Source organism: Onychostoma macrolepis, chromosome 02, assembly GCF_012432095.1.
Source record: "Onychostoma macrolepis isolate SWU-2019 chromosome 02, ASM1243209v1, whole genome shotgun sequence".
NCBI classification, from domain to species: Eukaryota; Metazoa; Chordata; class Actinopteri; order Cypriniformes; family Cyprinidae; genus Onychostoma; species Onychostoma macrolepis.
In genome coordinates, this window is record NC_081156.1 from 31,573,926 (window position 1) to 31,718,104 (window position 144,179).

Here is a 144,179-nt window from a genome sequence, read left to right on the forward strand (position 1 = left end):
TAAATAAATAAATAATAAAAACTTGATTAAAAGTCAAATAATAACATCAAAATTTGTTGTGACAGCATTTTATTCGTACAATTCATTCAGTTCATATGAGTCATTTAGCCTACTACACTGTAAAAAAAAAAAAAAGTTGAGCAAACTTAAAAAAATTTTTTTTTACCAGCTTCAGCAGATTTTTGAGTTTGCGCAACTTATTTTTGTGGGAGATTCTCAAATTTTTGTTGTATAAACTTCAAACGGCAAGTTGAGAAAACTCAAAAATCTTTTTTTTTATAGTGTACACATACTGTGTGGTACAGTATGTTTTTGATTCACTGAGCCGAGTTATAAGAGTCATTTGCTCATTAATCAGAACATGCTGGATGCACTGCAAGTTATTGATTCTCTACAAAGACTCGGCTCATAAGAGTCATTTGATTATTAAATTGGAATACGCTGTGATTCACTACAAAGAATCAGCTCGTGGGAGTCATTTGTTCGTGAAATGGACTGTCTTACTCACTGAAGTTGTTTGTGTTTGTTATTGTGTCCATATCGTGGGATCAATGTAGATCAATGTCGTGCTGGAAACACTGAGCGAGTAACATTTTTACCTTTTGACACGTGTCCTGAAGTAACTAACATAAGCAGCCGAGATGGTCCTCACTGCAGAACACAAGATCCAAGGGGTGAGGTTGGATCCAGATCCAGCTCCTCCCACATTACATAAACCTAACCTACCCGTCTCCACCCCCTGATCCCTAAACCCACCCATCTCCACCCTAAGCCTACCACTCACTGCAGAACAAAGATTCAGAGGGTGGGGTTTGACCAAAGTCTCTTTAAGGTATTCTATAGTCTGGTTGGATCCACATCTAGGGGGTGGAGATGGGTGGGTTTAGGTATATGTAAGGTGGGAGGCGTTGGATCTATGTTTTGGATGTTGAATGTTCCGTGTATACGGTTGCAATCAAACCTGTATGTTGTTAGGGACAATTGACTATATTGACTACTTTAAAAAATGTTTTGAAATAGAAGACAATAATATGCCTACTATAAACTAATACATTGTATGTATTCTAGCAGTAACAAGGAAAACTGATCTTTTTCCTTGCTAGTTAAGGACATGTTTGCCTGAGTTTCCACAGAAAAAGGACATAATGATCAGTGGCTCAAAATCACTTGAGGTAAAACAAAAGAGCTTTTCAGCCAAGTAGGCTGGAGGATATAAGAACCAAGGCCTCATCAAAAATAACAGCACTTGCCGGAAAGCATCTGTATTTTAGTCTGGCTACAGACTGAATATCTAACTACAGTAATCAGCTGTAGTAACTACTGTTATCTAGTGTTCAAAAATATGTAATTTAATGTAGAAGTTTAATTGCAAGGCCTGAGAAAAGACCATGTTAACAGACAAACATGTCGCCTGACCAGAAGGTGTTTCTGCTTCCAAAAACAGCTCAACTTCTAATGACGTTTGTGTGGCTCAAGGGTCTGTTTTTTTCTTAACTGGATGATTCGTTTAGGATGAAGTGGCTGTAAACAACTGCTGTGATCTCTCTTGTTTTCTACTGCAGACTCACTTTACAGGTTAAAATAGTTCTTGAAATAGCTGGAACAAAAATGTCAAGACTCACCGAAACACGAAAGGCCTGTGGATGTGATTATGTGTGAAGTAACCTGTGAAACTTAGCCGGTTGTGTAGTTTGTGAGACAGATTTCTGGTGCCATTCGATCAAGATCAGCTCAGCGTAATTATTAGAAACATTTAGCTGAATATTCAGTGAGTGATAATCACAGAATATACTGACACAACATATTTACAATTTGTGTGTTTTATTTGTGAAAGCAGCTTTCTATATCACAAGTAGTGCATAGAAACAAATAAATAATGTGTAACGCAAAGACCTTCATCTAGAGCTTGGATAGTTCAGACATGATAAAACATATTTTCCAAGATAATGAGTTGTGAATAAAGAAATGCAACAGTCATCCTGATAATATTCAAGGTAACAAGAAAAAAGATTAAACTAATCTTTTTAATAGGATTCTTTGAATCAAAGCCCTCCAGTAAATCCAGTAATGTCCTATTTATTTTAATTTTATTTTATGACACAAAATAAACTATAAAAAATCTAAAAACTAAATAAAACAATGAATCAATATTTATTCTATGAATAATTATTACATATTTAATTAAGGAACAAACATATAAATGTAGCCTATGTTTGGATTTGGTGAAATAAGTGGTAGTTTCAAATCTATTAAATTTCTAAATGCCATAGGCTATATTAAAAAGGACATTTCTGTCATTTATTTCCTCAGTAGGCGGAGAGCATTAAAATAACTCTAGAAACTCGTCTCAGTCTCATAGGGTTCTGCTAGTGTCACTCAAATCCTCCAGCACCGTTATGTGATTTGCATAATGAGTTGACTATAAATGATGCTTCCTCTCCTCTCGGACTATCGCTCCCCGTTTGGGACAGTTCCTGAAGAGATAAACGGTGCTCTGAGTTACAGCTTCTGAAGTTCACGATGTCTGCCTCCTCCTACAGAAAGCGCTTTGGAGATGTGGGCCGGAGCAGCTCGTTCTCCAGCCGTCAGACCTCCAGCTCCGTGCGCTCTCGGGTGTCTTTCGGCGTCTCCTCGGCTCCGGCCATTTACGCGTCGAAGAGCTCCAAAGTCCGAAGCAGCGCGGCGATGCCACGACTGACCTCCGAGATCCTGGACTTTAACCTCTCGGACGCCCTAAATGTGGAATTCAAGGCGAACCGGCTGAATGAAAAGGCGCAGATGCAGTCGCTGAACGACCGCTTCGCCAGTTTCATCGAGAAGGTGCGTTTCCTGGAGCAACAGAACAAGATCCTGTGCGCGGAGCTGGAGCAGCTTCGGGGCCAGAGATCGTCGCGCATCACGGATCTGTATGAGGAGGAGATGCGCGACCTGAGACGCCAGGTGGACCAGCTCACCATGGAGAAGGCACGCGTGGAAGTGACGCGAGACAACTTCGCAGAAGATTTAGAGCTGCTCAGAGAGAAGTAATAAAAATGTGTTCTAAGAATTTTCTGTGAATTTAAACACGTTTTTCTTTTTTGAAAGTTCCCTGAGCATTCTGAAACAAGTAGTTACATTCAAAAAATGTTTGAAGAACGTTTCTGAAAAAAGTAACGTTTTGAGTGAACGTTTTATTAACGTTACTGGAAGGGCGTTTGTTTAACTTTGAGAGAAACTTGCCATACAGTTCCAGGCAACTAACAAAAATATAAGAGTTATGAAAACAACATTTCTCTGTATTTTCTGTCAACTTAAAAAAAAAACTGTTTTTCCTGGTTATGTAAAGGAAACATTAAATTAGGAACTCATTCCATTTTTTTAAACATTCATAGGAAAGTTACTTTTTGAATGTTCTCTGGATGTTCTGAAACAGGTAGCCTAGTTACAAAAAAAAAGTTACATGAGCAACAACTAAAAGTTTATGAAACTGAAGAATTACAAAACTATGTAGCTTATGTAAAGTTGTTCTGCTAACATATTGAGAACATCATTAAAGATGGCATTAAATGAATGTTTTATTACCATGACTGGAAGAACATTTGTTCATAACTTTGAGAGAACCTTACCAGGATGTTTTAAGAATGTTCTCTGTTCGCTGGGGTGGCCCCCAAAAAGTATTTATTCATACACTTTTGGGTATGTTAAATTATGAATGCATTGCATTAGATCATATTGAATATCAAACCAAATATCATCTGCAGTGTCTTAAATATAAACACTTTCAGCAAAACATTTCACAAAAAAAAAAAAAAAACATTTAAACAAAAGGTACTTGTTTTGGGAGCAAAGTATATGAGAAAAACATCCCTTTTATTGAATAAGCTGTTTTAATTAAAAATCTTTTTTTCTTTTCTTTTATCCCATTCTAGGTGCAACAGTAATCTTGCAAAATTTCTCGTTATATGCAAATACTTTTGCGATAGCAATTTATTTTTAGGTAACAAATTAAGGACATTCTCATTCAAAATAATAAAAGCATTATGCATATAAAAAAAAAGTGTTCAAAATAAACTCCTAATTTTTCTTCTTTTAGTAACCATTCAATTCTTTGCAACAAATGATCATTTAAAAGTTATTAAATATTTCAATTCGTTCACCTCAGTTGATTTTTGTAACTGCACACAGTGACCTCATGCGTCAGGATAACTGTGCAGTGTAGTGACAGACCAGTGTTTAGGAAAGTGTTGTGGCAGTGTTTGCTTTTTAGTGTTTTGGAAAATATAAAATCAATAGTCCCTTTTACCTCAGGGACCTTTAGCCTTGATGCAGCCTGTGCAGAATGAAGACAAAACATATTTGGAAACTTTGTGGATGTCCAACATCATTTGTTTGCACATACCATTTTTTATGATTTGTGATCTAATGCAATGAAATCATTTCAAGTGTCTAAATACATCTTGGGACTAGAGTAGTGTAATAATTAATAATTAATTTTAAAGAATTATATCAGGCAGAATGTTTTTTGCATTAGAAAATATTTGAAAATGAACTGTTTTTTTATTGACGTCTGTCATTTCCAGACTGCAGGAGGAGATTCTTCAGCGAGAAGATGCAGAGAGCAACATGAGGAGTTACAGACAAGTAAAACATCTTTATAACTAATGGTTTTGAGAAACATACTCAACTTTTTTTTTTTTTCAAATGACAATGGTTAAAGAATCTGCAGTAAGAGTCTACTGCAAGGGTAAATAATTCAGTTACAGTAGATGGTCCAGGCATAAAAAAAACTTTGAAGGAAATTATTTCATGAGGCCTTTGCTGATGCAAATACTTAAAGATGGTATTGCAACTGCTGTTAACAGTTTCTGAGGTATGGTAATACATGTTGCAACACTTAACCCTTGGGTGGAGTTTTCAGGATGTAGATGTAAAAATTTGAGCAACGTAGGATGAATTGATAACATTGTGTAATTTCTGCATCTGGGTGGATGATTGAGCACACAAAGAGATGCAAGAGAAGTGAACATTTTTAAAATAGTACAATAATTGTATAAAACCATTCAAAGGTTTTTTTTGTTTTTTTTTTAAAGAAATTAATTCTTTTATTCAGCAAGGATGCACTGAATTGATCAAAAGTGACAGTAACTGAAGTGACTTCAGTTTCAAATTTATTAATAAATGCTGTTCTTTTGACATTTCTGTTCATCAAAGAATCCTGAAAAAAAGTGTCAACAAAAATATTCAAAATTGATAATAATAATAAGAAATGTTTCTTTTTTGCATCACAACAATAAATTACATTTTAAAATATATTCAAATAGAAAACATTTTTTTATTTATTTTAATAATATTTCACAATATTACTGGTCTTACTGCATTTTTGATCAAATGCAGCCTTGGTGAGCATAAGAGGCTTCTTTCAAAAATACTAAAAATCTTACCGACCCCAAACTTTCTAATGGTAAACAGAAATTTATCAAGTTAAATATAATGATGAATCTATTAATAATCATTGGACTAAATTTCCTAAAATCTCCACAGGGTGTGCTATGACCAAACTAACTTCTATTTGCAGCTATATTTCTCTGCTAGCGGCTCTGGTTTGTGTCAGTGTTTGAGGAACGGCTCAGTGTGGCATGTCAGGCTCAGAGCGGAATGTCTTTGTTTCTGGCATTAGCGCTGGGAAATCTCCATTGCTGCTGATTGCTCTTCCAGCAGACCAGCAGACCCTGACAAAGCAAACTGTTGTGACTGAACTGGTTGCCAAGGGCAGGAATGTCTGGATACGTGTGTGTGTGTGTGTGTGTGTGTGTGAGAGAGAGCGTGTGTCAAGCATAAAAATAGTGCGAGTGTTAAAGCCTCTGTTTATTCATGGTTTAAATGCGGGCTGTGGTAGTCCTGTCAGCAGACATCCGAATGGTGCCACACAGACTGCAGGGCATCGTGCCCGGCCCAGATACTCATTAAAAACACAAAGACCTCTTCACGGTGTACTTTCTGTGCATGTGTGCTCAATACAACAGTGCTGTCATATTAATGTTTTGCAGGATGTGGATAACGCTGCTCTTGCTCGAGTGGATCTGGAGAGGAAGGTGGAGTCTCTTCGGGATGAACTTGCCTTCCTCAAAAATCTCCATGATGAGGTAAGATACACAGCTTCCTTTTCGTTTTAAAAGGCATTTCATGACAGATAAATGCATCTAATTACCACCGCCACACCCTCAACATTATTGTTGCTCCTCTATGCCCCGCCTTTCTGAAACTCGTCGATTTTTACAAAGCTTATCGGTTTTCGGACCAGTCTTGATTTTTATAAAGAATATCTCTTTGGGTTTGAGACTTTAGTCTTTGCAACTTTAGGGATCTTATCTATGCACGAACAGCTTGTAACACTCCAAAGAGAAAGGAAAACTCGCATCATATGACCCCTTTAAAATGTCAATATTTAGCTCTATTTGTATGATCACACAACACAAGAAAAGGAGGATGACAGAAGCTATTCAGAAAGCACTACATGGGAATCTCTCGGTCTGTCTGCAGGAGCTGGTTGAGCTGCAGGCACAGATCCAGGGCCAGCAGGTGCAGGTGGATATGGACCTGGCCAAACCTGATCTGACAGCCGCTCTTAGAGACGTCCGACTGCAGTATGAGAACCTGGCAACCAAAAACATCCAGGAGTCGGAGGATTGGTACAAATCCAAGGTATTTAACATGAGCCTTTTCACCATTTATTCATGAGCCATTTATTTACTCCTTTGGGTTCCTTTTTATTTCTGTTTTGCTACTAATTTTTTTCTGCAAGTCATAATTTTCAGATGAGCAAGTTCTGCTTTTAACATTCATGTAATGGATGAAATAATGGACCCTTGTTCATTAAAATCACTTTTATGTTTAATCACTTTTAGATTACAGTAGTTCTTCTTCCTGTTTACAACCTCTGCCCTCTTTTGTTAACTTGTGTCTTCCTTCACTGCCAGTTTGCTGACCTGACAGAAGCGGCTAACAAGAGTAATGAAGCTCTGCGATTGGTCAAGCAGGAGGCCAATGAGTACCGGCGTCAGGTGCAGGCGCTCACCTGCGAGGTGGACGCGCTCAAGGGAACCGTAAGCATCTTATAATTACCAGTTAGACTTATTCTTTGGCCAGAAATGCGATGACTGTGACTGTAACAACAAACCTCAGCACTCAAGGGGGCCACAGAGTTTTCCTGTGCCATTAAACCAGATGGGTTATTATTCAGGCAGCTAGTTATAAACATGACAAACTGACAGTTTAACTAACCTTTCTATTCAAACAGATGCTCTACAATGATAGTAGTTGACTTGAAAGAGACAACTGACAGTAGAAGAAGATAATTTACAATAATACCTGCTATAGTGCCTCTTGTGGCAATGCTTAGAATGAAAAATTGTGCTCAGACAAATTTTATAATGACATGCAAAGCAACAAATATACATTTTCCGAATAATAATATTAATCATATTTCAAATATTCAGAAATATTCAAGTGAATAGAAACATCTGTTTTCTGAATAAATTAAATTATTAAAAATGTTAAATTTCAAATATTATTCTGAATAGAAATATTTTATTTTATTTTAATTTGTTTTGTGGTTGTGACGCAGACATGTTTATAGACATATTATATTATTTACTTTAAAAAAAAACTTTTATTTATTTTAATTTTTTTATTTATTTAACTTTTTGCTTGGAACTAATATTTAATATTTATACGAACAGTAGGGCTGGGACAATAAATCGATGCAGAATCGATTCCTGGATCGATCAGTAACAATTTGGATAATGTATTCTAAATCTATTCTTTATGTAAATAATGCAGAATGAGTCTCTGGAGCGTCAGATGAGGGAGACAGAGGAGAACTTTGCAATGGAGTCATCGAGTGCCCAGGACAATATCACTCGGCTGGAGGAGGACATACGGAACATGAAGGACGAGATGGCAAAACATCTGCATGAGTATCAGGATCTGCTCAATGTCAAGATGGCCCTGGACATCGAGATCGCCACCTACAGGAAACTTCTGGAGGGGGAGGAGAGCAGGTGAACACTTTCAGTACATTAGGGCTTAATTCATTTATTGAGATGCTGCCGTTTCATGGACATGGTTTAATTTGGGTTGAAGCAAAATGTTATTATGTTTTATAAAATAATGCTACTCTTTATTCTCTTGGATGTAGAATTTCAACCCCTGTTCCAAACTTCTCCTCCTTCAGTCTGAGAGGTAAGACATCAAGTCACCAATACACATCATAATGAAACATATAAAAATGTGTTTGTAATTGAAGATAATCTTGCATTTTGACAGAAACGATGCTTGAGTCCAAGCCTGTTATTGAAAATACATTTACTAAGAAAGTTCTCATTAAGACCATTGAGACCAGAGATGGACAGGTATGTGTATGCTTACCACAATATTTCACACAGTCTTACGATTATTAAGAAGTAAAAAGGTTTGAAACAACACTGTTTCTGGAGTGTATCACTTACTGGGTGTATTTTACAAAAACATGCAGGTCACAACATACATACATATATATATATATTTAAATACATGAATGAATGAATGCTGATTTTCCTATTTACTATTTTTTTATTTTAATTGTTCAGAAAATTAAGCATGTGAGAGCAGGTTTTTGCAGTGTGACATTATTTTATTAACAATTAAGCTAATTTCCCCCAAAATATAATTATGTTATGCTTATTAAGAAGTAAAAAGGTTTGAAAAGCCAAAATAGTTGTCAGGTCACAACTAAGGGTTAGAGAAATAAAATAAAATAAAACTTAGAAAATGAAGCATATGATAGGATTTTGCAAATTTGCACTACAATTATGCACTTTCCCCATAATTTTATTGTTTTATTTATCTTTTGTAACTGACATCTCTATGATCTCTAATATGAATCCCTACAATTTACAATATTAAGTAAGTTTCTACAGTGAACCTGAAATAAATCTAATCTAATTTTAAGTCTGTGATTTCATCTGGGTCTCTCATGAACACTTTCACTCTTCTCTTCCATTAAGGTGATCAATGAGTCCACTCAGAACCACGATGACCTGGAGTGATGAAGGAAATCTCCTACTGTTATCATCCACTGCAAGCAACCAACTGCAGCAACTTTCTGTATCCCAACTATCAACTAAATCTAATGTGAACAACCCACAATAACCTGCTTCAAAGTGCCTTTACATCTGCCAAAAGATACAAGTATTTGAGCCTGTAGAGGAAATAACACACAAGCACAGAAACAGCATGACCTTTAGCGTACTGTGAATCTTTTTATTGTCTAAACCTGCATTTATCTTCCAAATAGCATTTTTGAGCCAATATGATTTTGTTTAAGCAAAATGCTACAATAAACACAATCAAAGAAGGGTACAAAGAACCTCATTCTTTGTCTGAATGTTCTTCCATGGGCTATTATTATTATTATTGTGGTAAATTTGCAAAAAACAAACTACATTTTTTACAAAGTAAAACAGTTAAAGCCTCAATATCAAAAATCAAAAAAGAATGTTTAAATGATTCCATTTTACTCAAAGGTATTTATTACTCGGTTCCTGGTCTTGGTTTTGAAGCCCATCAATGCCATCTTGTGGACCAGAAAATAGGAGCATCCTCAAGTTTTAATGGACCTTTTCTAAACAAGGTGCTTCTCTCAGTGAGGAGCATCCGTGTCCTCTATTAACAGAGTGTCCTCTGTTCACGTGGGACAGGATGTGTGTTCTTGTCTGTTTGTTCCAGTGATGGAGACTTGTACTCCCTGGACACGAGTGTTCAAGTTCCTGTTCGCTCCCAGGGAAGCACACCTAGAACTCATGTGTTTAGTGTCATAACCCAATGGAATTTTTAAAGAAACAGCTCACCTGAAAATAATTTACCTCATGCCATTCCAAATGCATATGACCGTCTTCTGTGTAATACAAAAGGAGAATTTTTGAAGAATGTCCATGCTACTTATTAATTCAGAGAGGGAAGACAGTGATTAAAGGGATGTCAAGCTACAAAAAAGTATCATAAAAGTAGTCCAATCATCCACTACATTTTGTGTCATCCAAAGCCATACAATTGCTTTGTGTGATGGACAAGCTGAATTTTTAGTTGCTATGTTCTACAATCTACCCATTTGTTAGTTGTCACATCTCATTTACACTCGTTTTCACATATTCATATTCAGCATCAGTTACAACGGGTACTCATGCATCCTCTGGCAAATTGAAGCAATCTTGAATTGTTTTACTTTTAAAAAATACTTAAAAATATATGTTAGTGCAACGTTGGCCAGCAGCAAACTTGCTACCAGCTGATCACACCAGTTTAAGGTGGTCAGCTTGGTTAGTAACATATTGGTCAACTACTCATTAGTAAATGTATCTCTTATGACCAGCAATAGCTAGACACCAGCTGTCAAACTGGATTTTGCATCAGGGATGAGAACGAAAATAGAGAAATACTGTATACGGTTGCTACCAGTTTTAAAATAATGCATTACAAAATTGCGTTACTCCCTAAAAAAGTAACTGTTGTTACTTTTTATAGAAAATAATGTGTTATGTTTCTTTTGCATTACTTTTTCTCATCTTGGCACCTCAAACAAACCTTTCTGCAGTGCTACCATTTTGAATTGCAGAAGAATAGCACAGTAGAAGAAAGAAACTTCAACACTCTTACTTCAGCAATGAAACACAAATGTGATTCGTATGGTTGGATGATATTTGTATGGTTGGATTATCATCGAAGGTCAGCTGTAGACACTGGTTAATAAATTAGAATGAAATACCTAAAGAATATTTGTATTATTGAACATTATTATTGCATGTTTGCGCCATATTCTGAGTTTGCATTTATTAATTTTAGGAATAGGCCTACTGAATCTGTTTTTGTGCAAGTGATATCACATTTAAGCTGTCCTTCAATAAATGGGAAAACAAAGTATAGCCTAATTAATGTTACTTTTTTTGAAAATCTAGAATTGATATATTTTCAAAAAAGTAATTTAGAAATGTGGAAGATATTTTTTTCTTGTAAATTAAAAAGTAATTCGTTACTTTACTAGTTATTGAAAAAGTAGGCTAATCTGATTACGTAACTCGCATTACTTGTAATGATGACAGAATTTTATTTAGCCTATTTCTGATAGGCTACATTTTTTGAAGTATATTTTTTGTTAAAGCAAAACTGTGAACAAACAGTGAGTAGGCTATACACGTGCCATTGAACTAATGGAGAATGTTGATTTCCAATGTTAAACCTTCTTTATAAATCATTTTAATTGTGAAAGTAATTGTATATTCGCAGCTCGCCAGTGTCGGATTTCATTACTGTGATACACTTGACAGACTAATTAAAGATGCTTGTTTTCAACGCTCTCGACCCCAGAGACTCGTGTTTGCCAAACTAACTTTATTCATGTGACGACCGCGCTCTTCTCTCGGGAAAGCGCACAGGAGATTTCCGCTGGTTTTCATCGTTTCTAGCCGACAAAATGACTTACAGATAGACCGAACCGAATGCGAGGAAGGTGGATCAGCACATGAGGACACGGTTTGCTTAGTATCGTATCACTTAATGAGGACGCCACAGCAATGACAGAGTCTGAATCCGAGTCATGAAGTGTGTAACCGTGTTTCCAGAGCAGACGGTCAGTCAGCTGAAGGCTGTTTGGCAGAGATGGGCTCAGTGACCTCAGCCTTCACCAGGTCTCGCAACACGTTGGTCAAAGTGGGTTCGGAGCCGCAGAAAGAGCCGGACGGGAAAACGCGGAGCGGGTCCGGTTTGATCGCAAAACAAACTAGCAAACAACCGCTGGCGCGGAAAACAACCGGCGCCTCGAGAGCAAACACACCACAAGCTCCTGCGTCTGCTACAGGTGAGTTTCTGCCAGCTTCTGTCTTCATTCATATCCTTATGAAGGTGGATTAAACTAAGAAAATGTAGTGGTTTTAATGGTTATAATAGGAATTGTATTGGTTTTAATGGAAACTATAATGGTGTCTGTGATGGATTCTATTGGTGGGATGATAAAAACCTATTGGAAAAATGCCCAAAACACACTACAAAAAGGAATTTTGTAATGGTTTTACTGGATAAAAGCTAATGGTTTATAATGGTATTATAATTAAAACATTTGGAATTTCTGTGATGGTTTCTATTGGGCTTCTACTGTTTTTGTTTTTTTTAGCAGGGTAATGTTTTTGTTATAGCCTAGTTGATTTGCTTATTTACAGCAGCTCCAAAATTAGAACTATGGAGTCTTAGGACGTTTATAACAATAAAGGTCATTGCATTACATATCAAAACATCAAACGAAACCAAAATGGGAAGAGTTTTTCACCCATGTTTTGCAGTTACTTTAGGGTCATGTGACAGTTAGGCTTATTGTTTTGTTATTGACAGAACAGTTAATATCATGTCTGACATCTAACTGTAAAAATTCTTATAGGCTGAAATAGTTTGTTTTCTTTTTAATTAGTAGTGAATTTAAAAAACAAAAGAAAACATTTAGAATAATCAGAAAACAATTCGTACCAAAGTGACTTTTTACGCTGAAAATATTTTCAATTTATGATAGATTTAATTTATAATTTAAAATATATACTGTACATATTTAATATTTTTCTGGGTTTAAAGTGTGAAGGCGTTTGAAGTCTTAAAGTTATATATAAAAAAAAAAAGTAATTTATATATTAAATAAGTAGCGAATTTTTTAAAATATTATCAATGATACTTTCAAAAAATGGTCAAGAAGTGAGTTCTTCACCAACTGCGATACGTACTCTGACAAGATTTAGGATGCTTGTGTGACAAGGTCAATAAGTTGTTGACCTTTTACCTTTTCTGAAAAAGCATGATGAAAATGTGTCGATAATCATGACTCAAAAATTCCTGATTCATATTTGTGATTTAAAAAAATCACATTCATTTATTTTTGTGAAAATAAGATTATGTTATATAAGTTTGGCTATCTTATTTTATTTTTTATCAACATTAATATATTTTTAAGTGAGCTGAAGTGTCCAGATACTCTTTTGGGGTTCACTGTATTCATCTGCTTGTATTAGGTAATTGTGGAATTTCAGCGCATGCCTTCATGAGACGGGTGGGAAACAGGTGTCTGCTCATTTTGGGTCAAAAACGGGGGGTGATAGCGGCTATTTATCTGCACATTAGAGAGTTCAGGCACTTCTGCGCAACAGATGAGAAAAACGCTTCATAATGGGATGATCAATGATGTGCCGCTGCGATTCTTTTGAAGGGTCCAGATCCGTGTTTTTTATGTTTGAACTCTTTGATGTTAGAATAACAGCCCTCATGAGGCTTTATATAGCACAATGTTTTTCAGAGATGGATTTTTACACAAATCTAAAATGGACATAACCATGCAAGCTTATTTTTATGATTTCAGTCTGCTATTGAAAATACATATACATAAATGTTTATTTAGTACTTTTATAAGATACACTACCTTTCAAAAACTTGGAGTCTGTAAGATTTCTTTATGTTTTTGAATTAAGTCTCTTATACTGACCAAAGCTGCATTTATTTAAAAAAACACAGTAACTATAGTAATATTGTGAAATATTATTACAATAACTGTTTTCATTTTACAACATCATTTTTCATGTGATGCAAATGATTACTCCAGTCTTCAATGTCACATGATCCTTCAGAAACCATTCTAATATGCTGATTTGCTGCTCAAGAAACACATTATTATTATTATTATTAATAATGTTGAAATTGGTTGTGTTGCTTACTATTTTGTAGATTTTTTTCAGGAATCTTCAGCTAATAGAAAGTTCATAAGAACAACATTTATTTGTCTTCCTGATTTAAATTAATTTCTTTAAAAAATTATTTTTCTTCCCCAAACTTTTGAATGGTAGTGTAAATGCAAAGATGAAGACCTCATCATAACAAAACATGAAAATGAATATTATACATAAAGAAAATAATGTCTTTTAAGTGAAGTTTTTAAGAAGTCCTTTTGTTATATCCCACTTCCCCTTTTCACCTGACCGCTAAAGGAAGAAGAGACCCTCGAGGGTGACTAAAATATCACCTGTAGCTCTATGTTTCATGGTTACCATGAAGCAGCGACAGTAAAGTCTCCCGCTATGGTCTCTGAGGCCCCGGCGCTGAGTTGTTCAGGTTTTTCTCCCTCTACAGCGTTGCATCTCTAGAGAGTCACAGGTGGGGAGACACCAACCAACACAGTGACTGAATGTTACGTTTAGATCCAAACAAAACACCAGTAGCTCTGTGCTATGTTGTAAGAGTTGGAGGTGTGGTAAGGTGTCCCGAGTCCAAATTTTACTGTACACCCTTAAATATAAAGGTTCTTCATTGCCAACTTTGGTTCCATGAAGACCTTTAACATCCATGGAAACTTTCTTTTATTTTTTCACTTTATAGTAAAAAACAAAACAAAACAAAACAAAAAAACAACAACTTTAGATTATAAAAATATTCTTTACACTAAGAAAAAAAGTGGTTCTTTTAAGATCTGTTCACTGAAAAGTTTTTTGGGAAACCAAAAAAAAAAAAAACCCTTTTGAAAGCTTTATTTTTAGGAGTGCATTATGTAGCTTGTCAAATTTCAGTTCAAGCAGTCTGTGCCGTTCCTGCATGTCTGAGGATGAGACAGACACCTGCTATGAATAATTAGGGCTTTGTTATTTAAATAATGAGTGATGTGTGTGAACAGATGGGGCAGAACCACAGATTGTGACTTGCATTTTCAAACTTTTTTTAATGACTAAAACTGGCAGTGGCATTATACAAAAATGATATAAAACAATAAATACAGTAACTTAATTTCATAATTCTGTGGAATTTTCAAGGGGTCATGAACTGAGAAATCAAAATTCTTTTGATCTTTTGACAGGTTATTGTACTATAAAAACATCCTGTAAGCTTGAGAACTTGAAACTTTCTTGTTAGTCTAAAAACAGCTTTTACTGAAGGCAGTCTGCCAAATCGACAGCTATTTGAATGCTCTATGATGTACTAGTGTGAACACCGCCTCCGCAGAAGATGATCAACACCTGTTTCTACATCGCTACCTGTTTAGCCCCGCCCACCGATTTGCGCATGTAGTGTTTACAAGAGAGACGAACGCGCAGGTCTACGCAGAAACAAAACGATAAAGATAGCTCTGAAGACAACAAGATGCTGTGCAGTGCCAAGCTGTGGTCTTTGCATTGCCTTCCTTCTGATCCCAACGCTGGGAAAGAGTGGACGAACTTAATTTTTAATGAAGATCCAGACCGAATCAATAAGAACTTGGTCCTTTGTTCATTTAATTTTATCGTGCATTTGTTTACAAACATGGCAATTCGACACAGGATTTATAGAAAGATTGAAACTAAAAGAAAAGAAAAATAATAAATAATATCAAAATGATAGTGTCTCATTCAGTTCCCTAGATAATGTGCTGCAAATGGAGTTGGTCATTTCTGGGGTTGTCCCACATTAAAATCATAATGTTGATAAATTCAAATAAAATATACAAAAACTTCAACTTTTTTCAACTTGGCCTATACTGTAAAAAATCTACTCACTACAGCTTAATAACTTAAGGCAGTTGCTGCCATCCCATTAGCCTATATAATTGGTTCAAGAAGTCATTTCAACTTAAATTATGTTAAACTGACTTTATTCAGGTGAACCTTGTGTAATTTAAAAAACGAAGTTGAAATTGGTTAGATTATTTAGATTTATTTTGAAATTATTTTTAGTTAAAGCAATGGAAAACTTGTTACTATAGCATGTTGCACTACATTTTACAATGTAGTTGCTAAGGGAACATTTCTCATTCTAATTTAGTTTCACTTTATATAGTAAAATAACTAAAACTGAAATGAAATTTAATTTATAATAACTATATAGACATTTAAAAAAAATAGCCTACTAAATATAAAATAAGACAAATGCAGAATGAGACAAAACAAAAGTACGAGTTTGACAGTAATTTTGTGTTACTAACAGTCCGTTTTAGCAAAGACTATAGAATACCCTAATACCTTAATAAGATAATTAATATCTTAAAGAGACTTTGGTTTTAGTTATAATGCGAATAATAATATTAGCAAATAGGCCTAACCCTTATTCGTCTTACAGTAGGCTGCTATAGGCTCATTTTCTCTCTCTCTCTTTTTTTCAGAATCAGAACCGAATCCCGCTGGCGATTTCATGTTAGTATCCATCAGTAAAAGATCATTTGATCTTTTAAATTAACATTCATGTGATTTCAGCGCATTTCCGCTCTGTCGGTGACGTCACCGCAGCAGCATCCGAGAGCACGCGCTGTGCGTTGCCATGGTAACGGGCGCGGGAACAGCGCGCGTGGCCTCTGATGATGATGATCGCTCTGTTCAAACTTATGTTCACACACCAATGAACTAATTTTCGCTCTAATGTACATATGCTGATTATGTATCATAAGCAGAGAGGTGCTGGTGTGTCAATATGTGTACACGCTGACGAGTCTATAATTAAGAGCGTTGTCGCCCTTTTGTGGTTATAAAAGGGAAATGCACAAGTAACTCAATTACACTGGAATAGAATAGAATAGAATAGAATAGAATGAGCTTTTATTCGCCAAGTGTGCGCAAACACATGAGGAATTTGATGTGGTTTTTCAGGAGCTCTTGGTACATAGCTACATATATGACATGGGAACAGGAATAACATTTAAAATAAGTAGAACTAAGGAAAAAGTAGAAAATAAAAATAAATAATAATAATAATATATATATATATATATATATATATATACATATATATGACAATACTAAGAATAGGTGTATATATATATATATATATATATATATATATATATATATATATATATATATACATTATTTATTTTTTTTCTACTTTTTCCTTAGTTTTACTTATTTTGACAATACTAAAATAGGTATATATATATATATATATATATATATATATATATATATATATATTTCATATATAGTTATAGTTATGATTATTGTTGTTTATTATTAATTATTAATCAATATTTAATGTAATGATGGCAGGCGCTCTATCTTAATTGTTCCAGTTAGAACCAAACATATACACTTAACACTTTTTTTTTTCTAATTTAAACAGTATCCTTTTTTCTATAGCAGATTTCAGAAATAACTATTTTTACTAATACATTTGTATTCATTAAAAAAAAAAATGGTGTTGAAACAATTTCAACTCAAAACTGATAGTAATTAGCCCAATTAATTACAAAGAAATGGCAAGTAAGACACTGAATTTAACATGAAATTTTTCAATGAAACAGGCAGAATTCTTTGTTTTATTTACAACATCGAAAAAGCTTTTTATTTTTTTACAGTGCATCTTTCATACTGCGCATCACACAGAAACTGGTAACATATATATTTTCACACACAACAAAGACCATAAACACTAGAAATAAACAGTTATTGTGGATTGCTTATGTTCACAGTGAACATGAGCTCCAGCTTTTGTCCAGTATGTTGCATTACATTAACCTCAGGATCTCTTCAATGCTGTGGGAAAAAGCCTTGGCTGGTTGCCTAGTGACCAGCATTCACAATAGAGACATCATATACATCATATACATGAGCTGACCTCACACACACACACAAATAAGCTCACAACTTCAGCGATGACTAAGCTCATTAAAGCTCTTTCTGGAAAAGACCAGATAAGATTTTCTTGCCACTATAAGAATCTCAGCTACTAAACATCACACCGAATCAACAACCATCTTCATAAGCATTCATTAAAGCTATGAATAATATCTCATTTTATCTGGAGAAGAAGGACCGTTTCCCAGATGCGTGACTCTCTGATGCAAGCAAAAATGGGACCTGAATTCACTCTCTACTGTTTTTTTTGTCGGTGGTATAGTGGTTAATGCTTAATTCTATTCTATTCTATTCTATTACATATTATTTGTATATTAATATTACAGTCTTGGCTTCTGTTTTTTATAGGAATGAATGTTAATGCTAAAATATATTAAAATAGAATAATAAATATTACAGTTTTTACTGTATTTAAAAAAAAAAACCCAGCCCTGGAGATTTAAAGAAACCTCTTTTAATAACGTTCCAAAAATATTAATAAATATTTTCATAAAAATAAATAATGTATTTTATGATACACACACAATAATATATTTTATAAAACTAGTGAATAAATAGTAATAAATATTATAATAGTAAATAAGATGTTTAAATTTTGTTGTAAATGAATACTTTTTACTTCTAAAAAACATTATTAATTAGAAGAGACCATATTAGAATACATAAATATAAATTTTACAGTGACGTACATAATCTTCTACTGAATATTTATGTATTCAGATATATTGTCTTCTAACTAAGAATTGTTTTAAATAATGCAATTTTATATAATTTGTCATTTTTTGTATATTTTATTATACTGTATATTTAAAGACAGTGTACAATTGTCTTTAAATATATAAATAAATTTAAATATATAATAAAGGCAATTGACTTTTAATGAATAATTATGTTTTTAGTTATTATTATTTATTTTATATAATTTTAATTATACAGTATGCTTGCAGTTTCGTACTGTATGATTGTTTAGTTCTTCTTCTTTCTTTCTTTTTTTTTTTTGGAGCTGAAGAAACTGGCTGATTGTCTTCTTCTCTCTAATCATTCCCTCAGACGTGAGACAGTTACGCATTAAACCGTCACTGAATCCTCTCCACTGTATTTAGACACAGACAAAAAGATCAAAGCTCCAAAACTCCAGCTATTATTTCAGCACAATAGCCGAATAACATCTCGCCCTCCACCTGTCTCTTCGTCTCAATAGTTTTCTATCTTTAAAAAAAACAACAGTCAGTGAATAGAAAATGATTCACGCTTTACCGAAATACACATAAACCTCACGGCCTTGGCCCAGCTAGATGCATTTCTGGGAATGCGTTCAACAAATCCGCAACGGTTCGAAATAGGTTTGATTGCATTTCGATGATAAAATCACGCGCGCACATCCTCACACACGGGCTACTTTTTCTTTTTTCTTTAAATGTGCTTTGCAGAACATGAGAGGGGCAGAGTGTGTTATGTTATGCATTGCTACACTAAGTGCTCTGTTGAGAGGGGACTCACATTCAGCCGGGGAGAAAATAATGAGACAGTGAGAGCGACAGAGAACGAGAATGATAGAAAAAGAGAAAAGAGTGGCTCTCTTCTGAGAGTACAGCTTGAGAGCAGGTCAGGATAGAGAGATCTGACGAACCAGAGACAAAAGACTCACACACAACTTTAGGATTTACTCGCGAAATACAACACGAGAGAAAGAAAACATGTCAGAAACGGACTCTAGAAAAAAGGGCTTCGCCAAAGGCAGAAGTGCCACTTTCAGCATCGACGGCTTCAGCTTCACCATTGGTAAGAAACTAACAGATGACGGAATCAGGGTTTGATGGAAATGCATCACAGCTGCAGATGTACAGTAGAGTCAGTTGTTTTGTGCATCAGTGCTTATACAAACAGATGTGTTGATTTCAGGATGTGATGTGTGAGTGTTTGATTTCTGAAAAGACTCTTTCAGGTGAGCACAACTCCACGCTGCCATAGCAACCAGAGTAAAATGCACCTGACCACACACGCACACACACACACACACACACACACACACACACACACACAATCAAACACAAACCTACTCAGAGCAAACTGTATTGTTTTTGCATGGCGTATAAGATTTTATGAATTCTGATTCGAGTATCAGCTTTGTCTCTCTTGACGTTTCTTTTGTGGTTCTTCTACAGACAACAGTGCATACAGAAGTCTAAAATAAATGTGAATTGTAGCCTGTAAATCTAATTTTGAATATAGGGAATAATTTGAAGAGAAATATTTGAGTTCGTATCGAGACTTTAGAGCACAGTTTGAGAGAGTGCAGCTGTGAAAACACTGAAGTGTGCATTATCTTGTTGATGTAAAAAAAAAAGATGCAAATGTATGCATTACTGTTACTATTGCTTATACTTATTTAGTATTTATTCGTATTTTAAATTAGCTTTTTATATATTTATATTTTCAGTATTCATTTTATTTTTTTTACATTTTTGCAATCTTATACACATTTTTATTACCTTTTGTTTCTATTTATTTTGTATTTCAATTTGTTTATTTAAATAAATATTTTTTTCAGTTTTGGTGCTTCGACTTCAACTTATTTCAGCTAGTTACCAAGGCAAGTTTTTTTTGTAATCTTAAGTTATTCATTTATTATTTATATTTTATTTGATGCCAGGTTCACTTACATAAAAAAGTTTTTAACTGTTTTAGTTAATGATAACTGACTTTTCATTTCAGACTTCTGAGCACAGTTTGAGACATTGCTGAGATGGCTTTAGACACTTTCTCAAAGTCTCAGTTTGTTCTCCATTTAATGTCATTTCTGTCGAGGAGAAACCACTGAGATATTAAAAAATTATTGCAAGGAAGTAGGGATCTATCATCTATTATCTATTTAAAATTACATTTCTTTTTAGCTTTATTTTTTTATTTATTTTAGCTTTAATTTGTTTTTATTTCAGTTTTATTTTTAGAACTTTTAGAGCTTTATCTTAAATGTAATTCTGTTAACTGCAAAAAAAAAAAAAATTCGGTTGTGATTGGTCATGATCAGATATGTAACTTATTTTTTTTTTAAATATTTAAATATTTGTAAAACATATTTCTGTTTAGCTTTTTGTTATTATTTCAGTTTTATTGTTAGAAGTTTTAGCGCTTAAACTTAATTCCATTAGTTGCCAACTCTTTTTTTTTTGTCAGTTTTTGTTAATTAATCTAATATTTGTATTTTAACCATTTAATTGTCGCTGACCCAGGCAACTAGTTCCATCACAGTTGCACTAGTTTCATGTCTTCCTTCTCACATAATTTCATCTCAAATCAATATTTCATGTCCGTGAGCTGCTCATCATCTCATTATCTCAAAATAAACGCTTCATGTCTGGATCCTGATCACCTTGTCGGGGTTTATTTTGAGATAATGAACATCTGATAATTTCCCATACTTAGACACATCGTCCTGTTGATTGCCCGTTTTTTTCTGAGAAACACACACCCACGTGGGAGGACAGCGGTCAGGAAAGGTGTTATGATGGAAACATCAGAGGTGTGAGATGCTTTTTTTTACTGTCTGTCTTGATGCATTTATAGAAGGAAGCTCCTTACGTGCAGAACTGTTTATTTAGCCAGCGCACTTTTAATACTGTAGATAAACTAGCTGCTCATCATACAAGATCACAGCAGGGAATCTCACATCATAATGCTTTATGGCTTTTTCAAACATCTGCCGGTCGTCATGGTTACACAGCCCAGCAATCAATTGCTCAGTGTGCTTTGAGCTCATTACGTGTGACGTGTTGTCAATCAGGTCCAGTAGAGCATGACAACGAGCCGCTGTTAACTTAATGATGATTGGCTAAAGCAGCGTGACCACTTCCTCTCCGCCCTCGGTGTCACTCTGGGGGCTTTTAATGGGTTGCGTGCTGGAGAAACATAGTGTGCGTGTGTGTTTTTTGGTCTTGATACAGAATGTCATGACTCTTAATGGGGGTCGTGTGGTGTTTTACTTCACTAATGCATGTTATGATTTTTCCCAGCTCAAACAACGTATGCGCTCGAAAGGAGATCTCATCGACTGGTTTTGTTTTCCTGACTCTGACTGCTAATGCGATTTACATTTAACGCACAGAAGCAGCTCTCACAAACCAGCTAAAGAATCTCTTCAACTTTGAACCTGCCTGTGCACTGATTAGATTTACACACACACAGTAATGCACTGACTGAACTCTTGTTGGTGTAATAAGATGCAAATGCATGCATTATTGGTACTATTGCTCATACTTAGAGTTAGATGTTTAATCACTAACCCCAAGTCAGTGTTATTATTTTAGTATTATATAGTTTTTTTCATTATTGTATTTATTAATATAATATCTTGAACAAGCTTTTTATGTTTTACGTTTTTTTTTGTGTTTTTTTATTGTTTTTTAAATAAAGTTTCTATTTTAAAATATATTTTATATTATTTGTTTTAATTTTTTTTTTCAGTTTTATTTTTAGTAATCTTATCCATAAAATATAAATATATAAAATATCACTTATTAAAATATATATATTAGATGAATAACTTCAAAAAGCAATGAACTAAAACCATAAAAATGTCATTATTTTAAATAAACATAAACATTTTTAAAAACTAAAATGTAAACATAAAATATTAAAAAAACAAAAACATATTTTATTAGTTCTAAAATAAGTAAAACTAAAAACTGAAACTTAAAAATACAAAACAACACAACGAAATTACTAAAAATTTAAAATAAATAAAGAATATATATTAAAAACTATTAGGTTAGATATTAGGTGAATAACTTAAAAAAAACAAAAAAAAAAACAAAAAAAAAACGTTGCTTTGGAAACTAGTATATTTCAGTTAGTGGACAAGTCACCTTTTTGTTGCTAGGTTTAAAAAAAAAAAAAAAAAACTATTCATCTGATATTTTACATATCTTTTTTTAATTACAGAAAATGTTTTTAACAGTTTTAGGTTTATATAACAATAACAACACTGCCCCAGATATTACACTTTGCTTTGCAACTCATCCCACACAGTCCGGCCTATGATTGATAAAAAATCTAATTGCACGGCATGATTGGATTTATGTTTTTTGTGGATAATCAAATAACTGAAAAAATAAATAAATAAAAATCCCTTAAACATACATAGAGGCTTTTTTGACTTGTAACCCCTACTAGCCTCCTAAAACACCCTAGCAACCTACATAATATGCAAAAAACACCTCCATCTGGAAAAGAAGTTTGTTATTCTAAATTAAAAATAAGTAAATAGAAATGAAATCTATTTGCCCTATCTCAGTATAGCATCTCCAAAGACTTTCTTGTGGATCATGCTGATTTTCTCTGCCTTTTTTGTACTTGTTCTTCTGTTATTTTTTACTAGAAGTGACTCACAGTACACTAACAACACCCTTCCAGTCCCCTACTGACCAAGACCCATTTCAAATCCTAATGAAGGCTCATATAACAGCGGCTGAAGTCATTTTAAAGCAGCCTTCCACACTTTTCCAGCAGCTCGCTTCATTATATTCACATTATGCAAAAAGACACATTAAAAAAGGAGCCAAAAAAAGATTTTTAATGATGCATCTTACTAAGCCTCTGAAAAAAGCTTTTGAAAAAAGGTTTTTTATGTTTTTTAGAGACACACACACAGAGAAATGCCAGCATATAACTCAGTCTCTCTCTGTTTTTCTCTGTAGTAGCTAATGAGGATGGGGAGACCAACAGCAGGCCCCTGGCGAGATTTGCACGTAAGTATGGGTTTATTTAATTTTTTTTAGAAAGCAACAAATTCACAATGCCCTACCTACATTTAATTTTTGTATAAATCTACATCTTGTTTCATATTCAGAAGGGAAGGGCTGAAATGAAGTAGAAAGAGCACATTTGCAATTACATTTATTCATACAACAGATGCTTTTATTCTGCAAAGTGCTGCAGAAACGCTTACAACATGTCTTTACCACAGGGTTTACACGGTCATGGAAACCTGGAAATATCAGAGAATGTTAAACATGATTTCCAAGCCTATAAAAAAATGGGCATTGAAACTTGAAGCTAAAAAACACTGTCCATTAATCACAAATGACTGGAAAAGTCATGGTAAACTTACGGAGGTTCATTGGTTAGAAAGCATGGAAACATCGTTACCAGAGCTGGAGTCTTCATCTTGTGGTTGTAAGATCTTTCTAGGCCCCATAAACGTGGTCTGGATCTCAGCTAAGAGATCCAGAGACAAATCCACAATTTATTACTTTTACAAAAGTTCAATATCTCAACCAGTCTTTAGACCCCACAGATTCTCTGAAGCTTTTATATGACTTTTGTAATCTTAGTTTCTGTTTATTAAATCATCAACATATTCTTATTTTTTACTTCTAATATTAATGCTTTTTGGAAAACTTAAAGTAGTAAAAAGTAATTACCTAAGTAAAAGAAACAAAGAAACAAAGAAACAAAAACAAATACAGTATAAGTAAATTATATATAAACTGCTCAGTTTTGTTTAGTTTGTAAGTACTAAAATAACTAAGTAAAACTTAATAAAGACATTTTTTTTAAAAAGCAAAAACTAATAAAAATGATAAAACACACAACAAAATACTAAAACTTTAAAACTGACAAGAAAAGAGAAAAAAATCCAATAAATAATATTAAGAAAAATTATAATGGTATATTGATACTAAAATAACACTAGTGAAAACTTGATCATCTTAAATTATTGCCGCAATGAATCTGTCATGCAGGCCTTGGTCTGGGACTAGCTTTTTTTTTCTTTTCACTCCAATATTGGTCATTGCTGTTACCCCGTCAGATGGCTGATGTTTTTTTTAACAGGCATTACACTTTACATGGGAATGCCACTAGATGGCAGCATCTATCAAGATACTCAAGAGTTAATTTGGGCATAATACTGGATCAAAAGAAACAAGTTTTTCAGAGGTGGCATACAGATTACATCTGAATAACAACATTCTGAGTGCATGAGCTCATGATGATAATTATAATGATATGCACAGGCTTGGTGGGAGCAAATCAATATAATTTACTGTGAATCAACAACTGAGCCATAAGGTTATCAAGAGGAGGCTTTAAGTACATTTTTAGTCTTAGAATTTTGACAAAAATAAAAAACCAAATTAAATAAGTAATGGAATGGCTTAAAGTGTTAAAATTTCATTATAAATTTTCAAGTGTTTTAATTAAAAAATGCTTTCAAATTAGAAAACCATTTTGTGTGTGTGTGTGTAGGTGCAAAAAAGAACCATAAAATGTTATAGTGTAACAAAAAATTGTTAATGAATTAATGTATTATAGATTGTCAAATTTTGGTATGAATGGGATTTGTTTAATGTATGTGTTCACAATGGGTGCAAAAATTAAATTAGAGTGGTTTAATTTTTCTTTTAAATTTGCCAAAATATTTGCAGCATATCTCTGTGTGCATATTAAGTGAGTACAAATAAAGCAAATAATAATAAAATGTTGTAATGCAATACAATATGAAAGAAAATAAATAAATTGAGATTAAATGTACTAATAGTAATATTATTGAAGGGGAAATGGGGGGCAAGGGGGATCATAGATTGTCATATTGTGGCAGACAAAGATATACGGTGTTGTTGTTTTTTAGATATATACTGAAAAAATAGTATGCAAAGGACGCTTGTCATTGGTACTATTATGAACACTATAGGGGTACAAAGGTACACTGCTGCTCCAGTGACAAGCTGTTGTACCCCTAAAGAAACAATTTTTGAATTAGTTTTTTTTTTTTTTTTGAGTGTGAATGGGATTTGTTCATTGTTTATCAAAGTGTGTAAGTCTTTCTTTGACTCTGATTCATCTTGTTTCCAGGCTCAAAGTCTCAGAGCGCACTATGGAACACACTCACTGCTGGGACGTGCAAGAATGAGAAGGTCAAAGTTCAGAGGGACGTTCCAGACGATCCACGCAGAATAGAAGAGATCCTGGCGGATGAGCTTCCCTCTACAGACGTCCCAGAAGCAACAGAGAAAACTGCTGTCAGGTTCATCTCTCTCCTTTTATTATAGTTAACGGGTCCTTTAGAGGTCATGTGATCACTGACAGGAAGGGCTGATCTGGGAACAGCATCCTGAGGAATGCTTTCTCAGTTATATTTCAGTTATCAACTTTGTTTCAGAAGTTTCTCCCATATAGGGATCTGACTTTTGATCACATACTTTGGATTTGAGATCTCTTCTCAGATCTAGAGGAGACACATGTGAGATTACTGGGGTCTTTTTCACAGGAGAAACATATTAGAACCTCCTGTTCAAACAGAAGTACTCACTTTAATCTCATTTCTGTCTAGGAGGATCTCATTAGTAATTTTTCTTCCTTGTGGGCCTAAAAGCTGACGTCAGACATCAGGTTATGGGATTTGACTACAGGGCAGATCGGTCTAATTAATGATAATGGCACTTATAGAAGTCTGCTTTGTAAACCCGCTCTATAAAAAGTGTGCTTTCTGGGAAGGATAGTTTGTCATGAGCATTTTATAAGATGTAAAAACGGATCATGTTGTTTATGCATAGTTTTTTTATGGTGTAGAAAATTGGGGGTCAAACAGTAGATTTTTGAGTTTTCTCAACTTGTCGTTTTAAGTTTATACAACAAGAATTTGAGAATCTCCCACAAAAGTAAGTTGAGCAAACTCAAAAATCTGCTGAAGCTGGTTGCCTTAAAATTTTAAGTTATCTCAACTGTTTTTTTTTTTTCTGTTTTTTTTTTTTTTTACAGTGCAGGGTCACTAGATAAGCAGTTTTACAGTTGTAAATTAAGTATTAACAACATAAGAAAGAACATTTTTCAGTAATGTTCGTTTGTCGCTTTTGTTTTGGTTTGAATGACACGTGAACTACAATTAAAAGGCCTTTTACTTGCTTAATAAGAGTATAAACTGAAGACATGTAGTCGATTGTGTACATTATTTTCTTTCAGTAAAGTTTTGACCATGTTAATCATTTGGAGGCCTTAGAAATTTGTGTATCAAATATGATACAGTAGGCTTTACAAGGTTAAATTCCATCTGGCCTAATTTGTGGAAGTAAAAAGCTTTTGAGAAGCAAATTCCTACATTCCTGCAGAAATTTATTTCGAGTAGCATCCCACATTCATTTCTGCAAAACCAGTGTGTTTTTTTACTTTCATTCCTTTTGCTTTGGTTTTGCTACCAACATGCACAGAATGCTTTTTAGTTTTAGTAGTAAAACCAAAAGGCCAAAAACAGGAATGAAAAAGTCAAGCAAACATGTCTTCATTTGGAGTTTCCTCTTGAGTTCGATACAGAGTTTCCTCTTAGCTGCAGTGGAAAACAGCTGCCTCTAATACTCAAGGTGCTCGCATTGATTACACAAATGCACTTCAGTGCAGAACTAAATACAAAGAGAAGGGAAGAACATAGAATCAGACTGTTAGCACTTCAGTTTGTTTACGCAGTGTCTATTGAAAGTGCATTGAACCATTTTATAGTTCTAAATTACTTTGAACAGAGCAGAAAACTTTTTTTTTTTCATTTTTGCAGCAGTTAGAGACAGATAATAGAAAATCTTATGCAGTTGATAGATCACTAAAGAGTTTACATTTCGACTCTTGCAGTCTAACTCTGCTGAGGCAAAGAAAAAAGCTGTATTTTTGGGATTTAAGATGAGTTAGTTGATATACAGTAGGTTGGACTAATCAATGGAGGAAGGGGTTGCACATCCCTGAAAGTTTTTAAATGATCTCTGTTTGTAGTACGCCACTAGTGGAGAAAGATGTGTGGAGCGTGGAGAGAAATGTGTGGGTTTGAGACATATATGTTGAGTGAATAGAAAACAAATGGGTGCCAATATTGAGAAAGGGATGAGGGAGATTGTTTGTCTTTTTTTTTTTTTTTTGTCTTGAAAAGTCATAAAATGTGGTTCATTTCCCAACCAATCACATTTATCGCTTCAGATTTCAATGGCAGTTTCATGCGAAGGTGAAATATTTCCCCTTGCAGATTTCATTAATGTTCAAGGTGTCACATGTATTCATCAAACTGACAACAGAAAGCTGCTATGATCTGAAAGAGAACTGTGCTTTAGATATCGCTACATTATTGACAAGAGACAATTAACCTTTTTTTCCTTTGAAATTTCGCTGTGACTAACTTTAGTTTAGAAAAGACTGAATGACATGTGAAGTAACCAGTCACTAGACATAGGAAAAAACAGAGCTTTACAATACTTTGAATCAGTTGAAATATACTGTTTCAAAGCACTTGAAACGACACACTAGTGACGCCTGCTGGTCAAAACAAGGTAAATGCAGATAAAACTGATCTGGGGTCAGGTATAATCTATATAGACACTGGTTCATGGGCTCACAGAGTGGAGGACTGTTGAAATTTTGAAATATTTTGAAACATTTATGACATAAAGCCTCGTTTACTGAAATCATGTACCTTTTGCAGTTTGATATGTTCTCTGAATCACTGCTTTGAAACAAATGATTTGCAAACATTTCAAAGCTTGACAAAGCAGTGGTTTTAAATGCCCATCACTGCTTATCACAATCAAATTTGCTTTGTGACATTTGTGCTGTGTGAATCTGAAAACATTGAAGGAATTGGCATGAGATGAGAGAACATGGGTCTGAAAGTGATTGCAGATTCAGTCCTCCAAAGTGGCTTCATAAACTCTACGGTATAATATTTCCTGACAAAACACTTTAAATTAAATATTGTATCAGAAGAAATAACCTTCAATAACCATTATAATGATGCTTCTTTTAAGTATGTACTCGTTAGAGTGTGTGGCATTTGATTATTTTTATGAAATATTCGTTATGATGCACTCTGACAGAGTTGCCACCCTTAAAATGATTGTTATTGATGGCGTGTTTGTTCCTAAGCCTGTTGTCATAATGCAGTTATGTTCATTAGCAGCATTGTTAGTATGAAATGTTGGGTGGTATCGGAGGGTTAATTAATAAGAGGAATATTGCTCAGACTCATTAGCAGACACCTGTCTGATTGCTGTCGATATTACAATACCCTGTAAAAGCAGACGCTGAGAAAACAGACTGGGTGTGATATAAATGTGATTTATTGTATAATTAGTAGGGCTGTCAATTTAACATTCTAATTTGGTACAATTAATTACATTGTGCTTAATTTTAAAGTATTTAATCACGACGTGCATACTTTGTTGTCGAAAAATACTGCTGCAAATGTTTCAAGAGTTCCTCAACTTTAGAAAAGCAAGGAACTGTCGTTTTTTTCCATTGACTTCTCTTCTGTTCATTTAGCCTCATTCTGATGAGGTCTGATTCGGTTCTGTGCATTTTGTCTTACCCTGATTGGATTCCATTGTTTGACGTTGGCATAAGAAAAAAGCCTATAAATAATTTGTTCAGAGAACAGTCATTTCACATGCAACAGACTGTATTGTAAAGTAAAGCCTATTGGCAATAATAGTAATAATAATAAGAAGAATAATGATGATGGATAATAATAATAATATATATTTTTTTGATTAATTAAACTAGGTGAGAGTAATACACAGCTGGTAGTCTGATGGGGCTGCTGACCTGGTCATTTCATCAAAGCTCTTATATCCCAGTGCATCGATATAGCAAACCATAGATGGATGAAGTTTACTATTTTATACCGAAGGTCATCAAGAGGTCAAGAGGAAAGACCTCATTTACCATCATCTTTGATCACTGACGGCTCACATCAGGGAACCTGACTGTACGTAATGTTCTGAGGTTGTTACATTGAGTATCTTAAAGATAGTGTTCTAATGTCAAAGTAATAACTGAACTTGACTCGTGTTTTTTTTTTTTTTTTTCGAGAATTATAATTTAAAATACAATAGTTTAGCCAAAGTCAGTGTGTCATGAGATAATTGTTCAACTACAGTCAATGTGAAACTGTCGTTGATCACATGTAATGTTAGAGTTTATGCATCTGTGCAATCATTAACACACAAACAAGCTGCATGTAATCAGAAATCTTGAATGATATAATGAGTTGAGGGTCAAGGGTGACATCTGTGCTATGGCAGGATATTTCCAAATTTCATATTGTTTTCCTCAATCTTGATATAATTCAATTCATTTCATTCAATAATTCAATTCAATTCAATTTCATTTCATAGCCATTTATTTATTTTAATTTATTGCCATTTATTCAGCCATTTATTTATTGAGATTTATTTATTTGTGTTTATTTAGCCATTTAGCATTTATTTATTGCTATATATTTAGCCATTAATTTATTTCCATTAATTTCTATTTAGTAAGCCATTAAAACACTTTTATTTAAATTTATTTATCCATTTAGATATTTATTTATTGACACTTTTAGCCTAGCCATTTATTTGTTGCCATTTATTTAGACATTTATTTATTTATTGCCATTTATTTCTATTTATTTAGACATTTTAGTGTCATTTATTTAGGCTTTTATTTATTTATTTTTGGTCGGTCTGGTTAGAGCTGGTAAACTATTTTGAGCAAGTAAAAAATACAGCTACGGTGTTGGAAAAACTAACTTGATCACCTGACCACGTCATTTTTCCCCAGGAAGAGGTCCATCTTTTCAGCCAGGCCTACTGTTGTTAAATTTTTAATTTGATTTTGGTCATTAAATGGGCAAATCAAATTTAAATCTTTTTAGCACTTCAGAATGGCTTTTTCATACCGCTTGCATGAGTACGCTAAAATCACTCCTTCAGACTGCACTCATTAGCAAGTGCTCTCTTAATAGCGATCTGCTGACAACATGCCTTTACAGACCCATTTACTGTGACGCGAGTGATTTGTAACATTCACAGGCGAGATGTCTCAATTTGTTCAGCATGTTCTTAATATTGCTTAGCAGAGATGTGTGCCACTGTTATATTCTCATTAAAGCATCTGGATCAGACGATTAAAAGAATAATAGCGCCATTCTTCAGTAGGACAGAAAAACACCTTAAATCAAAACCCAAATACAGCCATTCATCCGCATGCAAGCTCCCTGAAGAAAAAAATACAGGAAACTATTGGAAAAATGTCAAAATTGAAATCATTGTCTGGAACTAAATGAGATTTTTTAGGTCTCTGACTCATCCTAAACTCATCTGGGACTCGTTTGGTATCTCAGACCTTCACGTTATGCCACAGTCAGCTCTTTTTGCCGAATCTTATATATTTTTGGAGAAAGTTCTTGTCATTTTTGTGTGCAGTATGCATCAGACAAATGGTTTGTGCTTTCTCTCTTGGTTCGGTGTTTTCACATTCATTGGAGAGAGACCTTCTAACGTCCTCCTGTGAGACCTTTCCTCTGTCAACACGGCCGCTGGGATTGACCTGTGACATTTGAGAGACTTTCACCTTTGTAGGCTGTGATGTCTGCTGGATTCGGTTTAACTAGACTTTTAAAGCTGTTTAAAGAAGTGTTTCCCAACCACTGTGCCGTGACGGGTTGTCGGGTGTACCGTGGAAAATTATCTAAAACTTCCATATCTCTATTATATTTTGTTATTATTATTTTTAATCAGTGCTATTGGTCATCGTTATGTCTGTTTGTGGGGTTTACAAATATTTAACCAATGAAAAGCATTCAAAAGAGCTTGTGACTAAACCTCGTAACGCCATTGAATCCTCAAATTGTCAGTCAAACCTCATAACTCCACCCCGTCTCCATTCAGAATGAAGCGCCACACCGCTTGTAGACAGACGTCTACTTCTTCACAATGCAAGGGTAAATAACTGATGTTTGAATAAGAGCAACGTTTCCTTTACTCAAGAAACGCTGTCTATAAAGGCTAATGTTTTTGTATGTTTAAAGAGCAGTCTGTCTTAGCATTTTCTGTCTAGTTGTAGCTACACTTTTGTACGTTTTAAATATCCTGTGCATAGCGGTTCGTCTTTTATATCGTGAGATTTTGTTCAAATGTATTGAACAACAAGAGAAACTGAGTGCCCATATAGCTACAATAAACTGTAAAACTGCAAACTAATGAAAACGAGATGCTCAGATGCGGCCGTTCTAATGATGGACAAAACACAGATCTCTGTCATTCGGTCGTCGAAAACCTTGTTAATTCCAATTGAGTTTGATTTTAAGAAATTAAGTGCAAGTGTCTGATCATATATAAAGCCAAAATACCAACTCTGAACCCTTCCCCCTTTATATATATATATATTACAGTGCTTAGTGGTGTGCCGTGGGATTTTTTGCATATCAAAACTGTGCCGCGTCAGAAAAAAGGTTGGGAAACACTGGTTTAAAGAACCACTTGTTGGTGGCAAGCATCTAGAGAGCCTTTCTTTAGGGCCAAAGTGTAGAAATGGTCTAGTGTTGCTCATTAGTAACTGAATTTCTGGTTTCAATGTTTTTGTGGGTTATCTGGGTTGACAGTCTGGTCCAAATCATGTATAATTCAAATGGAAGCTTCTGTTCCAAAACCTAGAGAGTTGCAAAGATTGCATTAAGTAGCGGTAGTGCAATGAATAATGCATTTTTAGTGTCCTAGTGAATTGCAGTGTAACCCCATAAAATGAATGGCTGATTGATTGTGGTTTATTTTAAGGCTTAAGTAGTTGCCTTAAAGTATAATTATGCCTTTTAAGACTCATTTTATCACATTCTGGCCAAATTGTAAGCAGCACGTGCACCTTTAAAGAGGCTGCATTTGTTGAAAGTCATCCAAGACGGTAGAATTTCTTTTACAAAAAATAGTTTCATTCACTGAAAAATATTGATTAAAACTAATTAAAAGTATTTCACCAAATATTTTATGTTTTTTATGCTTAGTAGGGTCCCATTGGAGTGTTTGACACCCTCTCAGATAATATTATAGAGAAACAATGAGAGCAGCAATAAATAGGAGCACTATAAATGCTTACTGAAGTCCTGTCAGACAAAAGGACTAAATGTTTGGAAATTGGAGAAATACTATATTCTCATTTGAGGTTAATTTGCCATAAAATTGTGTTGTTGTCTGTAAGCTCAGCTTTCTTGAGTGAAGTTTAAGACTCTGGCTGCAGATGTATCTGTTGGAGATTAATAATGTGTTTATATTTGACCTTTTTTGTATTTTTATTTACATTTAAAAAAAAAAAAATTATAATTTTTTTTTTTTTACAGATAGCCGGTGAAATTATGTAATGTTTTTGAAAGTATTCTCACCAAAGGCTGCATATTTTTTTTTAAATGCAAGAAAAACAGTCATATTATGAAATATTATTACAATTTAAAATAACTGTTTTTTGTTTTTAGTATATTTTAAAACATAATTTATTCCTGAATTTTCAACATCATTACTCCAGTCTTCAGTGTCACATGATTCTTCAGAAATCATTCTAATATGCTGATTTGCTGCTCAAGAAACATTTCTGATTATGATCAGTCCTGAAAACAGTTGTGCTGCTTAATATTTAAGAGAGATACATTTTATTTTTTTTTAAGGATTAATGGATAAATAAATAGTTCAAAAGAACAGCATTTATATGAAATAAACATAATTTGTAACATTATAAATATATTTACTGATACTTTTAATCAATCTAATGCATTGGTAACACTTTAAAATAAGGTTCATTAGTTAACATTAGTTAACAACATTAGTAAACTTGAACTAAGAATGAACAAAACTTCTACAGCATTTATTAATCTTAGTTAATGTTCATTTCAGCATTTACTAATGCATTATTAAAATCACAAGTTGTGTTTGTTAACATTAGTTAATGCACTAACATGAATAAACAATGAACAACTGTATTTTCATTAACTAACATTAACAAAGATTAATAAATAGAGTAATAAATGCATTGTTCATTGTTGTTAATGTTAACAAATGACACCTTATTGTAAAGTGTTACCAATGCATTCATGCTGAGTAAAAGTGTTAATTTAAGAAAAAAAAATCTTGCCACTGCACAAGGAGAAAATAAAAGTTTTCAGTCACAAAACAATGCTGACTGAAAATAGTCAGTAAACTGAATAAACCTTCACACTGTGAGGAGTGCCTTTTAGCAAGGACTACTGAGTGAGCATTACATCAGCTAATTAATATTCATGAGCCAAGCTGGTCAGATTTCTAGTGTTTTGAGATGCCGCTGGTCAAGTTTGATGTGTCTAGTGATGATGTGATGGGTCACAGGAGGTGACGTCATTCACGTTTAGAAGCTCTCAGCCTCCTGACACACACTCGATATAAACCTCACTTAAAAGAAAAGAAGAGTAGAGTATAGACAGCAGAAAGAGCACCTTCAAACAAGACCTTTGAAGAGCTCAGAGTAGACGGAGGGAAGCGCTCGCGAGAGATCGCCATAGATGAAAGCGGCCCGCCGCTGGTGTGTCTTTGAGACTTTGGCCTGGCATTATCTCCTGCCTCCTGCATCAGGTAATTGAAAGGCCTGAGTCATCCTCCTCCTCCTCATCACCATCATCATCATCATCATCAGGAATGGACTGCAGGGAGGGAGGCATAAGTAGAGCTGGATAAACAGACAGGAATATTTAAATGATACTTGTTTTTAATAAAGGATGAGAGGTACATTTTTTATATAAAGGTAGTAGATAGTGATTTTTACTGCACCCTGACTGAAATATTAGTGTTTCTCTCCCTGCACCCAAGACAAGTTTCCAGACTAAATCTGTTATATGGTGTTTGTGTGTGTCTGAAACGCCAGTGTAGTGTGATAGTAATCACTTTGAGGAACTGCCCACTTATTTGTTTTATAGTTTTTTTAGGTATGTATGTAGTGATGTGTGTACGTATGATTTAAAAAAACAAAAAAAAATGTATTTAAGTAAATATTTAGTTATTTAGTCAGTTAGGTACTGTATGCATAGTTGTTCATGTATACATATGTACATATTTAAATAAATATTTTATTTATATTTTTTCTATATTTTATTGACATTTATTTAGTTAGGTATGCACGTATGTAGTTGTTTATACACGTATGTATTTATTTAGTTTACTTATTTATGCAAGAAAATATTTACTTGTTTAGTTAGGCATGCATGTGCACTTATTTATGTGTTTATTTAGTGTGTATGTATGTATGTATTTACTATGTGTACTTGGTTTTTTATTTATGTAAGTAAATATTTATTTATTTATTTATGTGTGCATATGTATTTATGTACACGTATTTTATTTCATGTATTTTTCACTTATTTAAGTAAATTTACTTCATTTGCTAATTTAGGTACATATTTACTTATTTACTAATTTTATCAATTTATTTTATTTTTATTTGCATATTTATTTATATTTTGCTTGTTATTTACTTATTTAATTTATTTTTTCTTTTCATTTTACTTGTTTATTTATGTGGTTATACATTTTAGTGCTATTATTTTTTTTTATTAGTACTACTAATAATTTTATATTTTTTCTCTCACTGCTAATGGTCATATATGTCTACTATAATAATGGAATTTAATTATTCAAGTGTTAAACTCCGCCATTGTGGTGGCAAATAGCGATTTTTTTTCTTTTGACGTCCATTCAAAAAACTCTGTATTCTGGCAAAATTATTTTGCAAACAATATATAAAGTGAGTATTTCATTATATTGTAAAGTTTTACCATTGACAGGTTTTTGAGGGCTTTTAAAAGTGTGAAATAGACTTTTCCCTGCCTGCACACATCAGGATAGCCAGGCATTTCCATCAACCAATCAATGTTGTCATGCATTTTTTCCTGCGATGATTAGTCACTTGGCATTTAGTACTCAAAGTGAGCTTAAAGTGTGCCTTTGAGATGAATGGAAATGCTAACGTATAGTTCTAGATCTTTTTGCACATAACATTTATATACAACAATTACTTTTAATAAACCGATACACTTTTGGTATTGAGATTTATATCCTGAATATTACAGTTAAATTGAATGTACACTTCTTCAGTGTTGCATGGCTGATTTATCTCGAATAAATCAAAACATGCAAAACAAACCAGCATGTTTTGCGAAATCTGCGGCACTAACCTGCTGCTGTGTCTCGGCTTTCAATAACAGCTGTCCCTGAATGTCTCCCTAGAGAAAAAAACATTTCCAGCGTGAGGAATTAGATCTCTGCATTAGTCTCAGGCTGGTCAGCCCAGCTTTCAGCCTTATTGGATTTTCGGGGTGTTCAGGAAACTCCATTATATAATGGCCCCATTGTGTGAAGCAGATGGAAAAATACAAAAGCACAAGAAACAAAAGGAAGGATAAACTTAATCAATTGATTTTCGACGAGAGAAGTGTAAGGTAACATAAGCAAACCACAGCGTGGCGTCAGTGTTTTTATTCAGACGAATATGCTAATAAAAACAGTATTTATAGTGCATTGTATGCTTTTGAAATAAACATTGAACTAAACTGTTGGGAAGCAATGAACTCCATGTATATTCTTATCATTTTTCATGTTCTTAGCAGGTAACATAGTCGACAATTTTGCCACTTTGACTCATAATTTCAATGGCAGGCCTTGTAGCCAACCAAATGTTATTTGATTAACCTCAAATGTTAATATTAATTTGAATTAAAATCATAAAAATATTGAAAACCATAAAAATACCCAACATAGTTGACTGGCAACTTGTTGACAATAGGTCACTGGAGATCAAATATAGAATTTATTTATTTATTTATTTATTTTTTGTGATAGATGTTGGTTTGTAAGTAGTTGACAGAATTTGTGTGGACATATGTAAAATTAAATATTTTCTTATTTGAAAGTAAGGCAAATGTAAGGCATTTAGATTGTAGAAGCAAATTTAATATAGATAATCTTAGCTTTTGCATTTTTTTGTTTATTACTTTGAATTCAAGTTAAAAAATGGACACTGCAATTTAAGGGAAACTGGCAATTTCAAGCCAACTGAAAAATATGCACAAAATGTATGTGTGAGATTAGTATGTATTCTCTCAATAGATAAAATATGATATTTCTTTAGAAAATTGTTACAAAAAAATTCATCATAAAATCATCATCATCATCATCATCATCATTCTAATATGCTGATTTGCTGTTCAAGAAATATATATTTTTATTATTATTATCAATGTTGACAGCAGTTGTGCTGCTTATTATTTTTGTGGAAAGCATGATATTTTTTTTTTGCAGGATTCTATGATAGAAAGTTCAAAAGAAAAGCATTTATATAGAAATCTTTTCTAACATTATAAATTTTGTTACTGCCACTTCTGATCAATTTAATGCGTCATTGCTGAATAAAAATATAAATTTCTTTCAAAAATAAATAAATAAATACTGCCACCAAACTTTTGAACAGTGATGTAGACAACCATGAGTTTAGATATAAGAAGCGAGAAACTTGTCTCTGTTTGTTCTCCATTTAATCTCATTTCTCTTTTGGAGAGCCAATTGAGATGTTAAACTTTGATAATGCTCAGCTCCATAATAAATAAATAAATTGATAATGCCCACTCATGGACCCAGCTCTTTTATTCTCTAGAATTCATGAATTTGTTCTCTCTCCTGATCGTCAAGACGAATCTGTTTATCATCTGCGAGTCCTGAAAGAAAGAGTGCGCAATCACTGGGTCATTTAGTAAATGGAAGCAGAGAACAGAGCAGCGCGTTCAGAGTGTGTGAATGTTTGTGTTAATGTGGATCTGACAGCAGGGATCCTCATTCATCTCACAGGCATGTAATCTCACTCCGCTCTTCAGCTGCAGGCTGATTGGCCTCTTCATCTCTCTAGTCACAGTTTGTGTCTTTAACTCTGTTCTATTTCTCCTTTTCCTCCTCCTCACCTCCTCTGTCATTGCATCTATTCCCTTAAGACAACTCAATTTTATTGCAAAGCGATTATTTCATAGCCTAGGGTGTGTTTTCACATCAGTTTGCATGATTGTTAATTGCTTACTAATTGTTTTTTTTTTTATAATTTTCAAGTCAGCAAGCTAGATGAACATATTTGACCATTGCAATGTCTTGTATGGTGTGAGTTGTACAGTTGTAATTTGTAGGATGCTTTAAAGGTATAGTTCACCTTCATCATTTACTCACCCTCATGTCATTTCAAACCCGAATGAGTTTCTTTCTTATGTTGAACATAAAATGAGATATTTTGAAGAATGATGGTAATCAAACAGTTGATGGTCCCCATTGACTTTCACAGTATTTCTTTCACAGTATTTCTTAAGTCAATGGGGGCCAACAAATGTTTGGTTCTTCAAAATATCTTCTTTTGTGTTAAACATAAGAAAGACACTTGTACTGGTTTGGAACAACATGAGGGTGATTAAATGACTAAAAAAAAAAAAAAATCATTTTTGGGTGAACTATTCATTTCAGTTTTTTAAAAATGCATCTTTGCATGTCAATTCTTTTGTATTTGCTTATTTTTTTAAATCAAAAACTATAATTCTCACACCAATTAAATGAACCAAACTTTGATAGCAAATAAACTGAAGGCTGTAGTGTGAAGTTCTCAATTATGTTGCAATTAAGTAAGTTTGTCTCTGAATTTTTTTTTTTCAAAATGTTAAGCAGATGTTCTTCTTAAAATCTAAAACTAGAAACAAATGAGGTAATTTCTTAGAGTGTAAATTAATGTGAATAGTGGATGGTGTCTCATATCATTCAGTCTTGGTAGAATTTGGGAAATACTGAGTAATATCCTGAAAGGAACAGCATTTATTTGGAATTAATATTTTGTAACATTATAAAAGTTTTTACTGTCAACAATTGAATGCAGCCTTTGGTATCTGAGAAAATTTGAGCACATTTTAATACATCATTTGGCACTTTAGAGGAGATGCATGTGAGATTACTGGGGGTTTTGAAGGAAACATGCTGAACATGTCTTACTGTTATTGTTTTTTTAGCATCTCACACCACAAGCGCCACATTTCTAAGATGTGTTTTCTGTTTTTGTTTTTTTTTAATGCAAGAACAATGACTTTTAACACCAATCAACACTGTAAAACCTGATAAGTTAAGAATACTCAAAACATTTGAGGAAACTGATTGCCTCAAAACATTTGAGTAAATAAACTAAATTTTTTTAAGTTAGTAGAGCTTAATTTTTATGACAAGTGGGGCTGGGCTAAGAGCAATGGGAGCCAAGCCAAGCCTCATTTCCATGATCCCACCCCACTCATCACAATGATAATCAGAGGTGGGTAGAGTACCCAAAAACTGTACTCAAGTAAAAGTAAAAGTACTTGAAGAAATATTTACTCAAGTAAAAGTAAAAGTAATAGTCTGAATAGTTACTTGAGTAAGAGTAAAAAGTATCGGATAAAAAACTACTCAAGTAGTTAGTTACTAGTTACTTTGGATCATATACTGCATATAGTATACTTTTATTTAGATATATAGATATTTAGATAAAATGTTATATACATACATGCATACATACATATACACACACACACATATACATACATATATATATATATACACACACATACACTGCCGTTCAAAATACTTTTAATGTTTTTTTTAATGTAATTTATTTCAGTGATGCAAATCAGAATATTTATCAGCCTGATTTATTATCAATGCTGTTCTTTTTTAGCTTTCTATTCATAAAAGAACCCTGAACAAAATGTCACAGGTTCCAAAAAATATTAAGCAGCAAAACTGTTCCCTGTTGAATAAAACCAGCATATGCTGGTATGGTATGTTTTGAAGCATGGGATGCTGGTTTGAGCTGATTTAAGCTGGTTTAAGCTGGTCATGTGCTGGTCCTAAGATGGTCCGACCAGCTCAAGACCAGCACATGATCAGCATAAACCAGCATCCCAGCTTCAAAACATACCTAACCAGCATATGCTGTTTTTTTGTTTTTGTTTTTTTCAACAACACTGGTAATAAATCAATATATTTGAATGATTTCTGAAGGATCATATGACTCTGAAAACTGGAGTAACAGCTGATAAAAATTCAGATTTGCATCACTGAATTAAATACAATTATTTTAAAGTATATTAATTATGTATAATAAATGTATATATGTATATAACCTCTGACACGGAGAAGAGTGAAAACTCCTCACATGACCGCTACAGAACATCTGAACATAACGGAAAAAATGCACATTGACGGATCTTCTTCCGTCTGTTCTGCGAAATGTAAACAAATGTAGCCTTTATTTCTGCAATCGTAAATATTGTGAAAATATCAATATTAATTGTCTTCAGGCAAGGCATTCCTCCTGGAACTTACGCGGGTTATCCGGTGTTTATTTCATACTCTGTGACAGCTTATTTAATGAATAAATTATACATTGTATTTAATGTGTAAGGTACATGTACAAACTGGTAATGTCATAGTGGTATCGTGTACTGTAATCGAATCTATACCTGTGGAACCGACAGCACACGCGGTGTTCATCTAATAAAGATCTTCATAGCTAGCAAACCATAGCCTTTGCTTTCAACTGACTGTAGATCCAAAGCCACGTCTTCAACGCTCTTCTACAACTCTGAGTGAGAACCGCTTCAGACGACTCAGTGCGTGCGGCAGGGAACTGAACGAATCATTCAAACTGATTCGCGAACCGATTCACTGGTCTGCCAACTGGTTTGATCAAGCCTTCGAACAGAATTGACTCAAAAGAATGAATCATTCGCGAACGGGCATCGCTCATTGTCCAGAAAAAAAAGTAGACGGTGCGCTTGGAATAAATTGAAGGATTTTTAACTTGTACTGCATAAGATAAGGTAACGAGAGGAGCGTAGCCCACAGTAATGAAGTAAAAGTACTGTTTTTTCACTAAAAATGTACTTGAGTAAGAGTAAAAGTACCCATTTTTAAATATACTCTAAAAGTATTAGTTACCCAAAAAATTTACTCAAGTAAATGTAACGAAGTAAATGTAACTCGTTACTACCCACCTCTGATGATAATTATATACAATTTGCTTCCATTAACAACACATTCATTCAGATCTTTATAGTTAAGTGCCAATTAGCTACAGGACACTGGCACATGCTAATGTAGTTATCTAAAAGACTCACAACACTTGCATTTTAAAAGACAAACAACATGCAGTATATACAGGTGCATCTCAATAAATTAGAATGTTCATTTATTTCATTTATTTCCGTAATTCAACTCAAATTGTGAAACTCGTGTATTAAATAAATTCAATGCACACAGACTGAAGTAGTTTAAGTCTTTGGTTCTTTTAATTGTGATGATTTTGGCTCACATTTAACAAAAACCCACCAATTCACTATCTCAACAAATTAGAATATGGTGACATGCCAATCAGTTAATCAACTCAAAACACCTGCAAAGGTTTCCTGAGCCTTCAAAATGGTCTCTCAGTTTGGTTCACTAGGCTACACAATCATGGGGAAGACTGCTGATCTGACAGTTGTCCAGAAGACAATCATTGACACCCTTCACAAGGAGGGTAAGCCACAAACATTCATTGCCAAAGAAGCTGGCAGTTCACAGAGTGCTGTATCCAAGCATGTTAACAGAAAGTTGAGTGGAAGGAAAAAGTGTGGAAGAAAAAGATGCACAACCAACCGAGAGAACCGCAGCCTTATGAGGATTGGCAAGCAAAATTGATTCAAGAATTTGGGTGAACTTCACAAGGAATGGACTGAGGCTGAGGTCAAGGAATCAAGAGCCACCACACACAGACGTGTCGAGGAATTTGGCTACAGTTGTCGTATTCCTCTTGTTAAGCTACTCCTGAACCACAGACAATGTCAGAGGCGTCTCACCTGGGCTAAGGAGAAGAAGAACTGGACTGAAATGAACATACTTTCCAGAAGGCCAACAATTCACTAAAAATGTTTTTTTTTTTTTTTATTGGTCTTATGAAGTATTCTAATTTGTTGAGATAGTGAATTGGTGGGTTTTTGTTAAATGTGAGCCAAAATCATCACAATTAAAAGAACCAAAGACTTAAACTACTTCAGTTTGTGTGCATTGAATTTATTTAATACACGAGTTTCACAATTTGAGTTGAATTACAGAAATAAATGAAATAAATGAACATTCTAATTTATTGAGATGCACCTGTATAGTCCTAAAGTGTTGCTGTCCATCCTCAACCTAACCACAGGCTCTACTCATCACCACTACGGTAACACTACAAAACCAACATAACAGAAACATATGTAAATCCTAACATAACACAACAATTAAGTACTAACTTATGTCTCTCTATGTTGATCTTGTGCAAAAACTCACAAAATAACACTTAATTCCTACATTTATTTTCCTCGTTGTCTGATGCAAAGCATGCTGGGAATTAGAAAACGCAATCATTTTAAGTTCACCTTACTACAACGACTTTTTGAGTCTACAGAACTTATTTCAATTAAGTCCAATTGACTTTCATTATTATTTGAGTGATATTAACTCATTTCATTTAATTCATTTCACTGTTCAGTTTTACAGTGAATGAAACAAACTCTGATGGCAAACAAACCAAAATCTTTAGTGTGAAGGTGTAAGTTATGTTGCATTTATGAGAAAATTGTTAATTTAAAGAGTATATAAATTTGAATTCATATTGACATTTCTGACCTTGATTGCCATCTTGGCAAATCTGAGCATATTTTAAAACTTTGTTGTTAGACATTCTAGACAAATATGTATTATTTTAGTATCATTAAGATGCGATTATTTTAATATTTGTAGTTCTCATTTTAATTTGAAAGTTTTAGTAGTTTTTATCTTTTTTTTTCTTTTGTAAATGTCTGCATAGTTTTTATTCATTTATGTTTTAGTTTTACTACATCAAGTTAAAGTGAATGAAATATAGAAATGTGGTACCTAGCAGAAATAAAATGTTTTTTATATATATTTTATTTTATTTCCGAAAATGTTTATTTCATTTTAAATAACAAAAAACGTATTTTTATGGTTTTAGTTTTAGTTAACTACAATAACCCTGGAGATTATAGTTTTTTTTCTTATGGGACTCAAACAAAAGCCTCTGTTTTCTCCGTTAATCCCATTGCTGTCTAGGAGAAACAATTGAGATATTAAAGAGATGTCATTTGTGATTTGTCCTATTGTCATTATTGATCATGGCATCACTGCTGGAAGCTTCAGTCACACGCAACCCCTCCCACCAACACTCATGAAACCAGGAGTCTGCCTTAATCAGAGCCGTGCTGTATTTCTCTGAGAGTGAGAGAGAGAGAGAGAGTGAGTGAGAGATCGTACCGCAGTACCGTCACACGCTCCTGTGCTCAGACTGGAGTGGAGCACAAGGGACAGGAGGAGAGAACAGGGCTATGACGACTGCAGCGTCCCAACCGCAGCTCAACTGAAGAGGGGAATCTGTCGCTCCTCTGCTCCGGCTCTGGGATTAAGTTATTGTTCCTGTCTTGGCATCATGGAGTCTCCCACCAGAGAGATCGAGGAGTTTGAAAGCACCTCGCTCAAGTACTTACAGCCCGACCAGATCGAGAAAATCTGGCTCCGACTGCGGGGACTGTGAGTATCCGCTTTTCAACAGGTTTTCTTGTGTTTTCTGTGTGCGTGTTCATCTAAGAGGTTGACAAACATCCTGAATCTCACTTTTCACCACAAAATAAGTAGGAAAAAATAAGAAATTATAATCAGAATAAAGCATAAAGCCTGTTTTAGCACTATTTTTAATGACAATTAAGCTTTTATTGTTGATTCTTGTTACTGAAAGTTACTTGCTGCAATACAATTTTTTTGTTTAAATCAACATAAATTAAAGGCAGTACAACAAATATCATGATGGACAAATAATAATATCCATGATATTCTATATTCTATTCTATTCTATTCTATTCTATTCTATTCTATTCTATTCTATTCTATTCTATTCTATTCTATTATTTTATATCATATTATATTATGCTATACTATATTATATTATATCTTTTAGTTATATTATATTATATTATATATTTAAGTTGTAGTGTTGTATAGTGTCATTCCACTTTTCAGGTTATTAATAAAATAATTACAATTCAAATAATTAAAGTATTTTTGGATACCTTCTGGATTTGAATGAACAAATTGAGAAATTACCAAAAATAAATAAATTAATTAAAATAATAATTAAATAAAAAATAATTTTAAAATTGATTACTTTTTGATTATATATATATTTTTTCTCAATTGTCATGTCCCCATGCTAAAAGTCTTGATGGTCTTTTTCTTTTTCTTTTTTTTGTGTGAAATATGACTTTTAACTATTCTGGATGGATGCACCAAAGAATGCAATTGCAAATGCAAAATATTTGCAGAAAACAAATATTCACAAATATTATTCTTTAATATTCAAAATATTATTATTATATTCAAATATTATTATTACAGTAATTGTTCCAAATAAAGGTTTTTTATTGTGATTTTATTCACACTACAATGAGGTCATTTCACTGAGAGCTGGTGACTTTTTATTAATATGTTTCAAATGCTTCTCAAATCTATATTAAACAGCTCCATCATCTGCAGACAAACTCATTTCTTCAATGTCAATCAGTTTTTCTCTCTGGCTGTTATTGGGCAGCTGGAGAGAAAGTCTCTATATTGTCCCAGAACTCAGTGAATGAAATGCAATTTCCTCACTATGGGTGAAGAAGAAAAGATGAGTGAGAGAAGGAGAAAGAAAAAAGCGAATGGAAGCTGGAAAGAGATGAATGATGGGAGGGCTGTTTGTCTCCTCTCATATTCTCTCCATTCAGGCAGTAGACTAGTAACTTCCCTCTGTTAATGCTGAGTTTTTGTGTGTGTCGTGAGTCTGTTAAAGTCAACATGAAATCAGATTGAACCTTACTTTTTAAATTTATTTATATATATATATATTTATATCGTTCTTATTGTAAATGATTCAGTAGTGCATGTTATTCTAAAGTAGAGAATGTCTGTCTTTATCTTTCATCCAAACATAATAGCTTGCTCCACCTCTGAAATGACTTTCTTTTTCTGTTGACGTCAACAAGAGCCCTTCATTTTCAACTCCTCCCCTCAGACTTTTCATAATCCAATCAGTTCTCGAGTCTCTCCTATCTTATTTTCCTCGTTAAATATTTTATTTCACTTAAACATACATTAGAGTCATATTACAGAAGTAAAATTGGTTTTATGTTGACTTTAAGTTACACTAAGTATTTAGATTTCCAAATTTGAGCTTTACCTCCAATATTTAGCAATGGAAAAATAAATTTTTATGTATTATATTTACTATCGTGGACATTGTTATTATTATTTATTATTTACTATCATGATGGATAGTATGAAAATAATAATTCACATGAATAATAAAATAATTACAATTAAAAAATCTTTTTTTATTCGTACTAGGTTTAGATGGGCAAATACTATAAAAATATTATAAAATATAAAAACAATTAATTAAAAATAAATAAATAAATAAAAAATAACAAATAAAAAATGTAATTATTATTAAAGTATTTATTTTTTTATTTTTTTTAATTAATTATTTTTATTTCTTAGTTGCACGAAAATCTCAATGCATAAATTATTGATGGTCCTAATTCTAAAATATGTCCTTTTTAAAAAAAATTTCAGTCAGTTCCTTATGAATAAAATCAAGTCACTCTCCCTTATTTTTATTGTTAAATGTCATATTTCACTTGAATATACATCAGAAGTCAGAGTCAGAATAGTTCACTAAAAATTAAAAGATATACACTCACTTTCAAATCCATGTAGTTTTATGTCTTCTGTGGAACGTAAAAAGAGAATATTGAGAATTTTACAGAATATCCAAGCTGTTTGTGTCTTTATAAAGACAGTAGAATGTAACCAGGGACTGTCAAGGTCCAAAAACACCAAAAAGCTCCATAAAAGTGGTGCCTATGACGTCACTGACATCATAAAGTGAAGTTTGAATATGCACATGCACACATTTGATGTGTTCCACACAAGCAATTAGACATCTTAATATTTGTGGATGAACTATTCCTTTAAGAACTTTGTTGTTCTCTCTAAGGGAGAGCCAAAAACAAGAGCTCTTTTTGCCAAAATTGTGTTAGTCCCTTCACTGGGTTTGGATTATTGCCGGTCACAGGACGCCAGGCCAGTTCACAGGATGTTAAGCTGTTTTGCTGTGTTTGGGCATGTAGAAGCAGCTGTATATGTGGATGTTAAAGGTTACTGCAGTGGGTAAATCTGACCGCATCAGCATTTAATCTCAAAGAAAGCCTCAAACACGCACAGCTGTCGTGAGTGTGCATGTGCGCATTCGTGGACATGGTTCTGCATGTGCGTTTGTGTGTATGCAACACTTCAGTGGTGTGAAGCCGCACTCCTAATTGTGTTTGGGGACTTTTTTTTAGAAAGAAAAGGGGGACAGTAAGAAGGAGTTTCCTTTTCTAAGGAGTAATTTCAGGCACCAGTGATAGTGGCTCATGGCAGGAATGAGTAATGATTGGGCAGCTCTGAATTTTCCTGTGCGTTGACTAATTGCTTCACCGTCCTTGTGTTGTTAATGGGCTTTAGAGGCATATATGAGCTGTCAGCGACACACCATAAAAAAAGCAGTGCTTTAAACAGCCTGCATGAAAAGTTGGCTTAATGCCTTTTGAAACAAAATTTGTATAGATCCATGTCTCAAAAACTGAAAAAAAAGATTTTGATTTGATATCAATCAGGTATACAGTAAGAGTTTTTTTTTTTTTTTTTTAATTTAATTTAAATTTGTATTATTTTCCCAAAAGGGCATGTGTTTACATGTACTATATGTGAAGAACTTTAAGTAACATTTTATTTTATTTGATTTTACTTTATTTTCAGAGAGTGCATATGTCTGCATGTGTTATATGTGAAGAACTTTAAGCAAATCTATATTTTATTTTATTTTACTTTGTTTTATTTTATTCAGAAAGGGCAAGAGTTTGTATGTGCTATATGTGGAAAACTTTTTTTAAAAAAATTCCAAAATGGAAGCAAAAATGTTTTGCAACTTGCGGGGCCATAAAAACAACCTGAAAAATGTATGACAAAATAATATAACTTATAATAATAATAATAATAAATATTAATCTTTATGCTACAGTTGAAATAAATGCATTACACCACTGATAAACATTTGATCTCAGTGGAGTGTTCAGCATGAAATAGCAGGGTTTAAATACACTGTGTGTGTGTGTGTGTGTGTGTTTAGTGTTATTTATGAAAAAAATCCAATATAATTGTGCACAATAGCTGAATGCAGGTTTTAACATGTGTTTGTTTTGTTACAGGAGGAAGTACAAGAAAACATCTCAGAGGTAAGGCAGTGAAGATCTGAGGAGTGCTGAACTCATCACCATCCACTGTGAAAACCACTTTTAGCAATAAATGTGATTTCTCTAACACTTGTATGTCTTGTATACATTAGCTAGATTCAGTAACATTCACTCAAGCATGGAAGAATCTAGCTTAAACCACCTGAAGGTAGCTGGTCCAAACTGGTGTAGGTGGGTGACCTCCCTTCTAATGGTCAGGCTGTTGTTGTTGTTTTTGTTTTTTGGAATGGCTCCATTAAGAACTATTAACATCCATGGAACATTTCCATTCCACAAAAGGTTCCAGAAACATGCATTAAGAAAATAAATGGGGTCTGTTATCACTTCCTGTTGACTTAAACTGGATTTTCCAGCAGGGGCTGGTATAAAAATGATGTAGCGTGACCAGAAACATGTATTGTAAATGGGCTCAATTTTTTTTTTTTTTTTTTTTTAGCTGGGTTTTTCCAGGAGGAGCTAATATCAGAAATTTTTCATAGTTTCTGATAAATTCCCATAAGAAGGGATGTGACATGATTCTGGAGTAAGCTTGTGATGGAGTAAAGTTATTTATTGGTTTTTGAAACATAGTAAGTGGTTTGTTGCTGGTCCAAAGTGGTCTACCAGTAGTAACCAGCACTGTAAAAAAGAAATCTGTAGTTTTTACAAAATAATTCTGGCAGCTGTGGTTGCCAGAATAATTTTGTAAAAAATACAGAAAAACTGTAAACACATTTACAGTATAAAACTGTAATTTACAAACAGGGAAATTTGAATGTAAACCACTAAATTAAACAACACACACTGCTATTAAAACCTGTTTTGTACCTTTAACATACATACATGAAGAATCAGGTAGCTTCGCCACAAGCAGAAGTATATACTAATATATAGAAGGTGCACAGAGTCATTCATGCAAACACAAAACACCATCATGGTAACACACATGATGCTTAAATAATGCAATAAACTTTCATTAAACAACAGAAGATGTAACATAAAGCCCAAATGTACATAACTGATAACAAAAACTATTAAAAAACATGATTATTTAAACAAAATACTTTAAAATGTGGAGTGTCACGCAGGAAATTCTGGGAATATCAGTTTACAGTTTTTGACTAAATTATAAATTGATTTGTTATTTTTACTTCTAAAAACTGTACAATTAACAGCATTTTACTGTAAAATTACATGAATTGTCTGGTTAGATCTTTTACAGTTTTCCCCTGTATATAGTACAGGAACTCACTGTTAACATATTAACAGTTTTTTTCAGTAGAGCTTTTACAAAATTTTACAGTTAAAATTACACTTATTTTTTACAGTGAGCTTGATCAATATCATTTAAGCCAGGTTAGTATACCAGCAGCTCACATAAACTAGCTTGGACCAGCTAGAAACCAGTTCCAAAAACCAGCAAAATTATGATTTTTTTACTTTGCAATAACATGCAACTAGTTGTGTACAGTATGACTAGATCAAGGAAATGGGGTCAGTTTTACATTTACATTTATGCATTTAGCAGACGCTTTTATCCAAAGCGACTTACATTGCATTCAAGTTACAGTTTTTACATTTTATCAGCTCTTGCTTTCCCTGGGAATCAAACCCATGATCTTAGCGTTGCTAGCGCCATGCTCTACTATTTGAGCTACAGGAAAGCAGTTTTGACTTCCCCTTATTTCGTTCCAGCAGATATATTTTGCACATTTCTGATAAATTCCCATATAGGGAAGCTTGGTTCCAGCTTGGGATAAAATATCTCCCAATTCAGACTATTTTATAAATTCATATAAACTCTGAACGGCAAGATATAAATGCAGAATTGAGAGAAAAGTCAGAATTTTGAGTTTATATCTCACAATTCTGACTTTTTTGTCATAATTCTGAGAAAACATTCAGAATTGTGAGATATAAACTCAAATTTGTGATACAAATGCAGAATTGTGGGATATAAACTCAGAATTGTAGGATATAAATGCAGAATTGGAAGATATAAACTCAGATTTGTGAGATATAAATGCAGAATTGCAAGATATAAACAGAATTGTAGGATATAAATGCAGAATTGCAAGATATAAACTCAGATTTGCAAGATATAAATTCAGAATTGTGAGATGTAAGCGTAGCAGGATATAAAGGCAGAATTGCGAGATATAAACTCAGAATAAAGGCAGAATTATGATATAAAAAGTCACAATCAAAATTGCGAGATGTAGACTTGGAATTGTGAGAAAGTACATCTGAATTCTGAGTTTATCTCTCGCAATTCTGACTTTTTTTCTGGCTGAATTGTGCGATATAAACTCAAAGGTGCAAGAAAAGAAGTCTTAATTGTGAGATAAAAAGTCACAATTACAGAAACAAGCTTCCATCATAAAAACTGGCTGCATGTGATCATAGAGTAAGCGTGTGATTGAGTAGAGTTACCTTGCGTATTTTTTCAGAATTACATGTCAACACAAACCACAGAAAGGCGACAACAGTGTTTGTGTGCAGTATGTGGCTCTCTGAAAACATCTGTTGAAACAAATGCACTTTGGCCTGCGCTGAGCACTCTGCAATTATGAGTGAGAAGAGGTGGAGAGACAATAACAGAGAAAGAAAGATGTCAGGAGAGCCGATGCAGAAACATAGCGTAAGAGAGCGCAAATGAGAGAAACACAGAGAGAGAGAGAGATATGGTGAAGCCGGGTCTAATATTAGAGCGAGAGTGGGTTTAATTGGGGAGGGCTCAGCGGAGACTTTCCTCCGCTAACAGAGGGAGGGATGACTTCCTGTGCAGCTCCTCTCTGATTGACAGCTCAATGGGTGTCTGGGTAATTATGGCAGGCTAATTGGCTGCAGAGCATTCTGGGACTCTGTCATTACAGACGCAACAGGACAGTTACAAACACGTGTGTGAGAGCATTCACACGGACACACATACAGTACACGAGGAAGACTTGAGGATCTTTCATTCATTTTCATATTAAATGAATCGAGCAGTTATTATTAATGTAACTTTTAGTATTTCTGTTCATTTAACGTAATTACAACTACAGTACATTACGCAATTCACAAGGCAATAAGAATTCATTTTTTAAACAAATAAATACTTTTATTCTGCAAGGATGCATTAAATTGATCAAAAGTGACATTTATAATTATGAAATATTTCTATATTCTTTTGAACGTTCTATTTATCAAGGAATCTAAAAGATGTATTGCGGTTTCCACAAAATATTAAGCAGAACAAGTGTTTTCAACAGTGATAATAAGAGGAAATGTTTCTTGAGGAGTAAATCAGCATATTAGAATGATTTCTGAAGGATCATGTGACAATGAGGACTGGAGTAATTCAGCTTTGCATCGCAGAAATAAATTACACTTAGAAATATGTGAGATATAAACGCAAGATTGCAAGTTATAAATTCAGAATTGCAAGATATAAACAGAATTGAAAAATATAAATGTAGAGTTTTGAGATATAAAATGTAGAATCGAGGGATATAAATGCAGAATTGTGAGATATAAATGTAAAATTGAGGGATATAAATGTAGAATTGAGGGATATAAATGTAGAATTTAGGGATATAAATGCAGAATTGTGAGATATAAATGTAGAATTGCAGGATATAAATTCAGAATTTTGAGATATAAATGTAGAATTGACGGATATAAATGCAGAATTGTGAGAGATAAATGTTGAATTGAGGGATATAAATACAGAATTGTGAGTTCTAAATGTAGAATTGAGGGATATAAATTCAGAATTTTGAGGTATAAATGCAGAATTGTGAGATATAAATGTAGAATTGCGGAATATAAATTCAGAATTTTGAGATATAAATGTATAATTGAGGGATATAAATGCAGAATTGTGAGAGATAAATGTAGAATTGAGGATATAAATACAGAATTGTGAGATATAAATGTAAAATTGAGGGATATAAATGTAGAATTGAGGGATATAAATGCAGAATTGTGAGATATAAATGTAAAATTGAGGATATAAATGTAGAATTTAGGGATATAAATGCAGAATTTTGAGATATAAATGTAGAATTGCGGATATAAATTCAGAATTTTGAGATATAAATGTAGAATTGAGGGATATAAATGCAGAATTTTGAGATATAAATGTAGAATTGACGGATATAAATGCAGAATTGTGAGAGATAAATGTTGAATTGAGGGATATAAATACAGAATTGTGAGTTATAAATGTAGAATTGAGGATATAAATACAGAATTTTGAGATATAAATGCAGAATTGTGAGATATAAATGTAGAATTGCGGAATATAAATTCAGAATTTTGAGATATAAATGTAGAATTGAGGGATATAAATGCAGAATTGTGAGATATAAATGTAAAATTGAGGGATATAAATGTAGAATTGAGGGATATAAATGCAGAATTTTGAGATATAAATGTAGAATTGAGGGATATAAATGCAGAATTTTGAGATATAAATGCAGAATTGTGAGTTATAAATGTAGAATTGAGGGATATACATGTAGAATTAAGGGATATAAATGAAGAATTGTGAGTTATAAATGTAGAATTGAGGGATATAAATGTAGAATTGAGGGATATAAATGCAGAATTGTGAGATATAAATGTAGAATTGAGGATATAAATGCAGAATTTTGATATAAATGTAGAATTGAGGGATATAAATGCAGAATTGTCAGTTATAAATGTAGAATTGCGGGATATAAATGCAGAATTGTGAGTTATAAATGTAGAATTGAGGGATATAAATGCAGAATTTTGAGATATAAATGTAGAATTGACGGATATAAATGCAGAATTGTCAGTTATAAATGTAGAATTGCGGGATATAAATGCAGAATTGTGAGTTATAAATGTAGAATTGACGGATATAAATGCAGAATTGTCAGTTATAAATGTAGAATTGCGGATATAAATGCAGAATTGTGAGTTATAAATGTAGAATTGACGGATATAAATGCAGAATTTTGATATAAATGTAGAATTGAGGATATAAATGCAGAATTGTGAGATATAAATGTAGAATTGAGGATATCAATTCAGAATTGTGACTTATAAATGTAGAATTGAGGATATAAATGTAGAATTGAGGATATAAATGCAGAATTGTGAGTTATAAATGTAGAATTGACGGATATAAATGCAGAATTTTGATATAAATGTAGAATTGAGGGATATAAATGCAGAATTGTGACTTATAAATGTAGAATTGAGGGATATAAATGTAGAATTGAGGGATATAAATGCAGAATTGTGAGTTATAAATGTAGAATTGAGGGATATAAATGCAGAATTTTGTGATATAAATGTAGAATTGCGGGATATAAATGCAGAATTGTGAGTTATAAATGTAGAATTGACGGATATAAATGCAGAATTGTGTTATAAATGTAGAATTGCGGGATATAAATGCAGAATTGTGAGTTATAAATGTAGAATTGACGGATATAAATGCAGAATTTTGATATAAATGTAGAATTGACGGATATAAATGCAGAATTGTGAGATATAAATGTAGAATTGAGGGATATCAATTCAGAATTGTGACTTATAAATGTAGAATTGAGGAATATAAATGCAGAGTTGTGTAAATAAATTGCATTTTAAAATATATTCAAATGGAAAAGTAATTTTAAATTGTAATAATATTTCACAATATCAAAATTTGTACTGTATTTATGAACAAATAAATGCAGCCTTGGTAAACATAAGTCACTTCTTGCAAATACATTAAATTAAATAAAAGTACAATAAAGTATATTTCAGAGGACAGTCATAGAAAGAATTTGACTTACACATGCACTACTATAATAATTTTCTGGTGCTTTTCTGGTGCCTGTTTCAACACTGTATGCTTTCATTTATTGGAAACAAGAAACAACATGAGGCTAAATAAACTGACAGAATTTTCAGATTTAGGTGAGCTGTCTCTTTAAGAAGCTCTTTCTCCATATTTGACCAGTTGTTAGAAATCATCTAGAACAGTTCAACATCATATGCAGTTCATCTCAAAAGTTGTTGATCTGTACTTTTTCTGGCTCTAGTTTTTATCCAAATTTCTGAATGTTGTTGGAGACCTGCAGTGGCAGAAGGTCTGAGAGCTCTTGCACCTGGAGATCGCTGCTTTGAGTAAATATAGGCTGTAAATACTGGCTGATAATCAATGCAGGACTAATTGATCCAGAATGTTGGAGTGGTGGCTGCAAACACTCACAGAAGGTAAAGAGAGGAGCGTTGGGCTAATTCGGTACAGAAACACCTGCATGTAAATTACACCAGCAATCACACACACTTCACATGAGCTCTTCAAAACCACTCCACATCCTCATTGATGATAAGAGTGAGTCCTGAACGTTGACTGAGTGCGTGTGTGTGACACAAACAAGCAGATTTCTCTTAAAATACTGAAATGCAATTTATCTGTAATTTAAGTGGCGTCATCAAGTGTTTACAGGCTATGCGGCCTGCACAAGCCTGAACTTCTTTCAAAAACAATTTTAGTGATAAATGCACAAAAATACAAATAAAATCAATTATGAGAAATATAAGTAGATAATATGTTTTGAGAATGAAATTAAACCATAAAATGACATTTTAAAATAAATATGTTATTAAAATGAGTTATTTTTAAACATTTTATTCAATATAAAATAATAATATTAGATATTTTACATTTTATAGTTCAATGTTTAGTATTTTTAAATCATTTTTGTCATTTTTCCTGAAAGATAAATATTGAAATATTTTCAAAACCAGTTTACAAATCTAACAGCTACAAACTCCAATTTAGATTTTTCTGGTGTCTTTAAAAATTGTGATTGATATTGCTTTCAGGTCATTTCATAAGATTGAGTGCATTGCATTGTGGGACACACTGTTCCACGAGGAATGATTTGTTTAATATACTGCACATTTTGACTACTGCATTCATTTGTGTATTCTGTACATACAACATTTGCATACAGAAAAATAGTAGTAGTGTGCTTGTGTCCGCTGACAGTCAAACGTCCCTGTTTGATTCCTGCCGTCTTTCCACATCTACACAATCTTGATAATGAGAGGGCTGATTTATTCAGATTCATGCTAATTACATTCCTCTGCTGTCTGATGCTCCTCCCATTCCTTTCTCTTTCTCCGCCCCTTTCATCTTTTCTCATCTCTCTCTCTCCTCCACCCTTCTTTTCCTGTCAGTTGCTTCTTTGAGCTGATTTGCATGTGTGCGCGGGCCGGGGCTCTGTTTAATTGTCATGGTCGCACTGAGTTGCTTTGTGGGAGCAGGTGTGAGTCCGTCCCCTCGTAATGCACTTCCTCTCCCTGTTTGTCTTCTTTAGAGCACCCCCTACAGACAGGACACTGACGAGCAATCTCACAGCTCGGACCAATCTTTACGAAACACGTACACATAATGTGCATTTATTCATAGAGCTCATTTTCTTTGAAAAAAATATGCAAAAATGTTAAAGAAAACAGTTTAACCATTTCAACATTGGTGTTATACTCCTTTTTTAAGGATTTTTGGTATTTTCAGCATTTTATTAAAAGTCTTTCTACACTACACTATAAATCACAAATTCATTCATAATAATGATAATAATAATAAATGTACAGTAATGTTTGTTTTTTTCTCTCTAACTGAAATTTATGCCAAACCTTCCAACATTGGATGAACTTCACCAAACCTCATATCAAGAAACCAACTATATTAATAATAATAGTAGTAGTAGTAGTAGTAATAGTAGTAGTACTACTACTACTACTACTACTAATAATAATAATATTATTTATTTATTTATTTTCCCCCTGGTGTATAAGAATAATCTTCACAGTAACTAGATGTAGCACGTTTTTTTAACAAAATAAATTTCAGTGATATATAAATGTGGACAGTCAAGTGTTAATATGCTCATGTGACTGACATAAAGTCAGTTTCTTAAAAATAAATAATAATAATAATAATAATAAATTCCACTTATAATTTCACTTAAAATACACTAATATAGTTTCCTGAACAATATTTTGGTGTACATCAATAAACTAGATAGTAATTAGTTTTGTTACTATTATTAAATTTATTAAATAACAATATTATTTATTAATATATTATTTAAACAACAACAAAAATATTATTATTATTATTATTAGTAGTAGTAGTAGTATTGTTGTTGTTTTATGTTATATATTTATTTATTAATATTTATGCATTTAGTTTTTCCTGGTGTTTAGGATTAATGCTTCTATACTCACATTGACTGAATGGAGCAAGTTTCTGAACACAGAATAAACTTGATGTGTAAATGTGGACTGTCAAGTATTAATATGCTCAATTGACTAAATGTCTTTGTCACAGATTTCTGAAATATTTTTGAGGCTTAGTTAATAGTGTAGGGTATTTGTTATAAGCAAATTACATTGCTCATCATTATTGGGCTCAGTCATAGTTTCATTTGATCATTTGACCAGAAAACAGCTGCATACAGACGCCTTGGCATCATGGTGATGAGTTTTGCATGCGATTCAATGTGAAACTAGCTTCACTTAATGTTTTTTTTTTTAATTGAGAAGGGTGTTTGCTGTGAGTAGTGAATGTTTGAGTATGTTTGCATAGTATTTTGAACTTTTTGCATTTCAAAAGAACAAAAATGATCTTTCTTCCATAAAATGCTGGTCCCTTTAAAGTATTGACTTTCATGTTGTTTTGTTTTGGCTGTTGTAAATGGATTGTTCCTCTCTGTGAACAAAATAAAAAAGCAGTCCAGGCAGTTCCTTGCACTAGTAATTTCAGGCCTCCATATCGTCTGCACTGGCACCATAGATCAAACGCCTGCGCAGTCCTAAACTCTCACTCATATCAACTTTGCAGCAGACTTCATATACTGTCAACACTCAGATTTACACAGATGACCGCTTCATTCACTGCTGAGTATCTCTCCTGAGGTTAATGAACCATTCATGCCACTTTATTACCTCTGCCCTCCTGCGAGGTGGTGCCAGGCATCACCGATCCATCAGCTGCTCGGCCCGGTCTGACAGAGCCTACTAACAGGATTGATATCGAACCGACTCTGGAGGAACTATTAATTATTTACTCTGGCTGATGTTTGTCTTCAAATGTGTAGGTGTGTAGGTGTGTGTGTGTTTCAGTGGCTAATGGTGGACTTGATTCTGAACACAATGTTCTTGCTGTTCTTTTCCATGATTTTGTAGTTATGCAGCTAACAATTATTTTGATTATGAATTAACCTGTTGATTATTTGAAAGACAAATTTTATTTGGAAAAAAGGGGAAAAAAACATGTTATTCCACATCTTGCCTATAATATTCACCTCCACACATTTTGAAGATAGGGAACAAATAGTCTATGAATGTATTAATGTCCGCTATTCTATACGTGTTATGCAAAAAAAAGTTTTCAAATAGGGCTGTCAAAGGATTAATCAATCAATTAATCACATCCAAAAGTTTGTTTACAATTTATGTACACACATTAAAAATCTAGATAATCTAATCATTTAGATTATATCTAGATATAAATCTTTTTCTTAAATATATACATGCATGTGTGTGTATTTAAATATACATAATAAATATACACATAAATTGTAAACGCAAACTTTTATTTGGTATGCGATTAATCACGATTAATCATTTGACAGGCCAAAAATTTGAATATTAAAATAATAATTATGTTTGGACTGTCACAATTAGGCCTATAAATGATGAGTAAAAAACAAAACCACAAACATCAGATAAAGTAGAACACACACTTTTGTTCTGATCATTCATTTATTTTTCTTGTAAATCTAAAATTTTCTTAAATTTTATATTAATGACGTTAGGCCTACTTACATGTTACATATGTGACCCTGGACCACAAAACCAGTCTTAAGTCGCTGGGGTATATTTGTAGCAATAGCCAAAAATACATGGTATGGGTCAAAATTATCGATTTTTCTTTTATGCCAAGCGTTTGAGAAACATTAGAAATATTCTGGTAGATTCATAACTTTTACAGAAAATATACGTCAAATGTATGCGACGCTCACACACCTGACTAGTCCATACAGTATGATGTGGTAAAGTATTTTTAAGTAATATAGCTTTGTTGGAAGAACAAATCAAATGAATCAAGTCTTTATTAACTTGAAATGATTGTATTTTATTGTATAGAAAAGAGCAGTATGGGAATTTTTCAGAACAAGAAAAGAAGGTCAGTGACAACACTGACAACTGAAAATATAATTCTTTAGCTGGGTTTGTGACGTTGTAACCCGTGTAGGATATATTAAAGCCCTCCTCACTCACTGCTGGACTTCTGCATTAGTGCTGGCCTGCTATTCTTCTCCTAATGAATCAGGCTTAATTGAGCTGTTAATGGAATATTAATCAGTGCCGTACAGCCTGTGTTTCACAGAGAAACCAATCTCTGAAATGCTCAGAACAGACCTTCATGCAATTAGCCACAGTTTGGGGTATTAAATTGGAAGTGAACGTTAAAGCAGTAAATCTAGTCTGTGCTTAAGTCATTAGCATGCATATTAATGTCTGGTCAAGAACTGCTCTTTACGGTAAATAAATGCAAGCGAATTGAGGACACAACTTTGTATGCAGAGGACTTTAATCTGAACGAAGAGCAAATGTACATGTTAGACAGAAAAGAAAATAATTTTTATGCACTGTGTCTTCTCATGCAGTGTCTCAACATAGCTTGCTTATTAACTTTGGCTTGTTGACTTATGAATATTTTATACTCCAATACAGTATGTTTGTTCTCTTGAGCAAAATATAACCAGGGTAATTTACTCTGACATAATTTACTATTTATCTTGCATGCCAAGGGAGTTACTATCACAATTTCAATTGCTCATACATGCTGAACTATTAAGCGTGTAATTCGTCTCCCAAATTTATTTTACAGATCATGATTTATTGCTTCAAATCATACGATGTGTTGAAGAGAGGTGAGCTGCTACTTTTCTACTTGGACGTGCATCGAGTAGACCAGAATAGAGACTTGGGGGTGGGCTTTTTGACTCGGGCAAGTAAACAACCACCTTAACAACCGCAGCAAAACCCTGGCAACCACCCACATCACCCTAGCACTGTGGTGGCGTGTTTGGCACAGGCGAGCACCACTCACATTTGATGAAGATGAATAGCAACTAGAAAGTAAAATGTAAGGAGAAGAACACAGGCGATGTATACTGATATTTTTCCAGTGTTGTCACACTCACCTGTCACCTGTGTTCATCACCTCGGTTGAGTGATTTGGTCCTTCCGCTCTTGGGTCAACAAAGAAACTCCATTAAGAATGAATCACCGTACAGGCCGCAGGTCAGTTTTGCTTCCCTTGACAATGTCAGCTGTCACGCAGCCACAATAGAGATTTTAACAGTGTGACACAGAGGCGTGAGGTGGAAACTCCTCCAGAAACCTGGATCTTTAAATATAAATGTAAAAGTGAGCAATACGATATATTGTGCAAATAAACATACATAAACTACTCCATAAATATGGAATATTTAAGATTTTGAAAATGTTTTTAGAAGCAGTCTCATATGATCATCGAGGCTGCATTTGTTTGATCAAAAATACAGTAAAAACTATAAAAATGTGAAATATTATTACAATATAAAATAACAGTTTAAATACGTTTTAAAATGAAGTTTATTCCTGTGATGCAAAGCTGATTTTTCAGCATCATTACTCCAGTCTTCTGTCACATGATCCTTCAGAAATCATTTTTATGTGCTGATTTTTTGCTCAATTAAGTTTGCTCATGTTTTTCCTGCTTAAGTGTTTTTGTAGAAACCATAATACGTATTTTTTTTCAGGATTCTTTGAGGAATAGAAGGTTCAAAAGAACAGTGTTCATTTGAAATATAATTTTTTTGTGATGTTATAAATGCATTTGCTGTCACTTTTGATAAATTTAATATATCCTTGCTGAATCAAAGTATTAATTTCTTTTTTCCTTTTCTTTTCTTTTTAAATCTTACTTGCCCCAAACCTGAATGGTATCTCTTTACAAAATTTTCACAAAAATAGTAAGCAGAAAAAAATGTTTTCAGCATCAGTAATAAGAAGGAATAAATTACATTGTGAAATATATTATATTATATAGTACCTATGTTATATACATATATTTTTATTATTATATATTATATTATTATATTCATTATGAATGCTTGTCTTTATATTCAACATGCATCCTTAAAATACTGCTACATAAACTGCTCACTAGGGTTTGGAACAGAGCCATTGTGTCCATAAACACTAGTTGATGATTGTGGGTTGTGTGTATGTGTGTGCGCCAGGTCAGTCTGCCAAAGAAACTCATGATGTTTTCATCTGATGGAGTAATATGTAGATTTAGTGACCTTTCAAAAATTGGATTGCTTTTATTGGATTACAGCAGGCGACAGTGTAACTAACTGACCTTTTGTTCTGAAAATAAGGACAGAAATCTTTATACCCTGAGTGCCGGTCTGCATCTATCCCCAGGCTATATGACACTCGAAAATGTATTTAGTCACAGTGCAGTTTAATTATTATGGATTTGCAAAAATCCAAGCATGTTTCGTAACCTCAGATTACATACGCAAAATCTATTGATATATCCCATAATGCACTGCGTTCAAAATCATTTAATCTAAACCTCTACAAAATGAGCTCCACAAGATTGAAAACAGTCTTTATCTTATTAGATGTCTCTTGTTTAAAGATGCACATGTTTGCATTTGAGAAATACAGTGCATGAAATTAAATGATGTACATGAGAACTTTTTTTTTTAAATTCTACATCACAATTTACCAAATGTTTTGTCAGCAAATCTCTAAATATTTACTTGAAATACGTCCTAAGATTTTCAGTTAATTTCAATCATTTAATAATTAATTTGCATGTTCTTGGTTCTCTAAATGTTGCTTAATGGTCACATGGCACACAGTTAAACAAAATATTTCATAGATACCGATACTGTTAGGAAGATATATTGTCGTTACACTTCTTCTTCTGCCATCTTTTCTTCCCTAGCATCTCCAGCGTGCCATCTGGATCCCTCAGTAACTGTCCTCGTCTATTTAATCCAGATTACTCCTCTGTTTTTCTTTTAACCGACACATGTCAACACAACCCATCAGCGTCTGCTGATTTCCTGCAGTGTTTGTTTATGGGATGTGCTTGTGTCATTTACTTCCAATTTGTGTGGATACTCAAGAGAAGAAGACTGGATGTAGATTTTGTACAAATGCTCTTATAACTTCTTTTCCCCTTTCTTTTTGTGCCTGTGTGTTTGAGAATAAGTGACTATACATCCTCTTTTTCTGTGGCCAGAATTTCTAAATTGCCTAAAATGTCTGGTATTTGGCTTTGTTTTCCTATTTTCATACTTGCTGATGGTGAAGAAGACTGAAAAGTGGCTTGACCAATAGCGTGCAGGCTTTGTACCTAATCGAGCAATCGTAGAGTGCAAGAAGGTGAGATCTACAGAGAACAGCAAAAGCAGTGCATTTACATTTACGCATTTAGCAGACACTTTTATCCAAAGTGACTTACATTGCATTCAAGTTACAGTTTTTACATTTTATCAGCTCTTGCTTTCCCTGGGAATCGAACCCATGATCTTGGCGTTGCTAGCGCCATGCTCTACTATTTGAGCTACAGGAAAGTGCAAATACACATAAATATTATGTATGAGGAGTGTAGAGAGACTGACAATAGGAAAACACAGACATTTTAGGCAATTTAGAAGTCCTGGCAGAATGTCCCCCATGTCCGGGGAAAAAAGGACGTATGGTCAACCTATTTTATTCACTGTAGGCATATCAGAGACTATCTGCCTCAAGGGCTGTGTGCTTTAGCAAGTGAATTTGATCTATAAATGATCTAACTGAGACAGAATGTTGACTATAAATATATTAAATTCAGTTCTGAACAGTGTTTGCATTTTGTGTGTGTGTACTATGTATTTTGCTGCCCACATTTCAAATCGATGTGTTTGATTTCAGTAAGTATGCTGTCTAGGTAGCAGTCTATTTAGCTCACTATGTATTGGAATAGTCCCACAGTCACCCATTAAGATGCTAATTTATCACTTTAAATGCTTTCTTTGAACAACTTGGCTTTAGAGTACAGTGCTAACCAGAAGAGTACTTAACTCTCCATTACCGTTCATTTAAAACCAGCTGCTACATCACAGCTCTTTTCTTCTAACAGCAGCGTGTTTGATCACAACCATTTTGAATTCTGCCGCTTGCTCTGTAGCTATATTTTTCTGTGATTATGAAACTGAAATATCTACTCCGTGGCGTGACTCAGAGTCTCTCTGTCTGTCCTTGTTCTTCAGGACTTTTACCCATGGAGATGGAGAGCATGTTGTTCATTAAGGCTCTCATTAACCGTCTAATTACACAGTAAAACAATGCGCTGACATTTCTCCAGACCCCGGCAACACAGTGTTCCATCATTATTTCAGATCGTTCGTCATTAATTGATTTCCTGCCCAGTCTGACCCTTAACGCACTGATTGGCTGCCACTGAGAGAGAGAGAGAGAGAGAGAGACTGAGTGAATTAGTGTGTTGTTGTTTCGATAATGTGTTTTTAGAGTCACTCATAAACCTTATCGGTCGCTCCTAATCGGTCGTCTTGTGTCGTACATTGAGAGAGGTTCAAAGACGGCCGTTGTCACAGTCTTGCGACCAAAGATAGCCTATGATCATTTTCTGCTAGTGTCAGAAATTCAGCATGATCATCGCACAATGTGTTTGCTGCTACGAACCACGTTTACTGACCAACCAATAAAAATGCGACATTAAATCAACGCGACATGGCGCTAAAACGTAAAACTGCTTACCTCAAGCTCTTCCTTTTTTTTTTTTTAAGCACACATAAAAAATACAACTGCTAAAGTGTGATTCATCATGCTCTTTTTGTTTATCACTAGCGCATGCTGATGGTGTTTTATTCTTCTATACACTCTCAGAAATAAAGGTACAAAATTTGTCACTGGGGCGGTACCTTTTCAAAAGGTACATGTTTGTACCTAAAGGGTCCATTTTAGAGGTACATATTAGTACTTAAAGTGTACATATTTGAACCTAATAGGTACAAAAGTGTACCTTTTGAAAAGGTACCGCCCCAGTGACAGCTTTTGTACCTTTATTTCTGAGAGTGTAGAAATGTGCATCGTAGCGTACAAGTCAATGTCAACAGTGTACAGTCTACATACATGTCGCACCCAAGTTTATTAGATTTGCAAGGATCTTATAGGATTGCTAAAATCGTGCAGTGTGTGAAAGGCTTTAGGTGGATGTTTTATGTGGCTGCAAGGTTGCTCTGGTGGTTCCTTTAATATAAGCCTGTGGTATTCTTTTTATCCTTCTTTATTGTCCATCAGGCAAAAAACAAAACAAAACAAAAAAACGTAAGTCTAATTGCTTAAAGTGAACGCAGACATTTAAAAGTTAAAAAGCTGACATAATGCGACAGACATCAAATTCTTTTGAACAAATTCTACAACCTTTTTATTACCGTATATACTTTATTATTTAAAAATGCTCAGGAAAATGAGTAAACAATGCTTTTAGTACTTATCATATTATTTAATATTATTTATTCAGAGTTGTTCAGTCTTTAAAAATAAGTGTAGACATTTTTGAAAAATATATTTTACATCATATTTTTATATTCTCTTTCTTTCTCCCTCTTTCTATTTTCCCTCCTATTTTATAATCTAAAAGAAGTAACCAAACACATCTATGTTGTCAAGGTTTCGACAAGGTTTGCATCACTTATCGTGGATTGACTGCCTGGATTATAAACTGCCATAATGCCACACTGAAAACTGATTTTTTCATGAAGATAGTTGGAGTACATTTAACAAGAAAATACCATTTCAGTCTTCTACTTCAAAAATGTCATGTTTAATTAAATGTCACTTGCCTTTTCTCTCTAATTACTTGTGAAAATTGTTTCAAAGTAAATCCTCCACCATTTTTTTTCTGAGCACATGTGATTTCCACACTGTGCACACATCTGCATAGAAATGAGCATTAGTGTGCGTGTTTTCTCTGTGTGTTTTTAATCTCAGTGTGGTGGCTGTGGCTCTGCCCTCCGCTGCCCCGCTCAGAGATCAGCGCTCTAATAAGCTGTTGGACTGTTTGGCCATCGCATCTTCTCTGCATTTCAAACTGTTTCCAGGAAGAAAAATAACAGACCAAGGATTAAACGAAGCTTGAAGCCGCTCTTATGATGCCTGTGGTTTCAATCAAACCAAAATCTCAGTTTAGCTGACCCCGTGTTCTAGTTAGTGCTGCTTGCTGTTAGCATTGCTCATGTAGTACCTAGGGTTGGGGATTTGAACCAACCCATTGCAGTATGTATAAAACTTTAGCTTGTAACTTGATCTGCAACAGTGAATAATTTGTGTAGCTTTCTGACAAAGAGGCGTGCTATTATCAATGTTATTTTAGTATAATTGAAATACAAATAGTTATTTTAAATTATAACTATTTTTCATACATTTTTTTTGCCATTTTTGTACATTTGTAATTTTTATTATTATTATTCTTTTTAAATATGTCCAGATTTGTATTATTTTTTATTATTTTTATCCATTTTAGCTTAATTTATTTTAGTACATCAACTGAGAGATTAAATAAAAAGTATTTTATTTCAGTTAAAGTTATTTTATTTCAAGTAAGGCATTTAGGCATACTCAGCTCTGTGTGCACATGCAATATGATGAACTCTTCACATGAACAAATCGTTGACAATATCTTCTGAAATTTCTTCAAAACTCTCAGTATTCACAACAGCCCAAACCTGCAGCATCTGTGAATTTCTCACATTGATGCAAATTCAATTGAAGATTCATTAGCCATGAAAACATGGTCTGCCTCAAAGCTATTGAGCAGTTCTGCATGAATATCTCATGAGCAGTCAGTATAAATGGTTGCTTTGCTTGGGAGACTGAATTTATAGCCCATTGGATCAATCCATGTTCAAAATGGAAGCTACACTATGGGCTCTAACCGCTCTCGCTCTCTCTGGCAGAAATCTCTTTTCCACAGCTATAAAAGCTCTTATGATGGATGAATGGGGTTGATGTTTAATATAATAATTCTCATGCTCATAAATGCTCAAGGATGTGAGCTCTAGCCAGGCAAATTGAGCCGCATTGAGCATCCCAACAGACTTTAGCCTGCAAACATCTGTGGTTTTCACAACACAATCTCATGGCAAGTTGTAACTATTTTGCTGTCTGGCGATTTGGTAGCTAATTCGAATGAAGCACATGTGACAGTTGGGGCTGGACCTTTATGCTTTTTTAAATAAAAATGGAATGTTTTCACATCGCATGAATTCATACGAGATTGCCCTCTCATAAAATAGTTACATTTTCCTGTGAGATCGGGTGGGTTTCTTCGAGGTTCTTTAATTTGGCTTCTATGGTTCCATGAAGAACCTTTGACATTCATGGAATCTTTGCATTCCAAAAAAGGTTCTTCATAGTGGAAAAAGGTTCTTTAGATTATTAAAATGTTCTTCACTAATGCAAAATTTTAAGTTGTGATGGCTAATTGCAAAAGTATTTTTTATGGTGTACAAGATCCAACAGTACTCACAAAGTTTCAAGAGTAGCTAAGCTGTAGAGTAGTACAGAAGCTAGAGCAAAAAAGTAGCATTGCATTTGTCTTCAGCTGTTTCTTACAGTTTGTAGAAGTGCAATATGATGTTTAACTTTATTTAATTATATTAGATAATAATGATTGGAATATTGTCAGTTTGTTTAGATGTTACCACATGAAGCACATTTTAGGTTACCTGACAAAGCATTTTTGTGCAAGATAAGCTTGAAGAAAGTTTGCAGCCTGAATCCCTGCAGCCTGACTTTGTTCCAGCAGGACTGACTTTGTAAGGGTGAATAAACATCTTGCGAATGAACAGAATTTTCCCTGCTCAGTATTTGAAGCGTGCATCTGAGGTGAGGCTGCAGGTATTCTCCTGTGGCAAAAAATAATCTGCTGAAGTTTCTCATGAAATGATTTTGCTTTGCTGAACATGATTGGCAGCTGCTGACACGGGCGGCTGTGCTCATCCAATCAAACGTCATGTTCCACCCACATGTCTTGAGACATCTGTCAATCCCGCAGAAACAAGCTTTGTGTGCAGAGCGTTAAGGACGGCTATTGTTGCCATGCTTCTGATGGATGGCATTATCTTCCTGGATCTCAAACACAAGCCTGTTATGTTTTTTTCATCTTAAATCTTTCTATAACAGTTTGCATGCAGAAAATAACTGACTGTGTGGAATAAACTCCCTAGACAAATAGAATAAGATCTCGTGAGGGTAATTGTTAACTAAGGCTCAAACCATAAAACACTATTTTCATTACTCAAAATAAAATAAGCATTACTGAAATAAAATAAAATACAAATTTATTTAATAATTTTATTTATGTAGTTCATAAAAATAATTAAAAACCATTAAAATAAAATAAAATTAGTAAATACTATATAGACATTTAAAAAAATCAAATAAAAATTGTTTAAATTATTACTTAAAATTTCACTAAAATTAAAGTGAAAACAAAATATTGAAAAAAATCTTAAACTTATTTTAAGCTAGTTGCCAGAGCAACATTTCTTATTTTTATTTAGTTACTAAAATAATTACAACTAATTAAACTAAAACTATTAAAAATATTTTATTAAAAAAAGTTATAAAAATAATACAAATAAAAAATAATGAAGTAAATTAAAAATAATAAAAATGACAAAAACACAACAAAATTACTAAAACTTTAAAATTTAAAGGGGTCATATGATGCGATTTCATGTTTTCCTTTGTCTTTGGAGTGTTACAAGCTGTTTGTGCATAGATAAGATCTGTAAAGTTGCAAAGATTAAAGTCTCAAACCCAAAGAGATATTCTTTATAAAAGTTAAGACTCTGCCACGCCTTCCTAAAATGGCTCATTCAAACACACCCCCACATGTCTATGTCATAGTGTGGGAAGATTTGCACCGCCCAAACATATACGTAAAGAAAGAAGGCGTAACTTTTATTCTCGCTGTAGAATTGTTGTTGCCGGCACCATGTCGTGGAGACGCTGTGTGTTTCGTTGTGAAAGCGAAAGTACTTTGTTTGGCCTTCCAAATGAGTACACAACTAGAAATCAGTGGTTAAGTTATTTACAACACTGTTCCAGAACAGTACAACGCAAATATTCAAATGTGTGCAGCGCATTTTACGGAGGACTGTTTCCTGAACCTGGGAGAGTAGCCTACAATGTGAACACTATGAATGGCTGTGAACACTATAAATTGGGGCAATTCCAACGTCGTAAGGACAGTCTGTTGCTTCAGACTCACAGCCTGTAAGTATGTTTCGATATTTAAAGAATTTGCTACTGACTATTCAAACGCGAGTTTTGAGCTGTGTAGAGTAGTGCTTGTTTGGCATTTCAAATGCAGACATGGTGTTATGTTTATGTGATGCATCTCGACACGTAAAAAGACTGTATGAGTCATTATAATCAGTAATTATGTCCTCACTGAATGCAACAAATGCCTTGTTTATAGTGGGTTTTATAGTTTTTATGTCGTCGTGCCGGGACATGGCATCACAACATGGTAAGGGGCGTAACATTTCCGTCACACGCTTGACCTATTCGGCCAATCATAATGCACTGGATAGCTGGCCAATCAGAGCACACCTTGCTTCTCAGAACGATGAGCTTTGTAAAAATCGGCACGTTTCAGAAAGGCGGAGCATTGAGGAGCAACAATAATGTACAGTATGTGGAAAATAATGTGTTTTTTGAACCTCGAACCACGTAAACACATTGCATTACACCAAATACACAAAATAATGTTCTTTTTAGCAACATCATATGAGCCCTTTAAGTAAAAACTAAATATGTATAGACATCTTTTAAACTATATAAAAAATACAAATAAATAAAACTAATAAAAATGACAAAAACAACAAAATTACTAAATCTCTAACTCAAATCAATTAATTAAAAAATGGAAATGAACAAATATTAAACAAAACATATTAACAAAAACTGCAATACTAAATCAATGATACTAAAGTAACATTGATTGTTGTAATTTTAAATTGTTTCAGTTTTTTTCCCCTAGATAGCAACAAGATTAAATTAAGAGCAAATAGAGGCTTGGCAGAAAAAGACCTAAGAAAGATGTCATTTAAGTCTCAAAGTAATTGAGGAACCTTTGAGCAAAAAAGTAGTCTTTTGATCTGACACAAGTGGAAACATTACCATACCAAACTAGTCATGTTGGGTTTGATTGAGGTTTAAGAGTGTGATCTGAGATCAGGTGTCGGGATGAACAGGGCCGTTGGGGTTTGGGTTTTCCTTGTTATCTGCAGGCAGCTGTCAAAATGTTGAGTGGAAAATGTTAATCTTCCCGTGTGATTGCATTGACCCCAAAGCATCGATGGCGCGCCGACACTGTGTGATTGTCATGGTGACAGCCGTCCAGCCGCCTTACTGGTGTGAAATCACTTTCACGGTAGAAAACACTACCTGTGCTGGTGGACGCAGGTGGGATGCAGCTGCAGTTCGTGCTTCTGTAATGCCCACTGCTGTCACATCAAGATACACATTTAACATATGAATGTCAGATAAATATATGCAAATATGTTATAGTTACCCTGTGGGAAATTACCACAGGGTAACAAACTACCACATATAGCAGTCCCTATAGGATCACAGACACATCACATTCAGTGTGGTAATGTTTCAACTTCATATCTGTGAGCAATGTGAACAAATCTCAAACCAATGAATCGACTGAATCTCTGACCTTTTAGCGCCCATCAGTAAATCGCATTGCATCTTACCAGAGATTTCAGTAATCTGACCTGTCATATTGTGATCCCAGGACTGTAATTAAAAAGCATAACCATTCGTCTCTGACATTTAACTGACTATTACTTATAATTTCGCCATATTTAATGGTACAGTTTTTGCTCTTCATAAAAATTTCCTCAGACAGTCTAATTGTTTTAACAGACACATCGAGCACCGGAGAGCATTTGAGTGGTTTGTCTTGAAAGCCTTTCCTGGAAGAGGGTTATTGAAGATGGATTTGATAAGACTAACAGCTTTAGTTAATCAATCGGCCTTAAAAGCTCAATTAATCAAGCTCAGTCTTACAAACACAAGCTTCTACAGACACTTCAGAACACCTACAAAAAAATAAAGATTTCAGTCAGTTTGCCATAAGAGAGTTTGAAGGTTTGTGGTTGGTAAGATTTTTGGGTAACACTTTATTTTAAGGTGTTGTTTTTACATGTAACATGTACTTACTATTGTAATAACAGTTAATTATGCATAATTACATGCAAGTAACCCTAAGCCAAACCCTAACCCTAACACCTAACCATATAGTAAGTACATATAGTCAAATAATATTACTCTGTGCTTAAATGTGTAATTACACTGTAATTAGGGTACCTTGAAATAAAGTGTAGTCAAGTTTTAAAGTATTTTTAAAAAGGTCTCATTCTCACTGTGGATGCATTTATTAGATCAAAAATACATAAGGGGTAATCAACGGCTAGCTGTGCATTAAACGATTTGAATGCACGACGGTTGCCTCCGCGAAGTGCATTCAAATCGTTTAATGCACAGCTAGCCGTTGATTATCCCTTACTTATGCCATGGTCATTTCCCAGCATTCACATATTAAAGATGTTAATAATATTTAACCGGAACGATACAAATGACGGTTATTTTCATCTGTATTACTATTCAACTGTAACTGTATGTTAGTATGGTTACCAATGTTTATAGGAAGCGCATTAATATAGAACGTGATTAAACTGACCTGAAACTCCCTGTGCAGTTCAACGAATTTAATCAACACCTGCCAGCCAATCAGAATCGAGTATTCAGACAGACCATGGCATAAAGTAAAAATATTGTGAAAAATTATTACAATTCAAAATAACTGTTTTGTATTTGAATATATTTTAAAATATAATTTATTCCTGTGATGCAATTCTGATTTTTCAGCGTCATTACTCCAGTCTTCAGTGTCACATGATCCTTCAGAAATCATTTTAATATGCTGATTTGATTCTCAAGAAACATTTATTATTATTATCACTGATGAAATTAGTTGTGCTGCTTTTATATTTTTTGTGGAAACCATGATACATTTTTTTAGGATTCTTGATTAATAGAAAGTTTAAGATGACAATATTTATGTGAAATATAAATAAATGTATTTATTTATTAATATAAATAAATAAATGTCTTTACCGTCACTTTTGATCAACTTAATGCATCCTTGCTGATGCATTAGTTTTTTATGTATATAATATAGAAATAGTTTCTTGTTTGTGCATTTCGGATTTATGTTTTTATGTTTTCAGGGAGGGAAATTTAATATTGATCTTTGTTTTGCAGAATTAAGTGCTGAATTTGTCATGCTGATGCTGGCTGGTGCTCCCAGATAATTGCTTTGTAAAATAAACAGCCATTCAGTTGTGTTTTAGAAATAATGTATGTGCATGTGCTTGTTTTGCAGATTACGATGCTTGGTAAAACAGTTGGAGAGGGGAGAGGCGTCTCTCGTGGACCTGAAGAAAAACCTGGAATATGCCGCCACTGTTTTGGAATCGGTCTATATTGAGGAAACAAGGTAAAGTGTGTGGGTTTTACACTGTTATTTTACTTTCCCACTCCTTGTTGCCAAATATGAAATATAACCACAGGCAATCAAACTGAAGTTATAAAGGAGTCCTTACTTCAAAGTAAGCTATAAATTGAAAAAAAAAAAAAATGTATTGATTGTGATACGGCTATGCCATTCCAAACATATTGGTTTTCTCGTGATGTTTCATGAAAGCCATCAGTTGCAAATAACCGCTTGGACTAAATTGTACATTTATGATGAATAATCATCTCCAGGCTGTTTTATTCTCTTTATTATGACGCCACTGTATTTGTTCACGAAGCTGTAACAACGCATTATTTAGTCTTTCCACGTCAGATGCTGATCCAGCTTTTCCACACAATCCCTAAATGGAGTCGTTGTGAAGGGAAAATTGTAAAATTGGTCCAGGATCAGTCTAATGGAGCCTTAAGCTATTCACTCATGCAGATAGAGGTCGATTCAATTAGCAGTTAAAGATCTGTGTGCTTCAATCCCAAGATTGTTAGATTGAGTGAGTGGCCAATTGAGGGGTCACAGGGGTCAACGCTGCTGCAGCGTCCTTCAAAAAAAATTATTTTCTGTAAGGATGTAAATATTTTTAACACTACCAAAATGGCAATATTATGTTATTTTTAATTTTTGTAAATTTAAATAAAAGTACCTTTGAAGTGCCATGCAAATGTAATGGTATATGAATATGATAATCATACAGTGCTATTAACCATTTAATATTATAGTTATTTACCATTGTGAGGGTGTTCAGGCTATTCTCTGGTTGAATGTGACCGAAAAAAATAAATTATAAAATGAAGCCTATTAAGGACTATTAAGATTTTTTGCATCGTGGCATTATTTTCTTGAGAGCATATTTTGTCTTATTTAAACACAATAAATAACTTGTTATGAATAGAATATTTCATAAAATTCATGTACGTATATGTCATTTAATGAATATTATGTACTATTTTCTACACGCACACACACACACACACACACACACACACACATGTTGGTTTTAATTAAAACTTTATTTTATGTACATTTATATTTATTGAAACCTGTGCAGTGTAGTAAAACATTTTCCAGTCATTTCAAATCACTATTGGGAATAATGGGAATTAACAAAACTAACAAAAAAATAAAATGAAATAAAATAAAATAAAGTAAAAAAATGAAAAAATGACATTACAAGAGATTTGGGCTAGAAATCGTGTTTAAATCAAAATAATTAAATACAATTCAATTTTATTTGTATACCGCTTTTCACGATGCAAATCATTGCAAATCAGCTTTACAGAAAATTTAAGTTTCTACATTATATTTAGTAATAGCTTATCAGTGGTGACTGTCCAGTTGATGTCCATATGGCAAAAATGTTCGGTAAAAATCAAGCAGTTAGTTAATATCATGTAATCAAACAGACGGTGAACACTATTAACAGCAATGATTATATGTTGCGATCAAACTTATAGCAAAATTTGGTAGTTTTGTATGTTGGCATCATCTGAGGTCCTCTGAGGGGTTGGTATCATCTCTTCTCAGGTGTTCGGTCATCTCAGTGGCAATCCCGTGGCAGAAACAGAGAAGGTAACAGAGAGAAATTAACGTATCTGCTGTTCCAACTAAGCAAAAAATGATGTTCAACCCAAGCTAAAGAATAATAATGTGCATTTGATCAGATGTAACTGAAGTACAAGTTTATGAGATACATTATGTGAATGCTTTGCTAAAGAGATGTGTCTTTAATCTAGATTTAAACAGAGAGTGTGTGTCTGAACCCCGAACGTTATCAGGAAGGTTATTCCAGAGTTTGGGAGCCAAATGTGAAAAAGCTCTACCTCCTTTAGTGGACTTTGCTATCCTAGGTACTACGAAAAGTCCAGAGTTTTGTGAGCTTAGGGAGCAGGATGGATTGTAGCGTGATAGAAGACTAGTTAGGTACGCAGGAGCTAAACCATTTCAATTTTAGGGCCTTAAAAGTAAGTAGTAATATTTTGTAACTGATACGGAACTTAATAGGGAGCCAGTGCAGAGACCGTAAAATTGGGGTAATATGATCATATTTTGATCATAATATGATCTGGTAAGGACTCTAGCAGCTGTATTTTGGACTACCTGTAGCTTGTTTATTGAAGATGCAGGACAACCAGCTAGCAGTGCATTACAATAGTCTAGTCTAGAGGTCATGAATGCATGAACTAGCTTTTCTGCATCAGAAACAGGTAACATGTTCCGTAACTTGGCAATGTTTCTAAGATGGAAGAATGCTGTTTTTGTAACATGGGAAATACGATTTTCAAAATAATGTCACAATGTGAATTACACAAAATATAATATCTTAATTTGAGTTGAAATGTCACCCAGACATGTTTTCATCAGGATAAAAGCGATTGCTAAATGAATAAATAAATGTGGATGTGAGAACATGCTGATAGCCGCATTGAGAGCACATAAACGAACACCTGCGGTATGAAACGAGCCGAAAAACTCCATCCTTATCAGTGCCATTTCATTCCCGCTCAATGATAGTATTTAATATCTCTGCGGGGTGATGCAGCGCTCCAGTGCCACTAATATCTTTTTATTTTGACGAGCTGAGTGAAGAATAACAGCTGTGAACATCTAGATGGCAGAAATGATAAAAGCTGATGGAATTATGTAACTGGAACATCATTGCGGCCCGGGATTATGACTAACCCGCTCACATGCCAAACCACAGAGACCACCGGTCCGGTCTGATCAGATTCATATTCGCTCTGTGATTTATGACTGTTGTGGACTTAAATTCGTCATAACAGCTTATGTCTGGATACGCAGATGTTTATGGCACAGTTACTGCGAAGATGTTTTTAGTGGTGTGAAATCATTAAATGTCAATCCAGTGCCATTCCAAGGCAAATATATTTTTTTTACGTAGTTACAACACACTTGGTATTACCATAATTATGCGGATGAGTGATGGATTAGTCCTAAACCAGTAGGTCTTGGCTCGAGCATCAATCACAGTTTAGATTAAGTATAAATAGTCGTTTATCCTCCTTAAATGCACGACAATTACCTGTCATAGCTGATATTTTAAGTGTAAGTGGTGATGACATGTATAAAGTATCTTTCCCTCCCTCTCTCTCTTTCTCTAAGGCGATTGGTCGATACCGAGGATGAGCTCAGCGATATCCAATCAGATTCTGTGCCGTCAGAGGTCCGTGATTGGCTGGCCTCCACCTTCACGCGGCAGATGGGGCTGATGCTACGACGGACCGAAGAGAAGCCGCGATTTCGCAGCATCGTACACGCAGTGCAGGCTGGGATATTCGTGGAGAGGTGGGGTTAAACGCAAAGCAGTATGCTAAAAACTCTTTTTTTATGTCAAAATATAGTTTAGTTTTCCTTTTCTTTTAGCCTCTTTTCATGTGAAATAAATATATGTTGTAATGTCACAACTCTTTTTAATTCTTGTTTTGAATGTCAAACAAGAATTATGTTATGTTATTTATATACTATTATAATATTTATTAATATATTGATGTAGATTTTGAATTTATAATTAGCTTTTTTTTATATATATATATATATATATATTTAGTTTTCATTTTTAATGTAGTTCAAGTTTTAGTAATATTTTGATTTGTGCTTTTGTTTTTGTTTTTAATTAATTTTTAAGTTTTTAGTTATTAAATTATATATATAATATAACTTGTTTATCTATCAAATTAATATTAAATTAATTAATCAATTAAATATTTCTAATTTCTTAATTATATTATTAAATGTACAGGTATTTGAAATATATTATAGATTATCTATATACTACCCTACTTTGTACTACCTTACTTTTTACTTTCTGTATAGCTGTAATTTGTATATTTCGGCTTTAGTTTTGGTGGTTTTAGTACTTCAACCTAAACTTTTTATTTATTTCAGTTCTAATATTTATTCTATTTCAGCTTTATTTCAATGACCAAAACTGATTTTAATAGTTGTATAGAATATTAAAATATTAATAATTTTATTTTTAGTTAATAATATCAACACTGGAAAATAAATCACATCTAGCTGTTTTTTTTAAATTAACTTTTAAACTAAATCTTCCAGTGCTCATGAATCAATCCGCTTCCTCTTCAGTTTGTTTTCCCCTTGCCTGGCAGCATTTAAGTCTTCTGTGAAATGATTATAAATCTATGTGTTGAGCTCAGAGTGAGTCAGCGTATGCATATACATCATCCTCCTGACAAGTCTGAATAACTACAATCACTTTGCCACAGTTCTCTCTCTCTCTCTCTCTCGCTCTCTCGCTCTCACCCGTTAGCATCATTTCATTAAATTCTAATGCATTTCAGGCAACGCTGCACAAATAAATTGCTTTGACAAAGCATTTCCTTAAAGAAAGTACAGGTTGTCCTCTACATTTGATGTTGTGGGGTTTTGTAGGTGAAGATTAGGGCATTGTGTTTGGAGAGCCTGTGGTCTGTGCTGCCGCTTTCACTTGATGTTTTTATCTCGTTCTAACAGAATGTACCGGAGAACCTCTAACATGGTGGGACTGAGTTACCCTCCGTCTGTCATAGCAGTGCTTAAGGTAAAACACACGCAAACCCCTGCGTTCTTAGAAACAGACGGTGTTTTATCTCTCAGCTTCTTTCCCTTGGTTTTGCTCTCAAAAAAGTATCACACAAAAAAATGAAAAACCAAAACAAATGTTTCTTCAACTCTGGCTTCTTTCTGGCTACTTTCTGGACTTCAGAAAATAAACTTTCAAAACATGTCATTTTCCCCTGAAAGTCAAGAACATTTCCACCATATCTCAGATGATGTGCTGTGTGTAATAACATTCTGTGGTGGAATTAAATTGAAATTAATGCACTCCTTTCTCTTGCTAGGGGTAATTTCATGGCTAGCAATTGATGTATCCTAAATACACACAATTAAATAATGTTTTCACACTTTTATTTCACTTTGACAACATTACAGCTGAATTTCAAATGATACACACAAATCCATTCATTCATTCATTCATTCATTCATTCATTCATTCATTTTTTTAAATTTTGTCATAATTGTATTATTAATTATTTTAAAATAATATTTTTGTAATATAATACATCATTAATATTTATATTAATACAAGATTTTTAAATGAATTTATTATTATTAAAATAAAATAAAATGATTCATGGTTAATTATTTTAATATTATTTAAAGGGGTCATATGATGCGATTTCAAGTTTTCCTTTCTCTTTGGAGTCTTACAAGCTGTTCATGCATAGATAAGATCCCTGAAGTTGCAAAGACTAAAGTCTCAAAACCAAAGAGATATTCTTTAAAGTTAAGACTTGTCCACGCCTTCCTAAAATGGCTCATTTAAACACGCCCCCACATGTCTACGTCACTGTGTGGGAAGATTTGCATGACACTGCCCAAATGTATACGCAAAGAAAGAAGGCGGGACTTTTATTCTCGCTGTAGCATTGTTGCTGCCGCCGGTGTCCTACCCGTCAGATTTTCCTACCAGGGCTTACTGCGCATGCGCAAATCAATATTGAGTCTTTTTTCTCATGCTGAACAACAATATTTAATGTATCTGCATTACTGTATGGGTAGGTTTAGGATTGGGGTAGGTGTAGGTGTAGACATTAATAAAACACAATCTAATAGGTAGAAAAAATTATTTATTGTTGGTTTCCGGTAGCTGTATCCCTTCTAGCCACAACTGCGAATATAACACATAATTACTGTATTTGCATTACTGTAAGGGTAGGTTTAGGGTTGTGGTAGGTGTAGACATTAATATATCATAATTTGACTTTGCAAGGACAGTCTGGTGCTTCTGACTCACAGCCTGTAAGTACATTTTCATATTTAAAGAATTTGCTACTGACTATTCAAACGCGAGTTTTGAGCTGTGTAGAGTAGTGCTTGTTGTTTGTCGTTTCTACGATCACAAATGCAGACATGGTAATGTTTAGGAGGCGCGATGCAACGTGACACGTAAAAAGACAGTATAAGTCATTATAATCAGTAATTATGTCCCCACTGACTGGATGCAATAAATGCCTCGTTTGTAATGGGTTTTATTGTTTTTGTGTCGTCGCGCCGGGACACGGCTTCACAATATGGTAAGGGGAGTAACATATCCGTCCCATGCTTGAGGTATTCGGCCAATCACAACACACTGGATAGCTGGCCAATCAGAGCACGCCTTGCTTCTCAGAACGATGAACTTTGTAAAAATCGACGCGTTTCAGAAAGGCGGGGCATAGAGGAGCAACAATAATGTACAGTATGTGGATCTATCTATCTATCTATCTATCTATCTATCTATCTATCTATCTATCTATCTATCTATCTATCTATCTATCTATTTTGTAATCATTGTATATTGTGTATTGAATTTCATTTTGTATTTTATATAAATTCATTATAATAATATGATACAAATCTGATGAACTTGACCAACTTTATATATATATATATATATATATAAAATATATGTATTATTTATATATATACATATATATATACACACACACACACACACACACACATATATATATATATATATATATATATATATATATATATATATACACACACATATAATACATCTCTCTCTCTCTCTATATATATATATATATATATACTATATTCATTCATTTATTCATTCATTTAATTTTTTCATTTCATTAGACTGCTGTTTCATTCATGCTACACATTTGCCAAAATTAGTTCGTACATATTATCATATATAATAATATTTTATATATTTATATATATTTAGTAATGGATGGAGTATTTTCAAGACTGAAATTCAAGCCTGAGACAAGAGTAGAAAGATACAAACCATAAATAAAAGGCACTAGAAATATAAATGAAGGCATAATACAGAGTCCTAGGCAGTTTTCATGCAACAACAATATTATTTACTCTTAAAGGAATAGTTCACTCAGCATTTGTGTGCTGTATCTGAGTTTGTTTCTGTGTTTCTTCTCAGCATGTGGATAAGTGGTCTTTTGATGTATTTGCTCTGAACGAGTCGAGCGGTGACCACGCTCTCAAATTCATCTTTTACGAGCTCCTCACCCGATACGACCTCATCAGCCGCTTCAAGGTGAAAACAGCTCTTGTGGAAGTGAGAGTTGAGGGCCGTAATGGTCTTTTTCAGAGTTATTAACTCGTATCTCTGACAGATCCCCGTCTCAGCACTGGTCTCATTTGTGGAGGCTCTGGAAGTGGGATACAGCAAACATAAAAACCCCTACCACAACCTGATCCATGCAGCCGACGTCACACAGACCGTGCACTACCTGCTCCTCAAGACGGGGATGGTGGTAAGATGAAACACACAAACACAGAGAGATCACATCAGAGGGCCATGCCTGCAGTGAAATAGGTCAAGAGGTCAATAGGTCAGGACTGAGCTAATATAATAATAATTATATTCCCTTCTAAGATCCTTTGTGCAAATTTTAATTTTTTTACTTCATGAGGAAGACATTCCCATTATGCTCTGCAAAAGCTCAGTGAAATAATCCATCCAAGATGACAGGTGAAATTAGAGAGGTGTTGATTGTTTTAGTATTATTTATATGCTGTCTATTTGGAATTAGCTTTTATTTGTACAGCTTTCATTTTGATTTTAGTTAAAGTTTTAGTAATTTTGTTATGTACTTTTGTTATTTTTGTTGGTTTGTTTTTTGTGTATTTCTGTATAGTTTATAGTATCATTTACAGGTGCTGGTCATATAATTAGAATATCATCAAAAAGTTGATTTATTTCACTAATTCCATTCAAAAAGTGAAACTTGTATATTATATTAATTCATTACACACATACTGATATATTTCAAATGTTTATTTCTTTTAATTTTGATGATTAGAGCTTACAGCTCATGAAAGTCAAAAATCAGTATCTCAAAATATTAGAATATTACTTAAGACCAATACAAAGAAAGGATTTTTAGAAATCTTGGCCAACTGAAAAGTATGAAAATGAAAAGTATGAGCATGTACAGCACTCAATACTTAGTTGGGGCTCCTTTTGCCTGAATTACTGCAGCAATGCGGCGTGGCATGGAGTCGATCAGTCTGTGGCACTGCTCAGGTGTTATGAGAGCCCAGGTTGCTCTGATAGTGGCCTTCAGCTCTTCTGCATTGTTGGGTCTGGTGTCTCTCATCTTCCTCTTGACAATACCCATAGATTCTCTATGGGGTTCAGGTCAGGCGAGTTTGCTGGCCAATCAAGCACAGTAACACTATGGTCATTGAACCAGCTTTTGGTACCTTTGGCAGTGTGGGCAGGTGCCAAGTCCTGCTGGAAAATGAAATCAGCATCTCCATAAAGCTTGTCAACAGAAGGAAGCATGAAGTGCTCTAAAATTTCCTGGTAGATGGCTGCGTTGACTGTGGACTTCAGAAAACACAGTGGACCAACACCAGCAGATGACATGGCAGCCCAAATCATCACTGACTGTGGAAACTTCACACTGGACTTCAAGCAACATGGATTCTGTGCCTCTCCACTCTTCCTTCAGACTCTGGGACCTTGATTTCCAAATGAAATGCAAAATTTACTTTAATCTGAAAAGAGGACTTTGGACCACTGAGCAACAGTCCAGTTCTTTTCTCCACAGCCCAGGTAAGATGCTTCTGGCGTTGTCTCTGGTTCAGAAGTGGCTTGGTAGCCCTTTTCCTGAAGGCGTCTGGCGTGGTGACTCTTGATGCACTGACTCCAGCTTCAGTTCTCTCCTTGTGAAGCTCTCCCAAGTGTTTGAATCGGCTTTGCTTGACTGTATTCTCAAGCTTGCGGTCATCCCTGATGCTTGTGCACCTTTTCCTACCCAAATTCTTCCTTCCAGTCAACTTTGCATTTAATATGCTTTGATACAGCACTCTGTAAACAGCCACACCTTTCAGTAATGACCTTCTGTGACTTACCCTCTTTGTGGAGGGTGTCAATGTTCGTCTTCTGGATCATTGCCAAGTCAGCAGTCTTCCCATTATTGTGGTTTCAAAGAACAAGAGATACCCAGAATTTATACTGTAGGGATGGTCATTTATTCAAACTCAAATGTAAATATTCTAATATTTTGAGATACTGATTTTTGACTTTCATGAGCTGTAAGCTCTAATCATCAAAATTAAAAGAAATAAACATTTGAAATATATCAGTCTGCATGTAATGAATGAATATAATATACAAGTTTCACTTTTTGAATGGAATTAGTGAAATAAATCAACTTTTTGATGATATTCTAATTATATGACCAGCACCTGTATTTCACATGTAGTTTTAGTTTCAGTTTTTTTTTTCTTACTTCAACCTATTATTTTAGTCGTTTTAGTACTTCAGCCTTATTTCAGTTAGTTTCTAAGGCAACATTCTAATTTTTGTAATTTTTAAAATAAAGTTTTTTCATCTAATATATTTTTTTTAATTACCAAAACTGTTTTTAATACTTCTAGTGTAAGTTAACAATACCAGGGTAGTGTAAACTCTTATCTCGTGTTAACAGCGGCACAATATACAACACTCAGTCACTACCTTTCATTATCAACGCTTTACACCGCGCTCTTGCTGCATAGACCAGCTTGTTGATTATAATGATCTAATGTTGCGTTGCTTCACTTGCTCTCAATGCAGATACGGTGTTAATCATCTTGATAATGTTACTGTGACAACATGTCGAAGCCTGTGGGCACGAACTCAAGAGTAACTGTGCAGAAACCCAGCGGCGTAATCATTAATTCTGCTGACAAACACACACACACACACACACACCTTAAGCTTTTTAATGAACAATCATCAGGCCAATCGTAAAGCAGCAGTTCCTGAAGAGAAACAGAGAGAATCCTCACGCTGTTTACTCATATAAGGGTCTTAATATGTCATTGACCCAAATCACTTTATCTTCCGACTGACTAGCCATCACACAATTAATGCTTGCTCACAGAGAGCCACTTCTCTCATCACAGTACGCTTCAGTGTTTGTTCTGCATGCGCGACTCAAGACAAATGAGGTGAGATGGTGTTATTTTGCACTAAAGTGAAATAAACTGGAGTCTTTCTAACAGGTGATTAAATATTAAGATGAAGTCCTGCGGGAATGCAGCGAGCAGCTGAGAGCTCGGTGTCCTTCAGAGCTTGTCTGTCAACATATGTTCATTATTCTACTCTGCTTTTCTTTCCAACAATGAAACCACAGATTTTTTTTTATTGGTCCAAAATAAAGATTTCATTGAGTTCTCAGTCATGTTTAATTTAAATATCAACTTTGTCTCAGGTTTTTCTTCTAAAAATTCTTTCTTCTAAAATACAAATAGACAAAGATGAGCCAATAGCTGTCATAAAGTAAGGGTATAGAGATGAATTTTAATTTGAAACCACATAATTTTTATTTGATTAATTCTTTCATTTTATTGCTCCGAAATAAATACTTAATTGAGTTCTCAGTCATTTTTAAATTAAATATCAATTTTGTCTCTTCTAAAATTCTTAAGAAGAAATAAATAGACACGAGTCAATAGTTGTCATAAAGTAATAGTATAGATCTGAATGTGGTAGAAATGTTCTTATTGAGATTGACTCTTATTGTAAACTTTGGTGTCTTGGCTAATCTGAACACATTTGGAGACATTATTGAGATCTTTTTCTTTTTCATCAAACATTTTAGCTGAAGTCTCCTTCTGTCTGCGCTTAACTTTATTGTTGTCATTATTTAAATATCAGCTTTGTCTCAGATGTTTCTTCTGAAGGTTTTAAGGAGAAATAAAAATGGACACAAATGAGTCGATAGTTGTTATAAAGTAGGTTTATAGAGATACATTTTAGTTTGAAATCACATTTTCTTAATGGCTTCTATATAAAGACTAAGATGAGTTCTCAGTCATGTTTAAAAAAACAAAAAACTTTGACTGAATTTTTTTAGGAGAAATAAAAATAGACAGAAATGTGTCAATGTTGAAATAAATTAAGAGTATAGAGGTGCATGTGGTAGAAATATTGAGATCTTTGATTTTTGATCAGATTTTGGTATCTTGGCAAATCTGAGCACATTTTGGGGCATTATTAAGATCTTTTCTGAGATCACTGGGACCCTCAAGATCACATCTTAGAAGTTGGGGATTTTAGAAGTCTCCATTTGCTCTCCATTTAACCTCATTATTGTTATGTCAGTAATGTATTATTTTAACAAACTTTGTCTAAGATGGTTCTTCTAAAATTCTTTAGCAGAAATGAAGACACATAATTCAGTTTAGTGTATAGAGCTGTATGGTAGAAATATCTGGGTTCGTGTTAAGATCTATCTTGTATCTATTCTATCTGTATCTAGTCTAGATCTATTCTAGTATCTTGGCAAATCTGAGCACAAACATTATTGAGATCTTTTCTGAAACTTTGGAGGAAATACACATGGGATTGCTTTTTCTCTAGAGAATCAGCTTGAAAGTGGAGATTTCATCAAGGCTTCAACTGCTCTCAATTTAACTTCATTTAGATTTTTTCACAAAGATTTCTCATGTGACATTGTTTTCCCTCTCCAGCACTGGCTGACAGAGTTGGAGATTTTTGCAATGCTTTTCGCTGCTGCTATCCACGACTATGAACACACCGGGACCACAAACAACTTCCACATCCAGACCAGGTAACGCATGAGCGCCGCTGGGTGAGTCATCCATCAGACTCCTGCACTGATAAACACACAGCCCACAGCCACAACACCTCAACCGGCTGAATCAAACTAGATGGCATTCTGACCAAAACATGACCTGGGACAAATGAGCTGAATGGGGAAATGGGAATAAAACATTGCTTTGTGGGTTAGTTTGTATACACTACTTTTCAGTTTGGGCTCGGTAAGGAGTTTTTTTTTAAGGAAGTCTCTTATGCTTCCCAAGGCTGCATTTATTTGATCAAAAGTGCAGTAAAAACTGCAATATTGTGAAATATTATTACAAATTAAAATAACTGTTTTCTGATTTGAATATGTTTTCAATTGTAATTTATTCCTATGATCAAAGCTGAATTTTCAGCATCATTACTCCAGTCTTCAGTGTCACATGATCCTTCAGAAATAATTCTAATATGCTGATTTGCTGCCAAGAATCATCAGTGCTGAAAACAGTTATGCTTTTTAATATTTTTGTGGAAAGCATGATACATATTTTTTCATTCTTTGAAGAATAGAAAGTACAAGAGCACCATTTATTTGAAACGGAAATCTTTTGTAACATACAAATGTCTTTTCTGCCAATTTTGATAAATTGCAATGTCCTTGCTGTATAAAAATATTAATTTCTTTCCAAAATTATTATTATTTTTTTAAATCTTACTGTCCCCAAACTTTTGCACGATAGTATATTCAGACATACATTTTTTTTCTAACTTGCATTTTGCTACTTTTCCTTTATAATCAAAAGTATTTGATTACCCAGTATAAGAGAAACTAAATAATATCATAGAGACTTACAATTCTTTGACTTGGTCCAGTATGCAAACACCTAGCAACACACTTAAAACCACTTGCAACGCCCTGTGCAATTCATGTGTTCTCCAAAACGGCATACAATAATTACAGTAGAATACAGCTAAAAAAATCACACTGCAAGACACTGTATGTCATCTCAACTTCGGAAATGCAAAATATAAATCAGATTCAGTTCTGTTAGACCAGATTCCGTAGTGAGTTTACATGGATTCCTGCAGGTCAGACACGGCTATCCTGTACAACGACCGCTCTGTGCTGGAGAGTCACCATGTCAGCGCGGCGTATCGACTGCTCCAGGACGACGACGAGATGAACATCCTGTACAACCTCTCCAAAGATGACTGGAGGTACAGCAGGATTTCACATCCATCATCTTATCATTTCCATCATTGTCTCACTCACAAAAAAATGCTAACTGACAATAAATTTTCTCCAATTACAATATTGTGAAATGTCTTAGTAACTGGGTACTTTTATATACCAGTGGTTATTATTATGACTATTATTTTTGTTAAATGAGCATCACTTAATAATGTCTTGGAAGCTATTTCTTTCTTTCTTTATGCATTTTTGCATATATGTGTGTATGTGTACATGTGTGTGTGCATGTGTATATATATGTGTGTGTATGTGTGTATATATATATATAGAGATAGATAGATACCAAGATAACAAGGTGAATATCACAGTAAAATATTCTTTATTTTTATTATGCATTTCCAATCAAGCCTTATTTTCATCTAAATTATTAAAAAGTTTTAAAATATTTAATTGGATGTTTAAGATGTAAAAGGCTACCTTTTCTGTTTAGAAAAATTACAAATATAAAGAAGTATGAGTGTAACAGTGTTATATTTTTAAGGGGCAAAGTTCTCGTAGTTGAAGAAACACCCTGCAGGAAATACTGAAATAAGTGTTTTACCATTCTCGCTGTGCTATTCTCAACTAAACACAATAGAGAAAAAAAAGTCTGATGAAGTTTTACTGCAATACAGACGGAAACGAGTTAGTTTCTCATTCAGAAAGAAAACTAATATCCTCACACTTTGAAGCGGAACACAGTTATTTTCTCCGGTGAGGAGATTGAATGCAGTTGTTTTGTGTGCTCGTGTTTTTAGAGAGCTCAGGGCACTCGTGGTCGAGATGGTTTTGGCCACTGACATGTCCTGCCACTTCCAGCAGGTCAAAGCCATGAAGAATTTCCTCCAGCTGCCCGAGGGGTGAGAAACCTTTACAACAAACATCAGACATGCTTCACTGTTGTCTGTCACCTCCTGCCTCATCTGTGTCTCCCCAGAGCAAGATGTTATTGCTTAGAGTTTGCTCTTTCATAGCTGAAGAGACGTGATGGAGATGGATGTTTCTCAAGATGTTTCTTCTACTGTTCCTGTGGAGAAATAAAAATAGACAAATGATACATACAATAAAATAAAATGAATGCAGCTTAACTGAATGCATTTGTTTTTTCTATCTCATGAAACTAAAAGATTACTGTGGTCTTTTTCTCAGAAGGAGCATTTTTTTAATGCAGGGAAATGGCGCAAAAGTTCATTTTATTGTCATGTGTCATAAAAACACATATTTATCACCTATTGGTCTTAAATTCTTTTTTAAAATACTTCAATAATGTCTTCAAGCTTCAAATTTCATTCCCTCCCATGCAGAATTTCTTACACAATTTTGCTTCTAAATGGTTTATTGATTTTTTTTTTTTTTTTTTCAAATTATTTTTGCTGGAAAGCTAGAAACAAATACTGATTGAGATAAAATATAATTTTTCAATTAAAATATAATTCTATTTCCAATAATTCAAAGAAAATATTTGTTTGATTTGTAAATATTTTTTTCTTTGATTTATTCGAAGTGTTTATACTTAGCTACTGACTGTAATAAACTGTATATATATATATATATATATATATATTTCTATACATTTGTCTGTTTAATTTTAATGTTTATTGTGAGATAAATTCTAATCAAATAAATGAGGTTTTTGAGCTGTATGTCTTAAATTTTAGTAATAAACACTGCAATCCCTATGAATAAATAAAAACATTTTTTTTACAGAAAAACAAGAAACCAATGCTAATTAAAGTTTATATTATATTATATTTGCTCTTCTTTTAATTTCATTGTCATGCGTTAGAGAAAACACATATTTATCAGTGGGACTGGTGTGCGTTTTCCTCAGAATTGACAAACCCAAGGCTCTGTCTCTGCTGTTACACACGGCTGACATCAGTCATCCAGCCAAGAACTGGGATCTACACCATCGCTGGACTACATCACTGCTGGAAGAGTTTTTCCGACAGGTTCGACGCATGCTTGTTCTTTAGATGCGTACAACGAGTGTTTGCGTTTGTATGTATGTGTGAGAAGAGCAAAGCACAGCAAGAAAAATCTCATCATTTTCTATGTATTTTAATCCTCTCTCTCTTCCTGATTGCCCTTTCATCCAATCACACGTAAGCCTGCGCCAGGATTATCACAGGCCGCAGAAACGAGAGCGTGTGGAGAAGCGTATCATTCGAGCTTGTTTACACCTGAACATAAACCTCTGAAAATAACTGGCTTTCACAGCCCTATCGAATGCAGGTCCCAAAATTACGCTTTGGCACGATTATGTGACTTATCAGTGTGAACAGCACTTTGCTCTTCTTTTAAACATCACAGCAATGTCACACATGCATGTATTCTGTAATACTACTCATTTCATATATCTTGATTGTTCACATTTTGTTGTGTATTTATGTGAAAACCTCACCAAATTGTTTTACGATTTATGCTTAAAACAAGAAAAAACCTTTTTCCGAAGGAGTAAGCAAAACATACATAATTCAAAATATATTTTCAGAAAAGTCTTTAATATTCTAAACCAGAATTGAAAATTTGCTTAAATTCACTTTATGAGGACATAAAAAGTCTTAAGTATCTTCAGTAGAACAGAAAGGAGTTTTAAAATTGTTGACGGAAAAACAGGAGATGCTTCTTTCCAATTCACACTGCCGACTTAAAGGAATAGTTTGCCAAAAAAAAAAAAGAACATTAGCTGAAAATTTACTCACTCTCAGGCCATCCAAGATGTAGATAAGTTTTTTTTTGGGAACAGATTTGGATAAATGTAGCATTCCATCACTTGCTCACCAATGAATCCTTTGCAGTGAATGGGTGCCGTCAGAATGAGAATCCAAACAGCTGATAAAAACATCACAAGAAAAACAGTTCTAAACAAATATGTTGGTAGATTTTGATGTGAGAAGACAACAGGGGATGACCTTTTTCACTGGAGGAAGTATTATAATGGATTATGGACTGAAGCAAAAAGTGATGGTTTAAAGTGAAGACTTCTTAATAATGGATTAGTATATTACCAACATGCAGCTTGCTTGTGGATTATTGTGATGTTTGAACTCTCATTCTGACGGCACATTCACTCCAGAGAATCCATATAAATAAATAATAAAAAAAAAAAAAAATATATATATATATATATATATATATATATATATATATATATAAAATGTAGATATGTATGTAATGATATTTTTGGTTGAATGTTGTCGATTGTCAACACAGGCCCAATGCACTAATGGGCTGTTTCTGTTGCTTTGTATAGTGAACAAAGGAAGGGAATTGCTTTCTCTGTGTTACCTCCTGTTCTTACCCGTCATGTGTCTGTTTATCTGTTACTAAAATGACTGTTATAAAGCACATTCACAGCTCTATTCTCCATAGAGTGGGCTACATAAATATTCTTTGATTGATTGACAGATTAGAGGACTAGAGCTATTCCTGTGTGTGTCTAGTATTGTTCCAGCAGCTGAACAGTCCAGGAGGCAGATCAATCGTGACAGGCCCAACATAAAAGCGTGACAGGTTATTTTAGTCTGCCTTCAAGAAATGTTTGCGAATATTTCATATTCGAAACAAATCTTTATAAACCAGATCCAGTGCAGCAACTGTCCATTAGTCGTGCCATTTCATAAGCATTTAGCTGTGGCGGTAAACCTATATTAATAATTGTGTAATATATTTAGAAATGCCAAAATTGTCCCCTGATAATACTATGTAATGTATTATTATAGCAGTGCAGTTGAATTATGTGTTTGTGTTTGCAGGGCGATAAGGAGGCAGAACTCGGTCTACCTTTCTCACCTCTGTGCGACCGTAAGTCCACTATGGTGGCTCAGTCCCAGATCGGTGAGTGACACAAACACACAAATGCGTGCAATTAAATTGCAATATTGCAATTGCATAATTGTGAATTGCACTAAATTGTAATACTCATATAAAAGGAATAGTTCATCTCAAAATGAAAATTTGCTGAAAATTAACTCACCCCAGGCCATCCAAGATGTAGATATATTTGTTTCTTCATGGGAACAGATTTTGAGAAATTTAGCATTACATCACTTGCTCATCAGTGGATCCTCTGCAATGAATGGGTGCCGTCAGAATGAGAGTCCAAACAGCTGATAAAAACATCACAATAATCCACACTACTCCAGTCCACCAACTATCGTCTTGTGAAGTAAAAACCTTCATGTTTGAGAGAAACAAATCCATCATTAAGATGTTCTAACTTTAAACCGTCACTTTTGGCCAAAATATGAGTCCGTCATCCATAATAATGCTTTTTCTAGAGTAAAAATCCATCCCCTGTTGCCCTCTCACATCAAAATATACTGGAAAAACTGTTTTGGACTCTTTTTTTTTTTTTGCTTGTAAACTGTGCTTGATCTGTGCAGATTTCTCTCCTGATTCAGATGAGACTATTTGTTTCACTGGAGGAAGCAATATTATGGATAGAGGGCTCGTATTTTAGCTGGAAGCAACTATTTGAAGTTAAAAACCTCTTACTAATGGATTTGTTTTTTTACAAACATGCAGCTTTTCACTTTACAAGATGTTAATTGTTGGACTGGAGTGGTTTTAAATACTTGTGGATTATTGTGATGTTTTTACCAGCTGTTTGGACTCTCATTCTGACGGCACCCATTCACTGCAAAGGATCCATTGGTGAGAAACTGATGGAATGCTAATTTTCTCCAAATGTTTTCCCATGAAGAAACATGGCTGGCCTGGGGGTGAATATATCCTTAGCTAATTTTTGGGTAAACTATTTGAAAAATGAGACATTTCAGCTTTAAACTTGCAATACTGAAACACAAAGCTTTCTTGAAGATCGTACATATGGGGATAATTTATTCAAATAGCTTCTTTAAAAAATCAAGCTCAGTACAATAAATAAGCCATTTTTTTTTATAATTTCCTGCAGGTTTCATTGACTTCATTGTTGTTCCCACATTTACGGTTCTGACGGACATGACTGAGAAGATCGTCACACCGCTCATCGAAGAGGCCACAAGTTCAGGCCTGGCTAGTTTCCGCAGGTCTGGAAGTCTGACTTGCGTTTTTCGCTTCTGCAGTACAGGAGTAGAGATAATGAATGGACATTAAGACAGACAAATTAGAGCTCAGGCCGCTCTAATAGTGCCTCGTGGCAAAGCTTGTCTTTTTATCGAAATCCAATTCACTGATGCTATTGCGATCATGACTTCAAATCCATTTCAGTCCTGCTCAGACACCTCAATTTCATCGTTCAGAGACAAAGTGTGAATGTGAATAAATGCGCTGCTCTTTCTTAGCCTTGTAATTCAGTAAAAAGGGACCCATCAGTTCAGACAGAAGTCAGAGTGACTCTACTTTAACACTCTTTTAGTTTGCAAGTTTATTTGGATTTTCTAAGTAGAAGTTGAATTGCTGCTGCTGACTGAGCATTAGAGCACCTTCTCTCTTTTCATAGCAAATAACATTTTCTGCATACAAAGTGCTGAATTATATCCCTTCCATTTAGAATATACAGTAAATGAAAACAGATCAAAGGTTCATAGAAAGGACAGAGCAGCAGCAGCAGCAGCATATTAATGGTCAACAGAGCAGGAAAACAACAGATCCGTGTGGATAGATGGAGTATTAAATGAAATTTAGGTAGATGTGGAGATGTTACGGAAGCTTTGTGGATGTGATGTGATTGCTGCCGATGCATTTGTAATGTGATTTGTGTCCCCATCATCTCAAACAGCATTACTGCGGGAGATGCGAAGCGGAGCAGTGTGAACAGCTCTGGTTCTGATGGCAGTGGATCTCATAGCTGCTCGCTGCTCACTGTGGACCTGAAGAACTTCAAGACCATCTGGAACGAGGAGGTTTTTCTCAACAGAGAGCGATGGAAGACGCAGGCAGCTAAAGGTGTGAACACAATGTTCCCTGCAAGAATGTCTATGTTATGTATCGGTATGCAAAATAAAACATCCTCGAACAGGATTGTTTGCACACTGGAACTCAATGGCAACACAAAATTAGTATGAAATTAATTAGATAATTGTGTTTTTTTAGGAGAAAGTACAAAATGTTCATTGAGCTGCAAATATGAATGATTTCTGAAGGATCATGTGACACTGAAGACTGGATGAATGATGCTGAAAATTCAGCTTATGATTTTAAAATATATTTAAATTGAAAATAGTTATTTTAAATTGTAATAAAATTTTACAGTATTACTGTTATATGGTCTTTTTGATTAAATAAATGCAGCCTTGGTGAGCAGAAGAGACTTTTAAAAATATTTTAAAAATCTTACAGAAATTTCTATACATTACTAACATTTTAATTAAAAAAATGTTTGAATGGAGTTGGATTGGATAGAAAGTCTAACCATAAAGTGTCCATGATCCACTCCATCAGTAGTGTTTAAAAAAAACCATGATTCACCTTGGGTGTGAATACAAATTTAAATATGGCAATTATTTCATAGTTTGATGACTTAAACTGGGAAAATAGTACTGAACTGGTACAGTACATCCAAACTTTTGTAGCATTTTGCACATTTTATGCATTCTGAGTAAGCAAATAGTGAATAATGCACCTCCTGCTGTGTCTCCTATCAGAGACGGAGGAGAAGGCCAAACGAGAGCTGGAGGAACAGCAGGAGGCAACAGCAGAAAACCAGGGGCACAAAAAAGACCCAGAGCTGTCGGGACCAAAGAAAGACAGGGTGGGAGAGGACGACCCAGAGCCAGGGGGGGTAAATGGACCCCCAGAAGAAAGTCCCCATGACAAATCAAAGAATGAAGAGGCACATCTGAAATTACAGAACGGTATTGTGTTCAAATGGTATAATTGTTACCGTCAGCTCAGTTAATGTTGCTCAGGTGTAACTTTTAGTATTGACTGCCCTCTGGTGGATAATCAGAGGAGCAATAAGAATAATGCTATGTGCAGAATAGAGTAATAGCATACTGCTTAATGCATACTGTGCAATATATACTCAGTACTATCTATCTATCTATCTATCTATCTATCTGTCTATCTGTCTATCTATCTATCTGTCTGTCTGTCTGTCTGTCTGTCTGTCTGTCTGTGTCTACCTATATAGAGATAGATGTGTTAAAAAAAGTCACATTAGAAATAGAAGGTCACTTAGTGCATTGTATTTTGATATGCATGTGGTTATTCAGTATATCCTGAGAATATAATATATCTTAATATATTAAAGATTTATTTTTTTGCCATTTATTACCTTTATTTTGATAGGACAGTCGGTAGACAGGAAGCGAAGCGGGAGAGAGAGGGGGGCGGGATCGGGAAAGGTCCGTGAGACAGGACTCAAACTTGGGACGCCTGAAGCGTAACGGCGCTAAATGTCAGCACATTGCCCGCAAGGCTATCACCGCTGAAACACTTGTCTATATTTTGAAAAAGTAGTATTGTATGCCATTCTGAAAATGTTTTACTATAGTGCTACAGTGTCTGTGTGGTGATTGTTTTTTTGTTTGTTTGTCTGTTCTTCTCTAATATTCTGATGTCTGTAAACAGGAGAAGTGTCTGAAGAGGCAGAATCACCAGCAGATGAAGACAAGAGAACACTCAATGGTAAACATACACGTTTAGCCTATAACAGAGACTTCTGTTGCTTTAATACATACTGAAACTGCTAGCAGTGACACCAGCAACATATTAGACAATTAATGTCTGAAAGTTAATGAATCATATAATAAAATATCAAAGCTTGTATAAGATACACTAAAGTTCAAAGGTTTGGGGTCAGTAAAATAAAAAAAAAAAGAAACTTTTATTCAGCAAAGATGCATTAAAGTGACAATAAAGACCTTTGTAATTTTACAAAAGATTTCAACTTCAGGAAAATGCTGTTATTTTCAATTTTATATTCATCAAAAAAGTCTGAAAAAATATTACATATATTCCACAAAAATATGAAGCATTGGTAATAATAAGAATTTTTTTCTTGTGCAGCAAATCAGCGTATTAGAATGATTTCTGAAGGATCGTGTGACACTGAAGACTGGAGTAGTGATGCTGAAAATTCAGCTTTGCACACCAATGAATAAATTACTTTTTTACAATATATTAAAACAGAAAACACTTATTTTAAATTGTAATAATACTTCACAATATTACTGTTTTTACTGCATTTTTCATCAAATAAATGCAGCCCTGGTGAGCATAAGAGACTTCTATTAGATTTATAAAATTGTACCGACCCCAAAATTTTGAATGTTCAGAATGAAGACAAAGTATTTTGTAAATTTGTATTTGTTTGTGGTTAGTGGATCATGTGGTTCCTCTGTCCTTGATTGACATTTAACAAAAGACATTGAGATTTCACAAATGATGAAGAAAAGCAACGATAGTGCAGGAGCATCCAGGACATGCAGTTACTTGATAATGCAATGACATTCAGGCATTTTTCAGTGTGACTTTTCTTGCTTTTTTCCAGTCTGATACTATCTTCTGCTGATCTAAACGTCTTCGATCTGTTTTGCACAGAAACTGCAAATGCCTAGAGAGACTTCCAGCGGCGTCCTGAGGTCCGATGTCAGACCCATCGCCATCAGGAGAATGCTCGGTTCTGAAGGACCACGGCGCCCTCTAGAGGACACGGCTAATGCTTACATCACTTTGTGTTCGGCCTCTATCCCCTCCAAATCTTCAGACTTTCATAAGACTGATCTCTCTGAATGAGGAAGGACAAAACAGACGAGAGACAACAGCTGCTTTTGTCTGGTCTGTTTTATTTACAGAACCAGATTTCCTTTCCAAACCTTTAAACTGCAGTGGTTGCATCCACTAAGAAAAGCATGCAGCAGCTGAACGTAAGGATTCTTATTAAAACCTCCATTTCAAATGCTTTCTATGTTTTTCCGCATTTGAGCAGCCTTGCAGTCGGATGACTTGGTATGTGTTTAAAGCTCAAACTGTGATTTATATCTAAATATACATATATCTCTATATATATCTATATATAGATATATATATAGATATATATAATATGTGGCCTGCAGTAAATTGTAAATAACTAAACTTAATAGCAGTTGCACCTGTGAACAATATTCAGCTTTTGACAACAGCGATGTTGTGTTCAGCTATTTTAAATGCGCTTTACCTAACATGGACTGATGCATTTCAGCAAACATGCTCCAATATAACATCTGCCTCCGACACACGTTTGTTCGCCTCATTTGCTAATAGAGGTCGCATATATGAAACCCTAAATATGTATATGTATTACTATTGTAAATGACTGTCTGCGTTTAGATCAGAGCTTTTATAACTTGAGAAAAGCCGTACGAAGTGGCAGTATTTCCTATTCGAGCACGTCTGTGTGCAGCTTTGGAGTAGAAAACGCCTGATTCAACCTAAGATTTTTCCTTCTCTCGCTTACCTTCGGATGCCTTTCTTCATGTAGTCTTTCTGAAAGCGAACCGAACTGAAACGTCTTCTACAGGAACACACAAACTAGCAGTCACCGTAGATGATGTAAGTCTTATAACTGACCGTAGTAGTGTGTAAGTCATAACCATATCACTGTGCTCGCTCCGCAATACCTGGATATTACGCTGTATGTCATTTTTACTGGTTTCCTGGGGTTTGTGACAAGTTTTCTCTGTCCTTTGAGCAAGTCATCTCAAGAAACCTGAAGAGAACATGTCCAGGTCATATGTCACCTCAAACATAAACAAATGACATTTTGCATGAGGAAAAGAACCCAATTTTTTTAGGACTATAAAGAATATAGAATAGATTGTCAAAAATGCTGAAATGCAATGATTGCATTATATAAATGAGCATAAATTAAAGGCGATAAAACAAACACTCTACCATTCAAAAGTTTAATAGGGTCGGTACAATTGTTTAATATAATAGAAGTCTCTATATACTCACTAGGGCTGCATTTGTTTGATGAAAAATGCAGTAAAAGAGTAATATTGTGAAATATTATTACACTTTAAAACAACTGCTTTCTATTTTAGTATGTTGTAAAATTGAATTTACTCCTGTGGCGCAAAACTGAATTTTCAGCATCATTAGTCCAGTCTTTAGTGTCTCACGATTCTTCAGAAATCATTTAAAAATAACATTTGAAACAAAAACTTCTGTAATATTCTAAATGTCTTTATTGTCACTTTTGATCAATTTAATGCATTCTTGCTGAAGAAAATTTCTTAAAGAAAACTCACCTCAAACTTTTAAAAAGTATATAGATGGTATATAGATTTTAATTTATTTCCTGTTTGATTTCAAGGTTAAATGTGACCTGTATATGTTTTTGACAGCTTTCCTGAGGTTCATTCATTATGATGTTCAGCATTCAGGAGCTAACTAAACTGAAACATTTAACTCTTTTCTTCTATTTGTTTCATCTGATTTGTTGTAAATATGGTTTCTCTGAATGAGTGAGTCTGAGATGGGATGTGTGACTGGGTAAACGCATGCATTCTCAGCGAATGGATGTATTCGTTTTTTTGAGGGTGTGACGTGAGTAAAATTGTATTTTATTTATAAAAAATCTGTAAAATTCTATATCTCATTTATGTATATTATTTACCAGAGTTATTAATGTAAGTTGTTTTCTTCCCCCTTCCTCCCTCCACATTCTTACACAGCAAAATGAATAGCATTGTTTACCCTGACAAAATGAGAGTAAGTAATGAATATGCATTTCTTCTGAAATGAAGCAAATTGTAATTTGATTACATGGGTCACATGATTTAGTTTGCCTTCTTGTGGTTTACAGTAAAGCTTCCTGTAGATTCAGACTATTACCAGAGATCATGTGGCAGATGAATGTGATGGCATGTGCTGAGATGATGCTACAGTGTGTGTGTATGTGTGTGTGTGTGTGTGTGTGTGTGTGTGTGAGAGAGTACGAGACTGTCTGTCTGTGTGTGTGTGTGTGTGAGAGCTGATCATGTTCAGTTTGTAAAAGTTGACACTGTGATCTTTAGTGTCTAGCCGTCCCCATGATGTCTGTTTTTGAGCAGGACGCAGAGAAAGAGAAAATGCTCTGTGTCTGCACACGCGTGATTCACAATAAACATCAACTTAAAGGGCTCAGAACAAACGTGCTGCTGTTTTTGGGACTGAAGTGTGTGTGTGTGTGTGTCTGTGATTCGAGAAGAAAAAGGATGTTCTTCCATAAATCCAATTCGGTTATCATTTACCCTCCCTCATTTCATTTCCAAACCCATATAACTTTCTTTTGTGCAACACACCTAAATGTAAGACTTATATAGCCTACATTTAAAGTTTATTTTTTGAATTGCGTATTAAATTTCCATCCATTTGGATCACACAGTTTAAACATAAACTTAAGGTGATGCATATTTGTCAGTCATACATAAATGAAACGGGATAAGAAACAGGTAAGATTTCTGGCATAGTTTATTATTAACTATTTGCATCTATTTTAATATAATTAATCACATTTTCCATAATGCATTTATTAAAATTGCTTAGAATCAGCAGAAATCTGTTCATTGTGGAAATTAAATTAATTCAGTTAAAAATGGATTTAGTGATGATAAAATTATAAACCTGGTTTTTGTGTATTTAAAACACATTCAGTGTATTATTTGTTTGTTTTTATTTGTTTTATTTTATTTATAGAACACAATTTAAACAACGCAAGGTTGACCAATGTGCTGTACAATCAACTAAGGGTAAAATAAACTAACAACAGCTAATAAAAATTAGACCAACATCTCAGAAAGGAAAAAGAATAAGCAAATAAAACATCACAGGAGAAAAAGAGAGCCACTTTGTATGATCAATCTGTTGAGCCAAAAGCTAACTCTTAATAAATATAGTCCCATATTTCTTTTAAAAGAGCTCAAAGAAGGTGAAAGTCTAAGAAAGGCAAACTATTCCAAAATTTATAATGGTATACTGCACCATTACCTGTTTGATTTATGTGCAACTGACAATTATGCATTACATTTAGTTTATTAATTCATAACTTCTTTTTAAAATTTAAATGGATGGATATTATACATGCAATTCAAAATCATACGTCTTAAATTTAGGCCTAAATATTTTTTTGAGTGCAAAAGGCAAGATGTGTGTGCGTATGTACCTCTTGCAAATATATTGTATGGTTTCAGAAGCCTTAAAATATATGGACTATTTTGTGATGATTTTATGGTGTGGTTTGGTCCTTTTTGGATCTAAGTGCTTTTATGGACAAGAGCAGCATACTTTCTGCTAAACTTCTCCTTTTTTGTTCAACAGAATAAACAAAGTCATATGAGGAGGCTTAAATTTGATCAAATGATAAGGAAATTTTATTTTGGGATGAATTATTCATTTTAAAGTGTTAATATAATGTTAATAGGTGAAGATTGCGGCAAATTCTGCCACTAGGTGTCACTGTTATTATGAGAGAACTGATTTTCTCTAAAGAAGGTAAAGCTTACTATCCTATGCACAGTATACACTGGTAGATTTTCTTTGAAAATGTATGCAATATCTCTTTTCAATTTATGGAGAAGAGCAGCGTCAATATTGCGCTAAACCTCCATTTTTGTGTTCCGAAGAAGAAAGAAAACCATACAGGTTTGGGACTATTTGGTGAGTAAATGATGATGGGAAAAGGGATCTTTTTAATTAGTAGTATTATTATTATTAACAGTACTGAAACAAAATCTGCCACTAGGTGGCACTGGTAAATAAAGGAAAGTAGCATGGATGACCCCACATAGAATTCAGACACTAAGACATTTATCTGCATGAGATAAATAGTCAAATCAAGTCTGCACTCAAATCTTTTTTTCCAATAACTTTTCCTCATCATTTTTGCTCAATGCCTTATAGTCAGCTGGTGTTTTGATAGTTTTTACCCTGATTTTAGTTGTTTTGTTCATTTTGAACAGTATCTTTTGTTTTATCATTTGCAGCCATTATGTGTGTGTGTGTGTGTGTGTGTGTATGTATATATATATATATATATATATACAAACCCGATCTCATGAAAGTGCGTATAAATAGTACGCCACATATTATATAGTCTATATTATGTATCGTGTTTTTGTTATTTTGTACATTGTCTATTTTGTATATTATTCTTTTTATTATCTGTGTCCTGTCCTGTCGCTGTCATTCTGTTGAACCGTGGAGCTTCTGTCACTATAACAAATTCCTCGTATGTGTAAACATACCAGGCAATAAAGCTCATTCTCATTCATTCTCAAATAAAAACGAGAACTCGTGGTACTGATACGCAAAAAATTGACTTTGGCGTGCATATGCTACGCAATGGGTACGATTAGGGTTGTGGGATAGATGCGTATCATATGTACGCAAAAACTGTGTATTATATGCACGCCAACAAATTTCGTATCATATGCACGCGCAAACTACGTATTATATGCATGCCAAACACGTGCGTATCATATGTACGCCAAAGTCCGTTTTTGCGTATCAATACCACGAGTTTTCGTTTTTATTTGGCGTACTATTTATACGCATTTTCATGAGACCGGGCTCATAATATTTTGGGTCCAATAATAGTGCAAAAATAATGTCCATCTATAAATTAATAATGAAGTTTTGTGTATTCTGTGTATGTTTTACCCACAGTTAAGTAAAACTTACAAACAGGTGTTTTAATGTATCCCTTTTAACTTTCTTTTAATTCAAACATTCACATGTTTCAGAGCGGGCGCGGCCATTTGTCATTTGAATGTGCTATTCACTTCAGGTCTTTTTAGCAGTACTGAAACAGTCTGCTTGATATTGCAAATGCAAACAGGTATTTGTTTTCATATTTTAATAGCCTATATTGAATATATTGAACTGTCCTAATTACAGTGGATAGCTGTACACGTGCATTTGTTGCTACTCTGTAAAGTAATCCGTCCTTTTCGTGGAATTTCGAACTACAAATAACCATTTGCACGAGGCTTCCGGTGTGTCATTCGCTTCTGGTCGTTTTAGCAGTACGGAAACAGTCTGCTTGATATTGCAAACAGGTATTTGATATCATATGATTTTAATTAATTGAAGTAATCATGAACACACTGCAAGGCAAATAGTTTTAGCATTTTCCACACTTTTTATTCTAGGCAATATATATTTATTCACCTGCGGTGATTGAATCTAGAAAATAGCTTACTTACTAATATTTATTGATGGAACTGAATTGTTTACTTACCTGTCCAGAACTCCTGTCCTCATCGTACAGTATTTATCAACAGAAATATGAGACACAATGTCCTTATGTAAGTGTACAGTTGCTTCTTAGCAAGTTATTGTGTTCTTTAGTTTTAGTTTGAGACTAGTCCATCAAATGTTGTGTTTATGAGGGGTGTTGTAGCAGTTTGGGGCCTGACGGAACAAAACTAACCCTAACAGATTAAAAACAGCACTAACAAAAACCCGACATAGCAGCATAACACCTCGCTTACACCATATTCAATTTTCACACAGCAAACATGTTGAAGTGAAAATGATCATCAGGGCATCAAAGCAGATGCTTGTGTGTTCATACATCTGTGTTTAAGGGTCCCATCCACCTCTATATTATGAATATATATTTGTTTGGATAGTAAATGTTGTATGTGACATACAGTACATACATGATATAGTTATGCTGTAAGTCTTGTTTATCATATTTATCTCATAGCTGTTACAGTGATGTATATATGTATCACATTCATACACACATGCGCAGTAACACAACTACTTTCTCTTAATTAAGAATTAACAGCTTTTGCTGAGCATATTGTGAGCAGAAAGTGAGATCTTAGTTTGGACCTTCGGTGTTTCACATTCTCTCTTGTTTCCTAAAGGTCAGCGCATTGAAAGCGACTTTTTGAAGAGGAATATTTTAATTAAGAAGGAGTCGCCGTAGCAACAGGCCATATGCTGTGTTATCTGAAGAATATTGCAGTAATGGAGGTGTCAGAGTAAGTGTTGCCCGGAAGGTTCGAGTGATGTGTGTTATTTTTTTTCTTGCATTAAATCACATTTATCAGTGAAATGAATAATAAATGTAAATATTTGTTGTGAGATTGGAAAGATTTTATTTGGTAATTTACTTCAAAACAAGAACAAGTGCATCTGCGGCCTGTCAATTACTACAGACAACAACTTTGTTTTTCTTTTTCTTTTAATTTATAGTATTATTTACACTTATGCGTTTAGCAGATGCTTTTATCCAAAATGACTTAAAATAGAGGAACATAAGCAATTTGTCACAGAGTCAATATTATTCATAATGTACAATGTTGTATTATAAAGCTAGACTAGTTAAATAAAACCATAAATAACATTTTCATTACTTAAATTGAAATGAAATAAAATATAAAAATTAAAACAACTTTTTGTTCTCATTTTCATTTAGTTTAACTGAATGAACTAAAATAACTCAAATTAAAAATGGAATAAAAATTCATAAAAACTATAAACATTAAAAAACGACAAAAACATTTAGCAGACGCTTTTATCCAAAGCGACTTACAGTGCATTCAGGATATACATTTACATTAATCAGTATGTGTGTTTCTTGGGAATTGAACCCACAACCTTTTGTGCTGCTAACACAATGCTCTACCACTGAGCCACAGGAACACCTGGAATAAAATTAAATAAAAAACATGGAATAAAATTACTAAAACTTAAACAAAAATTAAAACAAAATATAAAAAAAATCTAAATATTAATAAAAACGGTAATAATACATACATACACTCTAATATTTCCATACAGAAATGTAATGAAAAAAAATCTTTCATTTACTCATGTCGTTTCAGTCTGAATTTATTTCTTATTTGATCATTTTTTCCCCCTCAATATAATAACAGTCAGTGGGGTCCAATGTTGTTTGGACCCCAACATTCTTTAAAATATGTACCTTTTTGTGTATCCCATTACATCTCATTGTAATTACTGTTTTAGGTGCATAGCCTCATTTTAATGTGTGGCCAGACTTCTGAAACACTGAGTATTTTAACATATATTCTAGTGCAATGTCTTGCCCCCCCAGACTTATGTTGTACTTGTATAGAATCCACAACATTCATTTAAATGAATTGATTTGTCTAAAACATTTAACAATTACTTCATTAATAAATAGAATTAGTACACAGACAGACACGAGTATGCAAACACAAAGAGTCGAATGAATGAGTCCCTGTCAAATGAAGCACAGCCTCAAGAGATTTGTCCTCATCATGAGTGAATTCAGCAAACTAAAGTACAGACGCTCTGGTATGATTGACAGCTGATGTCAGTGGCTGGACGCCACCCAGCCACTGATGAACCAGCATTTCCTGTTCCAAACCAGCTCTGGAGCGACTGCAAGTACATGAGTGCCATCATTTGCTGGCAGTGAGTCAGAGAGAGAAGCTGAGCCTGCCAATACACACGACCTGATAAGAAGGGTTGGATTATTGAGCTGCTGAGAGCAGGAAGAGCAGCCCAGAGTTCTCAGCACGCAGAGAGCAGAACATTTAACCCTCCCAAACATTATACAGTCATCACTGTCACGCTATACCGCCTGTGTGTGAGGAAGATAAAAATAATTTGCTAATAAAAAATTAATAAGATTAACTGTAATATTCAATAATAATAATTACATATATTTAATATTTAATGATTGTTGTTGTTGTTTTAAAAACTAGAAGGAATTATAATATTACAGTCATGGCCAAAAATATCAGCACCCTTGGTAAATATGATCAAAGACGGCTGTGAAAATTAATCTACATTGTTAATCCTTTTAAAGAAAACAAAAATCTAACCTTTCATTGGAGAATAAGAATTTAAAATGGGGGGAAATATCATTATGAAATAAATGTTTTTCTCTAATAAACATTGGCCACAATTAACGGCACCCTTTTATTCAATACTTTTTGAAACCTCCATTTGCCAGTTTAACAGCTCTAAATGTTCTCCTATAATGCCTGATGAGGTTAGAGAACACCTGACGAGAGATCAGAGACCATTCCTTCATCCAGAATCACTCCAGACCCTTTAGATTCACAGCTCCATGTTGCTGCTTCTTCTCTTCAGTTCACTCATTTTCTACAGAGTTCAGGTCAGAGGACTGGAATGGCCAGCAGAAGCTTGGTTTTGTGCTCAGTGACCCATTTTTGTGTTGTTTTTGAGGTTTGGATTATTGTACGGTTGGAAGATCCAAACATGGCCCATTATAAGATTTAGTTATAAGAAGAGTCAGTCACTTATTGATTTTTTTATCTGTTGGTATTTGATAGAATCCATGATGCCATGTGTCTAAACAAGATGTCCAGGACCTCCAGCAGAAATATAGGCCCACAACATCAAAAATACAGCAGTATATTTCATTGTACACATAGGGTACTTTTTTAGCTCATTTTTAGTTTCATCTGACCATAGAAGCCAGTCCCATTTGAAGTTCCAGTCGTGTCTGATAACTGAATATGCTGGAGTTTGTTTTTGGATGAGCGAGTTGAATTTTTCTTGAAACCCTCCCAAACAACATGTGGTGATGTAGGGGCTGTTTGATAATTTTTTTTAAAGGTTTTCTAACCTCGAAACTCAACTATTTTCTGCAATTCTCCAGCTGTGATCCTTGGAGAGTCTTTAGCAGCTCAAACTCTCCTTCTCACCGTGCATTAGGACGATATAGACACACGTCCTCTTCCAGGCAGTTTCGTAACATTTTATGTTGATTGGAAATTCTTAATTATTGCTCTGATGGTGGAAATGTGAATTTTCACTGCTCTAGCTCTATTCTTAAAGCCACTTCACTAATTTGTGAAGCTCAATAATCTTTTGCTGCACATCAGAAATATATTCTTTGGTTTTTCTCATTGTGATGGATGATTAAGGGAAATTGGGCTTTGTTTTCCCTCCTATTTATATTTCTGTGAAACAGGAAGCCATGGCTGGATAATTTCATGTTCATAATCACCCTGGAGTGCTCAAAATTGTGAATATGAATGCGAATATTTTCTGAGATATTTTACTCATAAGAATTTCTAGGGGTGCCAATAATTGTGTTCAACGTGTATTTGAGAAAAACATTTATTTCATAATGATATTTTCCCCCATTTTAAATTCTTATCCAATGAAAGGTTAGATTTTTGTGAAGTTTTTTTAAATAAAAGATCAAAAGGATCAGCAATGCAGATTCATTTTCACAGCCGTCTTTGATCATATTTACCAAGGGTGCCAATATTTTTGGCCATGACTGTATATTATATACACAATAATAATGCAGTATGCAGTATATTGCAGTATATTATATACACAATAATAATGCAGAAAATAACATCTAGTTAAAATATATAAATAATAATGAGCAATATTATTAATATAGTTTTTGTCATATTACATATTAAAAAGTAAATATTTTCATTCTGTAGTTAAAATAATAATAAGCATATAATAAGTTTTATATAAGTTTTACAATAATAATATTTTCTATAAGAATTTTATAAAATACTTTTATTAATAATAGTAACTTAGTAGTAATAACATTAATAATTATGATTATTTTTATAATGTATTGTTATTGTTATGTTGTTATTAAATATAAAAATATTTTCATTTAGTTTTTCTTCTTCTAAAGAATATAAACATTATATTGAGCAATATGATTGCATTATATTGTTCATTGTTATTTTAAAAAAACTAGAGGAAATGTAACTGAACAAATGAATTAATTAATAAAATTCAGGAAATTAAAACCACATGTAAAATATTTGATGTATGCTTTTATTTTTATTCTAAATAAAAATTAAAATACATGATTCTATAAAAGTACTGAATCATATTAAATACAAAAATGAAATTATTTTAACTAGAAGAAAAGAAGAATAATAATTATGTATTACAATGCTATTTTTTTGTCTTTTAAAACTAGAAGAAATTACACTATCTGAATAAATATAAATAACATCAATTAATTAATTAAAACCACATGTCAAATAATTAATATATACCCTTATTTTTATTTGAAATCAAATTAATAGAATACATGGCCTATGCAGGATTATTTCGAGATGGATTTTAAAAATAAATATCATAAGTGGTAATTTGATTAAATTGTGCTGAGAGCTCTTAAAATGGGCATAATAAATGATTCATGATGTGCTATCGCATAACCATATTTGTAAACACACGAAAATGAACATCTGCAGGTAAAATCTATAGGTGTAGTGATATATGTCATGCTAATAAAATATAAATGTTATGTAGAAATATTTGAAGCAGCTGTTTCTCCTTTATCTCAAATGCCGATGCCATATTTCTCCTGTTATTCTGATTCTTTAGCTCTTGTTAACATGTGATATTTGCCCTGCGGTAGAACATATGAATCCCTTTCACCTCTCCGATATATTTACATTGTACATTTTAAAAACAAATAAATTATTCATGATTTCAGATTTCATGTTAATTAGTGCTGGTTTTCTCCATCTGTGTTTTCATGTTTTTAGGCCCCACTGAATATTTTGAATATTTCATTTCTCATAGCAACGCTTGTTTAAAGCAGAGTGTAGCGATAAACTTCTCGCTAGGAGAAACTTCTGCTTAATTGAATGACACACATAAAAGATCAAACTTTCTATATTTAACACCCTAAGCATGTGTGCGTGTCATTCAGGAAATAAGACACCTCCACGCATGTGTGTGTGTTTGTTTGTGTGTGACCATCGCTGTGTTCGGCTCACACCTTTCTCTCCATCTGAGGTTCCACCTGGGCGGAGTGGGCTGCTGGCATATGGGCCATGTAATTGGTAGAAACAGCACAGCTGTAGATGGTGGTTCTGAGACCCAAAGTCCTCTAATCACGGCAGAATAACAGTGGCCAGCCATCCCGCTCCTCACTCTGTGTGTGTGTGTGTGTCAATCTGATCATTTCTCCACTTTTAATGATGTACGATTATTCTATATATACAGTTCCTACAGAAAAAAAAAGCCATTTTAATAATCTTACAAAAGAAAAGTAATTTTTACTATTGTGCAAACCTATTGAACGGTTTAGTTCACTCAAAAATACTGTCTGTGCTTACTCAACCTTATGTTGTTCCAAACCATAGTTAGTTAACCTAAAACCATCAAACATTTTCATTCATTAAAATAAAATAAACTTTAACCCTTTGATGCACAACATTGGTCTAAAGTGACCCGACTGAGTTTATTTTTTTCTACATCTTTGCAAGAAATCAATTTAATTCATTTCAATAATGTATTACCACAGAAAATATCCGATATATTGTGAAAGATAACTAGACATAACATTTGAATGTTAGGCTAAGGTTACTTTGACCTTGAAATCCATTATTAGTGAGAAAGAGAAACATGTCCAATACTATTAGCTAGCTTGTTGTTGATAATCTATTCTAGCTAGCTAATGTTAGCTAGGTCAACAAAATAAAAGTTGAGTAAGAACGTTATTATCTACAAATATTGTCACTGTCAGGTGAAAACCTTGCATCTCCATAGTTCCTCATTTTAATTTTTTGTCATAAATCAATGCTATTGGTCGCCCTTTATGTCTATTAGTGTTCCTGAAAAGTAACAGTTTTGCACATACAAGGTTTCCGTCTGACAGTGACGAAATTTTACAAGTATATAGTATATACAAGTATATATACTGCTCCTTGGCTGTCTGATGTTCTCCGCGAGCATCGTGCTAAGCTCAGGGCTGCTGAAAGGGTGTGGCGCAAATCAAAAAACCCTACTGACCTTAATGTGTATCAGTCACTCCTCTCTTCCTTCTCTGATAATGTCTCCACTACTAAAAGGACATGCTATCATAACAAAACTAACAAATCGGCTAACTCTAGAATACTCTTTAAAACATTTTCCTCGCTTCTTTGTCCTCCTCCTCCTCCTTCTCCAATAACTCTTAACAGCTGACTCTATAGCTGTGTCCCAAAGGTAAGTGCACACACTTCGAAGTCCACGGACTTGGAAGGCCACGCCTCCGAAGTGCATGAGACGCTCCTCCTTCGCAGGATTTCCTAATTGCGCCACCAGGTGTTCCCGATTGCCGCTCCTGTCGCATAGCAACGGTGTGAAAGGAGAGCTGCCATCCTGACAGGATAGGTGGAGCCAGAATTGCTCATTTTTGTTTTTATGTTTTATGTCATAATGGAGGAGTGATTAGCCAAGACCGAGGCCAGGTAAATTACACTGGTTTGCTGAGTCCTTAATTACCTATGCAGGTATTGGCTTGGAGCTTACTTGAATAATGTAATGATACATATGAAAAACTACAAAACACAAAACCTAACCCTAACACACACACACACCACACTCACCCACTAACCAGTTCAAATGCTGACTGATATCTTACAAAGGTGCGATTTTATATAGTTTATTGTCTTGACCATGGTGATCATATGTAGACTGGTTTGCAACCTGGACTTTTTAGGCAAGCATGAAAATAAAACTGTAAAAAAAAAAAAATAATAATAATATTGGCATTGTTCAGCTCAATGTTCAGCGGCAGCTGTTACAGCTGAACAGTGCTCTTTGGCAGGTCCGAGTCCTTCAGATGCAGCGTCTGATATAGTTAGCAACAATTTGTTAATATTCTGACAATAGATATTGTTACTTTCATTTTCAAAATAATCAGTGGTGGACTGTAAGGAAGTTCATTCATTAAGTATTCTTGTACAAATGTGAAATACTAATTTTTCTTCGTCTTTTCTTTTTCAGAAAAATACTGTAAATACCTTTACTTTTACACTCAATACCTTAAGTATATAGAGTATGTAAGATAATACTTTTAATTAGAGGATAGATACCAAAAAAAGACAATTCTGTAATAATTTGCTCACCCTCAAGTTGATCCAGGTTTGGAATTTTCCTTTTTGGGTGAACTATCCCTTCAACTAAGGTTTTAAATATGACTAGTTTTTCCCCAATGTGGTATTACTACAAGTAGTTTACTAAAGTACCTCAATATTTCTTCTACTAATTACTTTGTCATAGCTCTAAACAATTTCTCTTTTCCTTCTTTCGCTAAATCAGACCAGACCCCTGTACTGCAGGATAAAGCTGAATGTGCCAGCGCTGGACAGGTTTTTAATGGTTTTGGGCAGAGCAGGGAGGCTCTGACAGTGCTGCTGGATCTTCAGAGAAGTGAACGATGACACGGATGGGGTGCCACAATCCAGACCCTGGTGTTTCTCTTCTGTCTGGCCAGTGGTGCATCATACAGAATGGTCTTCAGAGTGTTTGACATGCCTCAGTCCACTGTCCACCGCACTGTCCTCAGAGTCGCTGAGGAGGTGCTGGCCATTCACTAAGAGATTCACCTCCCGAAGACCCCAGAACACCTGGAGGCAGGGCTGGGCTTAAAATTGATGTTGTTTTTCTGATGTTAAACCTATGTTGTAAATAGTACTTTCAGTAATGTATAAAACAATTTGTTTTAATGTGTAAAAAATTTATTTACAGGACAAAAAAGTATAGAAGAAGGTTTTGTAAGCTGCATTAAAAAAATTAACAATGTACATAACAATTACTTCCCTTTTATTTACACATGTGAATATGCATAACAAAAAATACAAAATGTACAGAAAGTACTTTTACAAATAAATTACATTACAAAAATGAATAACTTATACAACTTACCATTTCATTTTTAACTTGCATCACAAAAATAAACTGCAGAAATTAGGTTGTTTCATTGACAATGTGACATAAAAAAAAAAAAGAAGATATTTATGTACCCATTTTTTTCCACTGTTTTCTCTTCTTGAGAGAAGGGTAAATAAATAATTTATTGTCTCTCCATTCTCTCCTGTGCTCTTCTCTCCTCTGTCTCTCTCTGGAATTGGATGTCCTCCCTGAGTAGCTCCACCAGCTTCCACTCACTCCCTCACCTGTCCCAGGACACCTGCAATCCTAAGGCAGAGCAAATAAACCGTGCCTGTTAACAACAACAGCACAATGGATTTCAGCAAAAATGTGTCTATTAACTTGATTACTTTGTATTTTTAGGTCCTTCCCCAGCAGGCTCATCTTCTCCAGAATAGTCCTAAAACAACAGAAAATGGAAACACTTATGAAAAATATTTAGACAGTGGTGCAGTCTTTGAAAATATGTACAACATATTTAAACATATGTAAAAATTGGTGCAACATTAGAAAATATGACACAGCAGCAAATGCATACAAAATACTGAAGTGTCTTATTGTTTGTGGGCTTTGTGTTTAAAAAAACCCTGGCTTTTAACACTTTCGCTAGGTATTTGAGTAAATGAAAACACAATACTTACATTTCAATATGAATTCCCCCACAGAACTCTGTGATGGTGTGACGCAATCACACTTCAAATCCGGTCTTGGAAGGGCGCGCACTCAACTTTGGGACACAGTTTATCTCTCAATCTCTCAAATGGACCATTGACACTATATCTACAATCTCAATTTGGAGTGGCGGTAATGCACTTATAAGTCCGCGATCCGCCGTAAAGCAAGAAGAAGACGACGACGCGTCACGCACAGGCTGTTGTGGACACGTTCAGGACGCGTTCATGAGAAAGTTAGACATCGTGGCGGATCAGAGTTAAAAAAACAATATAAATACTGTTCAGTTTCTTGCACAGACCGATCGTTTCGTGTCTAAAGACCTCAATGTATCATTACGAGCCGCAGGGTTTAATTTTGTTTTGTCTGTGTATGTTTTTTTTTCTCTCAAATCCGTGGGTACCATTGACTGACATTATATGACTGACAGACTGCAACGGTTTGAGTTAAAAATCTTCGTTTGTGTTCTACTGAAGAAACAAAGTCACCTACATCTTGGATGCCCTTGGGGTAAGCAGATAAACATCAAATTTTCATTTTTCGGTGAACTATCCCTTTAACCCGTCTCTTTTAGAGAACTAAAGACCGGTTTCTTCTTCCTTTCATTGCTAAAGCACTTGAACGAGCTGTGTTCAACCAAGTCTCTGCCTTTCTCACACAGAACAACCTCCTCGACAGCAACCAGTCTGGTTTCAGAAGTGGACATTCAACAGAGACTGCCTTGCTCTCAATTGTTGAAGCCCTAAGACTTGCAAGAGCGGATTCCAAATCGTCAATACTTATCTTGCTGGATCTGTCTACTGCTTTTGACACGGTTAACCTGTCAACCCAATTGGGAAAGGGCATCTCAGGAACCACACTCCAGTGGTTTGAGTCTTAGAGGTGAGGTATCTAAGTCGCAACATCTAAATACTGGTGTGCCTCAGGGCTCAGTTCTTAGACCACTTCTCTTCTCTGTCTACATGGCATCACTAGGTTCTGTCATTCAGAAACATGGCTTTTCATATCACTGCTATGCTGATGACACTCAACTCTATCTCTCATTCCATCCTATTGATCTGACGATAGCTGCTCGCATCTCAGCTTGTCTAACAGACATTTCTTGCTGGTTGAAGGACCATCACCTTCAACACAACCTTGCCAAGACAGAACTGCTTGTGGTTCCAGCAAACCCATTGTTTTATCACAATTTCACCATCCAGTTAGGCACATCAACCATAACTCCTTCAAAAACAGCCAAAAATCTTGGAGTTATGATTGATGATCAGCTGACTTTCTTAGACCACATTGCTAAAATTGCCCGGTCCTGCAGATTTGCTTCATTCAACATCAAGAAGATCAGGCCCTTTCTTTCGGAACATGCTTCATAACTCCTTGTTCAAGCTCTTGTTCTGTCCAGGCTGGACTATTGCAATGCTCTCTTGGCAGGTCTTCCAGCCAGTTCTATCAAACCTTTACAATGAATCCAGAACGTGGCAGCAAGATTAATTTTTAATGAGCCGAAAAGAATGCACATCACACCTCTGTTTATCAATTTGCACTGGCTACCAATAGCTGCTCGCATAAAATTCAAGGCATTAATATTTGCCTACAAAACCACCACTGGCTCTGCACCCCTTTACCTAAATTCATTACTTCAGACTTATGTGCTCTCAACAAGCTAACGTTCTGCAAGTGAACGTCGCTTTATTGTGCCATCCAAAGAGGCACAAAATCACTTTCACTGACTTTTAAATGAAATGTTCCCTCCTGGTGGAATGACCTGCCCAACTCAATCCGAGCAGCTGAGTCCTTAGCCATCTTCAAGAATCGGCTAAAAACACATCTCTTGCATCTTTATTTGTCCCTCTAACTCTAGCTCTCTCTATTCTAATTCTATTCTAAAAAACAAACAAACAAAAAAACCAAAAAAAACCACTAGCTTTTCTAAACTTTTTGTATTCTATCTATTTGTTTTCTTATTATACATTATTTGTTTATACACTATTTGTTTATTTATTATACACTATTTGTTTATTTATTATGCAATTAACAAAAGCAAAAAAGGCCTCTAACACTGGCTTGCTCTATTCTTTTTCTATTCTATCGGTTTTATTTTTATTTATTATATAATAATTTTTTTTTTAAATCCTTGCTACGTGTACTGTGTTAAGCTAACTGAGACTTGTTATAGCACTTGCATATAATTGCTCTTTTGGTGATTTTGATTGCTTCCATTGTCCTCATTTCGCTTTGGATAAAATGCAAATATAAGTAGAGGTGTGACCCTTGGCATCCTGGCCAAATTTGCCCATTGGCCTCTGGCCATCATGGCCTCCTAACCATCCCCATATCTACTGATTGGCTTCATCACTGTCTTCTGTCCACCAGTAAGCTGGTGTGTGGTGGGCTTCTGGCGCAATATGGCTGCCGTCACATTATCCAGGTGGATGCTGTACACTGGTGGTGGATGAGGAGATCCCCCTCACATTGATAAGCGCTTTGAGTTATTATATTATTATTAGTAGTAGTAGTATATACTTGAACAACTGTTTTATGTGCATTTGAAAATATTCTTTATCCAGAGTTTTAATATGGCTGGTCTCAATCATTCAAGATTAAGGGCTGAAATGGTTGTAGAGATCCTACAAAGAGAATAGGACGAGGAAGATCAGGCAATTCTTAGTCCTGATTCAGAGTCTGAAATATCTGATGCTGATAACCTAGACTATGTGCCACAGGGTCAATCTGGAGTTGTGGGTGTAAATCTAGCTCTCCTAGATGAAGAAGACTCTGTGATGACATTGAAGACTTGATGAGTCCTCTGAGAGCAAACTCAGACCCAGTCCAATAGATAAAAATGGTGCGCATCTACTCATGTAAGCTGAGAACATGGAGGTGGCCCATGGTGCTGTGGTACAATATGTTGGATGTTACCACCCTCAATGCCTACACCAGGGGCAGCCAATGTTGGTCCAGGAGAGCCACAGTCCTGCAGAGTTCAGCTCCAACCCTAATCAAACACACCTGAACAAGCTAATCAAGGTCTAAGGGTTACTAGAAAGCTACAGGTGGGTGGGTTTTTATTAAGTTTGGAGCAAAACTCTGCAGGACTGTGGCTCTCCAGGACAGACACTGACCATCCCTGGCCTACAACTTCATTTCTTTTTCTTTTATTCAGTCACATTCACTACAATTCACTATAGTCGCACTACAGACAGTTCAATTGCAGTGTTATCGGTTGTCAGTGATGTGTGTATGTCATGTGACAAAGTGACAAATAAACATATTTCAAGTGTTAAATTACTTTATTCTTTCTTTCTTTTTTTATTTTATTAAATTATTCTTTTGTTTTATTATGCTTACATAGATGGGTCATTTTTTGACCAATGTGTGTAAACTTGATGTAGTAACACAAAACCTAGCAAAAAAATAAAATATTTATTTGTGGTCATTGAAAAAAGATATTTTGAATATTCATGGATCATGGAATTTATAGTTCAGGGAATATTAAAAGCTTAAATAAACTGATTTCAAAAGATATAACAAAAAATGCCCAGTGAAGTATGAAATAACATAGGAAATGAATACGGGTAATTTTAGACCCATGTTGTGCATTAGAAGGGGTTTGCATAGCATGTGCATCAAAGGGTTAACTGAAATAAAAAAAATTAAAACTTATTTTACCCACTTACTTTATTTCATCTAGTTGCCAAGGCAATCTTTCTTATTTTTATTTAGTTTTAACTTGATATTCTAAAATAGCTAAAACTAAGCTGAAATAAAAATAATGAAGAAAAAAAAAAACATTCATAGACATATTTAAAATAAATAAATAAAATGACAAAATCACCGGAACTTTAAGTAAAATTAAAATGGCAACATGAACATCGTAATAAAAGCTGAAGGATAATTATTGAAGAACATTCTAAGGGTAAAACCATAAACCATAAAAGTGAATCATGGGAAACCTATTTGAAAACAGTTATGATTTATGCAATTCATGATGATATCATGATTTATGCAATTCCATTTTCCAGCCAGTGTTGTTAATGTTAGCTGAAAATTAAACTATTAAAACTTTTTGTTTTGTTAATTGAAAAAAACAGAAAGTAAATCTAAATCTGGAATTTGAATAAAAGTAGTCCATATGAGTCATGGGAATCTGAGAAACCAGTTTGAAAACAGTCATCATTCTTGCAATTCTATTTTTTTTCAACCAGCCTATTAAAAATATTTTTCATTAATTAAAATAAATTGTAAATAGAATAAAATATAAATATGAGATGAAAAACTTAAAATTAAAAAGCTTAAAATTAGAAATGTTGTCTGGGCAACCAACTAAATTAAAACAAGTTTAAGATGAAATACTAAAATAACAAAAAAAAAAAAAAAAAAACATACAAATGCATTAAAGCTAAGTAGAAATCTAAATAATAATAATAATAATAATAATAACAATAATAAATGGCAAGTAACTTTAGTATCTTTAGTTGCCTTGAAGATACTAAAATTACTAAAACTACACAAAAATGCATTAAAACATATATGAAAAGCTAATAAAAAATATTAGTGAGTGCTATAATAAATACTATAACTGATACTAAAATAACAGTTTCCAACACATTTCACCTTTAAATGTTGTTCTATTCTTCATTCAAAGCTGTAGATTATAAGACTTGATTATAGGGCTATATAGATATCATATATATATATATATATATACACACAGTGGGTACGGAAAGTATTCAGACCCCCTTCAATTTTTCACTCTTTGTTATATTGCAGCCATTTGCTAAAATCATTTAAGTTCATTTTTTTCCCTCATTAATGTACACACAGCACCCCATATTGACAGAAAAACACAGAATTGTTGACATTTTGACAGATTTATTAAAAAAGAAAAACTGAAATATCACATGGTCCTAAAGGTGCGTTCACGCCATATCGTAATAACCGTAATTACGAGATACCAACTTGTAAAAAGCGTTCACGTCCTCGCAGAACTCGTAATTACAACTTGTGAACTAGGAGCTTTCTGAAAGCTACGGCTTGTACCACGTGACCGCTACACCTAACGCGGAACCAGAGAAAAATGCCGGCGCTTTCAAAGAAAGCTATATTACTGCTCTAAAAAAAGAGGAAAATAGATGCATGTATATAGATACTATAATGTACTATAAAAAACATACCGTGTTCGTACTGTTATTTTGTTGTTGTTCTCAAAATTCTTTCGCGGGCTCATTTTGTTGACTGTCGCTATAGCAACAGATAATCCCCAGTTGGAGGACGTGAACAGCCCCGAGTTGAACGTCACGTGTTGTCATCTCGGAACGCAGCATAAGTATTCAGACCCTTTGCTGTGACACTCATATATTTAACTCAGGTGCTGTCCATGTTGTGTTCAGCATTTTATAGAGAGTTCTAAAAGTGCGTGCACGTGCATGAGTTGCGTGCGTGAGACAGAGAGTGAATAAAGAAATGAGGCATCCGTTCAAGCTTCCGTGTGGAACTGAGTTCTTTAGCGTTCAGTAAATTTAAACATAACAGTCCATTTGTTCTGATCATCCTTGAGATGGTTCTACACCTTCATTTGAGTCCAGCTGTGTTTGATTATACTGATTGGACTTGATTAGGAAAGCCACACACCTGTCTATATAAGACCTTACAGCTCACAGTGCGTGTCAGAGCAAATGAGAATCATGAGGTCAAAGGAACTGCCTGAAGAGCTCAGAGACAGAATTGTGGCAAGGCACAGATCTGGCCAAGGTTACAAAAAAAATTTCTGCTGCACTTAAGGTTCCTAAGAGCACAGTGGCCTCCATAATCCTTAAATGGAAGACGTTTGGGACGACCAGAACCCTTCCTAGAGCTGGCCGTCCGGCCAAACTGAGCTATCGGGGGAGAAGAGCCTTGGTGAGAGAGGTAAAGAAGAACCCAAAGATCACTGTGGCTGAGCTCCAGAGACGCAGTCGGGAGATGGGATGTTGTATAAAGTCAACCATCACTGCAGCCCTCCACCAGTCGGGGCTTTATGGCAGAGTGGCCCGACGGAAGCCTCTCCTCAGTGCAAGACACATGAAAGCCCGCATGGAGTTTGCTAAAAAACACCTGAATAAGATTCTCTGGTCCGATGAGGCCAAGATGGAACTTTTTGGCCTTAATTCTAAGCGGTATGTGTGGAGAAAACCAGGCACTGCTCATCACCTGTCCAATACAGTCCCAACAGTGAAGCATGGTGGTGGCAGCATCATGCTGTGGGGGTGTTTTTCAGCTGCAGGGACAGGACGACTGGTTGCAATCGAGGGAAAGATGAATGCGGCCAAGTACAGGGATATCCTGGACGAAAACCTTCTCCAGAGTGCTCAGGACCTCAGACTGGGCCGAAGGTTTACCTTCCAACAAGACAATGACCCTAAGCACACAGCTAAAATAACGAAGGAGTGGCTTCACAACAACTCCGTGACTGTTCTTGAATGGCCCAGCCAGAGCCCTGACTTAAACCCAATTGAGCATCTCTGGAGAGACCTAAAAATGGCTGTCCACCAACGTTTACCATCCAACCTGACAGAACTGGAGAGGATCTGCAAGGAGGAATGGCAGAGGATCCCCAAATCCAGGTGTGAAAAACTTGTTGCATCTTTCCCAAAAAGACTCATGGCTGTATTCGATCCAAAGAGTGCTTATAAATAATTATAAATAAGAGTGCTTTCATTCTTAATAAATGAAATCATAATTTAAAAACTGCATTTTGTATTTACTTGCATTATCTTTGTGTAATATTAAAATTAGTTTGATGATCTGAATCTTTTAATTGTGACATATGCAAAAAAAAAAAAAACAGGAAGGGGGTAAAAACCTTTTCACTGCACTATATATATATATATATATATATATATCACTTTTTTTTAAGATGAAAAGCCCCTGTTTTTCTTGTCATGTGGGTTAGAAACAACAACAGGGGAATAAATAACATAAGTATTAAGTATTACACACCTTGATAGAATAAGTATTCCTCTTTAAAGTACACCTGGAATGGCTCAGAGCGGATGCCAGAAATTAAATAAGGAATTCCAATGAATACAAACAATAGTGAGGATGTGAAATCTGATAAATAATGACAATTAAATAAGATTTAAAAATCCCATAAATGTTCCTTCTTAGTGATGTCACTTGATAAGTCAATGAATCTGAAGGAAAGATCACAGGAAGAACTTAAAACACCTTGAACAAGAAGACTGAAATCCAGCAGATGCACCTGTTATGATGTGATTCTCTGTGTAACGTCGTATTTTGATTGATCGTGTGTGTGTGCTGGAAATCAGGGTGCTTTTTGCATTTTGCAACACTGTAAAGGTGTGATTATGAAAAGTGAGGCGAGGGTGCGCCTGTCAGTAGTGTAGGTGTTAGTTAATGCCACTGCAAGAAACATCTGCGTAGAGAAAAGGGTCTATTTTTAAGAGGTTTACTCAAGGAAAGGTACTGCACACACATCTTTCTCTGACACATCCTCCTTTTTTCTGCCTGCGTAGCTTGTCTGTGCCACCGGCAGCTTCGGATCGGACCAGCAGTCAGAGTGTCACCTGTGATTCTGGCAGGCGGTTTGTCTCATCTCCGTCTCATTGTGAGAGTTCTAGCACCTTCATTAGCAACTCGGCTCGTCACACTGCCTTTAAACGCTGATAATGTGATAATTAAAACAGCTGACGAGCACGAGCTGTCATCGCTGTGGCAACAAAAAGCCTCATTTACAGGTGGAAGAATAGCAAAGCATCATCCAGGTTTGCCATCCGCCTCATAGCACACTATGATATAGCTGCTAAAAACCTGAGGAAAAATACTGGGTGGTACCATGATTGAATCAGATGGATATAGTATTTGATACACTATAGTTTTTAATGTTTGAAAGAAGTCTCTACTGCTTACCAATGCTGCATTTAAAATACCGTAAAAACTGTAATATTGTGAACTATTATTACAATTCAAAATATGCTGTTTTCTATTTGAATACATTTTAAAATGTAATTTATTCCTGTGATGCAAAGCTGAATTTTCAGCATTTTCAGTGTCACATGATCCTTCAGAAATCATTCTGATTTGCTGCTGAAGAAACATTTCTTATTATTATCAGTGTTGTGCTGCTTGGAAACTATGGTCATTTGTTTTAGAATCCTTTGATGTATAGAAAGTTTAAAAAGGAAAACATTTATTTGAAATAGAAATATTTTGTAGTATAAATGGCTTTACTGTCACCATTGATTGATTTAATGTGTCCTTGCTCATTAAAAGCATTATTTCTTTATAAAAAAGACTTGCTGACCTCATACTTTTGAACAGTAGTGTACCATGGTATTTCCATGGTGTCATCCAAAAAACATGGCACTATCATACTTTTCCAGCTAACAGGGAATGTTGTCAGAACGTTTTGGTAAGGTTCTCTCAAGGTTATGAACAAACATTCTTCCATTTACGTTAATAGAACGTTCATGCAAAGTTATCTGTTCTCTAATAATGTTTTCAAAACCTCATTGTTATTGGTATTTATTTATTTTTTCTAAAATGTTTTAGTTGGATTTTCATCTAATACTTTTAAAATGTTAATTGTTTTGGAATCTTTAGAGAACATTCAAAAGTAACATTCAACTAGTGTTTGCAAAATAATTAAAAAAAAAATTTAATGTGTCCTTACCTTTCACATAACCAAGAAAAATTCAAATGTAAAGAATACTGGACGTTTTAAACATTCCAAAAACATGCAGAACAAACGTTTTCATAACTTAATGAGAACGTTAGCAAAACATTCTAAGAACATATTTTTGTTAGCCGGGTTTTTGTTATTAAATTAGTCTGATTCAAATTAGCAAAAGACAGATCCGAATTCCACCTCGGCGTGTAACTGGACTCATGTTGAGCGTGTGTGAATCACTATAAGAGTATTAGGTGGCAGATAAATGCATTTCCCCTTCCTCTCTCCATCTCTTTCTTTCAACTACACAATGATTTATTACCTGAAAAGACCAGAGAACTAATTAGTGGAGTAATTAATTAATTTAAATTTGCATATTTGCATTTGCAATTAGTGCAGTCAACTGATTAGTCTGAAATGAGGAGTTTGACTCATCAGATGCTGGTGTGAAGTGGACCAGAACGTGCAGAATGCCAGCTGAGGCGTTTTGGGGGGCAGAGTGTGAGTGAACGTGTTTGTGTGTGTGTGTGTCCAAATGTTGGCATTTTGGGGACTGCCCTCTGCTGCACAGAGAAATACTTACTGGAAAAGTAGTAGCCTAGTTTGTCTGCTATATGATTTAAGGACGATGAAGCGTAAACTAAACACAGCTGCACTTCTAACAGTCTTCTCGCAAGACTGCACTACAGAGATTCATAGTTGTCATACACTGTGGGCCTAAACCACAGTAGCACTTAACACAACAATATCTAACACCAGCATAACCATGGTACTACCATGTTGGGAGGGTTATCTGTAGGAAAATATGCGTTATGTGCTTGGTACTCTTGAAAGTACAATGGAGTAAATACTATGGTAGATGTATGGTAATTATTCAGTGTCTCAGAATAGGGGAGACCAGGTCACTTTCAGTGAGCATTATCTTAGGAAGGTCTTTTTATATAAAGGTATAAAAAAAAAATACAATTGGACATTTCTACTATATTTTTCTACTACTATATTTAATAATATTTAATAATAATAATAATAATAAATATAAATAAATAAAACATAAATAATAATAATAATAATTATTATAATAATGATAATAATTATTAGTATTATTAGTATTATTTTTTAAAAATGATACAGTTTTCTGAATTGGCCCAATAGTGGGGCATGTTGTCACACACTGTTTGCCTATTAGGCTTCTCAAAAATAAAAAAAATAATTAATTAATTAATAGCAAAAAATAAACATTTAAAAATAATAAAACAAATATATATAAATAAATACATATACTGAATAAAAACATTAATTTTGAATGAATAATGTTTTCATACAGAATTTCGATAACATTTAGAACAATAAAATAATTATAAGAGACAATACATAAAATAGCAAAAAAAGAACCAAAGGTGTTATTTAAGAAAAAAAAAACATATTGTATGAAACCAATGAATTCATAACATTTAAAACACATGTGACAACTTGCCCCAATCTAACAAAGATAAAAAAGAAAACTTGTACTGAATTCATAACATTTTTAAACAGTAAAACAATTCTGAAAGACAAAGCAATACATTAAACAGCAAAAATAAAAAAATAAAAAAATAAATTAAAAAAAATAAATAAATAAATAAAATAAAAATAACTCAACAGTAACATTAAAAAAGAAGATAAAAATAATAAAATAAAAACACTGAATGAAGCCATAATTTTTGGCCAATAAATCTGTAACTTTTAAAACACACATGTTCTAGTACTGAGAACATAATTTAACATTTCATTTAAACCTGCCTTCATCATATGATTCTTGTCTCTCTGTTTTATTGTTCATTTGTTCACCCAATAAATATGGCCAACATATGAATTTTAATTTGGAAGACAGAATTTACATAAATGATCCAAATTGGACTATAGACTCAAAACCTTCTTGCAATATAGCCACTATATTGTTACCTATACCATCACTGTTAAGTGAGAGTTTGACTGAATATGCGAGACAGTACATCATAACAGAATTCATTCTTTGCTCAGTCTACCAACTGAATGCTCTTCAGCATGTATATGCACGCAGGCTGTTATTCATATGTAAGTGTGCAGAGATTTTATGTAATATCTGAGCATTTATTATCCATCAGACGACTCTATAACACGCATTCGTGAACTGATTTGCTCTTGCCTGCAGCATCCGTCGCCCTATAATCAAATACACGCTTCGCTTTAAAGTCTAAATCATTTAGCCGTCTCTACACTGCTATTGCCGCAGCAGAACTGGCATTAATCTCTCTTTTTTTTTAACTCTGAGTTTTTTGACGGTAAATGAGAGCCTCCCGGTGCCCATTACCGCGCGCACCAGATGATGAGAGCCGAATGAAGGTCCCGAGAGACCGCGTCACGTGACCAACAAAACGTCAGTGGCAGATGGCATGGGTACCAGCGCTGGTGCCTGGCATGGGTGTCATTTCTCTGAGAGAGAGAGAGAGAGAGAGAGAGAGAGATTAAAGGAATTCTTACAGCTTCACATCAAGCACATGGGAGGCAGCTCTGCGCGTCGCGAGGAATCCGAACATGCGAGCTGAACACTGAAAGAAACAGGTGAGCCATGGAAAGCCAGTCTGCTTTAGAGCATCAGTTTGGGCATGCATGTGTTGTTGTTGTTGTGTTTATTGTTATAAACAGTCACGCGCATAGCTCCAATCTTTTCTGCCGTACAAACAATGCACCTATGGCATGTTTTTGAGTTCGTCGTTGCTATTTTGTGTTTGTTGTCTGTGTAAGGAATAACATCGGCCAGTTTAACCAATTAGAAATGAGCTGCAGGACTGAAATCAATATACATGACCACCACCCTCCTGAGATGACAATAGAAACTGTAATGCGTTGTGTAAAATGCATTTACTTAACAAAAACTAATTTGAGTTGATTAATACAATTTCACGTATTTGATATGTTAATGGTTGTTAAAACCAAAATACGTGTCATCTGAATCAGCAGGTTCTCGTTTGATTTGATGTATAACATCCACATAAGATTTATGTAGGCTATATATGATTAAAAATAAAAACTAGAAGCATTATATATGACCAGACGGGGTATATTGTAACATTTTTTTCCAATGTACGTATATTAGCAACCTTCAGCGATTAAAAATGAACAGCACGTTCACAAACACGTGTTTTACAGTTTTTCTGCATGTTAACTTTTATTTATCAGTTTGGAATGCAAATGTTTACCATGTTAAATTACTGTTTAAAAGCATATTTTTTGAGGGATGATAATTTAGTTTGATTTCCACAAAATATAGTGGGATAGATTGTAAAAAATGGCAATCTTTTTTTTCTTTTTTTTTTCTTGCAACTTATTTACACAGTTTAGGGATACGTTTTAGATTTGTAAACTAATGTGTAAGTCTGAAACATTTTTACATGCAGGTCAGACCGACAGTCTCGTTTTGGTTTTATGAATTTCTTAAGATAAAAAAAAAAACAATAGCAGCTTAAAATGTCACATTATATAATTAATATCGTAGAGCAAAACGTTCAAGTCTCTTAAATTAATGCTAATTACAGACTTTCTTTAATCATAAATCCAAAGCGACTATTTGACAAAAAACAAACAAACAAACAAAAAAAACACGGGCTTCCGGGAAATTGACGTCATTGCAGCTTTATTTTGTTGTTAATTTTTGTCGTTATGCAGGGACGATGCTAACCGTACCATTTGAAGACCCAGACATGATGCGCAAGTCTCACATTGGTGCCACATTCACCCGTCTAGAGACACCCAACAGCGCCGAGCTCAAGGAGACAGAGGACGACAACACGGACAGGGAAGAAGAGGAGAGAGAGGAGGACGAGAACTGTGTCACGAAGAAGAAAGGTCCGCGTAAAAAGAAATTCTCCGACGGACACGGCGACCGTGTCAAGCTGCGCAGGAATGAAGCGAACGCGCGCGAGCGCAGCCGCATGCACGGCCTCAACGACGCGCTCGAGAGCCTGCGCAAAGTCGTGCCGTGCTACTCCAAGACGCAAAAACTCTCCAAGATCGAGACGCTGAGGCTGGCCAAGAATTACATATGGGCTCTATCTGAGACTCTGAGCGCGGGAAAGAAACCCGACCTGCTGGCGTTCGTGCAGACCCTGTGTAAGGGCTTGTCTCAGCCTACCACTAACTTGGTTGCCGGTTGCCTGCAGCTGAACGCCAGAAATTTCCTCACGGATCAAAACGGGGACGTGTCGTTCTCTGGCAGGCCTCAGTACGATTCTCTGTACTCGTATCCTAACGCGGAGATGGCCACGCCCACCGGCCTCAGCTCTGGGCCCCGAGACGGCGTCAAGCCGTTCCGACCGTACAACTATTACGCGTCCTATGAGTCCTACTACGACAGCGCCTCTCCAGAGAGCAGCAGCCCTCATTTTGACGGCCAAATGAGTCCCCCGATTAATTACAACGGGATTTTCTCGCTTAAAAAGCACGAGGACCAAGTCGAGTACAGTAAGAACTGCCATTATGGGATGAGATACTGTAACGTTCCCGGTCGGGGCTCCATGTACCGCGTTTCCCCAGACAGCCATTTTCCTTACGACTTACATCCCCGCAGCCAATCGTTCCAGAGCCAGGACGAATTAAATACGGGTTACCATAATTAAAAGCGAGCATAGGGGTTGGATGCCAGTTACACTAATCTGTTAATTAATTAGTGCTTGTTGCTGATTGTTTTCGTTTGATTTCGATACACGATATTGAAGAAAAAAAAAAAAAAAAAATCAGTTATAGTCAAATATATTATTTCAGACTGCATAGACTCTTAAAAATAAAGGGGCTTTAAAGGTTCTTCACAGCGATGCCATAGAAGAAGCATTTTTTTTGGTTCCACAAAGAACCATTCAGTCAAAGGTTATTTAAAGAACCATCTCTTTCTTACCTTTTTATAATCTGAAGAACCTTCTTTCGTCACAAAGAACCTTTTGTGAAACAGAAAGGTTCTTCAGAGGTTCCTCATGGAACCATTTAGACAAAAAAGGTTCTTCTGTGACATCGTGTGAAGCACCTTTATTTTTAGAGTGTGTGTTGCTCATGCATTGACGCGGGCTGTGGTGGGCCTATACAATCAATTGATAAAAAGAAGATGGAACTTAAATTCTAAGGCTTTTCAAACAACAATACTTGTCTCATATCCTGTGCAAATGGATTTATTTGTGTGTTACATGAAACACAAAATCACGATAGCAATAATGGATCTATGCAACGCAGTATGACAAATATATTACCGTGCAGACATGTAAATAGCCTTATTGTGTGAATTCTACTATTCGTTAGACTTCTGTGTCTTTGGACTCTAGATCTACTCACCATTCTGACTGATTCCGCGTAATGTCAACAATTAATAAGGAAACTATTGTGATTTTGCTATGTAAAATGTTTTTTCCCCCTATTTATTTGGTTTATTCTCTGAGGAGCGTCGGGTCTTGTGAATGATGTGAACTTGAGGAGCTCACTTCGATCAACTTGTCAAAATAAATCTTGAATGTGATCAACTGTGTTCATGCTCTTTCTTGAGGAAGTAAGCTGAAAGATGAACATTAATATTTGAAAATACTAGACATTAACGTACTAAATCAACAGATCAGTGAATAAAATGCTACGGCATCAGACTTTAATCTCGACATCTGTGTCCTGAAATATGAAATGTATTATTTATTATTAAGTTATCAGATTCGTATCTGATGACTGAGGTTATTTAATAAGACGAAATAAATGTAAAAAGTTTTAAAAACCATAAAACTTGGCTTATTCGAAATATTTCCGTGACCACACACGTTTGGTAAATCGTGAACTTTATATCAGCACTAAATAACTTCCATAAAATTCTCCAGAAACTGATAGGCTATATTTCAATACACTTGATATATTCTCCACAGCACAAATGAGTCTGACACCTGACAATCTGATCGAACATATATTGTTCGAAATGATTTTGTGAGAGTTAAGGAAAAAAAAAAAAAAAAAAACTTGAAATAATAAATATTCAATTAGCAATTGTTTGGATTTGACCTTATGTTTATTCATATTTGGATATAAGTGCTCCATTGGGGTTTCAGCATGAACATGTTGAATTCATTATGACCCTTTACAAGATTGTTAATAATGTATGTTATCCAAATAACGGGCTGTAATGTTTATTTAAATGATCATTATTATTATTAAATAAAACATCTAACGAATTTACACATTTACAGTTTATAGCCTAGTTTTTTTCTTTCTTTCTTTCTTTCTTTCTTTCTTTCTTTCTTTCTTTTCTTTCAGATCTACATTCAGATGTCGGATAACACGTCTCGGAGATGACAGTTGGAATATACTGATTTATAATTTAAATAACAGTTTTATATTTTTGGGTATATTTTAAGTACTTATTATATGGTTTTATTATGATTATGATTATTATTATTATGTATAGCCTGTTCCAAGTTTGCGTCGCAGATTGTAAAAAGAAAAGACGAAATTCGATCAAGGAAACGAGACTTTTGTGTTTTTCTTCTCATTATTTTTCTTCTTATCTTTCTTCTTCTTATCCTATGTTAATAACAACAACAACAACAATAAATGATTAAAACAATTTTTATTTTATTATTATTATTTTTTTTTTTTGAGAGAGAGTCAAACGAATAGTTGAGGTCGGACAGGACTGACTTCAGAGTTTGACCGGCTGTCAGTAAACGCCACACAAATCGGTATTTATAGGTGTCCGACGATTAAAATATTTATTAGATAAAATTATTTTTTCACATAAACAAACAAAGAAATCCAATATAAACACCATTCGTCTGAACCTGAGCCGCTGATAGCAGAAACATGTCTGTCTTATCTGTCCGTGTCTGAGTTTTACAGCCTTTTAAAGTTTCTCTATAGCCTACAGGTTAAAATTTACATACATTAAAATTATAACACGACGGTGTACACGTGAGTATTTAGGGGAAAAATATTTGTATTCAGTCAGGTAGGCTATAAAATAGGTTATACGCGGAAGTAGCGAAGATCACATTAAATGTAGGCTATAGCTAACTTAAACATCTTTTGTTTATTTGGATGTGAAATAAAATATAAAATGAAATAAAATTCATAAATAAAGCAAAATAAAATGCATAAATATTTATAAAATTGCAGTGAAGGTAAATGAAACGCCTGCCGGTTTTTGCTCTTCTATGACATCATCTCGTCCTGCTCTGTTGCTGTGAGTGTGAAAATGTGTCTCTGTGTTTGACATGTGAATCTCTGGAGCTGGAAACCTCCAGGCCAATGACACCATCCTTCCTCTCACACTCATCCTCTCCTTCAGTCAGCCTCTGACAGCTGCTCCCTGACAGGAGGAGTGTGTGTGTGTGTGTGTGTGTGTGTGTGTGAGAGAGAGAGAGAGAGAGAGAGAGAGAGGTCTGCAGGCAAACAGTCTCAGGGGTGAAGGTCTGAATGGCTGGCATGCATTTGCTCTCCTTTGACTGAGAGGTTAACCACGATTGTGCCCTCTTTCTCTCTCTCTCTCTCTCTCGCTCATGGAGTCTATAGAGGTAAAGTATAGAGCAGCATATGGCATATTCTGTGTGGGTGGCATAGCCAGGGGCGTCAGTCTGGCTTTTATATGGCCACAGTTTTCACATTCATATCTGTTCTTTATGAGTCCATGCGAACCATATTAAAATGCTATTCATAATGCATGCATTTATGCATATACATACACACAGACAATCAACTTACTCTAAGTGAATCAATTAACGAGTGGCTCATAATTGCACCCCATGGCTTAATTGTCAAGATGTCACAAGTAAATATGAATTGCATTTACAATACATTACAATGTACAGTATATGCCACAAATCATGAGGTGCAATGTAAGATAAGATTATTGGAGTATGTTTTACATGAAAATAATATTTCAGTTTTTCTACTTCAAAATTTCATTTTTAATTCAATGCATTATTTGCCATTTCTTTGTAATTGTTTGTGAAATTTACTAGCAATTTCTGAGTCAAAATTGTTTCTTCATCTAATTTTATAGAATCTAATTATATAGATATTATATATCTATAGATACTATATAGATAGATAGACAGACATTAAATTAAATACAAAAATTAATTTTAGCATGAAATGTGTTATTGTTATTGATTAAAATTTCTTTCTTTCTTTCTTTTTATCATTCCATGGCAATAACATAATTCATCTCTTCCGAAATCACTACAGAAGTCTTGGAAAAATTGATCAGTGAGGATGAAAACATTTGAGTTTGAGAAATTAATTTAAATTGTTTATTTGCTTCATTAATTAATTTATTGAATACAATAAAGAGAAGAGTTACAGAATTCCAGTCCTGATAAATAGCAATTATTTAAATGGACAAACAGTGTCTTGAATGGTTAAAGGGCACAATCCCTCTGAGTCTGGCATTGCCTAAAATAAATAGCCTGTTAGAAATAATCTGGGTGATTAAAAGTGAAAAATGCTCTGCCCCCACAATGGTGATTTACCACCTTAAACTTTGGCTGCAGAAGTGAATAATAATTCCCGAAGAGAGAGAGAGAGAGAGAGAGAGAGAGAGGGGGGAAAAAAAGGACAGCTCTAGTCACATCGTCAACCCTCCCTAAATTTCCAGCCTTCTCCGGGACACAGATGGCCTGGGACACAAAACTCTCCCTATTAAATTCCTAATAATCATTTCTCTTGTGGAATGGTGTGAGAGACTGGGGAGGGGAGGGGTGAGGCCGAGGGATCTGCTGTTTTAATTAGATGCTTTAAGGAGCAGAGGCGGTGTGGGAAGCAGTGCATTCTGGGAGTGATGGGTGCAGGGCTGCCATAAAATGACACCACAGCAGAAGCCAGGAGCTCATTTGCATGTCAGATTGGCATCGGATTGGCACGAGGCCTGGGCACAGGGAAACACTCCTGAACTCAGCAGTCAGAGGTCTGAAGAGGAGAGAAAGACAGCAATTATGTTCCGGGTGTGAGAGTCTGTTTGGAGAAAGGAGAACTAAAATTATGTAACAGAAATGCAGGATAGTAATGTTTTAAATGGCATACACATTTAGGGGACTCTGTAAACAGTCATTCCAAAACAAATGCTGTAATTACTGTGATATGCTTTGTGTCGTCATACAATGCCTACACAGATTTCCTGCTGCGGGTTTTCAAAGGATCGTTCAGATACGTGCTGTTGTCACAATGTTTGATACTTTTATTAATATTTAACATTTAAAATATACATTATATATTTATATAAATATAATATCACAAAAATACTAAATTAAAAAAATATTTATAAAATATGTTAAATAATAACATATATTTTTGCTTGAATGTAATAGATAAAATCACACTGGTATATATTCATAAAATCATACATGATTTTATTTTCAGAGTTTTTATTAAAATTATATATTTATTATGTACAATATACAATTTGTATAATTATATTAATACTACAAACACATATATTTCATATGTGTTTATATATAATACTACAAAGACATAGGCCTGCATCAAATATTACATATTTATCGAATATTATATACATTTATATATATATATTTTTAATAGGTAACATCTCACTGGCATACATTCTGACAAGAATTATGTATAGGCTAAAATAATTTTATTTTCTGTATGTTTAATTAAAATTGTATGTACACACACACACACACACACAATACATAAATATAAAATGTCTATTAATATTATACTAATAATTAACACTTTTATATTTTTAAATTTTATAGAATCATGTATATAGTGAGATTTTTTTTAAATACAATTTTTAAATAAAACAGACTTTCGTACAAGTCAGTTGTGTCTCTCTATTGATAATACCCCTGCTTCATAGTAAACTACCTGTTTGTATTTCAATAAAAAGTGTGATGGCATTTCTACAACTTTTAACTTTTCAGATATCCATACTGTATGAAGTTTCAGTTTCATAGGAATGAACATGATACAGTCATTGATTAAACATGTATGAGTTCCCGTCATTTATATAAATCATAAGTTTATTGGCGCCCCAGAAAGACTAATAAGAGACATATTTAACTTCCATTAGTAAAAAGTGATGACAGATCATTTATAAAAGCGTGGATCTTGCTGAGAGGCTCAAAGCTATTAAAGAGTTCATCTTGAAGAACTTCACATTCTGTTGAAATTTTGTCCAAAGTCGCGTTTCACTGCATAAGAGAATTCAGAACAGAAAGTGAATGTGTGAAAGGCTTTAACAGACCTGCATGCCTGAGGGACAGTGCAGCAGTTCATAGTGTGTTTTTCCTCTTCCTGCCGTCAGCAATTTGAAATAAAAGTGACTTTAAAGCCCAATCACAGAAAATAAGCCTACATTAAATGAACATTAAACTCAGCAGCTTTCTATGTGTCCATGTCTGTCTGTTTGTCTGTGAGCAAATGGGACATGATCCAACTGCCATTATCCAGAAACACACCTGCTGTTCACGACTGATACCAAAATCTAAAATAAATCAGGCCGTGGAGTTTATTGGAATATAAAATCTGAACTGCTCGAGTGTGAAGTTTCTGCCAGCATCGTAATCATCTTAGTTCATTAACTGTTCAAAATAATCCAAACGGCATGAGTTTTGCACAAGCAGGCCCACTTAGACTAGGCCTATACATTTATATATTTTAAAGAAAAAAGAAAAAAATAGGAAATAATGGATAGTTCTGGTTCTTGATTGGTCGAAGACTGCGTTTTATTTACGATAAAGCACAAATGGCTATCATTAAACAGGTAGCCGACTACCAAAACCCTTAAAGGAGACATATTATGCCCCTTTTTACAATATGTAATATAAGTCTCAGGTGGCCCCAGAATGTATCTGTGAAGTTTCATCTCAAAATACCCCGCAGATAATTTATTATATCATTTTGAAAATGCTTATTTTGAGTGGAAGCAGAAACACGCTGTATTACAGCATGTCTCTTTAAATGCAAATTAGCTGCTGCTCCCAACCCCCTTTTCCAGAATAGAGCTTTTACTTTTCTTTACTTTTACTTTTAGTCATTTAGCAGACGCTTTTATCCAAAGCGACTTACAAATAAGAAAAAGTAACTAAAACTAAAAGTTAAAACTCTATAAATACTATAGGCCTATATACACACACATTTAAGAAAATAAAGAAATTAAATAAAAATGACAAATGCATACAACATTTCAAAACTACACATTTAAATGAATACAAAAAATAAAGCCAAAAACAATTCAAAATACTAAAACAACAAAAGGTATGAGTATAACAATGATTCTAACATAACACTAAATCAAACACCAAAAAAAAAAAAAAACAACTACATGTGTATGTACAGCCACACACGTATACATATATATACACACACATACACATATACATATATATATATATATATATATATATATATATATATATATATATAAATAAATAAAATTCAATATATATATTATTTCATTTCCATTTAGTATGTTGAAGTACTAAAATAACTGAAATTAAATAAAACTAAAACATAATAAAAACCTATACAGACATAATAATAATAATAATAAAAAAACCAATAAAAATGACAACATTACTACAGCTGTAACTAAAACTAAAATAGATAACAAATACAAATTAGTTTAACTGCATTGGTAATCCTAAAAAATAACACTGAGCCAAACACACATGCTAAAAAAACAGCAACAACTTACTTACACATAGTAAGAAATGGTTATAAAAACTGAAACAGAAATTAAACTAGTAGGAAAGAGGAAAAATAAAAAGCGGTACTTATATCCTTTGCCGGTGTCCCTGTCCAGGGGAATCGCACGGTAGAGTCGATGTCCTGTTAATCACAACAAATGGCCAAGCAGGTGCCCGACACTGACAAGGGACGCGATATAGTATGAGTTCAAACGCGATTTCAACAAGGCTCCACAGTCCACACAGAGAGCTGAGCTGCGCCATTACAGCTGGTACCTGCTAAAAAACATCTGTTTTGGTTCCGATTATCATGTTTATCGCGCTGAAATCATGCGTTTTAAACCATATTAGTTTAAACTTCTGATATACGGTTTTCTGAGTGCACACATCCGAAGCACACAGACAGAAAGCGGCTGTCACAGGCATGTGAGTACTAAACTTAAGTTCTCATTCACACACAAGTTTACGTTAAAAACACACGAGTTACAAAAACAGTCTGTTATGTCTGTGAAGGTGAACAGCTGGGAAATAAAATCGCATGTTTATTTTAGATCTGTGTGGCAGCAGCATACAGTAAATAAATCAATAAATCCACTGCTCTCTTGTCTCCTCTGAGGATAGGACATAGTGTTCTGCAGTGTTGGGAAAAGTTACTTTTAAAAGTAATGCATTACAATATTGCTTTACTCCCTAAAAAAGTAGCTAATTACCTTACTTAGTTACTTTTTATGGAAAGTAATGCATTATGTTACTTTTGCATTACTTTTTAAATCTGGGCAGTACTTGCTTGTTTTTAATATAAAAAGTTTTATTTTTGGCAAATGTAAGAGTCCTTTCACAACAAAAGACTCAGGCCGAAGGAAAGTAAATTCATGTCTGTATGATAGAACGCAGAGAAAGTTAAACACTTTTCAGCAATAAAAAAAAAAGAACAAATATTATTTTGAGTAATTTTTGCTTATTAGTGTTACGAGGCGAATGAGAAATGAGACGTGTGGATCCATATGCAAGGCTTTAATTACAAAAGGTGAGGTAAAGAAACGGGCAAGGGTCAGATAACACAGGTAAATCACAGACAAGGCAAAGAATATTCCTAGGGCTAGGGTGGGTCTACGATCGGCTAACAATATCCAGAGGGCTTGACATGAGGGGTAATCCAATAACACAAGCAATAGTCCAGGTGAGGTGCAAACAGAGTCCGAAACAGCAGGCAAAGGGTTAATCCAAGATACACAGGCAGAAGATCAGGAAACAGACAACAAGGCAACACGAAATGACTAGACTTAGACTAGAACTGGAACTAGAAACTAGAACTGGAAACTTGGAATGGCTCTGTAGTGTAGCTATCGCTAGAAGAGTGATATACACTAAACAATACTCGGCGATCTGAAAGCGGAAGTCCAAGGCTTATAAAGCATGTCTGATGGGATTCAGCTGTGTGTGTGTAATCAGTGCAATGGATGATGGGAAATGTAGTCCAGGGTATGGTGTAACAGTCTGTGTAGTGTGAGAGTTCATGTGGTGAGCGGGTGACCTCTGGTGGTGAGTGAACAGAAGTTCATAGACCGGATTCGTGACATAGCCCACCCGGAACAGCGGAGGCGGAACAGGGGGAGGGACAGGTCCACATGGAAGAACTAGGATGACGCCGGCAAAACAGGAAGCCAGGGCGGGGCAGAGAACCAGGGTGGAACAGGGTACCAGGATGAAACTGACAGAGCAGGGAGCCAGGGCGGAACCAGTGGAGCAGAACACCACCAGTGGAGCAGAGATGGAGCAGAACACCACCAAGGGCAGGACAGAAGTCCACCAGGCTGGAGCAGACGGAACTGAAGACCACAGCAGGGACTGGGACCTAGGGAACACTGAGACACATGAGACAGGCAGAGCAGGAGCAGAAGACCACCAGAGCGGGGCAGAGGACCACCAGGCCGGAGCAGAAGACCATGGCAGGAATTGGGACCTAGGAAACACTGAGACACATGAGACAGACATAGCATTTATGGCCCCAAGGGCCGAAGCAGGGAACACAAAAAGGTCATCACTAGTTTCCCTGATGACAACTGAATGGGCAGACAGTTCATAAGCAGGCTCACTAACTGAAACTAGATGGGCAGAAAATTCATAAACCGGTTCATTAACATGGGACAGACAGATGGTTGAAATTAGACTTGGCATTGACAGAACCCAGATCAGCAGACAGTTAAAAGTCAGATTCAAAAGCTACATTTGTACAGAAAGATTGTTCGTAACCAGGTGCATCGACTGAAACTGGACTGGTAGATTTTTCAGTGAGGAAAATCATGGCATACAATTCACAGTCAGACTCATGGCTGAAACCGGACAGACAGACACCTGAGAATTGAACTTATTGACAGAAATGGGATAACCAAACTGCTCATACTCTGACTCCTTGGTTGAAACTGGACACACAGATAGCTCAGGATTAAACTCATTGACTGGAAGGGGACAGACAGATTGTTCACTAATGGTCTCTTTGGCAATGACAGGGTTAACAGGGCATACAGAAGGTTAATTTAAGGCTTCCATGGCAGTGATAGGTAGGGATAAGATTCCCTGAACGGCCCTTGTAGCCCCAACAAAACAGGTCAGGACGTTCACAGACCACATCCTTGGGTGTGACAGACAAGGTTGAGAGTTCAGAGGTAGCCTCCTCGGCTGGGTCGGGACAGGACAATAGTTCATAATTGGCCTCCATGGCCGGTTCAGAGCAAGACAAAAGTTCATAAGCGGCTTCCATAGCATGACAGGACAGGCAAAGAGCTCGCAGACGGTCTCCATAGCCGTGACAGGAAAGGACGAGGATTCACAGACGGCCTCCTTGGCCGGGACAGGACAGGAGGAGAGTTCATAAGTGGGTACCACTGACACCTCTAGAGGTTCTGCAGCAGATGCCGCAACTTCTGGAGGTTCTACAGTAGTACCATCAGGATACAGGGCGAGTTCAGCAACGGTTCCTTCGACCATGACATGCCAGGCTGAAAGTGTATTGCTGGGCGCCATCACTGAAGGAACTGATGCGAGCACCACCGCTTCGGGAGGTTCTGCAGCATGCACCACCACCCTTGGAGAAACTGCAGTGGGCGTCATCTCTTCGGGGAACACAGTAGCAAGCGCCACTACCTCAGGAGGTTCTGTCACCTCTGGAGACATCATAGTGGCCGCCGCCGCCTCTGGGAGTTCTGTGGTGGTGTATGCAGCCCAAATACACCAAAAAGCGATCCCCATCATGGGAAGCACTTCAGACAGGGCAATCAATTCAGGAACCGGAGGGCTAGAGTGAGTGGGTTTGGGGATACCAGCTGCACGTGCAGACACCAGCGGTGCATCCCGCACACTGGATACCAGACTGGGATACCGAAGGACTGACCTTGAATATCTGTGTGTGACAGACAGGAAGTGACGTGACTCTGGATGATCGGCTGTGACGTGACGTGACTCTGGATGATCGGCTGTGACGTGACGTGACGTGACGTGACTCATGAAGATCAACTGTGACTTGACTTGATTCATGAAGATCAGCGGTGTCTTGGCTTGACTCAGGATTGGCAGCTGTGACATAACGGGGCGCTGTTGTGTCCGCCATTTTGCGATCAGGCTCCGTTGTCGCCGCCATTTTGTGAGCGTGCTCTAGAGTTACACGAGTGAGTGAGGTGTCGCGTTCCTCCGCGACACCCACAGTGAACGCTGAACCAATAGTCCACAAAACATAATCCAAAAAATTACTCTGTGACGAACGAAGACCCTTTTGAACCACTCTTGACTTTAAATGCTGGTTAAGATCATCACATAAAAAGTCTATTAACATCACCCTCAAGTGATCATGTGCCCTGCTTGAGCGCTAGCAGCAGAATTGCGGCGTTCATACCTGGTCAGTGTTCCTTGGTAAAGCCGCTGGATCCTTGTTTGGCCGAGTATTCTGTTACGAGGCGAATGAGACGTGAAACGTGCATGAAATGACTAGACTTAGACTAGAATTGGAACTAGAAACTAGGACTGGAAACTTGGAATGACTCCGCAGTATACACAAGTTTTTGAGCCGTTTCCGCTCTACATCCTAAGCTCCTCCCGTCGATGCAATCCACTTCCGTTCTGGCGGGCTGGGCTTAGTTTCGCTAGCTAGCTCCGTTGTGCCGACAAAGCACTGATATCGCAGTGACAAAGAGGATGTAAACAATTAACGTTACAAAATGAAGAAAAGTGGTTCGGGAACGACGTGTGCGGTAGTTGGTTGCAAATACTCGAGAAAGCACCTGAACGAGTGGTTAGATAGAGAGTGCTACGACCACAAACCAGCTACGAAGAGGCAATGTCCATGCGCTCCATTGTTTACATTTTTTCGCAAGCCTGATACCGACTCGGAATCAAAGACCTGACTGAAGGCATTGAATCTAAAGAAACCACCCCGCAACGTTTTTGTTTGTTCCTATCACTTTGTTGACCAAAAACCAACCAAGGATAATCCTTTCCCAGAGTTGTGGCTGGGATACAATCGCCCTCCCCAGCCAAAGAGGCGTCAACTCACCCAGCACCGAAACTGGACAACATCTTAACCATCTGTGCTGGCCTAGTTAACCTGAAGAGTCCACTGATCAGAGTGCCTCATGAGGTTTAGAATCTTGCCTTGTGTCCCTGTCTACCAACACCCAGCCATGTTGTTCATTAAATATAAACACAACAAATACTGCATGCAGTGTATTTTTTTTTATATATGAATATTTTCATAGTGATGTAATTGTGTGGGCTGCTTTTGTATTTTACTTTTTAATACCTGTTAGGATTAAACACGCTATCTTTCTTGTTGAAGCCATTTGTTTAGTTTCCTCAAAATAATTAATTCATCCAGTGTTATTTATGTACAGTATGAGCTTACTATGAATGATGAACTGTGTTAAAAGAAATTGTAGCACTCTAAGGAGCATAAGTCCTATCATTCATGATCGTAGTTCAGTGCAATAATGAAATGAAATAACATCAAACTTTATTTTCACTCAAACAGTACAGGCACACTGATATATTGCACAGCATAAAGAGATAATGTAATGCAATTTATTTTGGTTTTAAAATGCGTACATCCCGCAGTTTTGACTTCTCCAGCTTCAGTTACGTTACCAGCACCCAAGCATTATGCCACGCATTGTTCAAACACTGGCTAGGCTCTACATTTGCTTTTAAATAAACAAAACGATCATGTTTGTATGACATGACACAACCGACTTTGTTGCTGTGCAGATATTGATATGCCTCGGAGGCTTTCAGATTGTCCATTGCTTTTCCATCTATTGCCATGGATTCCACGAAGTAGGAGCAAATCTTGCTGTAGGTTATGCTGGGCCACGTCGTCACGTTATCCTCCCAGTTCTGCACTGAATTCGGGTGGGGGAGAATAACGCCTTCTCCAGTCAAAATAGTAGAACCGTGTTCCCAAGCTAGCATCATAATCGCTGTGTTTACACCGGCAGACTACTTCCGGCGGAAATGAAGTGCATTTGTGTAGAGTAATGGCGCCGCCCGGGATTGGGCGCGTAAACTTGTGTATAGCTATCGCTAGAAGAGTGATATACGCTAAACAATACTCGTCGAACTAAAAGAGGAAGTCCAAGGCTTACAAAGTGTGTCTGATGGGATTCAGCTGTGTGTGTGTAATCAGTGCATTCAGCTGTGTGTGTGTGTATAATCAGTGCAATGGATGATGGGAAATGTAGTCCAGGGTATAGTGTAACAGTCTGTGTAGTATGAGAATCCATGTGGTGAGCGGGTGACCTCTGGTCGTGAGTGAACGGAAGTTCATAGACTGGATTCGTGACAATTAGTATGGTTGAATTGGATCAACTAAGGTCAGCAGCAAAGACGCTGGTTAATAAAATGGGATTAAATACATAAAGGATATTTGTATTATTTAACATTTAATTATTGCAGGTTTGCATCATATTCTGAGTTGCATTTCAGTGTTTTTATTCATTTTGAGGAATACTGAATCTGTTTTTTGTGAGTGAGATGAATTAATGCATGTTCACATTTATTCTAGAACTAAAGTAACATCTTATTCCCGATTTCTCTCAACATGGGACAGGAGAGCTTTCAATCAATAAATGGGGGAAAAAAGTAACTGGCATTACTTATCTGAAAAAGTAACTCAGATATTTTCTTGTAAATTAAAAAGTAATGCGTTACTTTACTAGTTACTTGAAAAAAATAATTTGATTACGTAACTCAGGTTACTTGTAATGCCTGTTACCCCCAACACTGGCGTTCTGTGCTAGTCTGTGCAGCCAAAGACAGAACAGTTAGCATGCTTTGCTCAAACTTTCATCATGGCATTAGAATGGGTACACCGCTGTCGCTTGTGAGATCAAAATGACGGTGCCTTGGGTGGAAACTTACAGATTAAGGGGTGGTAATATTATAATGAGATCCCTTTACAATGCCACTAGGGGAGTGAAATCAGATGCGCTCGTTTTTTCAGACGCTTGCAGAAAAAGGCTTACCAAAACAAAGTTACTGGGTTAATATTTTTTACATTTCCTTGGTTGATAGATGCACCGGGGACCTGATTATAACACTTAAAACATTGTCATGATATGTCACCTTTAACAACATAAACCATAGTATTAAAAAAAAAACTTCAATGTATTATGAATTTCAACAGAAGTGACTGTTTATTATTTATGTAATGAAGAAAGAGTAACCACTGCAGGCGTTATGTTGCTCATTCATATTTAATTTTGAAACCACACCCTTCTGGGGAATAATTTGTAAATTTCTGGCCATTTGTAAATTTTATGGGTCTGGCTTAAGGTGTCCGCTTCAGCTATTTTTAGCTGTCCAAAACAGCTCGTTTTGTTGCTTGAAATTGCAAATTGGTGTGTCTTTCCATATTGTTTTAATGTTTTATCTAAATGAACACACTGGTGTGTAGTGCAAACAGTTTTACCGTTTATTGCACTTTGTTATTTCCCTATGGCGGCTAATGAACCGGAAGTCTTGCACATTCACAGGCTTACTTCCATGTTGAAGAATAAGGTGGAGTAGGGGGATTCACGCTGTGTCCTGAACTGGTCTGGTTTAAACTAAAAGACGGAAAACAAAGTTTCTTTGTGTAAAGGCATTTACAGAACACCTTTTTCAACTAAAAACAGAAAACTTTTGATGTATTTTGGCCGTTCATTTACACAAAATCAGTGTTTGGGGGCCTGGAATTGTTAACTTTTGAAAAACGATTTTCAAAGAGCAAGTTTTTGAAAATGATAAAGTCATTGTGTGTGTGTAAACCACAGAAGTGCAAATGTGTGAAAACGGTGACATCATGCGCATGCGTATTATGCGTTCCATCTATCCACCTTTTTCTTCAACGCAGAAGTAAGCCTATGGGTGAGAATTCCGGTTCATTAGCCGCTATAGGGAAATAACAAGAAGAATAACAACGTGCAGTAAACGGTAAAACTGTTTGCACTACAAACCAGTGTGTTCATAATTAAGATAATACATTAAAATAATATGGTAAGACACACCAATTTGCAATATCAAGCAGTAAAACGAACCGTTACAGCTAAAAATAGCTAGACACAATGAGACCGGAAGCCAGACCCATAAAATTTACAAATGGCCACGCCCATTTTTACAGGAAGAAAAAGGTGGATAGTGTTTCATACAAAATTACATTACCAACTACTGGCCTGACATTCATAATAGCCTACAGCATTTGTAATGTTTTTGTGGATTCATGTGAACGGTGATCACTGTGTAGGCTACACAAAACTTTCCAAAAATGCTAAAGAAAAACTTTCAGTTTTTAGTAACATCATTGCCATATAAACGTAAGCTAACAATGCCCTTTAACACTTATGGTGCGTGTCCGCTGGCACAGAGCGATCGTAGAGGAGTGAGCGTTTACAATTCATTTCTACGTGGGCTGAGATTCACATTCGCGGGGTGAATTGTGGGATTGACAGTGGACTGGAGAAAGCCAGCACGATCTTCATATTTTTCTGCCTGAACCTCACAGCGATTGGCTGCTTCCCACATTTTTCGCTTGACATTTGATGAAGTTGAGCATTCCCCAACATTTTGACGCTCTGGACTTCTTTCAACATGGTCTGCTGTCAATCCCACAATTAACCATGTGCGCATGAAGCTCAACTCTGATAGGAATTAATTTAATTGCTCGCTCCACGACAGTGGACACACATTTAGACTTTAGTCAGGTTAGACACCATGTTGAATTGAACACAGATGAAAATGAGGCTCTGAGGGATAGACTTACAGTCTTTAAAATGGCATGCAATGTATAAAGGTCCTAGGTCATGTCATTTTCATCAGTCACACATTTCAAAACTGTTTTATGGAGATTTTGTTTACTAAATTATTATTTTTTTTTCTGAAAAGATGTTTATCAGCTGAACAGTGAGTATGTTTTAAACAACAGTAGAATCCATTGAACACACTGTATTTCTATTTCTTGCATCGTTTTTGTTCTTGTCAAAAGTTAATTCTGACATTACCCTATAGCAGTAAAAATCGTAATGTGCCGGTTACATAAGGCAGACAAAACCCTTGAAAACAATCCATGCATTAATTTCATGGCCTCGGAGTAAACACTACAGCGGCAGGGTGAATGGATGAAGACTGGGGCATCTGCCCCGAAGGCTGCAAGCAATTTTTTCAAGGTGGAGGTGTTCTTGACCCAGAGCTCCCGTAGCTTCAACAGCAGATGTGTGATGGTGTGTTTACACTGCTGATCGCTGAACTATGAACTGTTGAAGTGACTCATTCAAAGTCGTTTGCTATTTTGTATTGCATGATACTTACAAAAATCATCATACAAGTCTTGCATTACATGTTACTTCTACATATATACGAAAATATCGTAAGATGCAGTGTGGCACGGCTTCAAAACAACATTCACAAATTTTTGATGAAACCAGCCAGGTAATTAGAATGAAGGCGGAGCTTTGTGACACGCTTCATACTAGGCATCTTTTGATGTTCATCTAGTATGCAAATTTATTCTGCACTATTGGGTCTTTACAAGCAAATGCGATGTTTACATTTCACACACATTCAACAACAATGCATTGCAGGGCTGTTTTACACCATTCACATTTATTCACTTAGAGCATTACATTCAAAAAGGCTTACAAATGAGGAATGCGAATCACCCCAAGGAGAAATACTGAAATGCAAATTACAAAACTAGAAATGTATGCATTAGTACAGTAATGTAAGTGAACAAATAGCAGTACAAAGCAGTAGTATTTTAGCAGCACTGATTTAGTAGTTTTTATTAACATTTTCCGTTTAATTTTAAAATTTTCTGTCAGTTTATCCTGTGTTTTTGCATTTTAATATTTGTTTTAAATATGTGTGTGTAGTTTTTATTAAATTTTAACGAACCTTAAACGAAAATGAGAAATGTTGCCTTGGCAGCTAGCTGAAAGTTTTTTTTTTTTTTTTTAAAGGTTTTAGTTAATAATAACCCTGGTACAAATTGCATTTATGATTATTAATTTCATTTTAGTTCTCGACTTTCTAAAGGCAAATTTTGTCGTCACTTTGTTCATTTATGAGACCAACTGATGTGGAAAGAAAATCATATGGGTTTGAAATGACATGAGGGTGAGTAAATTGACAGAATTTTTCTTTTTGCATGCGCTATTGCATTAAGCACACATGTGGCCTAATAAACAGTACACTGATTTTTTGACAGTCACGTTTCACCCTCTGTCCTCCTGTCCCACTGTTGTTCAGCTCATGATGTTCCTCTGTTCCACCTGTCCACCGGGACGGCCCTGTTCTCCAGGACTCCACCCACGTCTCTCCCTGTCCTGCGATTGGACAGAAGTGAGCTATCTGACTGCAGAGGGGGAAAAAACTTGGTTCCCATCCAACAAAGTGTCATTGGGGACACGCATGGCCTGCTGGAGGCAGGGACTCGGGCGCTAATGGGGCCCGCAGCAGCACCTGGGGATTTTGGAGAGAGGGCTGGAGGAGGAATTCAGAATGCCTCCGTAACCAGAAGGACTGTTTCCTCCTTCCACTTTTTTGTTACCTTACTTTTGAAACGCCAAGGTGTGGTAGTCTGCAATCTGTCATGTTTGTTTGTCATTAGCTGCTGGTTGACAGCTTGGTTTTGGATAGACTGATAGAACAATAGATGGATAGATAGATAGATTTACTAGCAATTTCTGAGTCAATTTTTTCTACCCAAAATTTCTTTCAGGATAGATAGATAAATAGATAGATAGATAATAGATAGATAGATAGATAGATAGATATAAATAGTTAACATAAACTCTGATTATATCATATTGGTTTTGATTTATTTTATGCAGATGGCGTAATGAACCTGAACTCAGTAAATCACTCCGCTTTATGTATTTAAATCTTCCTTTCTCTCTGTAAACTTCTTTTGACGAACTTGTGAAGCAGATCTCATATATGATGCACATATGTTCACCTAAACAGGATAAGACTATATTTACAAGAGCAAAGAAAAACATTTATTATTTCATTAAAAGCTTGTTTGAAAAAAATCTGTATGAGAGAGAGAACGAGAGAGAGAGAGCGAGAGCGAGAGAAGTGGTAAACAGGCAGGGCAGGTGTTGACGATGCTAATGAAACGGATGACAGATGGCGAGTTTCTCCGTCGCTCACTGTGCGGATAATGGATGAAGGTAATCAAATTCCTCTGTGGCTCTGTGACTTTCCTCACAACTTTCCCATCAATAGTGCCATCAAACGCCAGCGCCGCACCTCACGGCTGTCACACACTCTCTGGAGCCGTAAGAACCCTGCAAAACTCCACGCAGCCTTTAACGCAAAGATCTTTTAGAAAGTAAGGGTCCGTTCAAACAGGACCTATTTTTGCATCCGTTTTTCCATGTAAACACTGACTAGACAGATATATTTGATCATTGTTTGCAACACATCTCCCTGTTTTTTTGTTGTTGTTGTTTTTTCAGTGTCTCACATCATGAGCATTGTTTTTAAGAAGATGTGACAAGTTAAAACAGTCCAGCTTCCAGAAACTCTGTTGATTTTTAAACTGCATCTAGAACAAAAACTCTTTTTTTGTTCTTTTCCTTTCAGCACATAAAAAAAATATTGTGTGTGTATATATATATATATAATATTATGTAATATGCATTGATTTGAATGTTTAGAGATTTGTTCTAAACTACAAAAAATAACTTTAAATGATTAACAAACTAGTCTCATACAGAAACGCTGCCTGTTTCGTCATTGACTGATTGGGCAGAAAGAAAGCTGCCTTTGGTTTCAGACACAGCCAAAATGAATAATAAAGCACAACCTCTTGCAACATATTGCTTTATTATACTGTTTCTAAACTGATTACAGGTTTTAAGATTTGCTGACATGTAATTTGTGTGTTAGAGAAAAACACACTCCTCTAAAGAGCCACTTAACTGTAAACAAAAGCACCAATACGTGAAAACAATTTGGTCTGCATACTCACACTGTAGGCCTATACGCTGGCATAAAATACATGAATACATTTTATTCTTCAGCAAGAAAAAAAGACAACAGCAACATATGAACACATACATGAGTGAGTGAGTGAGACATTTTCACAGGTCTGTTTTATGAAACAGATTTTCTCTTGTCAATCTTGCTTAGAGTAACAAGGTGCTAATTACGCCAGATACATTTCCAGGGCGCCAAAACATATTGGATCTAAAAAGTGTAATTCCTTGTGTGGGAGGGGATGTGTCAAATTGTGCATTTGTTTCATTTTTTTTTTTTTTTAATTCATTCTTTTCTTTGTTTTCTAATCCTGATTTCGTAGTGAGATAAACCTATTCTTTTGTGCTGGAATTAATTAAATCTTTGCTTTCTCAAAAAAAAAAAAAAAAAATTAGTCTAGCAGCTCTACTCCCCCAGAGAAAAAACATAAGCATGCAATTATTAGCATTAATCACTTAGTTCAAATTACTTGGTGATTTGAACAAAATCTCTTTTTTTGTGCTCTGGACATATGATGTCTCAAACTTTGGAGGAGGCTTGGGTATAACTCTGTGATGAGACTTATGAAGTTAACTATACATTAAAGCTTAAAAATCTAAACAAACACATTTGATCAAACTGCATTTTATGAATGAATTTACACCATATTCACACAAAACTAATTTTGCATTCCACAGTGATACATTTCAATTGACCCTTTGCAGGGTGCTTGATTGATATGACCAATCAAAACGCAGAATCCGCCATTTTGTCCGACAAACAAATCAGACAGGAGAGTAGATTAACTTCGGTGGACTTAAACTTCAAAAATTGTCTGTATTAACGTCTTGAAATATAATACCTTCTTATGTTTATTCATGTTTTTTTCATGCTGTAAGTAAATATGAAAAGATGATCGGTTCACATGCAGCTTGAACGAAAGAGCCACAAAATGGTATTTATTGAATTTCTTAAAAAATGGCAAAATTTGAAAGCTAAGACTTTGTTTCATAAATAAAGTAACCTACTCTGTCTTGTCTGTTGGCACGTTGTCAGTTTCCTCTTTGCTCTGCGATGTAGGCCTATTCTTCACTAGATGAGAACATGATGTGTGGCGTCAGAGCGCCATGGCTTGTTGAAACATAGCAACAGTAACTAAGGGGGGCGGGTCTTTGCAAAGGGTCAGTTGATAATTTTTTAAATGTAAATGTATTTTTTTGTATAATGTATTTTTATTTTATTTTTTATGTAAACTTGCTCTAGATGGACATGTTTGACTGTTGTGCTTCTGTTCGCGTCTTTCGCAGCGTTTCACGACTGATAAACATTTTTCAGAAACGCCGCACTACAGTTAAAATAAGTTCAACTTCAAAACAAAAATAAAAAAGTGTCTTTACACCTTGTGTTCCCCCACCACCACCAATCCACTAATCCACTACCCTACATGTTGGGCTTCCAGGAGACTTGTTCTTTGTTTGAACAGTAGTTACTTGAAATGAACAATTATTGTTAAATTAGAAAAGGAGATATTCTTTGTTTATATAGAAGGCTTGAATACTTCACTATAAGCACAGATTTTAGTCTGGTTGTATATTGCAACTCTGGATGTGTCAGATCTTAACAATAAGGGTTCAAATTTATATTTGCCCTGCCAATATTTCACAGGCACAGAATGATCAATAGGCATTTACACTGATTAGCTTATAGACTTACTTACTGATGCTTTCAAGACGATTACAAGTCATTTTGCATTTTCAACAGAAAACTGAGTCAGCTAGAAACAATATTATATAATATGTCTTTATTAGATTTTCATTGGCAACACAACACTGGCACAACATGGCAAATGGCTGTAGATTGGCCTGACGTGGAGACTTAATCTTAGGCTATTATTACTTGGGCTAGTACGAAACCAAAATACCGTGGAAACAACTTGTGAAACTTCTAAAACACTCTAGTACACTGTAAAAAATGACTGTGATTTTAACGGTAAAAAATTGTGAAAATGCTACAGTAAAAACCTGTTAAATGGTTAATGGTAAGTTCCTGTAAAATTTACAGGGAAAAAACGTAAACTGACGTTCCCAGAATTCCCTGCGTTGCATTTCAAATTTTGTTTGAATTTGATGTTTTTTTCTTTGAAACAACTGTTTCTTCTTAGTTTTGTCTTATCAGTTATGTTTATTAGGGTTGTATGTTACATCTAATGTTGTTAAATTAATGTTTATTGCATATTTCAGTTTAATGAGTCTCACCATGATGGTGTTTAGTGTTTGTGTGAATGACACTGTGCACCTTCTATATATGTTATTATTTAAAAGCTGCTTGTGATGGGCTTTGGTTTATCATGTGACTTTCTCATCACCGCCTGCATTTGTTGGTTATCAGTGTATTTCAAAGGTACAAAACAGATTTCAGTAATTTAATAGGTTGGTATATTAACATTACATCAGTTAATAAAATTGCGGTATTTAACTGTAAATGTAAGTTAAAACCTAAAATGTTGCTACCATATTTTTTATGGTAGAATTCCAGCAACCACAGCTGTCGTTTTTTTACCGAAAATGTAACGGAATTGTTTTTACAGTGTAGTTTTTTTTTTTGTTTGTTTTTGTTTTAACAGGAAAGCACCAGTGTATGGTTATAGTTCAAACCACTATCTAAATAAAGAGTTTAAGGCAACACACAGGCTAAAAACATGCACTGTCAATTCTGGTATTTTGGGCTACTTTGCTTCCAAAACATGTCTTTGTTTAGACTAGTGGAAAGTGTTAAATGTTTATTTTACAACACCTTTTCTATCGTATGTAGATTTAAATGTCCTACATTTAAAGGTCATTTTCTCAAAATGATTTTTTTTTTCTCATGCACTGTGCCAGAAATCTCCATTTAAGAAGAATTTACATACACTAAACTTTCCAGTTTTATTCCTTTTATCCATAGCCACCTCACTTGTATATCATTTTATTGGTAACACTTTAGAATAGGGAACACTTCTTCACCATTAACTAGGACTTTTCCCTCAATAAATTCCTAATTTGCTGCTTGTTAATAGTTAGTAAGGTAGTTGTTAAGTTTAGGTATTGGGTAGGATTAGGGATGTAGAATAAGGTCATGCAGAATAAGGCATTAATATGTGCTTAATTAGTACTAATAAATGGCTAATATTCTAATAATATGCATGCTAATAAGCAACTAGTTAAGAGCCCCTAAAATAGTGTTACCATTTTATTATTTGACAGTCATTTCTGATTTACTGTATATAATATAGAGATACCCAAAATTCCTTCTGTACAAACTTTTAATGTGTCAAGAATTTTGAACCTGGCTTTATCCAGGGTTCACATTTCTGTTTTGGAAATGTATGCAAATTAGTGCATATTTCATTAGATGATGACTGATTTGCATATTTAAACATAACATTTCAGAAAACTTGTAATACAAAACAACTGTCCTAATGCACTGTGATTAGTCAGCCGGAATAGTACGGCGATATCTATTAGTCTTATTCACCTGTGATGTCTTGCCTTAAAAGAGGAGCTGATGCTGTCCAGAGTTATTGTCATAGTGATGTGAACCTGGCTTCATTATTTATGCATTTGAATGGCCTCTTTGTGCTTTGCAAACAAACTTATAGACTAATGGAAGCAAGGGCATATGGTTTTACATGCATAAAAAACCAGTCACATTTACACATAAGAGTGCCCCTCCATGCTCGCACCCAATGTTAATGTATAGGTAGTGTGATGATCGCAATGGCGGCGGTCGATCCACACACGGCTCAGAGAGCTCCGATATCCTCGGGCACCGCTGCCAAGCTGCCAGTCGGTATCGTCACACCTTACTGCCTTTAAAGATTGCCCTGCAGAGACAGCAGGGAACGCTGAACAGCCGGGCAGCCCTGGAGAGTTACGAGGTGGGAGCCATGCCAAGACGTGCCCACCAGAGAGAGAGAGAGAAAGAGGGGGTGAGGGAGGTACCCATCCACAGCTATCATGAAGGACAGAGAGGGGGGATTTGAACAGAACCGACACGGATCCTACATGTACCTGCACAGCCAATCAATTCTCGAGTCTTTGCAACGATGCTGCGTGAGATATATGCGCAAACATGCAGGCCTGCACCGCCGTAATCCACAGAAATGGCAATGGAAGACAGAATGTAAATGAGGCTGTTATTGCACAGTCGCGTTCATCAAACTGAGCTGGAGAGACTTCAATGGCCCTGATGAATATGCATGCAAATTTGTTAATTAAGTTAATTATTCTGCTGAAAATTCATTTGTCTTCCCAAGGACATTTCTGCAATGATTTTAACATGTTTCTACCATTAGTCATGCACAGTGCAGTTTAAAATCACTTTGTCCACTCTATTTATTTATTTATTTCTCCAAAAGTTTTGCTCCCAGTGGGGAATGGTGTGCAAAACCGCCGAGGTCGGCAGAGGTTACGTATATGTCTGTGCATGTGTTTTAGCAAAGCGAGTTGGTGGTAGCTTATGTCTACGAGGTCACTGGATGGCTAGTGTTATTTTAAAACATGTGCCAGAACAGAAAGCTTAGGTTTTGTAACTAGTAGACAAGAGCATGAAGAACTTGCTTTATCTTAAAGGAATAGTTCACTCAAAAATGAAAATTTGCTGAAAACTTACTCACCTCAGGCCATTCCAGATGTAGATGAATTTGTTTCTTTATCTGAACAGATTTGGAGAAATTTAGCATTCCATCACTTGCTCACCAATAGATCCTCTGCAGTGAATGGGTGCCGTCAGAATGAGAGTCCAATAAAAATAGTCAACATGTAATCCACAACACACCAGTCCATCAATTAATGTCTTGTGAAGTGAAAAGCTGCATGTTTGTAAGAAATAAATCCATCATTAAGTAATTTTTAACTTCAAAGCATTGCTTCTGGCGAAAAACCTCATCCGTAATATTGCTTCCTCCAATGAAAATGTCATCTAATCTGAATCAGGAGAGAAATATGCACAGATCAAGCACTGTTTACAAGCAAAAACAATCCAAAATGATTCTAAACAAATACATGGGTGTATTTTTATGTTAGAGGACAACAAGGGATTGAAGGATTTTTCACTGGAGGGAGCGTTATTATGGATGATAGACTCCTTAATATTTGTTTCTCACAAAAACAGAGTTATTCACTTCACAGGATGTTAACTGATGGACTGGAGGGGTGTGGATTACTTGTGGATTATTGGGATGTTTTTATCAGCTGTTTGGACTCTCATTCTGACGGCACCCATTCACTGCAGAGGATCCATTGGTGAGCAAGTGATGTTCTACGTCTGCTACTCAAAAATCGCAAGTCCGAACATTTAGAAAAGTAAAATCATTTGACTTGTGGTCTGTTACACAAATGATGCGGGATGAGTTGTGCGGCAAAGCGTTAGGGGTTTGTTCAAATCCCTAACTCTAAGTACGCCTTAGCAAACGCTAATAAATTAGACGGTTCTGGTTATAATGAGGAAGAGATTAGTATAAAAATCCTTCAGAGAACAGATGTCTATCAGCTCCAATCGATGCCACACCTGGTTATTAAAATGCATCGTTTCATAAGCGAGACCTTTGAGTGAGCAGAGAATAATTCCTTTGATATTTAGAAGAGAAGAGTTTTGTTTTAGTAAGATGAGACTCTAATTCTCTGTTCCAGGAATTAAATTAATATCATGCAAATAAAGAGATGCTGTTGTTGTGCAGAACATCACAGGTGTAAAAAAACTCAGCTGGATGGGAGGCTGAGAACGAACGGGCTGCTTTATGAACACATGAATGTAGTTTGAGACTGTATATCATAATTCTCTTCTCTGACCCTGTAGAGGAGCTGTGCAGTGTGACTCGTGTTTTTGGTTTGATCAAGGATGATTTGAACACTGTGTTTCACTCCAATCTGCTCTCAATTAACCCAGACGTCCTCCGAGGTTTGCCTGCGGCATATGCGCCTCTTCCCCTCTCATATACAATAAGCACTCTGTATCTGCAAATACATTTTAAAATGTATTAAAATGTAGCTATTTACATTTTTTTGAGATATTATATTTAGTAAATATAAATACTTAGAATAGTATCTATCTATCTATCTATCTATCTATCTAAATACGTTATATTGTTATAATACAATTATGTATATTATTTGCAGGATAAAAATATCAGAATAAGACTTTTTAAAATTGAAACAAGTAAGCTAATCACACTTTTTACTTCAGTGAACATCTCATCAAACCTAATATTGTAACATCTTGTCACACTATATGGGGTAAGTTGTCTCACTGGGACTATGCCATTAAATTGCTTGCAGTGGTATTAGATCATAAAACAACAAAAATGGGAACAATAACAACACAACCAAACTTAGGCTGTCAAAACCTTAATATTACCAATTTAATGTGACACAAGTGACATCTTTCCAGACCTGGCATTTGTAAAAAAAAATAATATCAAAGAAGGGTGGAATTTGCTTATCTATACTACAGACTTTCAGAAAACAAGGACATTAAAAGGCAGCAAAATAGAATGAAAAAATCACAGTACGTTAAATAAAGACAGGAGGAAAGCAGGTAAGAACAGGAAGGTCTAATGAGACTCTATTGAGCAGAAAACAACATCTGTTTGGCTCCTGGCTATAATCTGAGCACACATTTGCCAGAGAGGTACAGTATGGTAAAAGACCGCGTCTTTCAAGAAACTTGTAAACAGATGCAGTGAACAGGTT

At 35.0% G+C, this 144,179-nt stretch overlaps 3 protein-coding genes and 1 long non-coding RNA gene across 10 annotated transcripts; 3 read left to right on the forward strand and 1 right to left on the reverse strand.

Moving 5' to 3' along the window:
* Positions 1–2,434: 2,434 nt before the first annotated feature.
* Positions 2,435–9,407, forward strand: viml (vimentin like). The gene is made up of 9 exons (XM_058754994.1): positions 2,435–3,023; positions 4,560–4,620; positions 6,027–6,122; positions 6,520–6,681; positions 6,957–7,082; positions 7,819–8,039; positions 8,177–8,220; positions 8,305–8,390; positions 9,024–9,407. The coding sequence occupies exons 1-9, from the start codon at positions 2,521–2,523 to the stop codon at positions 9,063–9,065; spliced, it is 1,341 nt and encodes a 446-aa protein (XP_058610977.1). The 5' UTR covers positions 2,435–2,520; the 3' UTR covers positions 9,066–9,407.
* An 80-nt stretch (positions 9,408–9,487) lies between these two features.
* Positions 9,488–97,204, forward strand: pde1cb (phosphodiesterase 1C, calmodulin-dependent b). 7 transcript variants are annotated; one of them, XR_009267507.1, is made up of 20 exons: positions 9,488–11,869; positions 23,327–23,377; positions 25,485–25,656; positions 69,395–69,508; positions 72,662–72,844; positions 74,033–74,099; positions 76,512–76,628; positions 76,708–76,848; positions 81,062–81,162; positions 82,224–82,352; positions 83,124–83,225; positions 84,197–84,317; positions 86,124–86,205; positions 87,284–87,398; positions 88,091–88,257; positions 88,956–89,165; positions 89,602–89,710; positions 89,884–89,940; positions 90,856–91,181; positions 97,155–97,204. XR_009267507.1 is itself a non-coding variant. In XM_058754979.1 (18 exons), exons 1-18 carry the CDS (start codon positions 11,671–11,673, stop codon positions 90,808–90,810), a joined length of 2,133 nt encoding a protein of 710 aa, XP_058610962.1. In that variant the 5' UTR covers positions 9,488–11,670; the 3' UTR covers positions 90,811–93,414. The 7 variants fall into 7 exon arrangements, 2 of the variants coding, with proteins under 2 accessions (XP_058610962.1, XP_058610957.1); XR_009267508.1 differs by lacking the exon at positions 97,155–97,204 and having other exon boundaries at positions 89,602–89,776; positions 90,856–93,414; XR_009267509.1 differs by lacking the exon at positions 97,155–97,204 and having other exon boundaries at positions 89,602–89,768; positions 90,856–93,414.
* Positions 97,205–105,109: 7,905 nt separating this feature from the next.
* On the reverse strand, positions 105,110–105,663 carry LOC131554038 (uncharacterized). The gene is made up of 3 exons (XR_009274313.1): positions 105,588–105,663; positions 105,297–105,346; positions 105,110–105,213 (listed from the first exon to the last, which is right to left on the reverse strand). It is a non-coding gene; the product is annotated as an uncharacterized LOC131554038 (long non-coding RNA).
* Positions 105,664–116,744: 11,081 nt separating this feature from the next.
* On the forward strand, positions 116,745–119,801 carry neurod6b (neuronal differentiation 6b). The gene is made up of 2 exons (XM_058754226.1): positions 116,745–116,863; positions 117,968–119,801. Exon 2 carries the CDS (start codon positions 117,973–117,975, stop codon positions 118,915–118,917), a length of 945 nt encoding a protein of 314 aa, XP_058610209.1. The 5' UTR covers positions 116,745–116,863; positions 117,968–117,972; the 3' UTR covers positions 118,918–119,801.
* The last annotated feature ends 24,378 nt before the right edge of the window (positions 119,802–144,179 follow it).

Excerpts from the sequence above, each read along its gene's own strand:
- viml (XM_058754994.1), top strand. The coding sequence starts at position 2,521 with ATGTCTGCCTCCTCCTACAGAAAGCGCTTTGGAGATGTGGGCCGGAGC. Across the intron at positions 6,123-6,519 it reads TCAAAAATCTCCATGATGAG|GAGCTGGTTGAGCTGCAGGC; the intron begins GTAAGATACACA and ends GTCTGTCTGCAG. Across the intron at positions 6,682-6,956 it reads AGGATTGGTACAAATCCAAG|TTTGCTGACCTGACAGAAGC; the intron begins GTATTTAACATG and ends CTTCACTGCCAG.
- pde1cb (XM_058754974.1), top strand. The coding sequence starts at position 11,671 with ATGGGCTCAGTGACCTCAGCCTTCACCAGGTCTCGCAACACGTTGGTC. Across the intron at positions 83,226-84,196 it reads TTCCTCCAGCTGCCCGAGGG|AATTGACAAACCCAAGGCTC; the intron begins GTGAGAAACCTT and ends CGTTTTCCTCAG. Across the intron at positions 86,206-87,283 it reads GGTGGCTCAGTCCCAGATCG|GTTTCATTGACTTCATTGTT; the intron begins GTGAGTGACACA and ends AATTTCCTGCAG.
- neurod6b (XM_058754226.1), top strand. The coding sequence starts at position 117,973 with ATGCTAACCGTACCATTTGAAGACCCAGACATGATGCGCAAGTCTCAC.